The 144,179-nt window shown below is 38.2% G+C and overlaps 1 protein-coding gene across 1 annotated transcript; it reads left to right on the top strand.

Annotated features, from left to right (window-relative positions):
* Nucleotides 1–7,372: 7,372 nt before the first annotated feature.
* LOC150075416 (uncharacterized) lies at nt 7,373–114,748 on the top strand. The gene is made up of 10 exons (XM_090388868.1): nt 7,373–7,475; nt 33,255–33,384; nt 90,907–91,064; nt 91,241–91,313; nt 101,984–102,142; nt 102,318–102,519; nt 105,806–105,993; nt 106,142–106,226; nt 111,414–111,548; nt 111,920–114,748. The coding sequence occupies exons 2-10, from the start codon at nt 33,277–33,279 to the stop codon at nt 112,039–112,041; spliced, it is 1,230 nt and encodes a 409-aa protein (XP_090244994.1). The 5' UTR covers nt 7,373–7,475; nt 33,255–33,276; the 3' UTR covers nt 112,042–114,748.
* The last annotated feature ends 29,431 nt before the right edge of the window (nt 114,749–144,179 follow it).

Raw genomic sequence — 144,179 nt, forward strand, 5'->3', positions numbered from 1 at the left:
GGCAACTTCATGTCTGACCGTATCGTAACTCCCAATTCCCGTTCCTCCACTACTGACTTTAGTTCAACTCCACCAAGTATATAAGTTATTTTGGGGTTGCTGTTCCCCAGGTGTAAGACCTTGCATTTTGCTGAATTAAAGCATAAGCTGACACTTTTCTGACCATCCCGGAAGTCTATCTGGGTCACTCTGAAGAAGCTCTGCTTGGCGGCTATCATTAACTACTCTACTGATGTCATTTAAGATGTCATTTAAGATAATCAAAAACAACAGTGGTCACAATACGGATCCTTGGGGAACTCTACCTCTTACATTAACCCAATCTGAGGAATAACCATTTATCACAACCCTCTGCCTGGTGCCCCCAAGTCATCGTGCTATCCATTTAAGGACATACCCTATGATTCCACCCTGCTCCAACTTATAAAGTAACCGCTCATGTGGGACTGAATCAAATGCTTTGCTGATATCTAAATAAACAATGTCGAAATTATTCTCTAAATCCAACTCACGAGTGACCTGTCAAAATGGCTAACCAGATTTGTTAAACATTATTTTCCCTTTACAAAACCATGCTGCATATCCTACAGAATTCCATTTCCATCTAAATGATCCCGAATTTCACCCTTGATCATTGCCTCCATGATTTTCCCTACTACTGAAGTTAGACTGGCCGGTCGGTAATTTCCTGTGACACTACTAGAACCGCCTTTATTTTCAAATTTACCCCAATCCAACGGAATCTCTCCTGAGTCCAGTGATGCTCTCATAACTAGCCTTAATGGTTCAATGCACTCACTTGCCGCCGCCTTTAAGATTATAGGCCATATGCCATCAACCATAGATGCCTTACTCGCCCGTGGGCTCGAAAGTTTCCTCATTAAATCAACGTGCGAAATTTCAACATCATTAATTACATATTTTTCAGCTTCACCCCCATAATTTCTCATTGACGTGAAGGGTTTTTCTTCTGTAAATATCGATGCAAAGTAACTGTCGAGTTCATCTGCAACATCAGTTAGGATATCTAATACTATCCCACTCAATTACATATGCGTCCGATCTGATTTGTCCTTCTCTTCTTTGCATTTATATATGTGAAGAATTCCTTAACTGCACTCTTTGCTCTCTTTATTCCTTATCCCCACTCTTTGCTCTCTCCCAGACTCAGTAAAGATACTATAGTGAAAATTGTACTTCGCTGAATAAAACGTCTTTCTCCTTCAGAAAATGATGAACATAATTCAACCATGGAAGACCAACGTGGAACAGAGCATCAATGTTCCGCGTATTCTTTCCAAAATAAGAAATTGCTTGACTCCAATGAGATTTTAAACGATGAACTATTTTTGCTAAAAAAGTTCAAAGCCTAGAAAATATGGACTGAGATCGTCTACGATTATCGCAATACAGTAATACCAGAATATAATCCGAAAGGGCGTTTTCTGCCGCTAATCAAATATGTACCAAAATTAGATCTGTAAGATTTGAAAATCTTACAAAAATAAAATATTTTTTATTAAGACTTTGAAAGTTAGTTTTCCCTTTGATTCTTGCCGTTAATAGGATAAATGGGTAATATATGCAGTTTCAGAAATAACAATTATTCTGGTAAGAGGTATAAAAAAATTAAAAAAGTAGTAGGAACGAAAACAGAGCCATTAGCTTTACTTCCGTTAAGACAGGGAACTGACACTATGACAAACCCAGCAGGGGGTACGGCGCTACAAAAACAACTTAAGTTTAATGAGGGGTCACACACCGGAAACGTATTCGGAGAAACACACACTAGTCTCTAAAAATAGACGCGATGGTCTCCAGTGTCACAATTTGTTGTTTTTTTAGTGCAATAGAGACAAGCTGTTATGAGACAGAAAGAGTTGTTTTGAAGTATTCGGCCGACATCAAAGAACACATGTCAACAGGTTGTAAAGAAAGGGGTATAGAGAATCACGTGCTAGTGCTATGGGGCAGGCTGAATTAGGCCTTCCAACAAATGAAAAGAAAGAAAAAATGAAAAAGAAAGAGTGATTGGAAGAAAACACTGGGGAGACGTGGAAAACTCCGGGGAGAAAATAGTGGATGGATAGGGACACAAGGGAAAGATGAGAGAGAGAGTGAAAAAGGAAGAGAAGGAGAGGGCAGAATTTTTTGAGCGGTGCTAGTGAAAGGGTGAGTCGGGTAGAGTTGCTTGAAAGATGATGAAGAAATAGCCGACGAAAAAAGTCGAAGCGGGGTTGTCAGTAATGTAGTGAGTGAGAAATTAGGAGATGAACTGGAAAGGGGTAGTAAAAGGAAGTTCTGCAAACAGTGAGAATGAGAGAAGGAGATTCCCTTAGAACACCCAGTCCACCGAGGAAGGCGATAATATCCTGATATAGCCTTGAAAGGCAAAATAACAACCCTGGAACAGATGGTAGCCGTCCTGACAGGAAAGGTAGCAGATCCTGAAAGCGGAGTAGCAGTTGCGAATGCCGTAGGATAATGCCCTGGAAGCTGTAAGATATTGCCCTGGATAGCAGAAGATAGCAGCTCTGGATAAGGATAGGATAGAAGGCCCTTATGAAGACACCGGATCACAGAAATTAAGTAAGTGAAAGTTAAATTGAGAATACTGTAAGTTAACTGCTAGAGAAAGGACTGTAGTGCGATATTTGGGGAATTCAATGATAAGAGAAAGTTATTTTGAAAATACTGTAAGTTAAATACTAGTGAAAGGACTGTAATACGATATTGGGGAATTTAGTGATAAAGATGAGATTAGATGGGTGAACCAAATAGGAGTAAATTCTACTCTAAGGCAATTATGGTTGGTTTAGGCAGTAATTTGGAATAAGGAGGATAGTAATGTAGATGAGAAAGTGAACGGAAGGAATTGTAGTAAAAAATAGAAATATTAAATGTGTGGAGATAAAATTTATGTATATTGCCAACCCTAAAGGTGTGTTTGAATGTAATATTGTATTTTGGTGATCAAGTTCTGTAACTGACAATGGTTAAAGAAATATATAAGAAAGAGGAATAGGGAATTAAAGAATAAATTGGTAGTTATGATGATACATAAAAGTAATATGATCAATGATATATTTAACTTTAATGATAAAAAAATGTTATTGACACCTATGAGGTATGATCTGATTGTGTTGTAATAGGAGCAGAAATAAGGTGAGCATATAAAGAGTGTAACTATTTAACCTGTGTATGCGTAATGAGAAAGGTGAGATAAAAAAAATTAAAGTCTGTAAAGGAGCCTGTTAGATAGGAAGAGACTGGATATGTTGTAAGTACCTTGGTGTTAAAACAGTGAAATTCTATTCTTAATGAGATTTGTTATGATTTAACTGTAAATATGCATAATAAACTTGTTTTTTTTGTATAACATTTGTGTGTGTGTAATTGTTGTACTGGACACAAGCCTAACCAATGGGAATTAAACATATAAGAGTTTCTCCCCTATGAACTTAGAATTTTCTGAGAAGTAAAGTCAGATGCGCAAGTGGGGAGATATTATAAAGGGGAGTTGTTTAAATAGGGGAATAAAATAAAATAATATAAATAATATATATATACACAACACATTTAAAAGCCCCCCCCACAGATCCATTTTAAACGCTCATACTATTGATTGCTTATGTTTCTTAAGCTTAAGAGCTCACTTTATTCGGACAGGTAGTGTGGATGCTTAAACATAACTAAACTTTGCAGTGACAATATATATATATTTTTTTGTTTTTAGAATAACTGTATTTTTAATGATTTTTTTCAGAATATTTATTATTGCAATAAATGTTTATTTAAAACTTGAATTCAAGTAATTACAGTACTTGTTTTTTCCTTACTTTATTAACTGTCATCAAACGTTTGTTTTTGGAATAGCGGTATTAATGCCGGTATCCCAGTTTCATAAATTAAAAATACCGAAATACCGGTATTAAGATTTTGACCGGTATTGTAAGCCCTAATTATGACTATGCCGTAATGGACTATGCCGCATAGCTCGCAGTATAAAAAGCTGAACATCTTCGTACGGTGGAGCATTGATAATTTGCATATGATCATGCAAGTCAAATTGATCAAGTTATGGGACTTAGTAAAGATATCATGGAGTTTCAAAAGGGAGCGATTTTGGGAGCTCGTGCATCGAGTGCTTCCACATCGGAAACGGCATGTCTTGTCGGTTTCTAACGGCCCACTGTTGTTAAGCTGTACAAAGAATGGTGTCGAATGGGTCAAACCACCTCCTGCCGATCGAACTGTAAAGGATTACACAAGGTGGATGTTCGTGGTGAGTGAAGGGAGCAACGCGCTATATCATTTATATGGATTCAACGACAGGTCACTGTGCGATAGCTGACATTGCGATACAATATAGCAGGGGTCACCAAACTTTTTTTACGACGAGCCAGATAACCGAGAGATTGACGACCGCGGGCCGTATAATCATTTTGTTCAATATGTACAATTAAGTAAATACAACAAAAATGAAGACAACGAATATATTTATTTACCAATACACAAAATATGCAAAAATAAAGAATATATAGAAAAATAAAGATAACAAATATATTTATTTATCAAAAACTTATCAAGGAAGGCGACATTAGGAATAAGATAAGCAGAAAAGATTAGTGTGATTTATGGAACTGGCGTTTAGCTTTTAAAATATCATCAATGTTTGCTTTTGAATTGCTACACCCAACCAAGAGAATTGCCTTTAAATGTTCATCACTCAGCCTTGTTCGATATGTGGACTTTACATATTTCAGATTTAAAAATGCTTGTTCACAGACATAAGTTGTACCGAACACTGATGTGCCATACCAGAGGCAAATTTCTTTAATTTTGAAAACTCATTATCAGATAAGCAGCGATAAAATTCCACAAGATTTCCTTCTCTGTGTTTCTCTTTCAATAAGTCATTTGCTTGTAAATCAATGATCTCTAACTGTAGTTCTACTGGCACGTCATCAACGTTACAATGAAACGGATTTTGAAACAAAAGAATATCACTCAATTCTCGAGGTCTGAAAATCTTTCCAAAAATGCTTTTCTAAGTCATTAATAATTTTCTTTGGAAACTCGAGATTGATATCTTCTCCGATTTCAGCAAGAAATTCTTTGAAACACTGAAAATGAGAGAAATCTCTTTCTAGTTGTGCTTCAAAAAAGAATAGCTTTCTTCGAAATCCTTTAATGATTCGGTTAAGGTCACAGATAAAGTTGTCCTTTCCTTGAAGTTTTAAATTCCATTCATTCATGTGAGATGTTATGTCAACCAAATATGACAATTTTGATAGCCAGGCAGGATCTGATAGAAGTGTATCAGCTCAATCCTTTTCGGTGAGGAAAATATCTATTTCTTTTCGTAGCTTATAAAAACGAAACAGGACTTTATCGCAGGTAAGCCACCTCACTGCTGTGTGATAAGGTAAGTCACAAAATTCAGTCAATTTCCTCAAGAAAAGCCTGGAACTGGCGTTGATTAAGTGCATGGCCCCGAATAAAGTTCACCGCAGAGTTGACTGGTTTCAGTACGCAAAAAATATCTTAAGTCTTTGCCACATAGTGCTTGTTGTATATATATATATATATATATATATATATATATGCATACAGTATTTCGATATATACAGTATATATATATCGAAAAAAAAATGACAGAATAAATATACAGTTTTCAAAAACCTAACGAATAACTGATATGAAATAAATATACAAAACTGAATATATTGACCATAAAAGGAAGCAGAGAAACAGTTTGATTGACATTGGATAGAAATACGGTGTTAAACGGTATTCTTCAGTCTAACGAATTCCTGCTCCTTCGTTATACTGTATTTGCTAGTAGCAGATCAATTATGGATGCTTGTCGGTGATGTGTGGGGCCAAAAAATTCATTGACCTAAAGCAGAGACAAGTGACGCACTGTGAGTCGCTTTAGTCACTTGGGTGGATGTATTGGGATCGTCATCCCCAGAAGGGAGGTTAACACCCTAAGAAGTGGAGGTGTGTAATGAGTGAAGAGGTTTGCGATTGTTTCAGCTCCGCCTCTGTTATCTTCCCACCAGGGGGCATTGTGCTCACACAGGTTTTGGACATACGGTTCACAGAGAGAAAGTGTCACTGACTTGAGTGTCCAAGCTGTTTTTTTTTAATCCATACAACGCCGTTTTAAAGCGACGAAGTAAGTATTGAAGTATATAGAGTTGGTTGTTATTTACAGTATTATAAACTGTATACTTTGGAGGTTTTATTTTTTATCTAACTACCAAACAATATAAAAATATTTATTCAAAATTTAATTGGCCACAGTAGAAAATCACACGGTAAAAGACGAAAGAATCTGAATAATACAAAAGATGCAGTCCGATACGATATACATATAAAAACGTTAAATGCACGTTTCTTGGCGGCTGTTATAACACCAGATGGCTGATGATGCATCAATGTTTGTAGGCAGGTGTTAGACAAGGTCACTCTAATTGCTACCTAATTAGATGGTCGACTTCAAATGTTTTCTTATTCTTCAGGTAATTTATTAATTCTTGAAGGTAAAGCGATCGATCGTTATGTACAGCGTAATTTTGTAGTAAATAAATTTTTTTTTTGCGAAATTCTTTTGCTTAGAAACCTGCAATTTGGCAGACGATTTTCCATCTTCTGCTAAGTGCGCAGTAAGCGCATAAATTTGCTTATTTCGTAACCATATTTTGCTATTAGTAACTCTATATTAACGTGATGTTTTAATTTAAAAAAAAATTATCATTGCGTAATAAACCATGATACAAAGTCGCTCTTTTTTTTTTTTATCTAGCTCAGTTTAAAAGCTATAAATTGTATTTTGTGTTGAAATATTCTATGTGCAGTGATGTGATTAAAATTAATCATGTCATTGCACATACGATCATTGAAAGCATTTATTAAGTTTCTCGCAATGATGTGTTTATAAAATAATTTTACATATTATTGGAAAGCAAACATGCTAACCATAGATTATAATACGAGTCAGTTATTTGCAATTCAATAATTATTTATTTTGACATTACGTGCAAAATGATGACTATTCAAGCTTCCGTTTTGGTGTGGGTGCTACACTGCCCTTGCACGTATTCAGAGTATCTTCCAACAAGCAGTGAAAGTAAAAGCGCACCTACAACAAACCGTAAACACCCTCGCAACAGACGGGATCACGATCGAGGTTTATTTGCAGTATCTTTTTACCTTTCCTCTGACCGCTGCGAAAAACTAGAACAGCCCTTGGGGCATTCTACACCGCCTGTTGCTTTAATAGGTCGTGTCTGACCAACCCTGTTAATGACGTCACTGCGACGTCACGAGAGTGTGTGTTGGAGGGAGGCCCACCGACATGTGGCCTGCACGAGACCAGTGGCGGTAGTGCCTTTGCCGAGATCTCACGTGTGTGTTGTGTGGTGCAGTGTGTGGATCTGACATCCCGTCACGAGCTAAAAGCCCAGGTAAGTTGTTCTGGTTAATTACTGCGTACTCGTTACAAACATGAGACTACGTGTTACAAGCAGAGAACCGGAATGACAGTACTGTTTAGAGTGACAAGGGATACAATGGAGATGTTGGATTAGGATTATGAGGAAGATACTCAGATGAGGATGCTCGTGCGTGGATGTTTTTTTTTTGCTGCACGTTACCAGTACGTGCTGATCCCATTCTGAAATCATTTAAAAATTGTTTTTTTATTGATAACCATCGCAGATCATAGGTAAGAATGTAACAAGGAGTTACAAGCACGCTATTGCGAAGTCAGTAATCCGTAATATTCTACACAATTTAGACTTCGATATTTCTGAAGTTGTACAACTACTATTAATTAGTGGAATCCGGTAACCATCACCCACAAGGGACGTTTTCACTGCTCTGATTTTGTGACAAAACAACAAAGGCCCTGAGATGTCAGTGTAATGTGTGTAAATTGCGTGTTTTCTGCGGTCGGATATCACATCTGTTCGTTAATTGAATAATCTGAGTGCCTTTTTTCTGGTTTAAAAACCAGAGTTTTCAGAAGAAAAAGAAACTAAAAACCTCTCTCCAGAGACCGACTAACTTGGCCACAATCTATAAAAGCCCATAAAAGCACCTTCCGTCTAGACGGGACTCGGACCAAGCTAGCATTTTCCATATGGTGTGGAAGGACAGCGATTATAATTACTGTACAGTGCCAACCGATATGGCTTCAAAGTTATATAGTTAATACTTATCAGGCGGTGTTAGCATTATTATTACTATTACTATTACGTTTGTCATCGCATAGTTATTAATAACTGATGTCTCAGTAGCCTTTTTTGTTTTTCTAAACTGAGAAACCAAACAAGTATGAATTGCTCCATTAATTTTTAGATCTGGCAACGTGTTTTCTTTCGCGATTTTAGTCCTCCGATCCATAAGAATGTGGGCGGTACGTAATACAAAGTAGTTCAGAAATATTATTTTATGCAGGTTCTTCCTGATGAGCTTAATTAAAAGGAGTAAACCTTTATTTCTAGATGTACAGTAAATTCAAAGAGAAGGAATGAAGGCTTTTTTTTTTTTTCCCCTTTCACGATGGCAGTCTCAAAATATAGTTCATAAGATGTTATTCACGTGTTACAGTAGTTTGCTACGTGCCGTTGAGTATCTATGTGATCAGCCTTGGGTTTGATCCACATTTAGCGTGAATCAAAGTTATCTGTGCGAACTGCATGGCCCAACCATCAATTTATGGGTCTGGACCCATAAATTTATGGTTCGCCCCTGGAGGTTGTTTATTTATTTATTATTATTTTTTTTTCGGTTGTTTCAATACGGACTTAGCTACTTAAAAACAATACTTTTAAGTAGCTAAAAACAGTATAATATTTAGCTAAGAAAATTTTAATTTTTTGTGACTTGCTAGCTTTATGCGTAATGTAATCAATAAAATGCCCAGGACCTTGCTCTTTGGCTTTGATAATTTATCAAACAATTGTTTGAAACCATACCTCGCCCGCGAAAAATCAAATTATACTCAGATATTAAGCTTCATAGAACTACCAGTCGTATTATAAACATCACACAAAGATTGAATAATTATTATTTGCATTTCAGTAATTGCCTATATGACTGCTAAACACGGTATAATGTTAATATTTTTGCTAAAATGGTTACTTCTGGCCTATACGCCTATACGGTCGTGCTGTAGTTTTACAGAGTGAAATTCAAATTATTAAACGTAAATAGAATTAATAATAAAAACTTGATTAAAATAAAATATTTCTCCTTAGAGACTGATAATACAGTACTTGAAAATCCAGTACTGTGGCATCCAAATGTTGCTCCGCTGGTATCAAGGGGGCCCCATTTTCACCACAGAAACACTCTCACGCCATTATACTGCGACCACCAGCATGACAACTGGCTGAATGGGTCCATAGACTCATGGTGTCGCAATGTTCTGGTCCTTCCATCAGCGTAAAACAGCAAGAATCGAGATTGTACAACCAGGCAACGTTCTTGCAATTTTCCACTGACCAGCATTGGTATACCTGAGCGCACTGTAACCGCACCATCTTGTTTTTTGATGGCAGGAGTGGAATCTGGTTGGGTCGTCGGCCGAATACCCCATCTATGAAAATGTACGACGAGTTGTGCGCCCCTCTTTGGTTGCTACTTTTGTACTGGGTTCTTATTTGACTAAGAAGAAGAAGAAGAACTCTTTATTGCATATAAAACGCACACGCCGTACACAATACCCTTCAGGGCTACAAGCCAGGGGTTTACAGTAAAGGCTAATACAATGTAATAAACAAGGATGAGATAGGAGAAAAAAAACAGTATTATTACTAATTATACAAGTGTAGGATTAAACATTGGAAAACAAATGAAGAATTTACATATGAACGTATATACACATCAGCATGTTATCATGTTAAATTATTCTCCAGGGAGCAGTCCTTTTACAGTGCTGGAATCATTGAGCAGGCGCAGAAAGTTGGAATACTGTAGTGATGGATCCATGGCAGTGATGGACAGGTCCTTGGGAGCAGGGTCTAATGTCCTGTGACGTGGTCCTGAGAAGGAAGTCGATGTAGTAAGTTCTGCAATGTAGTCTTTGCATGTTGCACTGTGGTTACAATCATCTTCCTACCCACACCGGGTTGAAAAGGCTCGGATTCGAATCACATCAATAACGCGAGAAACTTGTTATGGGTGTTTTCACTTCATATCTGAGTTAGTCTGTCTCAGTTGAGGATATCAAGGTTTTTGGTTTCGGGAACTCCAATTTTTCGTCCAGAAAAACAGGTAAACCAACCAAAGAACAAGGGCATTTATGGACATAATATATATTAATAGATGAGGTGTTCTCGGGTGGCCCTAATATGATAATATGAGAGGTTTCTGTTTTCTTTTTTTTTTTTTTTGACTAAATATAGCCTTTCTATTAGCAGCACAGGTCTTTGAGCTTCCTTTGTCCTCTCGAATCAACGTGCCGTGTCGTACCTCAGGCTTGGCATTCAGTGATTATTTTTTCGTTGTTAGACTAATATCGATACAACTGCGACACAGTATTACCTGAAGACCCTGTTACGCTCATTTTGACATCTCTGGTACCGACTACCATATCATGTTCAAAGTCGCTTAACTCTTTCATCTGGCTCATGCCCGGACTGAAATAAACACATACAGCATCCCTACATGTCTGTCCATCTGCTTTATATTGCATGGCAAATGTGCCTAATAAAGAGCCACTCAGCATTGTATAGATTAAAGCTGGTCCGTTCATTAAGTTTTTTTTTTTTCATTTTTTTGACATTGTCCGTGTCTTAATTAGGTTTGTAATCGTGAGCCCTTTGACAAGGTGAGTTTTAAAGGTTTAGCTTCGGTTACAGTATATATTAATGTATCTGAGTGTTAGTGATTTAGAAAGTCCTCTGAAGTGTGCTGTCTTTTGTCAGTCATCATGATCCCATCTTGGGAAACGCGTTGAGTTCAAGGATGGAAGTCCAGTCGCAGAAGAATTGCCTTACTGGACCAGTGATTCCAGAGAAGGACTTGCGCCTGTGTAATCACTTTTCACAGACTGTACACCAGCCAATCCACTTCTGTTCATTAATGTTCATAGGTCTTTATAGTATAAAGTTGGTAGGAGAGCTAGCGCCAGTGAACCATGAAGCTGCATGAGCTTCCTGCTTATGCAGCTTCATGTAACTGAGAAGTGAAGCTCATCTAACTCAGAAGAGAATCTGCAGGCCGGAAGACTCATAGATGCTTTAACACCGAGAGACTGATTATTCTAAAAGAATGCCAACTTGAGCTTCCTCTGAAAAAAAAAAAAAAAAGAGGGACAAACACTTGGCCTTAAAGATGCTGTGACGTGAATAACTTTTCTTGTGCGTGTAAACGCCACGGGAGATTTCGTAGTCAAACCCATGTTGGTTTACCGCTTTTTAATCCCTGTACATTGAAAGGGAAAAGTAACAAATATTTTGAAGAGCTAACAACAACAAAAGAAAAAAAAAACCACTTCTCAGCTGTTTTTGGACTGTCGTAATAACTGCTTTTTTTCGTTAAGTAAAGGTGTACTTATGAAGGAAAAGTTTCAGAGTTACCATTCTTGATAATATACCAGAGTGCCGCCAGAACTTCCGTTATGTTCATCCGGATATTGTAGACCTGCTTTTGCTACCATTTATAGTGAAACCCTAGTTGTTTTTCATATGACATACTTTCAGTTACATTCACCGCCATCAACTGATCTGAGATCGTTCCGGCTCGACAACAGTTTCATGGAAAAACCGACCGAAGAAAACTATCTTGTGTCATCCTGATTTATTTTATTACTATTATTTTTGTAATTTGATGTATTATTATTATTAATTTTTTTACTTAATATGATCTACTTGATGTTATTAACACATAATTATCCTTTACTTTACTGGTATTGTATTATATTTCCGGCGAGATGGTATTTCTGCCGCTGTTTGTTAACCCCTGGCTTAGTGCCGTGAAGGGTTTGTAAAGGTAGAGTACCTGTGTTTACCTAGGAACCTTACAATAAAGATCATATTTATTTATTTATCTTGAAGGTATCTACAACCGTAAAGCGTGTGTTAAAAAGATTATAATGATAGAACATTGTAATACCAACATTAGGGATTCATTAGAGAAAATACTGCCTTCTCTCTTTAAAGCCTGTTGGAAAAGGAAAAAAAAAAAAAGATTTTAAAAACTTTGGTGGTTTTTTGCCGTCACTCAGAAAGTCAACAGTATCATTAGGTTGGCCAACGAAGATGGAAGAGAGGGATTTGAAGATCGTAAGTCTAAAGAGTTGAGAAACTTAGTGATTAGGAAATGGAGATGCTTTTTGTCCGCTAGCATTACTATACCAGCTGAAAGGAAGACTGGGATGAATCGTACTGCAACAGCGTGCAAATTGTGTCATGAGAATATCAACATCCCTGACGACTAAGCAACCTTAAATTTTAAAAGTAGAAAGAGATGGATTCTGACCATCTATAATAAAAAGCGTGCTTCCCAGCTAACCGGAAATAACTGTACTGCACTTTTTTCGGATATTTCAAATTTAGCATCACCAAATGAGACTGTCTGTTTGTTTACATACAGAAAAATCTAGTATTAATATACACTCAGTGATCACTGAATTATGACAACCACGTCCGTAGTGAATTATGCCGCACAGATCGCAGTATAAAAAGCCCCATAACTTCCTACGCTAGAGCAGTGATAATTTACATCTGGTCATAAGTGATAAAGTAGGTTATTGTATGTAGTAAAAATATCACGGAGTTTCGAAAGGGCATCATTGTAGGAGCTTGAGCGGGTGTTCCCTATCGGAAACGGCACGTCTTGTCGTTATCTCACAGTCCACTGTGGCAAAGGATGGTGTCGAACGGGTAAAAGTACCTCCCGCTGACAGAACTGTACAGGATTACGGAAGGTGAATGTTTGTGGAAAGCGAAAGTTGCAGCGCGTTGTACGGTCTCAACGGCAAGTCACTGTGCGACAGTTGACTTCGCAGTATAATATGGATAATGCAAGAACAGTGTCCTAAATGACGATGCGCCACACATTCAAACGTATGAGGTTCCACAGCAGACAACCCAAGAGGCACCCTCTCCTCGCCGCTGATCATCGTCAACGGCGAATGCTGTGTCAACAATACACTGGTTGGACAGTGGAGGACTGGAAACGAGTGTGCTGGTTGGAGGAGTCCAAATACCTTGTGCAACACGCCGAAGGACGCCTTCGTGTGCGTGGCGCAAGCCACTCGAGTTCACGGATCCATCGTTCATGCGTAGGTGCTTAATATGGGATGTTTTTCTGGCGAGAAGTAGGACCCCCCATGGTGAGTATGGACCAACGCTTCACTGGTGAGGTCTAAAAAACTAAACTATTATATTAGGGTCACCTAGAAAGTTACTTCAACTACCCATGTGTATTGTGTCTGTAAATTGCATGTGTTCTCTGGTCGATTTGTCTGCTTTGCTTTACGAAGAACCCCAGATTTTACGGGAAAATTTTTTACTGTGTACGCCTAAGACCGACTAACTAAGCCACGGAGTGAAAAAAAAAAAGAAAAAAAAAAGTCCATAAAAGTTCCTCGCGTCATCGACGGGATTCGAACCAGAGCTTTTTCCAGCCGGTGTGGGGAAGGACAATGACGATACCGCTGCGCTACCAAGCCCATTAAAATTCCTCCCTTCATCGACGGGATGTATGAAGTACAAATTGTACTAAAACATTTAATATCCTCATCAATATACAACTGAGAAACCTGTAGCCTTGAAATGATGCTTCTCGGGAAACATCTCACCATCAGAATAATATGGATAAAATAATAACAGAAACTCCTAAAAATAGAAGATATATAGAATTATTATGAAATCAGTAAGCACAACCTCTAGTAATACAAAGAGCTCCTGTAGCTCTAGTTAATGGTCATGGGCTTATATTTGCTATATGAAATGGGCGGGAGAGTTTAGTCATTAATGAATTTCAGTTGGGTATAGGATTACTAATATTGAAAATGCAAATGCTTGAATGATTGCAACATCATTCAAGAATTAGGATTGGGAAAATTGACGGGAAGACTAAGAATGTTTTAACTGAAATTGGGGAAAATACTGTTCTTATTAAAGATAAAATCAGATGACCTGCAATTATATTAGCAGCCAAACGCACAGATAATGTAATTGGTCGAATAATATTTCTAATTGTTTCAATGCAGACTATAAAAGGTGATAAGGCAGGGGGAGTCCCTATAGGTACAAATTGATAAAATATTAGATTATTGTTTTTGGATCAACCAAAAAATATGAAAGTTAGCCGAAATGAGAGAACTAATGATAGGGTTATTACTAGGTGGGCTGTTGGTGTGAAAATATAAGGAAACAACCCAATAAAATTGTAAATTATAATTATTATATAAAGAATTGAAATGAATGCAGATCCTTTTTGTTTAAAAGAGAATATAATTTGGTTAAATTAGAATTTAATGTAAAAATAATAGAAGAAATTAATTGGTTAGTTGGAGTTTGAAAAATCCAAAATGTTATTGGGATGAATATCAAGGAGGGAAATAAAATTATTCATATAAGAGATAAGTTTAAAAATGATGAGGGTTAAAAAATTCCAAATAAGTTTATCAACATCATGATACTATTATTTTGTTAAAATTTAATAAGGGTTCGGTGGATTTGGTTTGTCCATATAAATTGGGATATTCAAATAAAAAAATAAATAAAATAGTTAATATCTCTAAAATTATTCAATTTATTGGTGCTATTCGTGGGATTATAAAATATTTTCCTACAGGCAGACAATCTGGCGTTGTGATTCAACTAAATTTAAAGAGGAAATCCCAAAAAAGGTTTAAAAGACCAATGCGAATGTTCGCATTCTAATGATTTATTTATTCACCATTAAAATGTATTAAGGGGGATAGCTTCAATTGCAATAGGTGTGAATCTGCGGTTAGCTCCACATATTTCTGAACATTTGTCAAATATGATTCTAGGGCGATTAATGAAAAAAGATGATTGATTGAGCCGTCCTGGGACTGCATCTATTTTAACACCTAGAGAAGGAATAGTTCATGAATGAATTACATCGGTCGAAGAAATTAGCAGTGGAATTTTGGATAAGGTTGGTAAAATGGTATGGTTATCAACGTCAAGAAGACGGAAATAAGTATTAGAGGAATCTTCTTATGGTATTATAAAAGATTCGATTTCTGAGTTGTTAAAATCAGCATACTGTATTCGTAAGATCGATACCATTGATGCCCTAAACATTTTAATGTTATGTCTGGTGCACTTATTTCATCTATAATATACACTGGGTGATAACTGAATTATGACCACCTACCTAATACTTCCTAGGTCCTCCTTTTGCCCTCAGTACAGAAGCTATCCGACGTGGCATTGATTCAACAAGATGTCGGAAGCGTTCGGGAGGTATGGCCAATCAAGCTGTGTGTAATGCGACTAGCAATGCAGGTATGGAGGTGATTGGTGTATTCAGACGCCTGATATATACCTTTCCATAGTGTCCCACAAGTGCTCTATGGAATTGATATCGGGGAATTTGGAGGCCAATCGATATGCTGAAAGTCAGAACTGTGTTCCTCAAACCATACCTGCACATCAAGTGCCCGATGGCTCCGCGCATTGTCATCTTGGAAGACACCATCGCCATTCGGGAAAACGTGTACCATAGCGGGGTGTACACAGTCAACAAGCAGTTGGCGATAGCGGAGACCACTGATACGTTGTTCCACGTGCAACAGGGGGTCCAAGTTCCTGCCAGTGAAACATGCCTCACACCATACAACCGCCTCCACCGGCCTGCACTTTTGATACCATGCATGATGGATAAAGAGCCTCATGTTGTTGACGCCAAATATCCGTACACGACCATCCACGGTGTGGAGTAAATAACGTGACTCATCCGACCAGCACACTTTCAGTCTTCTAACGTCCAACTTGCATGCTCTTTGCACCAGGCGAGTCTTTTAGGCCGATGAACCTTGGTTAGGAGAGGATGCCGTAGGGATCGTCTGCTGGTATAGCCCATACGTGCAAGCGTGCGACGCATGGTCATGCCTGATATTGTTCCGGGTTGGCCCATATTATATTGGGTAGTCAACTCTTCAACAGTACTGCGCCTGTTGACCTGTACGAGTCGTCGGACCCAGCGTTCACCTCTAATATCAACTATTCGCTGACCTTTGCAGTTTTGCCGTCGGGTCGTTGTTTGACCATTTTGACGCCAGTCCTTGTACACTTTAACTACGGCGGTTCTCGAACACCCCACCAGTTCAGCCGTTTGGGAAATCGAGGCACCAGCTCGTCGAGCACCCACAATCTGTCCTTTATCAAAGTCCGATAAATCAATCCTTCCTTTTACCCATGACGGTCGGAATTTTACTACCTACTGAACCACTGACACCTTATCTATGCTAAGTAGGTAGACTAACTCCGCACTCTCGTACCTCGCGTGGTCAATGGGGTCGCATTCAGTTTTCATAGGGGTGGTCATAATTCAGTGATCACTCAGTGTATAATAATCGTAATGAAGGGAGAGCAATGAAAATAAGAAGGGCGAGAACAATTGTCCGGATTACTTCAATTTCTTGGCTCTCTAAAAGGTGGACGTTGATAAGGTTGTTAATAAATATTGAAAATATTGTGTAGGCAACAAGAATTGTGATAAGAACAAGAATAACTATTGTATGATCATGAAAAAAAATTATATATTCTATAACTGGGGAATTTGCATTTTGAAACGAAAGTATATTTCAGGTTGGCATTATTTTGTGATAAGGCTAATTTGAAGGAAAATATGATTTGCTGGTGGAAAATTATGAAGTAAGGGCCCCAGAGAATATAATAGGTCGTTTAGAAATTAATGCTTCTCAAACAATTAAAATTATTCAAAGAGTGGCAATAAATGAGATGATTGATCCAAATGATGAAATTATATTTCATGAGAGGAAATTATCAGGATAATCTGAATACCGACGTGGTATTCCTCTTAAACCTAGAAAATGGTGTGGTAAAAAAAGTTAGATTTATCCGAATAAATATTATAAAGAATTGAATTTTTAATCAATTAGGATTTATAGAGATTCCTATGAATAAAGGGAATCATTGAGCAATTCCGCCTATAATAGCAAATACGGCACCATAATATGTGTCGGGAAGGGAGATGTCAATTGATGAGTTAGCTAAAATTACTCCTCTTAGTCCCCCCTGTTATAAAGAGAAAAACAAACCCAAGAGCTCATATTAATGGTAGTTTGAAAGAAAGGGCTGAACCGTGTAAAGTGGCTAGTCATCTAAAAATTTTGATTCCAGTTGGAACTGCAATAATTATTGTGGCTGCTGTAAAATAAGCTTGGGTTTCAACGTCTATACCAACGGTGAACATATGATGAGCTCATAATACAAATCTAAGAAGGGCAATTGCTAGTATTGCGTAGATTATCCCTAGGCATCCAAAGGGTTCTTTTTTCCCCAGAATGGTGTCTAATAATATGTGAGATTATCCCGAATCCAGGTAGAATTAAAATGTACACTTCTGGATGGCCAAAAAATCAGAATAAGTGTTGGAATAAAATTGGGTCTCCTCCTTCTGCTGGATAGCTCTTGCTAAAACTGGGAGGGATAGAAGAAGTAGAATTGCGGTAATTTTTACTGAGCAGACAAATAATGGAACACGCTCAAAATGTATTCCGTTTGGTAGTATGTTAATAATCGTGGTAATAAAATTGATTACACCCAAGATGGAAGAAAGAAAAAACTCCAGCTAGATGGAAAGAGAAAATAGTTAAATCCATTGATGACCCAGAGTGAGAATCAATTCTTGATAGAGGGGATAAAGAGTTCATCCAGTTCCAACACCACTTTCGATTATGGCTGATCTTAATAGAAGAGCTAAAGATGGAGTTAGAAGTCAAAATATTAAGTTATTTATTCGTGGGAATGCTATGTCTTGGGCTCCTAATATTAAAGGAACTAACCAATTTCCAAATCTTCCAATTATAATAGGTATAACTATAAAAAAATTATAATAAAAGCATGGGCTGTCACAATTACGTTATAAATTTGGTCATCCCCAATGATAACTCCTGGGTGCCCTAGTTCTATTCGGGTTAATAGGCAAAGCTCTTCCTGATATTGCTGCTCATAATCCTAAAATTTAATATAAAAAAATTACCAACCTTTTAAAATTAGATTGCAAATCTGAAGATAAAAATAGGTAGATTTAAATGAATATTTTTAGCTTTGAAAGCTAGAAGTTTTATTAACTTAAAATCTTAAATGAAAAGAAAATTTAATGGGGACAGTAAAGTTGAGATGAGAAATAGGGAAGGGCTTATCGACAAGGTGGAGAAAATGGTTTTATTGGAGTTTGAAGAAATAAAAATCGAAGCGTATGAGACTCGTGCGTAAAAAAATAAGTTAATTAGGCTTTAAAAAATTAAAGTGATAGTGATAAAATAATTATTTCATAAATTGTTAATAATAATTCATTTTGGGAAGAATCCTAGAAGTGGGGGAAGCCCACCTATTCTTAATAAGAGGATAATTGGAAATTTTATGAAAAGGGTGTTTCTTAAAAGAAGCTTGGTTTAGTTGAAATATTTTAAGAGGGTGGGGAGGTGAAATGAATGCTAGTGTTGTAATTGAGTAGATAATTAAATATATAACCCAAATATTATTATGATAAAGTATGAAAGCTGTTATTCAAGCAAGATGGGAGATTCTTGAGTAAGCTAATATTGATTTAATAATTAAATTTCCAAACCCTAAGATAAGATTTAAAAATAATATGTTTTAAAATGGGTTGACCTGAGAAAGGTTTGTAAAATTTCATATAGCTGATAAAAATAAAGATTGCGGATCTAAAAGATTGAGCAAGAAAATATTTCATAGACCTTTCTGATCTGTTTTTCCTTTTTCAAGAAAAGATTATGCCTCAAAATGCTAATATGTTGATCTCTAGAGCTAGCCATAAAACTAATCATGATATTCTTGAGATGGCAATCATAATTCTCACAATTAAAGTTGAAGAAAATAAAATGGAATTTTAAAAAAAATTAAAGAAAGATAACTCTATATTTGAAGTATGAACCCAGCAGCTTTATTTAGTTTATTCTTTAAACTGCATTCTAATTTTTGAAGTTAGAGGAAATATTTCATGATATGAGGTTAATAACCTAAGTTAATCTATCAAATTAGCTTAATTATTCATATCTAAGTTGATTATACTGCCATAATTCAATGATTAGTATTTAAAATTTCAACAAATAGTTAAGGTGTTAATCCCGATCTTAAATCTTATAGATTGGTTCTTAGGAGGATTTAAAAAACACATTTACAAAAGAAGACGAGGAATAAACTCAGAGGAGTCTTCATTAGAGGAATCTATTTTGAATCCCTCACCCATAAAGTAAACAAGGACTGTTTACTTTATGGGTGAGTAAAGTAAACTCTCCTCCTGACCGCTCGACTACGTGATACTCTTATTGAAGGAATTCTCCATTTCATGAAAAGGGTAGTTTATAAAATGGTCGCTTTATTAGGTGTAATTAATAAAGGGACCATTTAGTGTATGTAATTATATCGCTAATTCTTTAGGTGTGTAATTTAGAATTTATTTTCTAATTTTATGCCATAATATAACGCCCAGCAGGTGAAAAGAGTGAGGGAAGCAGTTAACCTTGGTGTTAATGTTCATAAACATCCCTCGTTTAACTGGCCTTCTTACTAAAACGGAAACCTGAAAGATTGAACTTCATGAACTGAGGTTTTCGATTTACGTGGGGGGGGGGGGGGACTGTGTGAATCAGATTTAGTAACTTATATAACTATACTACACCTGATTAATGACTTCTAATGCATCCAGAACTTCCATTAGTTTTGTTGCTGGAACGGAGGCGAAACTATGAATTCTGGCCCTATTGCTAAGTTGATCGTACCCGCGCGATCTTTAACAACTATACGAAACTAATCGTGGAGTACGTGAGGCTCTGCAATTGGTGAGGTCCTGTGACTCTTCCGAAATTAATTGACCTGGACATTCTCTTAGGAGAGGCCTCGCCTTTCTCCCTCATTATGTTGAAATAAACCAGTCTTATCATAGCCACTAGAAGCATACAATTAGAATTCTAATTGAGTCCAAATGTGGCCATTTTATCTAGGGCGCTTGCTTCAGTGACCAGTTAAAAGCTTTCTATTCCTTCTCCGCGGTGGGCGAGCATTTGTTTTGTTCCTTTTTCTTCAGTTATTGTGTTTAAATGCTACTTTTGTTTTCTTGCTTGTATATATATATTTTTTTATTTTGAATCCTTTCTTGTACTGTCCTTTGTTTTATTGTTTGGTGTTATTAACGCTGAAAATTTTTCGAAATAAAAAAAAAAAAAATGTGGAGTTAAATGATAGTAGTATTTTTGCTGTGAGTTGAGGAGAAATGAAACATTTCATATTAATTGTTTTCTGATACCAACGTTTAAAATTATTCTGCAAATTTTGAAAGGAACCTTTCACGTCTCCCTAAGTAGAATTCCAAATTCTGTTGGGAGTGTTTGATTTGGTGCATTGGAAAGAAACTGGAGTAGTGCTCCTAAGAAAAATGCAAGGAAGTGATTTATTTAAATAGAAAACATAAATTCTATATGGACTGGGAGGAGATCGACTGCTATAACCTCTCATGAATGTTTATGTTGTAGATTCTATTGGATTTACTGAATGTTACGCTATCCTACTAAAGGTTATGCGTAATTCCTCTGATTGAGGAAATTGTGTGTGATTACGAACTTTGCCAATATATTTGTCTATAAAGCTAATTAGCGGTTAACGGTTTCATGCGGGGAAAATGTCTGTGCATATTGTTGCTCAGGAATTAAACATTTGAAAGTCGACAGTTGGCAGTGTGCTGAAAATATGGAAGTCCAGAGTTGACACTGTGCCCAGAAGAAACAACTAGGTGTAAATACTCACTGATATGAGCCGACCCTCCTTGAGACATTTGCTTACTTCATCTCTGTATGAAACTGGTACCCGTTGATGTATTTCGAGGTGCCCATCCAGGAATCGTGCACCTCTGTTTTGAAAATCTGAACACGCGTACAGGCAGTTTATATGTATACAGTAATCTCCTATTAAGTGAAATCGCCTATTTTAATTAATTAGCACAGAATTAAAAATTTAAAAAAAATTTCTGTTACTTTTCTCAGAATTTTATTCATAAAAATATTTAATTTCATGTAGTCATGATTTTGGCGCTTCTCCCTCCAGAATACACTCATGAGCCAAAACATTATGTGGCCTCTGTTGTCCACTAGTGGACGCAACCAACAACACGTAGGAGCGATAGCACGGTAGTGCCTGTCAGTTGGTTAGTACGAAGCCCGGCCAACCGCCGTTCACTTCGGCCAGGGGTAGTCTCCCCGTCCCGGCACGTTTGGTGGTTGTGTGTTCATCTTTGGACTATTCTCGCCACAGCTTAAATACAACGGCCCTCTAACAGCCCATAATTCCTGCGGTTGCTGAGATATCCGGGACAACAGACGGCTTACGGTCCCTTAACAGCAACCAGATTGCACTGTTGGACGAAAACAGGCCGACGGCGGTGGTATCATGATTTCGGGAATGTTTTCCATGGATATCGTTGGGTCCCCTCATCCCACACTAAATACATCTAACCGCCAGAACTTACCTTGGCATTGTTTCGGACCAATTTTTACCAAAGCGTGACCGTGTAACCAGATGACACTGGATTCTTTCAACAAAAAAAAAAAAAAAAAAAAAAAAAATCAAATTATTATATTAGAGTTATCAGTAACTGATTACATAAACCCGTTTTTGTGTCTGTAAATTGCGTGTGTTCTCTGTTCAATTTGCCTGTTTTGCTGGACGAAAAAAACCCAGTTTCTGGGGGGGGGGAAAGCTTGCTATCTACGCCTGACACCGACAAACTCAGCCACGGAGTGAAAAAAGCCGATTAAAGTTCCTAGTGTCATCGACGGGATTCGAACCCAGTTTTCCACCTGGTGTGGGGAAGACAGTGACGATACCACTGTGCTACCAGCGCAAATACTCTTTCAACAAGTCAATGCCCCGTGTCACAAGGCTTGCACTGTGTAATGGTTCGAGGATCTCGTCCAAGCATTTCTTGTGCTCCCCTGGCCGCCAAATTCCTCCGACATCAATCCATCGCACATTTGTGGGATGTGATGGAACGACAGCTCACACCAGTGCCTCGATCTGTTGCCGAATCCCGGGGCGACCTTCTATCCAGCTGGTCCTGGATACCTGAGGACACCTTCCGCGGTCTTGTAGAGTAGATGCCACGCAGGGTGCAAGTGGTTATCACCCGAAAGGCGACCCAACGCACTATTAGGTATGTGGTCTGATGTTTTGGCTCATTAATGTATGATGGTGTGTTATATGCAATGAACTCCTGTTATAGCACTTTCGAAGAGCCTGTCCCTAATCGGCACTATGAGCCAGTTTTATAATTGGATTTTACTACATGGGAACAGAAGAAACGTTAAAAGCGAAATAGCGCTGTAAGCTGGAGTGTTATAACGGGAGTTTATTCTGTTTTTGCGTTTTTAATGAGAATTTCTATTGTTTTTATTCATGAACAATAAAATACAAATTTTAAAATAATATTTAGTGTTTCTTACTAAAATTATGTATCCCACCGCATAAGAGGATGCATCATATTATTAGCCCAGAGCATCCAAATTTCTTAAGACGCCCTGCCAAGGGAGACAAAGGTTTGAGAACTGCTGCCCAAGAGTATCTGAACTTGGCCGCAGACAAACTTGCAGCAGTTTCCGCATCACTTAAAGCTGCATGGTATGAATTCTTATGGAAGGGCTGAAGCCCAGTTCGAAAACAAAAACACAAATCAATGTTGATTAGTATGGTGCATGGTACACTGAAACTAGACTGTAAAACGACGAATGCTCTTCTGGTCTGAGGAAGGAGCATGAAGCATATTTGGGAATGGGTGAAGAACGCTTAATACCTGAGCGTTTGGTCTCAACTGTGAAGGTTGGAAGGGTAAAAAAAACCCGCCATATTTGGGAGTGTTTGTCGTGATATGGACTGGGTGCACTGAAATTTGGAAACATGGAACCATGAATGCTGTGCCTACCTTACATTGTTACAATTTAATGGAAATGGACTTAACCCTTACATCATGACACAGTGCCATATCAAAAAGCAAGGATCGTGAACGTGTGGTTCGAAAAGAATAACATTGGAACATTGCATTGACTAGCACAAGGTCTCGACCTCAGCCCAACGGAATATTTTTGGGATGAATTGGAACTCAGAATTATGAAAAGGCCAAGATGGCTCTTATTTTTAGTGAAGCTCACGACTTCTTTAATGAAGTACGATGGAGGGGAAATGGAGAAATGATGCGGTACAATTCTACCAGTCTTCTGGTGGTAGTGTACTAGTAGAAATTAGTAGAAATTATTCCTCCATATTCAGAAATGAGTAGAAAGTCTTTTCTGACGCGTTGCCAAAGAGGGGGGCCAACACACTCTTACTTTCTTAAATATATGCGTGTTGTTCGTAACTGAAAGTGTTTCATTACATTTGGTAGGACAGTGTATTGTATCCATTGTATTGCTTTACACAGTGTTTAAACAATTTCACGTGCTTTTGCTTCTAAAATTTTTCCAGATTGGGAAATTAAAGTGTTATAAGCAATTTTGTTGCTTGTAATATTTTACAGGTTGTTATACCAGCGCCACCTGCATAAGAACTCTAATCATAACATTGATGGTATGAAAATTTTCATCCACTTAATCCATTGATAAGCATTAATTTCTAAAGGACATTCCAAACACGAGGGTTGTAATTACCGTCAGCTGAACAACTATTCATGTTTGTAGAGGAAACAAAAGGTTCTTGATTCACACTCACACACTTCGTATGGTTAGGATCGTGCAGTTCATGATCGAATATAGCTGGTGCAACAAGGTCATAACCCCACCATCAGTCAGTGATATTAGTACCTGCAGGAGGAGGAGATAAAAACAGGGATGTAGTGAAGCTCGTGGTCAGATTGAAAGGTGCCAATGCCTCGTAATCACAGAGTCAGTGACGTAATAAAAAGAACACGAATCCATATTCGGGAGTCGTGAGCAAGTAGTTCACTGGGATGGAATGTCAGCCAACCCCTGAGAAAGACGGCAGGGTAACTGAGCGGTAAAATAATTTTCTTTTCACTGCTACAGTGCCGTCTATCAAAAGGGGTTTACGGACAGAGGTCTTTTGAAATTTCCCAGTATAATTTTCCTATCGAAATGCTGAGCAACAAATCACAGATTAAATATCTCAATTGTATACCTAAATTCCGAATACGTTGTTTGGTTCTTAACATAATTGAATTTCTCCAGACTCAGATACATTATAATTCATAACCCGTGAACATTGTATCAATTGTATTTCATTATCTCACTGCACGATTTCAATCCAGGAGGTTTCCTTTTCGGATGCCAATGGTTTTCTTAATGCAGCAAGGCTGTATCCACTACGATGCAATTGTGGTCATAATGCTTTATGTTTGCACCTAAATACAGTCATCAGATTAAATTAAATAGACATCAGTATGCGCTACTTCTGTTGGTCACTGTACAATGCAATTTATTCCTACTGACGACCAAGTCGACCACAAAGTTAATTCTCCCTTCCCTCCCATCTTCGATGTTGCACAATAAGCCCAAATGGTGGCATGAGTAGTGGTTACCCGCTCTTCGAAGATCCGTCTATGCGTGGTATTAACACAACTGCATCAGGATCGGCTTAGTATAATAAATGGACAATGCGGAATGCTCGGTATTTATTAATAACTTTTCATGATACTTGCTTGCGTGTCTTCTTGTTAAATTCTTCTAGCCCATACATTTAAGTCGTGCTTTTATCATCTCCTGTTCATGGTTACTTACGAAAATTGATAATTTTGTAACATTAAAAAAAAATAATAATAACAAAAAGATTAAAGTATATTATGTAGAATCATAAATGATATAATGCTACACAATAAGAGCTCTGATTATAATCGATGAAGTACAGTGGGCCGTCCATATCCGTCGACTTCTCTAAATCCCTCGTCGTCCACTATTTAACACCATTATTCTCTTATCCATCATAATATATGTAACTTCCAATCGCTAGTATCAGTCTGCCAGGAACACGCCTAATGAGGGGTTCTCAAACTAGTTCTTTGCCGATTGTGTGTCTTATTTGCTTTATTTTTGCAAACTCAGTGCTTTGTCTGCGAAATCAAATGAGAAAGCTCAGAAGCCAAAGAGTAGTCGGAAAAGAAATTGAAAATTATTGCTCATTTTTTTCATTCGAAAAAACAGGCAAACCAACCGGAGAACGCACGCAGTTTACAGGCACACTACGCTGAAACTTCATATCTTTAATTTCGTTTGCCTCCTACTCCCCCTCACCAAAATATACACGTAAACATCAGGAACTATTTAATTTGTCAATATGGCATGCGGATATCAGAATATCAAGATTTTCTAAAATTGATAGGGCAGTGTATAAAAATGAAAAGCAGTCTTTAAATGCTTAACTGCTTTTAAAGAAAGAAGGAAAAGACGTAAAGAGAAAGAAAGGATATAAGAGAAGAATAATACTTGCTGAGAGGGAGAGAAGAAGAAGAAGAAGAAATCGAAAAGCGAGAAAGAACGAAAAAGGACCATTAAAAGTATTTTAGAGAGAAAGGAGACATTGAAGCACAAGGGGTAGAAAAAGAGAGAGAAAGATTTTAATGGTATATGGAAAAACAGAAGTCTGATTTCAGCTTCTTCCCTAGTTATCTTAACGAATGAGCCTGAGGCTACAACACAGAAAGTCGAAAGAGCATCAGAAATTCTTAGCCGACAGTGACCTAGAAAAAAAATCGGACAAGTCGTTGAAGAAGTCGGTGGCTGGGGGAGTATGAGTGGGCAGACATACTCCATAAACCTACTTTTAGATAACCAATGAAGCGTTGAAATAAAATATACAGATTACGGAACAGCGGGCATCTGCAAGTACACACAGTTTGTGCTTTGTCTCGGAGAATTTCCTACGTGTGAAGAAATTTAAATGATTGCTCGTACGTGCCACTGAAGTCATATGCATGGATTGACCCGAATGCCAATTAAAGCTAAGGTCACGCAACTGTCTCGCCATATTCACGACACCACTGGCGGAATAAACAAGTCACGAGAGTGTGAGAACTTACAAAATCAATGGAAGTTCTTTCAATGGTCCCTTCTTTCGATTGTGTTTCTGTATTCTTGCTTTTGGGCTGTGATATTCGGTTGTGCTGCCGCGGGTTCGCACGAGTCTCGTTAGATTACAGTTTGAGTCCATTGTTAATTATATATCCAGCTAGTTTTAAGTAGCTAATACATTTTTATTATTCCTTTTCATTTATAATTGAGTCTTTAGACCTCATATTTAATTATAAAATAAAAGAGATAGACAAAGGGACAGAGAGAAGGAGATTGAAACATGATTTCTTTCTATCATGTATCTGCCCTAACGAACCAATCAGCGAGAATGACGAAAGAGCACCAGACATTCTTAACGACAGTGACCTAGAAAAAAATTCGGCCACGATGTGTCAAAGAGAACGTAGCACTGGCAAGAGCGGGCAGTTATTTTTACTGATTTAGATAATGCTGGAAACGTGTGTCTGACATGTTGCCAAACAACGTGTTGGGCGCAGACATATCCTTCATGCGTATAAAATAAATTGCTACAAGTTAAAAATATTAGCAAAAAATGGCAGCACTCAGCTTTAGCGTAACTGAATTGGTATGTGTTGGAAACGAAGATGAATTATTTGTATAAAACAGATTATAATTAGCGTAATATTTGAATCTAACTAAAAATGAGTTCCTTTTCTTCAATCGAGGCCGTAATTAGCCGATCTCGGGGAGTGGTGTAGGTTTACCACGTTTTTCATCCCGCACATTATGCATGGTTGTGTTCATGATCTGTGGACGAACGAAAACAAATCTACCGACAAAATACACAAACACGGATACGAGCAAAAACTTTCAATGCCATTAAAATAATTTAAATTTGTGAACATGAGTTTTAAATTTCAAGATGGCGGATTATAATAAAAATATCTCAGCTAGAATACTCAAACGATCTACTGGTTGGGAACCCCAGCACTAGGGCCTTGGGGTCTCGTGTACTGTAAATTAGTTAAGCTCCCTTTCCGAAGGGGGGGGGATTATTAATTTTAACGACCGCCTTATTATTTACAGATGGCCGAGTTTAAATACTGTATATCTGAAACTGTGAGAAATTCATTAAACCCTTATAAATTCAACTAATAATTTTTCATTCCTTTATTTAATTACTTTCTTTGTATACTACGCAAACCAAGCAGACCGAGTATTAATATATGCGAAAATTCTTGAAGTATTATAGCGATACCTATTACATACATTTTCTTTTAAATATCCATATCAAAAAACCTGTTTATCCCAGGAAATCCTGTCCATTAGAGAAGAAAAGTTAAGTGAAGAATTTAAAGGCTCAGCCCACCTAACAACACGTTTCAGGGGTATCCAAACTTCTCGAATTCCCCTACACTCTGTGCCGATATAAAAGTTGGGGACAGGCTCCCGATTCCTACAATGAATTCCACCCAGTGTGGGAAAACCCCCAATGTTACGTACTGACCAGTTGGCTTCATTGTCAGAAAGCAGAGGTCGCTCCGAAAATAAACGGAACTAGTTTATTCCGTCATATAGCAGTCGTAAACTTGTTTATGCTCACGTATCATCTCTTCCGTCACAATTTTGACTTAACTGTCACCTTGGCCTAATCGCACTTTTTGTTTTGTTCATTTTATCTGTACAAGCTGTCTTTGTACAAGCCGGATGGCTTTGGAAAAGAAGTCGAGAATTGATAAGCTGACAAAAGGTACCTCTTCGGTGGCAGACAGGAGTGATGGGTAAGAAAATAAAGCGTATTATATACAATTTTTGTAATTCTTTTATACATTTTAATATATGTAACTAATTTATTTTATCATATAGCAGTCCTAAACTTGTTCTGACTCGAAGTTTTGTTGTAAACGTAGTTCTATTATAGTCAAGTATACCACGTGGTGCTGGCCTTGTATTGTCTCTATCTTGTGAACTCCTCTGACCCTATGTGGTTGTCTCCGGAGTATAATTTTATTTATTTATTCGCCTTTTTTTTAAAAAAACAAACTTTTTCCTCTCTCATTTCACAAGCCATTTGACTCAATTTACCGATATTAAAACAGCAAGAGGTTAAGTGTGTCTGGACCCTTTATTTAAGTTTCTTCCGTTCCGGGAGTGAAGGGGTTCACTGCACGAGGATGAAGTTTACAAACAGTTCAGTTTAACTGGTCTGGAATTTGACACTTGTTGCTTCTTATCATTTCCTAGCTCAGCCAGACAAGTCACCGTGACCAGATTAACACTACCTCACTATAAATAGATGCTTGGTCTACATAGGGGAGAGGTACAGAGTAGTTTTCAGAGTTAATCGTGCATGTCTGCTAGCAGTTCCTGCTTTGACCTCATACTATGGATTAGAAGGGCTGCACATAACACACGTTCTTCAGGACGTCCTCACTTCCTATGTTTATATCGGCAGTCTTAGAAATTTCGATCTTAACTTATAATTACTGTTCCTTTAAGGTGTTAGTTATTTAAGAAAGCGGAAGGGTATGTTAGGTGCAGTTGTTCTTCCGAAGGTGAGTTAGGCCAAGGCAATGCAGGCAACTTATCTCCAAAATAACTTACGCAGTGAAGTATGCGATTTTGTTTTATTTTTGATGTTATTTAGAAGTGGAGTGGAATGTTTAACAATGACTTTTGGGTCTTCCATGGTATCTTTCAGTTTTATAAGGAAATTGGTAGTTTGAATCGTTGTTGTAGTAACTAATATCGATAATATAACTAATATGCAAATTGGTTTATCTTAAAAATTAGTTTTGTGATGGGGCTGTGCAGAAGTGGGAGGGGAGTACGTTCTAATTAAAGCTTTTATATTACGTGGGAATATTGTACTGCAAACTGCAACTGGATGATGGCTAATGAGGGTGCTCCAGCTACATGCAAGCATGATGTAATTGAACAGCGTGAACAAAGGAAAAGCTAAAGAGAGTAGAATGAAAAGTGCGCATGACAGAATACACAACTGCATTGAGTCTCGCACGTCAGTTATTTTTCCTGTCTTGAGTATCGACCTTTTAATTTTCGTTCTGTTTTAATCTCTAAATTCTCTGTCTTTAGCTTTTATTTTGTTCAGGTTGCTCAATTACAGTACGGTTGCAGATAGCTGTAACATCTTACAGCCATCATCTTGTTACAGTTTGCAGCAAAATAAGAATAGTTAAGTAGAATTAAATTATTTTTAAATGTTAATTTTAAATAATTAATGAGAATTGTTAAATTCTTTAGTTAGTAGCACACGGATTTCGTCATATTTTTTAATATATTTTCTTAAATGTTATAACATAGTTTAACAGAAGAATGCGAGGCCAAAACTAACCATACACCCAGGCACCCCGATACCATTGCACTGTCCTAGTATACGAGATGTGAGCATCTTTATTAGTGGCTTTAAACTATACCAGTTGTGGGACATTCTTTTTTAAACGTATACGATCTTTCTCACAGAATGGAGACGTACAGAAATTAATTAAAAACTAAAATAAATAAGCTATATACTATATTTAAATAAAATAGTTGAATTGAGATCAAAGAAATAATTATTTCTTTAAAAAATTACATGCAGCAGCTCTAATAATTCTGAATAATCCAGTTAACCTCTTTTTTACGTAACTCACTTCGGGATGAACTACTCAAAAAAAAAAAAAAAAAGAAAAGAAAAGAAAGTACACTGCCGGACAAAATTAACAGAACACGTAGAAAACGTGGTTTACTTCGTGCAGCTTGCGATGAAGCAGGACAAAATTTGGCATGGTGGTGTACCATAGAATAATGATGAAATGAAGAGACAGCGAGAAACTTCGAACAGGTATAAGGGACATTTATGGGGGTTTGTATAAGAATTGCCAAAAAGGTCACATTACTGAAGTTGATACAAGGTGCTCGAAAATATGGTCACATGATATCAGAACGGATTATGATCCTCTCCAACGGCTAAACAGGCCTGACAGCAGTGAACCATGCTCGATATAAGGACGTTCATAAGATTCTGTGGCAACAAATCCCATTCTTCCACCAGCGCAGACCATAGCTCATGAAGTGACCGAGGAGTCAGCTGTCTGCGTGCAGAGCGATGCCCAAGGGCGTCCCACACATGTCGACCGGATTTAAGTCTGGTAATCGTGCGTGCTGGCTATGGCAGTCGTTGGATATCTTCAGTTTCAAGGTATTCCTCTACCACTTGAGCTCTATGTGCAGTTCGCGTTGTCGAGCATGAAAAGAAAAGAAAATCTGGGCGAACCGCGCACTTAAAACATCTCACGTAGGGTTCGGGGAACTGTTCTTGGTACCTCTTCACAGTTACGGTACCCCTATCAAAAACATGAAGAGGCTTGCGGATGTTGATCGTTCTTCCGCCCTACACGAGAATACCACCTCCACCATAAGTGTTCTTTTCTCTGATGTTGGATGGATTGTACCGCATTCCTCGTTGTCTTCAGATGAAATAACGTCCAGAATCTGTTTGTAGGCTAAAACGGGACTCATCAGAGAACAGAACTGTACCCCATTTGTCAGAGCAACAAATCACATGTTCATGGCACCAGTTTCGCCAGGCATTTCGCAGCCAGGAGGCAGGGAACACCTGGTCCCCTTCCCCCTGATCCCATCCGAGGGGTTAATGGGATACAAACTTCTAGATTCCTTGCATTAAAGTCCATTTGAATTGAGCCTTGTTAACACGGTTGGAATGTTTTCACCTATGGCCGCAGCAACCTCAAGAGACAGTTGATGACAGGACATCGTAGGGTTCCGTCTTGCTGTTAGAGCCAGATAGCGGTCTGTTCTGGTTGATGTAGCCCTCGGGTGATCTTGGCCAGCTCTTCTTGTAATAGTTCCTTCCTCCTGAAACAGATTTCCCTAGTGCCGAGACGAGACTGCATGACACATTAAGCCAACGTGTCACCTCCGCCTGCGAGTGCCCGGCTGCAAGTCGTCCAATAGCTCACCATCTCAAAGAATCATCTAAACAACAATGACTTGCCATCCTGAATACTGGAGACATGGCTATGCCACTGAGCAAGCCAAAAAATGGGAATGAAGTAATGTAGTCGCAACCCGTATTTTTATAGGCAGGAAGAATTTGCATAATGTGCGGCTCTGTAAGATGTTAGATCCATTTGTTTTGGATACTCGGAAGAATTTGCATGACAGGATACATATTATTTCAAATATTCACCTTCAGCGACACTGTTTACAATAAAATATTCACGAAAAACATTTTGTTCTGTTAATATTGTCGAGCAGTGTACTTTATCTAGATTGTTTAGAAAGAAGTATACAATAACTAGAAGTTTGTTTCAACTTTAAGCAAGCAACTCTGAAGAGAGACAGTTCAAATGCAGGAGTAAAGAAAAATAAATAATTGCTTGAGGGGAAGTAAATAAAGGAATATGAATGTGATATACAGTTTCAATAATCTCCAAGAGGGGGGCTAAAGCAATTCTAATTAATGGAGATCGAAAAATAGTATCTGCTGTGGTGAATAATAATGATACCGAACCACTTAATCTAGGACAGCAATAACTGTTTGCATTGTTAGTTATACTCGGATAGTAGAAAAGGTTTTGTTGGAAAGAGTAACTCTTTTCCGAAGCTCTATTAAAGATAATGAGCTCCTCATTACTTAAAAATTCGTACGACTGTGGGTTGAACACTACATGTGGATGAAAATAAACCTATGTACTCCAAATTAACTGTCGAGGTTTGATTATATTTAGAAAACTTGTGCGGTGTGTCTTTTTAAGAACTCTTTTATTGAGGAAAATAAAATCGAATTACGTGTCACTTACACAGTGCGAAGGATCATTTAGGGCACTTCTAAAGCCAACAAAAACAACAACATACAGTTCAAGAACCAATGTAAACATGCTACTCCGGTCCATGACAAAACGAGGTTTTTTTGAGTCTAAAACTAGCACAGCTGCTCGAACATTAATAGTCGACTTGTCTTAATGTGATTAACCTCATGCGACCAGTTGAACATTGGGTTCTCTTGTGTTCATAAAGAGTTAGTTTGCAATCAGGGTATGACTAGAAAGAAATGGCTCATCGTATAAAAGTATTTTTGTTGGGATCTCTTAGTAAGAGATCCCAACAAAAATACCGTAGAGATGTTCAAGGGGAAGATTAGTTTATTACCCCCCCCTCCTTTGCCACCCCAGTTTTTTTGTTTTTTTCCCCCTCGGTCTCTGGTATCGTCCGGTCCGATGTTGAAAACGATTACGAGTAGGCCAGTCTAACTCGAAGAAGTGAAAAATCGATGGTGAAATATTTGGGGAATACAAAGAGGAGGAGTAGACGGACGCTGACCTATTTTTTTATTTTTTTATTTGGCTTTCGTTTCGTAGAGTGATGCAATATTTGAAAGTTAGCCAGGAGCAATCAATAACATCGGAACGTCCAGTTCCGTGCCAAAAGGCACTTTGGTGCTGTTTCTATTGGTTATTGACGTGACACCGTCATAAAAGAACATGAAACGGAAGGAAATAGCTGACCAGAGAATGCGGTCACGATAACTTGCTTGATATCTTGACGAACTTTCACTTGTACACTTTCTTTCTTGATTTTCTTTACTCGATGTCACTTTAAGGGATCGACTTGTCCTTGATTGTTGAAGTTGATGTAAGTACCTTTACGATTTCGAATACTCTATTGTCTTTAACCCTCCTCTTTTGTTTACTCTTTATAAGGAGAAGAATACTTGTGACCGTAGTGGTTAACTGATTCAACTAAAGATTACAATGGTATTGCAATTTTATAGATTTATTATGGAAATTAATGCAAAAGTTAATCAGTGTATTGGTTAGAATTTATAGATAATAGTATTTCGAGTCATGCATTTAATATTCTTCGGATATTCTTTGTATTTAATCTCTTAACAGTCTTGCTGCTTAAGTGTTTTAATTAGCTATTAAATTTGCCACAAAACGCGTAACCCCTATATTTTTAAATCGTGTACAAGTTTATTGTCGTTTCCTGCTAGGTCGAGGCTGAAAGAGTTTGCTATGATCAGTCGTCGACGTATTCTTTCTCGTTCGCGGGATGAACTGAATGTCGACTTTGCCCTTGAAGAGGATGAAGACGCGTGGTTTCAGAAGGAGAGGTTGTACCGGGTAAGTAGTCACTTTCTATTTATTTAAGACGCACACACACGTTTGGGTATAATTTTGTAACTCCCATCTGTACCGTGGATAGAACGCCTCCGTTAGAGGGCGTCAGTACAAAACTACCGAACCAGTACTATGGACGGATGGCTCAATGAAGTTTATGTTCAGCTAACTTCGAAACGATGCCATTAAAGAGGAAATAGGTGTGACACCAATCCAAGGCTAACTGCTCCGCCATTGGCATGCAACCTAAGTTTCCTTTTAATTATATAAATAGTTAATGGTATAATAAGTAATAACGTTGCTCTGTATCCAAAAAGGTTTGGGACTAGAATTCTGCCATAGGCATGAATTTTGGTAAACGTTCTCAAGACTGAGTGTGTGCAGCTTGCATTTAAAAAAAGGGGTGAAAAAAAAAAGTTATGATTTATGACCTTTACGTTTTACCCATCACGCACAGTTAAAGTATCAAATTGACGATAGGAGACAGTGATAACCATATTAGTTTTTGCGTAATTTCCCCATTTATAATTGGCTGTTAAGAGAATGTTGAACTTCACACGCTCACTAACAAGAAATCTTATTGGTCGCTAGCTCCACGCATTGGTTTTTCAATGAGCTCTCAACCTGGTCTAAATGAAGACTTCCCCTAGTGGATAAGGAACTTTCCCTGTCGTGAAATAGGGGTTTCGGGATTGCGATGGGTGTATGACCTAACGTGTTCTTGTTTAGCGTGGGATTTTAAATTCTTTCTTAATTGAGGTGACGCTGCCAAATGTGATGTAACGTACAGCACACTGCTTTACTACAGTACTGTACTGGACACTAGTGATTAAGCTTGTTCGTGCAAATTGCTGGTTAAGCAAATGTTGTGGACAGAAACGGGATCTTCCAATACATTATCGTATTGGAAGATCATAACAGTAGAAAATAACAGTAGGTGATAAAAATATATATACTGTATATAAATTAATTAAACAATTATATATATAATACACAGAATAAAAGTGTACACCTACAATACCCAACCGACATCTATTCTGACAAAGCGTTGTAGGCAATATGGCAGCAGATCCCACGGACGTCTTCAGACATCTAGTGGAGTCAATGCAATATCAGCAGCCTTCGTATGTGCAAACGGTGTCTCAACATGGTATTAAGCGGGTGGTCATAATTCAGTGATCACTGGGTGTAGAATTTAGCTGAAATTAGCTGAGTAGATTTGAATGTGGATAAATGGAGGATAATCTACGGCAAGGGTTCTCAACCTTTGTTAACGTACCATCTAAAAAAATTTTGGAAAGTTATTGTACCACCACGATAATAAATCATATATTATGTTTTTATGTATTTGTGATTATTTTCAATTTTTTTTTTTTTTTTTTTGGGTGTGATGTCAACTCAGAGCACGAAGACTGCACCTTGGTAACTGAAACATGACATTGGCACTCTAATCATTTGTTTGCTTTTCATGTGTGTGCGTGTCAGTATATTGTCTATAAACTGTATGCATTCCTGGTCGGTTTATTTCTTTGCTGGACTAAAAACCTGAACTTTCGAGAGATAAAATCATGCACCCTTCTTCTGAGACCGACTAATTTGGCCACGTATGGAAAAAAACCTGATTAAAATTCCTCTCGTCATTCACGGGATTCCAACCCAGGCCTTTTCCACGCGGTGTACGAAGACAATGATTATAACCACTGTGCTAATCCCGAATCTAACACCATACCAAGAATAGGGCTTGCTATTCGTGGTATGTATTGATGGGTTTTTCGGATGATGCCATGTTGTAGAGAGGACGCTATTGTAAAACCATCGATAACGTTGTTCTTCCAACACTGATTCAGTTTTACAACCAAAGAACTATGACAGTGTGTGTGACAACTTGTTTTGGGAAGAATGTGCGACACTGATTGGGTGAGTCGCTAAACTGCAAGCTGAGCCTGGTAGAACAATTGTGTGACGAATTGGAAAGATGGTGAGAGCTTCGTCCGTAAAGTTAAACATGGAATTGGTTTCGATTTTGAGCTATGATATTTCAGTTAATTCTATCTGTAAATTGCATATTGCTTTATGTTTGGTGTGCTTCATTTGCTGGATGAAAAACACAAATTTCTTCACGGAAATTTGGGTTTTCTTGCCTGAAACCGACTAACTCGGCCACAAATCTCTCTTTCGTCAATCAAACCAACCAACAATCTTGCTACAGTAGTTATTCTATTAAATCCATATACGTGCGCAAGCACTTTAGCTACAATTAGATCAAAATAGTGTTTTCTGGAACAGAAAATGTTGCCAATTACATATCGGAACAGCGTTGAATTTATTTTAACTTCTCCCCCCACCCCTTTCACAGATGGATAGAGCCCAGCTGGAGAGAGAGAGAGAGAGAGAGAGAGAGAGAGAGAGAGAGAGAGAGCGATCTTGTTGTTGAATGCTGATTTAATACTCCTCTGTTTGAGAATAAAGCAAAGACCGAGTCGGAAATTGTAAGAACCCCCGTACCGCTTTACTCCAATAGCCCAGGGAAGGTGCTTACTTCCATCGCTATGAACAACTATGCTGGAAACGGTCCAGATAGCAAACGGTGCTTATTATACCACGTGCACCCCAACCAAGCTGTTCCGTTCTGATTAAGAACCGTGCACGACAGGAGACGACGTTACTGTTTGCCGTTTCACCATCAAGAACGCGCTACAGTGAAACGCTAGAGGGGGTTCTCCTAACCTTGTAGGTGGAGATTATTTGGCATTGCTAGCCGATAATCTCTGTCTGCAGTGAAGAGTGTAATGCTGTTTTAATGGGGTCGAGGTGGCATCTTTAAATCACAAGAAGGGCGATGGGGTCAATAAAAGACTGCGTGCGTCGCTTGGAAATTTCTAACGAACGATTGCAGATAGCGAAGTGACGGATGAGCTGCTCCGTCAATGTTTCTTTACAAGCTACAAGAATTCGTACATTACCATTTTGATTATCAGCTGTTGAAGAAGGGTGCCGACCTGACTGATTACGCAGGCGCTGCAGTATTAATTTGGCCTTCCCGTGATATATTCATTTTATATGTGCACCACCTTAGTCATAGCTGTGAAAGCGCTCACAGTAGTTGCATAGTTTGTTACAATTGTTATGTGACGTAAACCGAAGTGATGACGTCAGCTATTTTTCGTTATTTAAAAGAAAACGTTTTATCGTACATTTTATTATTTCGTTTTAACACAGTTGAATCTGGGGTATCATTTATACCACACCTTCTACTTTCTAAATAATATTTGCAGTACTACTTCACAAAATATTTTACACTGAGTGGACAGGAATCATGGGATACCAACCTAGTAACGGGTAGGCCCACTTTTCGCCCGAATAAGGGCAATCACACGGTGAGGCATTGAAACTAGTTCACGAAGGCGTTCCACAGATAATTGCATCCATGCTTGTTGCACCGCTGTCCATAATTCCGTCGCATTCCTGGGTGGAAGATCCCAAGCTCGAACGGACCTTTCCACAGCATCCCAAGGATGCCTCACGGGGTGCATGTTCGGTGAACGGGGAGGCCATTCCATGGTGGTAAAATCTGCGGAATGCTCTTCGAACCATGTTCTAGTCACCACGGCTGTGTGGGGAGGCGCACTGTCCTGCTGGTAGAGTCCATTGCCCTATGGGTGCACGATGACCATGAAGGGATGCAGATGATCTGCAAGGATGGACAGATAACCTGGACCGTTCAAAGATGCATCTAGACGATCTAGACGTACCAGAGGTCCCAACGTGTGCTAGTTGAAGACGCCCCAGACCATTACTGATCTCCCATCTGCCTGAACAGTTCCTTGTTGACATGACGGGTGCCTAGCTTCGTGCGGTTTCCGCCAGATACCCTCCCTCCCGTTCCCTCATAATAACTGGAAACGGGACTCATCGGACCAGTAGACCCGTTTCCAATCACCCAAGGGCCATTGCTGATGTTGTTTCGCCCAGTTGAGACGTGGAGTCCTGTGTTGTGGTGTTATCAATGGGACTCCGGTGGGTCGGCGGCTCCCATAACCTATTGCGGCTAATGATCGCCTGATGGTCTTAGTGGAAACTGGCGGACTGGCAACCAATACACCATTTCTAGGGCTCAGTTCTACATAAATCTGGAAGTCACCCCATGGAAACAACAGATTGTGGCAACAAATCTTCTTACACTTGCCAGACTAATCACAAGACGACTCGACACCCCTGACATCACTGATTTAATAAAAACTCCACGCATTGCCGGAAGGAATCAAATGGACCCAAGGCTCTCCCACTCACAATCAGCTTGAACAACCTGAAAGGATTGAGACGCATGTTCCCAGGAAACACGGTAGATTTGATGAACAATCTAGCCATCGACCTGGATAGATTCTGCGAACAGCATTCATACAGACGTCAGAAGCTAAAGGACACATATGCAAACATACACTTATGAGACGCCACCAGAAGGAAAATGCCACCACAATGCATCCCGTTAAAGATAGGTGAAGCCATCACTGGTCCTCTCTTACTTAGAATCTACTACTCCAAAGACGCCTGGCTGCACTATTACGTTCAAGATTGAAGAATTGAAGAGATACCACGTGTAACAACCGGTGAAGGACTGCCTCATTTCTTTATATTTTGTATATTTCCCTCATGCTTATGTAATTTATAGCAATTTAGAGAAAATAATATCCTTTAATTCTTTTAATTATGTAAAATAATAAACACTAAGTTCTGTACCTGTCGGGTTAAGCATACATGGGCCCCATGTAACCGCCAGGCACATGTCCCTGTCTTAACCTCTGTGTGTAATATCACCCCCCTAGCTTCTAGCTGTCCAGGGGGTGGCTCTTTGGCAGAGCAATAAACAGATTTAATAAATAAATAAATAAATAAAAACGTTTCTGGCACCCCCTCGTTGCCGTCGGCGGTGATTTGTGCCACTGTCGCTCTCCAGTTGGCTGAAACAATGCGAGACAGACGTCGACGGCCACGGTCATCCACCACCTTTCTCCGCCTACAGCGCTGTCCACGATCAGATGTTATTCTGGAAATGGCGTATTCCCGATACGCTCTTAATTCTGTCGAACGGAGATAGTGCAATTTCTGTACCACTGCGATAGAGTAACCCATGCATCGGGCACCCACTATCATTCCTCTTTGAAAGTCGGTTAACTCACGACGTTTATCCATACTGACATCGAATTACACTCTACGCTAATGCAGTGACGCAGTGTACCTATATACCTGCTAAGTGGTGGGTTCATCCACTAGCGAGAGTGGTGACAGCGCTGCCTTGCCCAGGAACCAGGCATCCCATGAATTCTGTCCTTTCAGTGTATATATGGCGATGATTCGACAGCGGCTAAGCCAGTGCCTGGGTCTGGGGTTGAATCCCGTCTCAACAGAATTTTTTCAATTTTTTAGACTTTTTCCCATCTTGACTGATTTGTCGAGTTAAGAGCGAATGTTTTTTTCCCTTCCAGGTCCCGTATTGAGGTTTTTCATGCCTCTAACAGGCAAACAGAATACACGCATGTTACAGGTGCCTCGTGATCTTATTTCCTGGCGTTTAGTCAACAACCCAAAAATGTGAGCATTATTTAAATGTTAACTGCTTTCGAGTTAATGAAGGTTGCAACTTTCCCACAAAGTTTATTGATGCAGTGAAAACTAACTTTGTTGCATTCATTCAAGACCATTAAGATCTTATCATTTTTGCCTCATCGGATATATAACGAACTTGTAAGATCCATCATGCATAATGATCATAATGTATTGGGAATTACATTCAAAACTCTCACAGAAATTAATAGGACCTTAAAATGGCCATTGACTGAAAAAAAAAAAAAAAAAAAAACACCAGTCCACGATTTCTTTATAATTTCAAGCGTTCGTCTCACGTCCACTTTAAGTGTCGTTTTTCAAGTATGGGTCCGTTGATAGCTTGAAGCGTATATGCTGAGGTAGTATAAAATTAAAGTTGTTTGTTTGGTAGTTCGTTCATGCATGGAGGAGTTTTCAAGGTATGCAAGTTAGCTGCAGCTACAAACGGCCTAGATCTATTACTTCACATTGTGGCCTCAACTACAATACTGTACAATGAACTCTTTTTATTTTTCTTCTTTTTGAGTATCTTTTATTTACAGAAGACATATTTATGAAGCTCGTCGAGCTCTGTTAGTACTTTAATAAAAATCTTTATTTGCAATATATAATAGATAAATAAATATGCCTGTATTTATAACGCTGAATAAAGGTTGTGCTTAACAAAGGTACAATCGCGCGATTTTGAGATGGATCTTTGTTTGACAAAAATAAGAGGATTTGTTTGGAGATAGTCCGTAAAAGCGAGGACAGTCCGAGATGTATCGGTACACCGGACAAGGGCACGTTTTAGCGTCCTCTTTATTAATAGTTAATTCGATACGCACTCTTAAGATTTTGGCCCTTATGCGTTGTCGCTGGTGATTCAAGTCATTCCGTTCCCAATATTCTGCTAGTTCGATTAGACTTCAGTCGAGGATGACAAAGCTTACTGCAGTTTTTAATTAGGAAACATTAGGTAGTTATAAAAGGTACGTTCGAAAAGTTTCCGGGAGAAAAAACCATGCTACCTTCGCCTGAGACCGACTAACTCAGCCACATTGTGAAAAAGGCCCATAAAAATTTCTCCTGTCATCGCTCGAACTCAGGTTTTTTGCCACCCGGTGTGGGGAGGAGCGATTCTACCCACTGTACTACCCGCGAGAGCGAAATAGCATGCAAGTTTTAAAGTTGGTAGTGAATGCTAGCAGTCCCAGCATTTTTTTATTATTTAATTTTTGATTAAAAATTGGCAAATTATTTTGGCCATGTTTCTGTTATTTCTTTTCTTCCGAATCCATTAGATGATAATTGCTAAGAACTCTAGAGGCTGATCTAGATTCCACTTCAGAAACGTGTAATTAAGTCTTCAAGATTGTACGAAACGTTTTTAAAACAGACATTCTATTAGAGAATCGCACTTAAAGATAGTTTCGCTCTGTTTACATCGCGCTGCATATATCGAAAGGTTCTGTAAAAACAAGGGCAATTCTTGAGCTCATCAGAATTAATTATTGGGGTCGGCGTCCAGGTCTTTGTAAGTTCATTCGCATGGCTCTGGTATTAATTAATACTAGAACCATGAAAATCTAATTTGCAATTCATAGTTTGAAAAATTTTCAAAAATCAAAAATGGAACTCCTTAAAACGAAAAGCTGAAAAATTTGCACGAAATTATTAAGAGATTCAAAATTTTGAAAATCAGAATTCTGAAAATCGAATTCCTTAAAAAAAGCACGCGAATCATGCACGCGTTTCCTGCAAAAATTTGCGCGTAATTAAGGGGTTCAATTTTCAGTCTGTGCAGCTGAAGCATAAGATAGCATTTGCTATCACGTGCCTCTTATCATTAATTAAAATTTCACGTGCAGCCCTTATAATCCCCGAGATACATTTTCGTCCAGCTGATATCAGATTTAGAAAACCAACACGCGTTTTGAAAATATGTTTTCAGATTCAAACGTTTGTTCTTAATATGATTTATATAAGATTTTTAATAAACAAACTGAACTTTTTTTTTAATATAAATTTTTGATTAAAACAAACATCGTAATAATATCTTGGTAAATACGAACTTTTTTATATTTTGAAGTGGGGGGGGGGTGAATACGACAGCATTTATGGAAAATTATTTTTCAGAATTTCGATTGGAATTTTAATAACATTTTTAAAAGGTATGCGAGTTTCACTTCCTGGAGCCATGTGGCACTCTAAAGAAACTACCCGTCTCGTTTTCGATTAAAAATTTTAAATACTGTATTTAAGTTCCGTGTATTTATTTCCAATTAGCTGTGAAGCATGTCTCTTGTCGTAGGCTATGGATGGCAGAATTTTAGTTTTTTAATTACGTAGGGTTACCTAGCTATTTGAGACTAAATACACGTTGCTAAGTAATCATAATAATCTTAACCCCAAGCTGAATGCGAGGCTAAAATCTATTCAGATATATCAAAATCCGTCAGTGTCTATCCATCCATCCATTGTGTTGTAAATATAATGGAATTGTCTAGTGTGTAATTCATAAAAAGATTGATATAGATTTTTTGTAGCAGAACTGTTTATAGAATATATATAAAGTGTATGTACAGTATATTTAAAAAAAGAAAAGAAAACAGTTGTAGAAATAGTTTATAGAAGTGTATGTACAGTATATTTAAAAAAAGAAAAGAAAACAGTTGTAGAAATAGTTTATAGAAGTGTTTGTAACTTTTTGTAAATGTAATTTTGTGTAACGCTTCTATTATGCATTTAGACACGTTGCTAAATGGGGAGGGGGGGGGGTTATTTACACGCGTTTGTGCTGTGGAATAGTACCAAAGGACCTCTTTTTCTTTCTTTTATTTTTTGGCATTGAGTAGGGACAAGTGGAAGAAACTGTTATTAGAACGAATAGGCGGAAGCAACAAGCGCAGAAGTTGTACAATCCCCTTCCCCGTACTTGAAAAAGCTATATTAGTATCCTTATGTAGGTCCTCGATACAAGCAGTGCAAGTACGCCACGGAAAGGTAGCTCAGTCTCTGTCTCTCCCTATGCATCGATCAAAGTTGCCTCTTTAAATTAGCTTAAAATGCCGGCCGCACTACTTAGTGCCGTAAGGAGTAGCAAGTGTAGCGTGGCTAAGTGGGGAGGGTATTTGTGGATGGAAGGAATTTATTTAGAATGGTTGCGGCCTACTTCTCTTTAGATATAATAAGAGGGACACCAAAGTTTTCGTGTGGTTGGTATAGATATCCTCATATTATTGGCAACCTTTGGCTTCTCCTGTTTTACAATATCTCTCTCTTTCGTCCTTTTTTTATTTTTCACCCCCTCATTTTCTTTATACCTTCTTTCTTTCTCTTTTCTCTCCCTTTCTTTCTCTACTTTTCTTTTTCGTTTCTTTTTTAAGCTGTTCATTTCTCTCTTTCTCCTCCTTTTTTCTCCCTATTTTCCTTTCTTTCTCTCTCTCTCTCTCTCTCTCTCCGCTCTTCCTTTTTTCTTTCTCCTCTTCTCCTTTTCCTTTTCTATTTTCTTTCCTTTTCCACTTTTTTTTTATTCTTTTTTATTTTCCTTTCACTCTCTCTCCATCTCTGTTTCTATCTTTTCTCTATTTATTTTCTTTCTTTCGGAGTTTCTTTCCGTTTTCAAATTTCTTTTCTTTTTCGCTCTGTTTTCTTTCTTTTTCCTCGTTCTTCCTTCTCTCTGAAACCCTGCACCCACTTGCACTTAACAAAAGTTTGTTAATACATATAGCATACAAGCTGTTCTGCATGTGAATTACCGTTTTGCTCCCCCCCCCCTCGCTATCTTTCAATGCTTACTATCTGAAAGCGTTTCTCACCTGACATCTGAGAGTGATATGAATGCCAATAACCTGCTAGTGTCTGTCTTTGGGAGGCGATGTTGAAAATAATGCGCAGATGTAACGTAGGAGTACGGTGGGTAGGTTTTGATGACTCCCAAATACTCGTCATCTTGCGTGGGTTTCGGTTATTTAAGCTTTCGCCATGTGTGGACTCCTAAGATGAGTTAGTGGGCGGAAGTGTTGATGGCAAACCCGGATACTGAAAACAGCGTTTTTATCAACCAAAGCTCTTTCTCAGATTTCTTGACAAGTGAACTTAAAAAAATTGGTGGAGAATTCAAATGTTGTATTATATAGCTGATAAATGTCCTAATCTCTGAAGCCCTTCAAGGACATATAATTTTCAAATACTCAATACAGATTTAAAAAAAGAAAAATAAGATACTAAATAGATTTAAAATTAATACTTGTTATCCTCTCATTTAATGTAATCATTATGTTTTATTTTGTTCGAAGGTAATTTAATACCAGTTTATACTCCCAAGCAATTATTAAAATTAGCAGAGTATTACACAAAAAGATGCTTGTAGTAAACGAAATTGCTGTAATTTTGTTTTCTAATATAATGCAATCGCTCATCCTGACACTCATTGCGGATGTTGCACTAGCGCCCTCTATGAAGACAATTTGGAGGATAATTTAGAAATAATAATTGAAGGTAAAGAACCTTAACACAAATAAGATATTATTCTCTACATATTAGTAGAGAATAATAGCAAAAATAAAATAACTAGCAAAATATAGCGTAATTTATGAAAAAAAGAAGGAATTTTAACACATAAGTTAGCCCAAATTTAATAAAGAGGAATATTTTAAAGTAGAAAGATTTAAAAGCGTGAATATTATTTTTTTCCCTTTTTTTTTAATTATTTAAATCAGCCTTCAGTGTTTATTCGAAATGAAAATATATACAAACAAGATGACCTACTGCTGGGTAATATTTAAAGTACTGTCGTAAAGATTTAAACTAATAAATATGAATTAATTAAAAAAAAATACTAAACTTATAACTATAGTACTGTTATAAGTTTAGTGTTCCTAACATTTACCAGCCCTCATTCTCAAATATTTCTCAATAAAGTCAAATTTTCAAAAATATTTTAATAACCAAATTAAACGATATAAAGTGTAAAGTGTGTTTAGGGTCAAACGGCACCAGGGGTTTCCCCCATTTCCGCGTCGTATACATTGTCTTGTGATACAAATCACTGTAAAGGCCAGAGATTTAAAAGTATATGGGTATTTTTTTTTTCGTTTAGTGTTGTGTATCGTTGTTCCTCTGGCCATTTAGCCGCCAGACCCCTACTGAGGCCCGACGTTGCCCGCACTTCGCCCCGTGGAGGCAGACCAGGTACACCAGTACTTTAAGATTACTCTGGCAGGTCCTGCCACCAAATTTCCTGAGATTTCAATGGCTAGGGCCTAAAAAAAAAAACAGCACACACACACACACACACACACACACACACACACATGGAATGATGATCGCGGCAGGGATAGCGCTAGAATTTGAAGGGCCGAAAGTTTTGTGGGCAAGGCAATTTGGGCCTTGTCAAATTAATTGGAAATATAGGGTGTTCACTGGCACACAGATAGAGTGGGTGGGGAGACTGAAGGCTGGGAGGAAAAGGTAGAAATATGGGGACGATAGGGAAAGCGACCCCAGAGAGTCAGTGAAGCAGGCCCATGCCTCACCAGGTGAAAGGAGGGGGCGGCAGGGAGAGAGGAGACGAGGCCCGTCTCCTCTCCCCCCTGCCAAGGGAAGGGGAGTTAAAAGGGGAACCAGGCAAAAGAGTCCGGTTCAGATCGCCAATATTGGCGTTGGGCAGTGTAGCCGCTCTGTAATTCATGGTCCAGTCCAGTATTTTTTTTTTTTTTTTTTTTTAAATCCTTGAGATGCAGGTCTGAGTTTGGGATGTTGTCTTTTAGTACAGTTATTCTTGTTCTTGGTGTAGGTGTATTCTTTTAGTCCTTTTATACTAATTAGTGAGTGTGGTTACGTGCGGTGTTTTCGGTCCTGCGAGTTGGTGGTGTTCGAAATTCACTAGTGGGTAACCAATGGTTTGTCTTGTGTCTGTTTGCTTTTTTCAATGTTAAACAGTAGGCTCTAGGGTAGTCGCGGTAGGGTCCTTAGGTTGGTAAACATCCCTTGGGCAAATTTTGAGAGAGCCCGGTAATGGGCCTCCTCCAGCAGTATGAGGTGCTCCTGATCCTTTGGGTTGAAATGGATATTCGTGATGAGATGGCAACGGAGGTCTTCGTAGAGGAGGGCAATCGTGCATTAAATGCTTCCAGGTTTGCTCCTCACCGCAGTGGCATAGTGGCGATTCTACAATACTGAAGGCGGCCAATTTTGCATTGAAGGATCCGTGTCCTGTGAGCAGAAAAGTGGTGTAGAGGCCAAGTGAGAAGCAGGGTGGTTGACGTGGGTAGACTTGCAGAATGTAAGGGATAAATTTCCGTGTCACAGCGCCCTTGGTTGAGTCCGTCCATCTGGATTGCCAGATTTGTCCAAGGAAGGTTGTAAGGCGTTTCTTCTCTGTTACAGCGTTATTGATGGTGAAACCAATACAAGTCACTGTTCTTTCCTTTGAAAGATTGGTAGAGTAGGCCGCAACGGATGATTTTTCCAAGTCTAGGGGGAGACAGCCCACTAGGACCTGGAGTGCGTGCGGGCTCACAGTACAGCATGCCCTTCAGATGGTTAGTAGGATGGAGCGCTGTATAATCTCTAATTTTCTCCTATTGACTGCCGTGGTGGCTTTTTTAAACCAGACACCTGCAGCATATGAGAGGGCTGGGATAAATATGGCTTTATAAAAGAGGGAGAGTGTCCTCTTCTTTAGGCCCCAATTCTTCCGAGTAACTCTGGCAATAAATGCTGAGTACCTCTTAATTTTTTCTGCAGATGTACAAGATGTGGGGTGAATGATAAGTTCTTGTCAAGGGTAAGTCCGAGATGCTTCAGTTCTGTCACTAGTTTTATTGTGGTATCCTGTATCTTGATTTGCGGTGGCCTGCGTATGTCGAGAGAACCTTTCAGGAGTATTGAAGAAGTTTTGGTTGAGGAAATTCCCAGGTGATTGAGACTGACCCATTTCTGTAGTCTGTCAATGGCCTGGTTTGCAGTAGCTTCCATCTAGGCTCTGCTGTCTGCCTGTAGCATGAGGACAAGATCATCCGCGTATGCTTGGGTATCTACTCCATCAAGGTAACTGTTCCAGGAAACTGTCCAGGACAAGATTCCAAAGTAGTGGCCCCAGTACAGAGCCTTGTGGGTACCCCCGATGAACAGGTCGGGTGACTTGGCAGTAGGGAGTAGTTACAGTGACCATTCTGTCAGAGAGATAGGTTTGTATGCAGTCATATAGATTGCCCGGGATATTTGCCTCCCTGAGTCTGCCGAGGAAGCTTGGCCACCAAAGTGAGTCAATGGAAATGACCAGAATATTTTTTTTGTTGCAGTTTTGGGCTGCATCTGTTATGTGTTCAAGAGCGTCAACCGCAGAGGGTCCCCTCCGGAAGCCAAACTGGTTCGGGGAGGAGAGGCCCGTGGCAAGGTAGTGGCTTTCAAATTTATTATAGAGAAGGTTCTCAAAGAACTTGCTAATTACTGAGAGTAGTGCAATCGGTCTATATGACTCAGGGAGGTCTTGTGGCTTGGTTGGGTTTTTCAGTATGAGTCTGACTTTTGCCAGTCTCCAGTTACGAGGAAAGTGGCCTGTAGAGAGGAAGTGATTAAATACATTTAAGATAAGGTCCGGGATATATTCTACTGCCTTTTTAACAATCTCAGGTGTATCGTTTTAATATTCTTATTATCAGAATATTTATGAGGAATTACTGCTTTAACTGCTGAAAGTTCACCAACTGTAGGGGGATATGTTCCTGAAAAGTACCACGATGGCAGGATCAGCGTCCCTTAGAAAATGGGAAGTTAGGGGAAAAACAATAATTACGTCAATGAAATATATAAAAAACACAACAGACTTAATTTTCCATTTATACAAAAAAAAAAAAAAAACTGATCATAATTGCTACCAAGTCAGTAAGAACAAAAATAAGATAAAGCAAGATACACGCGCGCAATATGTTTATATATATCTTGGGTTGACCATGTGAAGCCAAAACTGTGTGTTCGGCACCTTGGGGATGCCACGACTTTCTTCAAGTGTGCGCCAAGGTTAGGAAAAACTCCTTTGAGCTAAATGACGATTGCTTTTTAGTTGTGCTGTAAACAATATAGTATCTTTTGAACTCAATGCATAAAACTTTAATGATCAAAATGGATTCCGTGCTCCAGATCTGTACAATAAGAAATAAAATTACTGGAGTGATGACTATACTACCTGCATCAAATATCCGACCGTCGGCATCCCAGCACCTGATAAAAAGATAATTAGTAGCATTGAATGTTGAATTGTAAAGTGGATGAAAGGTTAAGCTCATCGTTCCAGAAGATATCCAAAACAGTGCCACACATTAACATGTGACTTCTTCTATGGAGTTTATATGTAACAAAGCAGATCAGCACCCTTGCTAAACTAGCAACAAGGACTGATTCACCAACATTTTGCTGAAATGTTGAAATAGAAGTACTTCTCCTTAGAAATAGAAAAATTGAAATAGAAAATTGAAATAGAATTGAAACCATGTGTTTCCAACCAACGCTATTATCGTGATAAATGGTCTTATAAAGAATACAGAAATAAATTATTATAATTTGCATAAGATCTTAGCCCTTCCTTTTTTCTGTCTCCTCTTCTTCTTTTTCTGGAGAAAAAGGAGAAGTACTTCCAGCTCAGAACTTAAATTGAACGCATCTGTGGCGTCTGACAAACAATAAAGACATTGCAGACAATGTTTATACAGTTTTTCTTAAAATATATCAGAGCGGAAATGTGTCTTAGCTGAGTAAACATAGACTAAATTTGTAAACACGCTATTATTTTTGTTTTGTTTTTTTAAAGCTAGTGTAATTTTATATGAGACAATTTCCTTGTGAATAATTTATGTGGAAATTAAAGTTAAATGATTGAAAGTGTAAAGATTGCGAAATGCCGATATGATGACCGATCCTCCCTTTGGAAGTTGAGTTAAATCCAGTCGTACTTAACATCAGTTTCGCACAAAAGCGTTCTGTGAATGTTAAACCTTCCAAATGTTATTTGTTTTCTCTTCAGGTCAAACGAGATACTTAACATGCAAATATTTTCCTTTGGAACCATGCAGATATCATGTAAGTGGCTTGACTCCATGCTGATTCCCGCAGTTTCACTTCCTTTTGAGAACACCAGCACTTTCTTAACCTCCGAGGGAACATTTGGCTTGACCTCCCCGTAGGTGACAGATAAACGAAATTTATAGTGACCCCTTCGATGACACCATCCTGGCACAAGGAATAGTGAAGAGAAACCCGGATGATCAGGTTAACTAAAGGGGGTAGGTGCGCATTAATGCTATGTTTTGATAGAATCATTAGTGTCGTAAATCCGGAATAGATGGGCTGATATTTGACCAAGATTGTCTTATATTAATCTTTTAGAAGATCTAAGCAGACAGTTTGGAATTATTTTTCAGTTTTCTATCCGGTGAGTGAATAATTGTTATTGATAGAGAGAGAGGGGCGATAAAAATAAATCCTTCCTCGCTAGGCGCAGGACAGTGATAAAGTAAGTGTCACACACAATTGTGGAGCTGAAAGTAAGCAATAAGTCAATGGGGCCAGAAAAGTCCTCAAAGACACCTTGTAGATCACTTGTACGTAGACAGTTGCTTTATTTATATGTAAGGTATGTTTTCTCCCTATTTCTGTCTGTCTGTCTGTCGCTCTCTTTCTCCGTCCTTTTTAATACGCACGAAAAACTCCTTCAGGAGGCGGTAGCAGGATTTCCCCCATGAGGTATTCTGGGTTTTTTCAGCCCACACTTGTAAATTCCTCCACCAATAAACTTTAAAAGAAATATCTCCAACGCAGGTTGCCATTAGGATCTGATTTGCAGACAGATATAAAGGAAAAATGCAAAAAAAGTTGAAGGAATGGAAATATTGTCATTCTTACCAGATTTAGAAGGCATCGATGCAAGTATTCTGCAGCTTTGAAGGACTCCATTTTGGGATGAAGAATTTCACCTGATCTTTGTGTTGGAATCTGAGACATTTCGTAGTATACCTCCTGTACCTCTTCACAAATGTGTGAAGCTGATGGTGTAATCAGCACAGCAATTCAGTCACTGAAGAAATCGTACAGGAACGTTTGAGAATAATGTCTAGTCCTTTAAGAAATTAAATATAGATTACGTGCTGCACAGTTTAAAGTGCTTAGATTTTAATTACCTGCTCACCATGCCATCAAAAGAACAACGGTATTGATAAACTACTAGCTATCATCCGGAAACTTCCTATAGGGAATTCTGGGATTATCATATGGGCTGGTTTCGTGAGCGGCCATTTTTGAAGTGGTATTGCAAAGTTGTTTCTTGATAAAAAGCCTCCTTGGTATTCTAAAATACTTATTTGTAAAATAATAAGAGGAGTTTACCTCAATATAGTACGTAGAACACTTCCGTGTGATACCCTTCAGAAATTAAAACGGAAAAAATAAAAAAAACGACAACTTACCGCTACATTTTACTCTAATGTAAGTTGTCGGTTTTTTCGTTTTTTCCATTTTAATTTCTGGAGGGTATCATACGGAAGTGTTTTTTACTCTAATGTACCGGGAAGTTGTCGGTTTTTTTCATTTTTTCCGTTTTAATTTCTGAAGGGTATCATACGGAAGTGTTCTACGTACTATATTGAGGTAAACTCCTCTTATTATTTTACAAATATTATTATCAACGTAGAACGTATTAAGTATTACAGCTCTGATTCATACTATCTATAAAATGCTTATATAATATTGATAATAGATAAGTATTTTAGAATACAAACATTTTAACAAACCAATAGATAATTTTACGCTTATTACAATAGCATTTTTACGATTACAAATAAAATTTATAAGTAATTTACTAAATTACTTAATTATAACTTCTTATTGACTTGACTTACCTGGCGAAAAAAGACAGTATAGCACAGCCGTATAGCTGTTTATATTAATATGAAGGACTGAAAGATGCAAGGAAGTCAGGTTTGAAAAAAAAGAAAGAAAAGAAAAAGAAAAAAAAAAAAAACTATGCCCATACAACCTACGTGTATATCCCTCTTATTCACTCTTCCCACCGCCAGAAGATACCGATCCAGTTGACTACATGAACAAATGTAGTCGTTTCTAAATACCCTAAGCCCAAGCGCTGTCACTATCACTGGAGGAACAGAAACGTCCCCAGACGATTTCTGTTCCTCTAGCAGAGTTATTTCAAATTAAATCGAATAGAATAAATATAAAATAAATAAATTATAAATTAAATTAAAAATAAAAGAAAACATAATACTAATAATAAAACAAATAAATATAATAAAGTAAATAATCAATGCCTAAAACAAAATCTTTATTTTTTTATACATTTTTTAAGATATTCAGAGAAGAACTGGACTGCAGTAAAGGTCTAATATTGCAAACGCTCTAATATATTTTTTATCTCTTTTTTATCACGTTACTTTTGTGGAGAACTTAATTTCATTTGATGCGGCGAATTGTTCATACCTTGATGAAGCGAAAATAAATTGTTAAAAATAAAACGTTAACATAATTCTGGTCGTAATATTTTTCTGTTTATAGGTCTGACGTTGTCATTCTATATTAGATACGCATGACAAAATCAAGTGTATTTTAATTTCATAGCCGTTCGTTGGAGAAATCTGTTAGCTGAATAACTAGTAGGTCGTAACAGCAACCTGTTCTAACGCTGCCACGTGTTCTATCAGCCTTGAATAATTAAAACTGCGTCTTCGTCCATGAGAGAGAGCTGACCTAGTTAATAAACGAAGGGCGGAAGTCAACTATTCACCATAACGTGACAGTTGCGAAAGATTTTATCTAAATCCGACCATGGGAGGCTATTCTCTCTGGGTGGGTCGGATTTAGTCTGTTTTCTTGATTAAAACCACTAGAAAAACTTGCCCCTTCATACACCTGATCTCTCTCTCTCTCTCTCTCTCTCTTTCGTTTATGGACAACAAATACGTGGGGAATACACCGACAGGTTAGCGCAAGAAGTTGGCTGCGATTTTATGCCAAACGTATTACATCGAAATTGTACTTTAGACAAAGTAAGAATAAGTAACTTGTCGACTTCACGTGAGGTAGGCAATAAGTTTATTACGATAGCTATTCATAAAGGATGGTCATTTTTTTTTTCACAACATACCTTTATTAATCATCCATATTTTAATTGTCCTTTTCAAAGTGGTCCCCATTTGATGAAATGCACTTACTCCAACCTTTCTGACTTTCTTCAAGAACATGGTGGAAGCCTATTTTTGACATGTAATTGAAAATCGCCTCCGATGTCTTTGCAATTGACTACTGGAAACATCTGCCTCGCAACTCCTTTTTTAACTTTGGAAATAAAAAAAAAAAAAAAAAAATCACGGGGTGCAAGGCCAGAGCTGTAGGACTAATGAGGAACACATTTGATGTTAATGCTGGCTAGGTACTCGATGATAAATTGAGCAATGTGTGGTCGCGCATTGTCGCGATGCAGCATCCACCCACTTACGTGCAGTTGTTGTCGTTTGCGACGAATGTGATCCCGCAAAGAGTGCAGTACAGTAGTAGGATCCCATAACAGTCGTATGACGTGCGCAACGTGCTGGTAACCATTCCTTGAATGACAAAAAGAAAAAAAAAAAAGACCATAACCTTTCCTGCAGAAGCCACCTACGTAACAATACCTGTTCTAACAAGTCCTACGTAACAATGCCTACTCCAACCAACTTTTCGTAACAAGTCCTACGTAACAATGCCTACTCCAACCAACTTTTCGTAACAAGCCCTACGTAACAATGCCTACTCCAACCAACTTTTCGTAACAAGCCCTACGTAACAATGCCTACTCCAACCAACTTTTTGTAACAATACTTACTCCAACTCCTACGTAACAATGCCCACTCCAACCAACTTTTCGTAACAAGCCCTTCGTAACAATGCCTACTCCAACCAACTTTTCGTAACAAGCCCTACGTAACAATGCCTACTCCAACCAACTTTTCGTAACAATGCTTACTCCAACATGTCCTACGTAACAATGCCTACTACAACCAACTTTTCGTAACAGTTCTTACTCCAACCAACTTTTCGTAACAATTCTTACTCCAACAGGTCCTACGTAACAATGCCTACTCCAACCAACTTTTTGTAACAATTCTTACTCCAACAGGTCCTACGTAACAATGCCTACTCCAACCAACTTTTCGTAACAAGTCCTACGTAACAATGCCTACTCCAACCAACTTTTCGTAACAAGTCCTACGTAACAATGCCTACTCCAACCAACTTTTCGTAACAATGCCTACTCCAACCAACTTTTCGTAACAATGCCTATTCCAACCAACTTTTCGTAACAATGCCTATTCCAACCAACTTTTCGTAACAATGCCTATTCCAACCAACTTTTCGTAACAATGCCTACTCCAACCAACTTTTCGTAACAATGCTTACTCCAACAAGCTCTACGTAATAATACGATAATCACTGGTTCATCAATCGATGTGAAAAAAATAGATAAGTACAATCGGATCTATTATTGACTTGACCAACTTTATCAACCAAACCAGGAGACAAATTAATTATTGCAGCATCAGATCTGCCAGCTAATTATTATTGTAGCATCAGACTTGCTGTTAATAACTTGTAACTAGTTGTTGATTTTATCTTATTAATGTTCTTTTATTGTTATTAGACGTATTTAAATAATTTACGAGGGGTACGTTGTTACTGGAGATTATTCTGTTATGTATGTTTTCATGGAGAAATAAAAAGCGAGAGAGAGAGAGAGAGCTAGCTTATATAATTATTGTAATAAGTTTCTGTTTAGAATATGGAATGTAATTTCAAGCCATGTTGAGCTTAAGGTATTTAAACCAAACCAAATTGCTTGGCCCAAGAGAATCTTAGGATGCTAATCATCTTTATTAAAACGGATTGGAAGAATAAGTTAATATTAAAATCCAAAATTCGGTAGCTCCAATCGAAGATACTCGAAGACGATTATCGCTAAATTTTTCCACTTTCCAGGAACCAATCAAATCGTTGGCATAGATAAAAGATCCTAAATATTTGAGCAACGGCAAGAATGCCTAATAAGTTCGACTTATGTAACCCGGCAATCTGAAAGACCCTCTTGTTTCATAAAGTGAAAAGCCACAGTTAATAATAAACTTATTACTCATAAATTGAGAAAGCGTTTTTTCTTGTTTAGATTAAAATAGTCATGAACAATGCTATCCCCTCTCTCTCTCTCTGTCAGTAACCGATATTAATATCGAACGCGGAACTATACACCTAATCACCCGCTGGTCACGAGTCTTAGTTTTTGGGTCACCTGCAGCCTTGGGCTGTCGTTCTGTTATTTCCTGTGCTGCAGAAAGAGAATACGGGGAGGGGGGAAGGGGGACTTCCTTTGACTCCGTGTACCTACGTGAAAGAAAAGGAGGCTTAACTGTACATTATATGCGGTTGGGGGGGATAACCTTTCATTCCCTGTAGGAAAAGATAAGCAACAAGAGCCCATGCGCTGTTATCTAGATATTTTATTGTGTTTAAATAGCAGGTTTGGGCGAATTTGTCTCTGATTAATGGTCTGTTATAAGACAATTTCTGCCTTGCCCTTTTTTTTACAGCGAATTGAAACTGAGACGGCTAGTTCAGCGTTCACACTAAATCATACGCTGCGTATCCTAAATAGAAAAACAACCAAAAATAAAAAAGAAAACAAATATTAATGTAGATATATTTTATTAACTTGTCTGTAGTGATGAACATACAGACTTCTAGGAACAATCATTCAAGTTAAGAGAGAATACCATTAAAGGAATTACCCCAGGGGTTGGCTGTAATTTTTTAATGCAAAATTACTGTTATCCAGAGTTCCGTTATGTGATAAGTAACTGTCCTAATTCAACTTCTGATAACTGATAAAGAATTTTTAATAACTGATAAATGATTCTGCTCATCAGATTGATCATCCATCATTTTATTGACAATCTAAGAGTCACTGATTAAGAGATAATTAGCTATTCCGATATTATAAATGATACACAATTTGCAACTTGTTTAAGCTGTCCCTCGGACTTGCCCCTGCTTCTAAGAAATTATCGCATCACGGGCAAAAAAAATCTAGAGAATTCTGGGAAGTTTTGGATCGCTCATTAGTTTGTTTTCCATAGATATTCACTTAAACTTCAGACCCTTCTTGGCTACTGCATAGTTTTAAAATTTTTGATTACCTGTCCGGATACCAGTCCTAGCATATATGCGTATGGTGCTTGTTATCTTCACCGTATCCGTCCTTCTGTCCATCCGCATGAGCAGTCTCAACTCCCAATGCACAGATTTTGATAAAATTTTATGTTTGAGTCTTTCTAAAAGATTCAAACATAAAATTTTGCTTCTATGGCCCAAATCCCCCACCTGTCTCGCTAAAAAACATTGCGATAAATTTGGAACAGCTGCTCCTATCTTTCTCATAATTTCAGAACTTTTTTCGAATTTCATTTAGACCTTTGTACCATACATCGTGCCAATAGATTATCTCATATACCTTGTGTACCCGTCCTTCACACCCCCAAAAAATGTGTACAGTACCTAACTTGTTTCATTTTCTCACTGCTCTGTGGATGTGCATAGATAATAGTGAATGTCTCGATGTGGCACTTGCAAGAATATGATAAAGATGTGTGTGAGTTCCAAAAGTCCAGTGACACGAGGACAATGAACTTCTTTCAAATAGGAATTATTAAATGGTTATTATGATAAAGTATTTTGTCACAGACAGCAGTCTAAGAAAAGTGTACAGTAAGGGAAGTTCACTTTCAGTGTTTATACAGTTTTTTACGATAGTAAATGTTTGAATTGCAATCCATGCATATTACGGCCGATCAGTACCCATTCTTTGCCAATGATAGGTTGAGATCATCAACCTTTCATTGGTGTTGTAAACCAAACAGAGAAATACAGCAATACAAGGTATGGGGATTTGGAGGAGTCGTTCTGCAGTTGTTTCTTCCCTTGCAATGACTTGGAAAGCTTTCATGCATCGATCATCAAACATCTGTGCAGGTGCACAATCTTTCTGGTGTCACATTTGAATCCGTTTCGCTGTGGAATATTTTCGAATACATCAAAGAGAAATGTTTCCAGCATGTGCAAATATGAGTAAGTCCGGAATAAGGAATTTGAGTAAACTTTGGGTATACCATTATTCATATTTAACTCGTGTCCAAGCGTAATTTTCGCCGTCGACGTCAGAAATTACGATTTTTATTCTTTGCTTTTATTTTCAGAACCGTATCTGAAATTATGTATAACGTTCTTGCTGACGCCAACCAAACGGAGAAATGACGCTGGAAAAGTCAACCGAGACGATATGTTTATATTGCTGGCAAGGTTTAACAACTAAATGCTGATTTAAGGAAATAAAGTCCGCCTATATATAAAGTATAAAGGATAACTGGGAGAAATTATACTACTTAATGCTTGTCTTAATTATCGCTTCAAGTCGTAAGCTAGGGGGGGGGGGGCAATTGTCGAATATTCCATAATAACCGGTCATCCATTTGCCTACTCTTTTCTTTTTTCTGAAGTTCTTGTAGAAATCGAGTCTTATACGGATGATTTATTTTTTTATTTCAGAATATGGTGCACTGAACTTGGACCAATTCCATTTTCTGAGTTATTTTACGTTCACATCGTTGAGGATTAGATATATGTTTTTTAATAGCTCCATCAGTTTTTTTCCGCTGTTGTGGATGGTCTGGCTCTTCTAGGAAAATCTGAAACCGACTCGTTGTCTTTGTTCCTTCAATCTATTCTAAACTTCAAGCCCTGTAATTTGAATTTATGACCCCTTAGTTCTGGAATTGTTTAGAACGGGAGAATTCCACCTTCATTCATTTTACTAATCCCTCTCAGAGCCTTATAAACCTCAATCAGATCACCTCTGAGGTGCCTGGTTGTCAAGCTCTGCAGCCCACGTAATCGGTGTCTTTCCGCATACACTTGCCCTTCTGCCGATCTCACCATTCGAGTTGCCCGTCTTTGGACCCTTTCAAGAAGCTTAATGTGTTTTTTCAGATGAGGTCCGAAGGAACTTTTTTTTTGTATGTATACTTTGCTGTTCGTATGTATGTATTGGGCAATAAAAATTTGTTTATTTATACCGAGACGTGAATATACTGTATGTTCAAGTACATCCTCTTACACCAGCAGGTTATATCTGTGAATTGTGGCCCTCTGTGCGGGCCATATTTTGTCCAACTACGCCTAAAGCTTGCTGAGACTTTACCGCGTACGTGGACAAAATATAATCTGGTTTTTGGTAATGCTTAGGTATTATTTGCCATTTGAATCTTCGTCATTTTCTAATCTGGTACATGGCCGATTAGGAATTTGATGAGTTTAGACGTTTCTATTGAAAACGTATACTGCTGTTCCACATACCTTAACAGGTTTTATTGGGGTTTCTTGTTATGTTTCTTTTGAAAAGCGAATCCTTCAAACTAATTTTTAAAGACATGTTGACTTGACTGGATGGTTATAAAAAAAAATAAATAATTGGTGGTTGGAAACAGGAAATTTCACTTTTCACACCTTTAAATTATTACTTGATGTTCCAAATTTCAAATCCTGACCCATATTTCACGATTTTTTTTATAATTTCACTGTTACTTGTGTTTAATGTTTAATCTACCTAAACGAGATGCGTTTACGTAGATTAAACATTACAACTGATAACAAGATAAGCAATTTGTTTTAAATTCATTTTAACTTTGATTCATTCTCCTGCAACCGTAACAATATAATGCGGATGGAATCTTTATCGACCATGGAGGTATAACCCATGTGGAGCGGAACTGTTTTATATGCCTAACTATATGTCTAAATTATTAAATATTGCGTGTGTCAAAAGGACTCATTACTAGTTCTTATTTTTTAAGAAGCAAGTATAACTTTAGTGGATATTTTCAATAGATGTGGTTAATTTTGAGTAGCCCTGGCAAGGACGTTTCAGGAATGGGACAAGTTTTGCTGAATGAAAAAATATGTGATAGGGCCGTAAAATGATTAGTTTGTATTAGACTTTTATAACTACAAAATCGCTGATTTATGTTGTTTCGATAGAATGTCATTTTTAATTTTAACGTTTTAAATTCTAATTATGAAAACTTTCTATATTCGTTTCCTTCGTCAAGAAGTATTGTAAGGAATAAAATCTCAGCAACACGGCTTTACTTGATTTTGACAACGTGCCTAGCCATCCTGTTCATTTCGAAGACTTGGATGACAACAAATGCGACCTCTTTGTTAGAATCGATGGATCAGGGGTTAATTAAAGATATATAAAGATTGAAAAATGAGATTATCTTCGAAGCAGTGGACATTAAATAACAACGGAGAGGCGCTGGAACTGCATGATGCCCAGTTGACCAACATGGGTCCAGTTGAGTTGGAACAGCAAAGGTTAAGAGCGTAGGCGGAAAGGGAAATACGTTTCAGCAAATAATACGTTTCAGCAAGTAAAACAGCCCACTACATAAACGATGTGTGAAACCTTCAGTTTATTCGAGAAAGGGATGACCGTTCTCCTTTAAGATGACCAAAACATGGAACAGCTCCAGCAAAATCAGTCGAGGATTGAAAGAAGCAAAATTCTGTCGGACTTCTGTCCTTGGCTTCTTAAAGCGTGAATTACTTGCTATGACCAAATTATGTACATAATATTTATGTACTTTGTATGTACACAAATTAATTAATGCGCACAGTGCATTACATTTCAGGCCCGTTCGATTAAATTTTTTCCTAAATGAAATGAATTTTTTTTAATGATTAATAGAAGTAAAAAGTAAACAAAATTATCTCCTTATCAATTAATTAATAAGATTATAACTTTATAGAACGTTTAATAAAATTCTATAAGTTTACGTTCTCTAAAAATAACCGTTTAATTTAATTAAAACTGTATAATATTTATAATGCAAATAGATATAACTAAAGTATGTACAGTGTATAAATAATTTTATTCATTTATTTTTTCTTGGACGACTGTGCTTGTTTTATTATTATCGTGTTTTTTTTTTTAATTTTAATTTTTGTGTAGTTAAATTTCCTATGTGCGCTAATTTAAAAACCTGTGTGTGCGCCCGTGCAAGCGCACAGCTTAGAGGGAACATTGCCTTTATACATATACACATGTATATGTATATCTTATATTTCTTTACAAGCGACACCATGTTCACATGTCTTACGTAACAATAAACGTTTCAGCGTGCACAGACTGTCTAACTCTGTATTAAAAGTACATTTAATCAATAAATTTATTTTTTTCCCTAAAAACTGTATGTGAAAAAGAAATAACAATTGATGGATTTATATTTGTTCTATTTTAATGAATTTGGAATGGCTTGACATAAATATTTAAAAGGCCCAAATATAAACTTTTATGAAAATCCGTCCACTGGGAGTTGAATTATTGCATGCGGACGGACGGACATGTTAGCGACAATAGGCTCATATGCATATATAATACAGTATATATGCATATGATACAGTATAAATACACTGAGTGATCACTGAATTATGACCACCTATTTAATACTTCGTAGGTCCTCCTTTAGCCCTCAGTACAGCAGCTATCGGATGTGGCATTGATTCAGCAAGATGTCGGAAGCGTTCGGGAGGTATGGACAACCACCAAGCTGTGTGTAATGCAGTCAGCAATGCAGGTATGGAGGTGATTGTTGTACCTAGACGCCTGATATGCCTTTCCATATTGTCCCACACTGTCCCATATTGTTCTATGGGATTGATATCGCGGGGGGAGGGGAGTTCGGAGGCCAATCGATATGCTGGAAGTCAGAACTGTGTTCCTCAATCCATTCCTGCACAACAAGTGCCCATTGGCACTTGTCATCTTGGAAGACACCATCGCCATTCGGGAAAACGTGTACCATAGCGGGGTGTACACAGTCAACAAGCAGTTGACGATAGCGGAGACCATTGATACGTTGTTCCACATGCAACAGGGGGTCCAAGTTCCTGCCAGTGAAACATGCCTCACACCATACAACCGCCTCCACCGGCCTGCACCTTTGATACCATGCATGATGGATGAAGAGCCTCATGTTGTTGACGCCAAATCCGTACACGACCATCCACGGTGTGGAGTAAATAACGTGACTCATCCGACCAGCGCACCTTCTTCCATTCTTCTAACGTCCAACTTGCATGCCCTTTGCACCAGGCGAGTCTTTTACGCCGATGAACCTTGGTTAGGAGAGGATGCCGTAGGGGTCGTCTGCTGGTATAGCCCATACGTGCGAGCGTGCGACGCATGGTCATGTCAGATATTGTTCCGGGTTGGCCCATGTTGTATTGGGTAGTCAATTCTTCAACAGTGCTGCGCCTGTACGAGTCGTCTAACCCGGCGCTCATCTCTAACATCAATCTTTCGCTGACCTTTGCAGTTTTGCCGTCGGGCTGTTGTTTGACTATTTTGACACCAGTCCTGGTACACTTTAACTACGGCGGCTCTCGAACATCCCACCAGTTCAGCCGTTTGGGAAATCGAGGCACCAGCTCGTCGAGCACCCACAATCTGTCTTTTATCAAAGTCCAATAAATCCTTCATTTTACCCATGACGCTCGGAATTTTACTACCTACTGAAACACTGACACCTTATGTGCTACGTAGGTCGACTAACTGCGCACTCTCGGACCTCACATGGTCAACGGGTCGCATTCAGTTTTCATAGGGGTGGTCATAATTCAATGATCACTCAGTATATATATATATATATATATATATGTTATTTGTGTATGTAATTTGATTTGTATGAATAATACAAATTACATACACAAATGAATAATACACAACTCTAAAATATGTACAGGAAACTATTGAAGCGTTAAAGGCTGTATATATGGACTATTTCAGCATAAATTGCTGAAATAGCGTAACGGTGTGGCATCCTGAAGAGTTATCGTTTCACATATATCAGCCAGTTACCCACTAATTTAAGTTCAAAACCTAGTTTAAATTATAACGACATAAATATAAGTGTAAACATTAATGCTAAATAGAACTCGAAGAAACAATGTTTTAATGTGAAGTATAATTATAAGATTTTAGTAGATATATGCAGACAACCATTTCCGATAACAGAAACTTACCATGTCCAGTGCCGTTACTAACATGAACGGGAAATTACGCTCCCGGATAACCAGCTTTATATTCTTCAGTCATATATTTTTACTTTCCTGAAACTAAAACTCTTCCACACTCTGAGCTATTGGTGTAAATAAATAAATTAATTAATTATCTGTTTATACTCCGGGACTACCAAACGGTCAGAGGAGTTCACAAGATAGATAGAATACAAGAAACAGCACCGTATTCAGCAGTCACGGGCTTGAACCCCGGTCACTCAAGGCACATGTACTTATGCACCCGAGCGCCTGACCACTAGGCTACGGCGGCCTCTGCAATACGAGGGCAGGAGTATATTTCTATCTTAATTACCTTCCTAACTTCACTTCCCATTAGTTAAACAGCCCGACAATGAATTTTAACTATAATACATTAAAAAAAAAAAAATAATAATAAAAAAAAAAAAAAAAAATATATATATATATATATATATATATACGGTGAAGTTCAGATTAAGTTGGCGAGTGCAAAAATATTACCAACGGAACGCATCTCTCTTATATTATATAAATGTACGTATGTAAAAAAACACGAAAAACAGTCTGGGATGATGGTTTCTGAGATCTATTAACAATATACAGTGTATTAATGCGAATTAAGAAATATGCAAGTTTCAGAACTGTTGTTAATCTGTATTTTTCAAAATATGTTTTCGTGACTAAACCCTGTGGTTCCACAAAGAGAACCCAAAGAGCTGCAAATATTATTTTAATATTTTATCATTGATTTTTATTTAATTCGTAAACGTGTATTATTGTGATTAAACATATTAGAGCGGAAGATTTAGGCAATGTCAAATGGATAACATGGACCTGTTGGGTAGCACATTTGGTATAATCACCGTTCTCCCCACTCCGGGTGGAAAAGACCTGAGTTTGAATCCCGTCAATGACGCGAGGAATTTCTGTGGGTCTTTTTCACAACATGGCTGAGTTAGTCGGTATCAGGCGAGGATGGCATGGTTTTTATTCTTCCGGAAACTCGGGTTTTTCATCCAGCAAACTTAAAATCACATTTCGTACATATTCCACTCCACTAATAACTATTATACAATGTACATAAACTTGATATCACTGTAATGGCAGCATCCCTCACTAATTAACTGATGCAATTTCATTTATCGTGACATTTGAATCGCAATTATAGTCTATATCATTGTATATCCAATTGATGTCATATAGAGATGTGCTGATAGGTATGTTTATGCAATTATTTATTTCCTATAGGCTATGCCATAGCAAAATTTCTCTGCAATAATATTTAACTTATTAAATATAATCATCGTGTTTTGGGATATCAAAAGTATTATTCATTTGTATTTCCCAGAACAAAACTGTGTAATTAATGCTAGTTACTACTTCGATCTCATAAAAGAACTCTCTGAAACCAGCTCTAAGAAAGAATCAACCAGGTCTTCTCCGAAAGGTGTTTGTTATTTCTACGACAACGCCCATCTACATCCACATGTGACTAATTTTACCGCGATCATGTTGACTGAACTAGGGTGGGACATTCTTCCCCATTTTTCAAGTCCTGATTTGTCATCCATCTGTCCTTGCCGCTCCATGAACATTTAGGAAGCAAAAAATTCAAATCGAATGATGATGTAGAAAAATTCAGTCCTATAGTGGTGTCGACACGAACCGAAAGATTTCGTAAGTGGAATGTGCAAACTACCAGAACGCTGCAACAAATGTATTCTGAAGGAGGGGAAAGAGTCTCTAAAAGTGACTGTAATTTTGTTGTTCTGCATTATGTATACGATTTGAATTATTAATAAAGATTAAAATTTAATCCCTCTTCCCTTCGTAGTATTTTTAACTCTGCATTCATGAAGATCGGAAGTCTTTGTTTTGAGTTAAACGTTTTAAGGAGAGTTTGTATTCTTGTTCCTTTAAACGAATGTGTAAATGGTGCTCCACATTTTTGGAGACGTTTTAGATTCAGTCATCACCCCAGTTTTAGCTACGGTTTATAACCGCAAGACAGGTCAGCAGTCCCCCAGAGGTGATGTGCCTTATTCCATTTGGTATGGGATCTCTAGTTAATTGCTGAAATCAGGAAGTCTCTGTGCAAGAAAACTCCCTACTGTTATTTTGCAAAAATGGCTCTGGAGGAGGGATAACTTTTAAAATTAATTGGAACATGGGCATGACTATCTGTCTTTGTGCTCAGTTTGTGGCAATGCCTTGTTGGATGATTAAGTGAAAATGTCTTGTGGTGCCATTCGGGGTATTCTCGTGTGCCGCCTATGGCACCATTTCTCTAGGTCGCCAACCCCTGCTGTACAGTAAGTTGCGCTAGCAAAAATCGCTTTTCACAGCGGAGCTAAAGGCTTTATCCGTTCGCTCAAAAATGTCAAATTACGTATAACCGTACGAGATGCAGTCTGTCTTTGCACAAATACCGAAAACTGGAAAAAAATTAAATATTAATTTAAGATTTGGTTAATAGCTCTTGCGAACTAGGTACCAAACTAAAGCTACTTTTCCCGTGGTTACTCGAATAACACTTATAAGCCAGTATCATCTGGCACTTCTAGGGAAGGAGCGGATTAAGGTCGATTGAGGCCCCGGGCGCAGACGAAAATATTGGGTCCCTTAAAAAAAAAAGAGAGACAGGGAAAATAAAAATACATGTTAACCATTTTTTAAAATAAATAAAAAATATTATGTACTATTAATGTTTTATTTCCAATAAAGTTTGAATATAATATATGTATAATATAATTAATAATAGCATTATAATAATCACAAAATTTTGAACTAATATGTTCAACTAATTTGTTGGGGTTTTGCGTGGGCCCTTCAGAAGTCGGGGCCCAGGGCGCGCGCCCGGTGCGCCCGCCTTAAATCCCCCTCTGTCTAGGGGGGAGCTGGTTGTGTTTGATACGATACCGAAAGTCAATTATCGTGGTTTCCAGTTTCCACGGAAGCTGTGGTGACGTATCCGCTGTGTGTGAAACCAGTAGTCGTTTACATGGGCTAATTACATGTTCGTACTACAACACAGAGTTATTGGTTCATAATAACAAGCCCAAAACTTTCGACTGCTTGTTTTCGCGGGTGACCTCGATTTGCTGACGTAATCAAGCACGAGCTATGCAGAGCGTACACCGAGGACCGGAACGCGTCACGCTCTGCCTCGTACCTGCCATTTTCTGCTTATTACTTTGGCATAAGCTATAAGCGAAGGTTTGCCGCAGTGGCCAGGTATAGACTAGCTTTCCGTTAACTGCATTCATGAGGAGAGTTTCTGCTGTATGAAAGAGAGCAGAACCAACCCCCAGCTAACTTCTCACCGCAGTCCGGAAACTTTTGAAAAGGTTACTTTAAAAAAAAAAAAGTAACAATAATAAAATAAAAAGAAATTGTTCAGAACTAGAAAACAAGGTAGATGGCCAGATCGTCTGTAAGATACTGACCCAAACTAGCGCTTTTACACATACACAATTATTTACCTGAAATGACTCCAGAAATCCAAAATAGTGGACAGAATCATTAAGGAAAGATGCAACTTATATATTGCATTGGTATTGGCGAAGTTTGGTATCATTAAAAACAAAAGGTACGGGACTTTATTATTCAAGGAAAATTACAAAGTATTCACTGTGTGATTCATATGCATCCAAGACGATTTCCAATGTTTCTTCAAAGATGCCCTCCACAACATTCCGGGGTGGGTCCATTGTAAAAATGAACAAACAATAATAATAATACAGTCAAAGAAATGTGCCACATAGAACAAGTAATGACCATTCGGATCACCGTGTCAACCATCGGCATGGTTCCAAAGAGCCTCCTCAGTAACCGGACACAACCAACCACCCCATGCACCAGTACCCGTCATGGAGTGGAAACAGTCCCATAAGGATAAAAAGTCATAACGAATATAACAACTGTAATTTCACTTTTCAATTCTTCAACGGTATGTGGATTATATGTTCCTTTAGACATTGTCCTTCGGGAATCCCTAGAAAATTCCACAGCGATTCAGATCCGGAAAGTACGTCTGATAGGGTCATCCATCCCATATCATCCAGAAAATCGATTACAGATGACTCTCCCATTAAAATGTTCCTTCAGGAAATGAATAACCGCATTTATCATATGACGCTGCTCAAAAAACCCGCAGCTCAGTAATGTACTCCACCTTGCTTAAAGGATTTTCCTGCTAGGATTAATGACACACTGGTAAAAAAAAATTCCAATATATTTACGTATATTTACGTAGGCCTACGTAAATATAAGGTCATCTATACAAGCAGGTATGTACTGCGGATATTTTATACGAATATCCGCAGGGGTGGTCGTATCCGCCGAGAATCCATTGTCTAATCCCACTGTATAAGGAAATTGTAACAGTGCCCTTGAAATGCTGTGTCCTTGAAATATGGGCAACCCACCTGGTCAGATCTGCAAAACGATGCTCATATGATGAAAGACTTCATTGAATATGTGGATTACAGAGCTTGGCAACTAGGCACCTTAGAGGGGACCTGATTGAGGTCCATAAGGCTCTCAGAGAGGGGATATTAGAATTAATGAAGGCGAAATTTTCACTGTTATAAATGATTTCAGAAATAGAAACCATAAACTAGAATTATAGGGGATGAAGTTTTAACTAGATTGCAGGAATACAGTTAAATTGGCCAGCTGGATATGTACTCCATGTGAGTACATATGGCTACTACTAATATATTCTGCACCATATGGCTACTACTAATATATTCTGCCGTGGCAGGCCTTAAATATTTTTTCAAATTTCCGCCGAGGCGGACCTTGATTCACTCCCTAAAAAAATATATATATATATACAAATGCAGTGTTAACATTAAAATAAAATTCTAAAATAGTAAACTGAAAAAATTTTCACTATGATGCAAAATTCATTTTTAATCGGTGTCTTGATGTGTGAATAACAGACTGTCGAATACGGACCGTCGAATAAAGGTGAATTGCTCTCAGTTGAAGATCACCCCGTATGTTTTCTGACGCCGCTATGTTTGCAATGATGTAATTCAATAATGTCCGCGATGGGCCATCTAATGCAAACTGGCGCGAACTTAGTTCGCCAGTAGTCAACCACCTTTAGTTGGCGCCATGGTAGAAACCAGCCACCCGCTGTCGATCGCGGGTTAGCTACTGCTTGCACTTTCTAAAATCTAAAGAGCGTCAGTAAGTCGTCATCTATCCGTGCTAAATCCGTACCCATGGAAACAAAACGTAAATATTCAGAAGACTAAAATTTGGCTTTTCCACCTTGATCAGCAATGTAGAGAAGCCACAATGCGTTTTGTGCAATGTTGTTCTCGTTCTCAATGCTGAATCTATGAAACCTTCAAAGCTGAAACGTCACTTAGAGACAAAGCATTCAGAACATACTAAAAAGAATTTGGAGTTCTTTCAACGCCATGAAATTGGTCTCAGACGTCAGAGACTTGATCCTACAGGAAATTTTCAGCAACACAGCACAACAGCAGTGCAAGCATCATATGAAGTCGCATTGGAAATTCCAAACAAAAAAAAAAACCTTACACGATTGGAGAAACGGTCATCAAACCCTGTATGTTGAAGATGGCGAAGTTAATTCTTGGGGAAGCCAGTGAGATAAAGATGCGACAAATATCTGTCCAATAACACTATTCAGAGGCGCATTTCAGATATGTCCGTAGATGTGAAAGAGCAGGTTTGAATGAAATCAAAGTTTCTCTATTGTTTTCTTTTCAATTTGATGAATCAACGGACGTAAGTTCACGTTCTCAGTTGCTTGTCTTCGTGAAATATATTCAGTGCACTTGAAACTACTACAAAAGATGAAGATATTATGGAGAAGATAAATACCTTTTTTGAAACTGGAGGACTACAGTGGAAAAACGTCTGTGGGGTTTCTACAGATGGAACACCAGCTATGCTAGGGTCAAAGTCGGGCTTTCAGATAAAAGTGAAAGAACTTGCTCCCCAAGCAAAGGGCACTGCATGATTCACCAATATGCTCTTGACAGTAAGACTCTTCCAGCTCCTCTGCAAGAGGTACTTGATTCTCTGATCAAAATTGTGAATTGCATCAAACCTGGAGCCCTCAACACCCGTCTGTTTAAAGAACTCTGTAAAGACATGAATTCTAATCACGAGGTTCTTCTTTTCTACACTGCTGTACGCTGGTTGTCGAAAGGAAATGCTGCCAATCGTGTCTTTGAGTTGAAAGATGAAATCAAGTTGTTCCTGGAAGTGCACCTTGTGGCTTACTTTAATGAAGCTTGGAAGAAAAGAGTTGCTTACTTAGCAGACATTTTAGACCAGCTAAATAAGCTGAACCTGAAACTTCAGGGAAAGGATGCACACATTATCCAATTTCAAACAAATCTTCAGACATTTGTATCCAAGCTGCAAAATTGGCATAGTGTTATATGCTTATTCCCTGTTGGTAAGCTGACTTTTTTTTTTTATTTATGATATGACTTGCACAAAACACTAAACAAAAACCAACATACCTCGGTTCGGTATGTACAGTATACAAAAAATAAAAAAGAAGCCGAGTTGCCAATGTTTTGTGGACGCGTTTCCAATGAGTAGTTTCTTATAAGTCAGTATCATTATCAGAGATTGTTATCAAGCGACATTTTGTGGAGGGTGAAGAGTGGCATATTTTTAAGTTTATTTTAAAAAGCATATATATATTTGGGTAACTAAGGAATAAGTATGTTGCGTAGATCCAGGTCAGCTAACAGTTGAATGAACCCACTGGGTGAATGAACAATCCTGAAACTCCATATTATAACAGACATAGATGACAATTACTTGATTGAAGCTATTGTCAAGTGATGAAACGAAAGGCCAGTTTACTTTTAAATTGGGATAGGTTGTTTAAATTAGCGTAAAAGCAAATTGGGTCATTGAAGCGTCTGCATCTGTTATATTGTACTTATTCTAAACTCCTCAGAACAGGTTGGTTTTTATATGTGTGAATTAGTCTCTCTGTATAAACTTATATTGGATGAGATCAAAGGTTTTGCCGTTACCCACCCAGTGGCAAACATCGAGTGCCCGTTATTTGGACTTCTCAGTACAAATAACGGGATTGACTGCTCTCTCTCTAAGACAAGTCAAAAACCCAAACCAGTTAATGTAACAGTTCATCTCCAGCTGCACATAGTCAAGTGAGTAGATTTTCTCCAGGCTGGTTTAACAAGAGTTATTTGATGTCATGGAAACAGTGACGTAATTCCTAATCCTTTGTAAGCTTTTTTTGAAAGTGACAGGTCCTGTTGCTGTCAGTTTCCACGACGATATATTTATCCTCTTTCTGACAGCGTAACACCGAGATGAATGTGATGGAATGTAGGGGACTGTATCTCTGTGACCGTAGCAAGCACATTTAATCCCCCCTTTGCAAATTTGACCACACTTTTAGGGATATCCTAATAACCCGGCCATGTGCCCAGACTATGGCCTTCCTGTTTTTTGTACTTAAGAAAACGGTTTTTGTTCTGAAGAGAAAGGGCGGCTCATTGTATCTTGTCGCCCCCTTGTGCTTATTTACATCGTGACCTTTATCAACGCGTACGGCTTTCTCCGTGAAAAACGCTTTGAATCGCGATGGCGAGAATAGGCTCAACTTCGCCGAGATAGTTACCTGTCAGAATGAGTTCAAACAGCTCGAGCGAGTGCACGTCCTTGACGAACCACCCTTAGCCAAGCAGGTTTACACAAGGCCGTACTACGTCCTGTCGAACCGTTACCCACCCAGCCTGCTGCTGGAGCAGCTTTGTTTCACTGCTAGTGGCTCCGCCTGGAGGTCACATTGCCAGTTATACGCGATAAGGGGGTTTTTCTTTTTCGTGTCTATGAGAGAGAGAGATTACAAGTAGGCTAGCAGCTGGGTGTGTTAGGACAGCCTTGCAATTTGACTTTACATTCTTACAGCGTTAACGCACGGCCATTAAGATAAATGACTAATTTAAAAAATAAAACTTTCGTTCTTTTTGGCATAAAAAAATTCAGGATATATGCTAGTTTTAAAATGACAAAAAAACTTTAAAGAATAAAGATAAATACAAATTGCTCGTTCGAGTTGAAATGCAATAAATTATTTATTTTTTAATTTCTTAAGAATTCACGTAATTTAGTTCTGACGTACGTTATAATTTAAAAAACAAATCAATATGTCGATTTGCTTAGTTTCACAATGTCTGTCCAACCCTTTAACTACGCAACCTCAAAGAGAAAAGATATAACGCTATCCGTTTAATTTGAATATTCCAGTTAATGGCGTGATTAAATACTAACTAGGGATAAGATAATTGCCAAAAAAAGAAAAGAAAAAAAAAAAAAAGATTAGTGTGGATAATGTTTTCCAAATCAATGTGCGTAACGAGTTTCAAATTGATCGAGAACAGATATTGTAGAAATAAGAAATCCGTTGATTATCTGTCTCATTAAAATGACTAGATATGAATCAGTAGAAGTAGTGATTATATATTCATTAACAGACTAGCTAGATCGATCGACTGTTTGTAATTTTAAAGGAACTATTTATTATCTTTTATGTGACTGTCATATGCGGTAAATTCAATATCATTCAAGTCCGTGACAGTACAGTCCGTGTATTTTTTAAAATTTTAAACTTTACTTGACAGTGGACTCAAAACCTTTTTTTTTAGATAAATGTTAATACTTTACTAGGACTACCATCTGTTTAACGTTTTATTACTTACTGTCGTTTAAAAGTTCTGTTATTATTATAGCATTCGTTATGTATTTTTGAGTTATAAATAGCAGTTGAATAGTTTTTCTATGTACGTAAATTGACGTTTGTTGTGTATTTATCATTAAAAAATAAATAAAAATACGTATATGTAATGGTTGGAATTGAAAAATGTGATGGAAAATAAGCTGTGGGTATGGAGGGGAAGAGACACGTTCTGAACTGTTTACTTGGTTTTAATGAAGTTGTTAAAAAGGAGGAGAATTTATGTGAGCTGTAAAGGCCATTAAAAATGATGAAGAGATGTAAATATGAGCAAATAAAGAACACAACTTTTGTAAATACAGGGCTAATCTGACCTCTTTTTTTTGTTTTGTATATGAAAACAGTGACGTTTGGTTTTCTCTAACACACTACCTGACTCGAAATGAATTTAAGCTGGTTTAAAATAATAATGATATTTTCATATCAAGAGATGTACTATATGAGATGTACAAGAGATGTACTCACAACTTCCTTAAGCTGGTAACATCTTACTTTTCCTCCTAACTCTTGCATCGATGCTCTTGGTAGATCTCCTTCCACCATACCAGATGTATTCCATATAGTACATCCTTTGGTGTGGTTTGATAGAAAGACAATTGAAGAACACTGAACAATTTTGAAGCCAAGAAATCTCCGGTCCTGATGGCATTTCTGCACTTCTTCTGAAAATCTGTGTTGTAGTTTACTTCTGTTTTGTGGCTTTTTTACTCCCTGTTATTCCATTGGTGTTTTTAACTTCTACGTGAAAATTTACCCATATCCAGCCAGTTCCTAAAACGGATGACAAATCCCTCTTTTCCAATTATCTTCTTATTACACTGTACTATCTCTGCTATTTCCAAAGTAATAAAGAAATCCAACTGCCAAAACTCTTTATACCATCTCGAAACCTTTGTAATAGTCAATATGGATTCCGTCAGTATCGAACCACTAGTAACGTTCTAGCTTATTTTGCCCATCTTTAGACAAATTCCATAAAAAAAGTTCGGAGAAATTGAAGCAGTTGCTCGCGATATTTTTTAATCTTTCGATCTTGTTTAGCATAACGATCCAAACAGGCTTTCATCTTATGGGCAAATCTCAAATCGGCATTTCCATGGAATATTATTACCACATCTGAGATGATGTAGTAGTAGTAGTAGTAGTAGTGGCATGTGATGCAAGAAAGCAAATGTATGAGCTTATGCAGCATCAGCCAAAAAAAAAAAAAAAAAAAAAATCACACCATTCCCTCCAAATGCCTGTCCAGTTCCTCCTTAAATTTATTCAACCTATCAACTTCCACAACGACAGATGGAAGTTTGTTCCAGCAATTAACCACCCGCTGGCTAAAGGCAGATTTCCGCACATCTATTCTACATCTGTCCTTTCTTAATTTGAATTTATGCCCCCTTAGGTTCGTAATCTGAACAAGTGGAAGGATCCCATCAGAATTCAGCGTGCTGAACCCATTCAAGGCCTTATACACCTGAAGTTTTCTGAATGTCCCAAAAACCTCTCTCTCTCTCAAAACCCTTGACACTTCAAAAGAGGGTAGTCAAGTTAATTAATGACCCGTCCCCTACAAACTTTCTTAAGATATTTCCACGGGTACTGTTCTTATGAATTGATATCTGAATTCCACTTCTCTCTCTCTCTCTCTCTCTCTCTCTCTCTCTCTCTCTCTCTCTCTCTCTCTCTCTCTCTCTCTTCCCCCCCTCCAACTAGTCTCGACACTTGCCTCAACTGACCAGGGTCTATTCACATTGGTGCATCATCAAAATTCAAATCAAATGAAAATCCATTCACATTTCAACTCCAAACTCATCGACTTAATATTTGTTCTTTTTCATTTATGAATTTCCTTTCTTATTTTAAGTCCAACTCGAGCAGGTATACATATTCTATCTTCCCCATTAATCACCATTAAAAAAAAATCCAGGCCAGGATTGATCCGTTTTATTTTTCTGTACCAAAGATACCTCATCTCAGAGGTTAATTACTCGTAAATATACTAAACAGTTCATATTTACATCATTTCTGTGCTAGTTAATTGCAATTTATTTTTGAAAATAATTATTGTTGATTAACATAACTTAATTACTTTTTATTATCATAAGACACTTCAATGTCTTTTGGTTATTTTAATCAATAATAAAATATGTTTTACTCAAGTGCCATATGCCAACTGGCTTTAATTATCTTAAAGTAATTATTTAGTCTGTGCTTTGAAAGCTTTGAACACTTTTGAAATTCTGAATATATTTAATGCGAACCGCTCCCTTTTACCGTATCAGTTAAGAACTGTCAATGAATGTTATTATTGTAAGCCAATTTTACTAAGATGAAAGCAATGGAGGACTTAAGGACTTAAAAAAAAAGCAATTTAAAGTTTTAGATCTTAAAAAAGGTAATGATGATGTGTTTATTCATTTTTGTGCCATACTGCACCTTGATCGACCAAGAGACATTCATTAAGTTAAAACAGTTTAATAGTTTTCATAGATTAAATACCAAAAATAGCATACTGTATAGATTTTAATATTCAAATGTTATTTGAATATTAATATATACAGTATTTGAATAATTATCATAAAACTACGTAACATATTTTTACTATTTTTAAAATAGTTCTATTTATCTGCATTTCTTGGTGTTTATTTTTGAATTTCAGTATGCTCATTCCGAATGTAAGCGTTGTTTTTCCACGACATCAGTTGTTTACTAGAAACGAAGGAAAAGTAAATATGTAACTATATTGTATCGGGTTAATTAACAATATTTAACTTCTATCTTTGCTACAAGTAAACAGCAACCTAAAAAATTCATAAATTAAAAAGCAGAAACCCTTCTCAGGTTAATACAAAAAAAATATTTAAAAATGTACGTTTGAACGTCTTTGACTTTTGTGGTCAGTATGATCACTCCGAACAAAGAAGTAGCTATTAAAATAAAATAGCTATTAGTCCATTAAAACATCATACTATCTTTTTTGGCACCTCTTCTCCATTGACTGTATGTCCTGGAATCCTTCCTCGTGCTCTTTACTAACGTTTTTAAGACAAAATCATCCAGATTTGGCTTGAAAAAGTCCAGCTGAGAGTGCAAATAATGGAGCTCGGTTGATTTTCTGTATCGCATTTTTACATAATTTCAATTTCCAGCCAACTAGTTCGTTGTAATTCACCCTTAAGGATATAAAGAAAGCCACTCACTACATAGCAAAACGACCGCCAGGCATTTCGCTCAGCATCAGTCATTTTATCTTCCACTTCTTCTGAATCCAACGTCTGCTTAACTGTGTACCAGTAAATGTTTGCATTAGGCAATTTTGGAAACATAGATTGCCTTGCTTTAACAAATTGTTTAACTAGATTCCCAGCTTGATATGGAGTAGTGGAAGCAAGATTTTGTTTCTTGGAACCAAGGGATTGGTTACTATATTGTGTATTCCAGGCTGCAACTCAATTTTAGTAAGACCATTCTCCTCTCCTGTAGTGCTAATCTACTGCCCTGTTGTCTCAGAAACAGAGAAAGTAAGAGATCTTAGTAAATCCACCTTGAAAACCCAGAAGGGACCCAAGAACTTTGAAGTCCCTGCAGACATTCCATTTATACTAGCCATACTTGATCTTCTCAAACACTTGTCACATTTCTGTAGCCTTCTTATGAACAGAGTGTGCAACAGAAATCGATGGGCATATATTCCAATTGATTCCTGTCGCTCACTGTGATAGGCATATATCTCCATCGAAATATTTCAGTTGGGATCTAGTAGTTTCCACTCTTTTACATGCGATATCAGAAACTCTGCATTCGATTTGGTTAGATCCCAATGTCTCGGGCTTGGCCATGCTGATTAGGGGAATATGGCACACTTTATTTGAACAAGCTTCTGATATGTAATCCCAATCCTGTTCACTAGATTCACCATTCGAGTCTGAAGATCCCTCTCTGGAAGATGGAATGGGCATTGACAAGTCTTTATTGTGTAGTACCGGAGTAATAGAGGACAGTATGTCTGAACACACCACATCTTTTCAACCGCAGACTTTTTAAACTTTGTTGTATTCATCATATAACAGTAGCAGTCATCATGATGATTTGTGGACTATCTCCATATTCAAGTTATAGAAAAAAGCACACACTTAACAACTATCATGGAACTATCCCTCCAATATTCACCTACAATTACCACAGCAGAAAAGAGGTACCCACAACTTGCCTTGATCCCTTGTAAGCATTTCAAAACAGGCTTCATATACACTGCAAAACTTGGTGCTACAAACGATGTTATAATTTAAGTTATAAAATCAATGAGACAATTGCATTCAGCACAAAATACATATGAGAAAGAGTTAAATATAAAGTTTTGTTTTATGGTGTAATCTTATTATCGGATCCTTCAATTAGCATTAATTAAATATAACCTTTTTTTATTTTTAGTTTCTTTTAAATATCAATTTTAACTTTAATTTTAATTTATTTTTTAAATTTATAATTGTTCATCCATTTCTTCAATACAATAATCCGACATAAATACTTATATTTTCGCTTCATAACCAAAATAGGAATCACATTGGCAGAAATTCAAAGAAAAAATAAATTTTACCAGAGCATTCAACTTGAAGTACAGATGGGCGGAGTTATTTCAAATCGTAGGCAGCTTCGGCGACTAGACATCCCACCTTTGAACAGCAGGAAATTGTTTTCAAAACTCTAAGATACCACGCATATGACAGACACTTCGCTCTATGTTTTCCTTAACTCCTTCAAAAGAAGCCCCCCCTATCTTTTCTCCACGTCATCTCTGCAAACATTAACCCAACACTATGTAGGGCTAAATAATTTCCTTCCAAGAAAAATATGATCCATCCGTTAAGGTCAATCAGACCGTAGGAAGGCACGCGTCTTTATACGTTGCACAAATTAGCCAGGAAAAAGCTAAAGAAAAAACATCCGTTTTCTTATTTTATGCACGTCATCCATGATAATCTAAAGGCTTCAGTTTCTTGAACATATATTGGCAACAACTCTATAGGAGTTCGTTACCTTGAACTGTAATTTGATTAAAATGCTAATTCAACTTCAACTGTTTCGTCCTGAATATGGCTTGTCAGAGGAATCCAGACAACAAATCTAATTCGTGTTGTCTGGGTTCCTTTGCTTATTTATGCCCCATCCATTGAAACATCTGTGTCACTTACCCTAAAGGTCCTTGATCATTTCGAGAACCATTGATATCTTTTCTGTTTTATATGACATTAAAATCTTTATTGTGTTCAGCTTCAGCCATGGCATAGTCCAGGGATTTGCTTTTTAAAGTATCCATCTCACTATATGCGAGTGATTGGGGCCGAGGGAGGAAGAGAATTGCTTTTTACACATTGAGTTTCCCACAAGAATCATCTATTCTGCAACATAATACTATATTTAATTAATAATTATCATTTTATTAATAATGGAATATATTTTTGTTTGGATACACATCATTTATCCTTTTTAAGCTGTTGAATCCGCTACAGGCGCGTCAGTTTTCTTGTTCACGTTTGAATATTACATCGGGTGGTCCATCCAGCTTGACAGGTGGGTGGAAGCGTGTACGTGAAGTTAATTGGGGTCAAAGACTGACCGTGATGACGTCAACTTTTTCTTTTCTAATAGGCAGTACTAACGCTGCATGGTAAATAAAATTTTAACTAATAGTTCAAATCGAAATTACAATGAAAGGTGTGACTCTATAGGTGGAAATACTCAGTTATGTTATTGGATGATCTAACGACTGCTGCTTTTTTCTAACAGCGTTATAAATTTCCTTAATGATGCTGATCGGCGAAAAAATTATAACATAATTAATAAGTCAATTTTATATGGATACGAAACACCCGTATTCGTTATTCTGATAGGACTTTATAATGGAGTTTAATGTTTTAAAATTTTATCCGCTTCTTTTCTACGCATGAAATTTCAGTTTTTATCCACATACAATTGTCAAAACATTTCATTAACAATTATATGTTAGTAAAGGAGAAGAGAATTAGAAAGAAGAAATTCATGAAAAAGTGTCGGCTATCAGCTATTCTGCATCATAATATTTAATTAAAAAATCATCATTAATTTGCCTGTATTTTTGAAATATATAGTTTGTTTAAAAGTATCGGTAGGTACTTTGATGAAATATATTAGTTTTTTGAGATCCCAAAACTGAACTGAACAAATTTTAACATTTTAAAATTATAAAATAAGGTTGATCTCCAGCTAAAATACAATTCTTAACGATTTAATCATTTTTGAAATCGATCGAGTTCTATATCTAGCCAAATATGAAATAGTATTGGCTACTCTATACCGAAAACTGCCCCTAAGCTGTATCAACATGAAAAACAACCAGGACCCGGTGCTCCATATCACCACCATTAGTAGGGGGCTTGAGTGAGAGATAGCTGACACACCTCTCTCAGAATAATTCTTCGTTGTAACAGATGCGTAAGATGAGCTATCACGCTGTCTATCGGCCAGTGGCTTGTTCCCACAGTCCACCAGGTCAAACTGGTTTTGGTAACAGGTGCTGACTGGCCGGACTTGGCTAATAAACCTGTTTGTGCATACTGGGTGACTGGTGAGTTTACGAAGGATATACGTTGACCTTTCACATTGCACGGACAAGATGCTTTCATCAAAAGTTACAGCCCATATCAGAAATCTGCAGCTGATACCCATCTCTACACATCACCAAAAAGAAAAAAAGAGAGAAGAAGAAGAAGAAGCAAACAGAAAGTAAAAAAATCTTCCAGTATTCCCTCTTGGGTAGCACAGTTGGTATAATCAGCATCTCCCCCACAGTGGGTGGAAAAGACCTGATTTGGAATCCCGTCAATGACGCCAGGAATTTTTATGGATCTTTTTCACAGCGTGGCTGAGTTAGTCTGTCTCAGGCAAGGGTAGCTTGGTTTTTTTCTCTCGGAAACTTGGATTTTTTCGTTCAGCAATTTACTGACGTTATATACGGCGCAATGTGGCCTCAGTTACTGATGCGCCTGAAAAACCATTCGACAACAACGTTTCAGTATTGCCTCTTTTCGAGTCTACATGGACTCTTTATGCTCCGCATCTGAAAAGGACACGATGAGTTATGCTTCAACATGTTTTATTATTTTGTAGACCTGAGTTCGAAACCCGTCAATGACGCGAGGGATTTTTGTGGGCTTTTTTCACAACTTGGTTGAGTTAATCGGTCTCAGGCGAGGGCAGCGTGGTTTTTTCCTCCCGGAAACTCGGGTTTTTCGTTCAGAAAACAGAAAATCGACCACAGAACACACAATTTACAAACCTATTATTCGGCGCAATATTCATTTGAAGTGCCAGAACGACCAGTACCAGGACCGAAGTCTATACGTGGCTTATTCAAATCAAATTTGGCCAAACTAAATTTATTATTAACAAAAATAAATAACAATTAGTATATAGGAGAGCTAACCACTTGGCCCAGACTAAATGAGACTAGATTTCGGACCATATCTCATCCATCCCCGTGAGCCTGGTTTCCATCCCTGCCACTGGGAGGCGAGTTTCTACTATGTATTAGTCTTGCTCTCCTTCGAAAAACATTAAAATCAAAATCATTAAAACAAGAAAACTGTTGCTTATCTGCAAACAAGATCCAGAGCACCTCTTTCAAGCAAACACCAATTGATATCTCTTGCACATGTGGTGAAGAGGAGTCCTTTTTTTTTTTTTTTGATTTGGTAGTTGTTGGCGCATCGGCTTCTGTGGCCATATTGCACTTCCCAAGGTTTTTGCAGTACTTTGATCCAAGCCCGAGGCGGGAATCGAACCCGCGACCTTTGGGTTGCCGGGCAGGTACTTTACCCACTCGGCTAGCCCGGTCGGCAAGAGGAGTCCTCTTCACCACATGTGCATATAGGCTGCTTCCAGACAGTCCAAGCTGAAAAAGCCTTAAGGCTAAACCATGGCCAGTTATTAAAAGTGTGGCATGCAAACCAAATGGTGTTGTTTATGGCATGTTATTTTTCACAAGAAACAATATTTCTGTTAATATCATGGGAATTGTCACCTGTCCTGATGTTCGGCGATTTTATTCAAAAACTGATTTAAAATGTGAGAAGAGATTGATGTCTGAAAGTGAAATGTGTACTCTTTGGCAGAACAGGTGGGATTTATGTAGTAAAGGAATACAAACTTAGGGTTTTCTGCCTACAGTTGATATCGTGAATAATAAGAGTAAATCATGGTTGCAATTTAGTTTGCATGCCACATTTTAATACTGTGCAATGGTGTAAGTCACTGATGCTCCTGAAACCCTACAAACAACTCCGAACAATTACTTTTTTTGTATTTAGTATTAAATTAAAATCGCCAGTCGCAGTATCGCATCTGCGACCAGGTACTTTTCATTTTTATGCATGTCAACGCTTTTCTGGTTCTGGTTTTTCTCTCGTGCAACACGAAATAGGCGCGCCCCAACCTTTCAGACTCATGTAATACATTACGTTGTTGGACAAGCTACAAAGTATTTGAAAGGAAGTGAGAGATGATACTGGAATGACGTCCTTGGTCAAGGTCCTTTCAACAGATACAAAAAATATTCATCAGATGAACTTAAACTTAACTTTTCTTTGAGAAGTTTAAGATTTTAAAGATTTTAAAAGATCTTAGTTTTGAAAAAATTTGGACAAATTGGACCTGAAACAAGTAGTCAGTCTGTAAATGAATTTTTGGGGCATCATTATTTGAAAATGTTCATCTTTTATGCACTTCGTTTACGTAATGTAGTTCCGTTGTGATTTTCATAGCCTATTGTGGGACGAACAATAAACTTCCTTTTGCAAGTATGCGTTTTCTCCAAATAAAATCTGAAAAGATTCTTCAAGATCTACTACCATAGACAAAAGTTGACAAATGTGATAATAGAGTTAAAAGGGAGAGGGAAAGTACTTGTCTATGGTTATCTTTCTGTGACCCACAACCTAAGTTAAAGGCCCAATGACCTAGTCGTAGTTACTGCCTTCTTTGTGCTAAATAAACCGTTTTTGAACGACCTTGACGGCAGCATTTGGAACATACAGCAAATACCAACAAGTCACGCGTACTTGCGGTTTCCCAATATTCGGGACAAGTCGTAGAATCTCACTTTCAAGTATCCGTATATTAAAATTCTTTGTGATGTCAAAACTTTTTGTTAGTCTGTGGACATAATGTTCATAAATTTGCGTGGGAAGTGGACATATTAAGTAAGATGACGTGTATTGTTCGCCCAACGATGAGATAACGCATCCGGGTAGTTAGCGTTCCCATGTATTTAAAAAGAAACGTCATTGAACACACCTTGTATACTAACTGCGAACCTTTGTTATCACATCTGTGTCCGCTGCTCTTTTATTTGTTTGGTTGTTTGTATACTAAAACTGTTTTGTAAGATGCTGAGGGAAGTAACTGGTTCAATGACTTGATAAATAGTCTTAACCGAGAATTCATTAACAAGAATATCACTATTTTATGACGTCATGAATGCTAATTAAGTGGGTGGTTTTGGCAACCCCTTCGTTGACCACAAACGTAGTTACACACGCTGACGTGAGGACATTTTTTGTTTAATAAGATTAATGCAACCAGCGAACTGTGTAAAGAGGATTGCAGTCGAGTTGCTAAACTTGACTTCAGTTTTCACTTTCCCAAGTGACTGTTGCTAGGTGAGCTTTTGCGTGGAATTCTTTTATGAAAATTCTTTTATTTAACCCACTAATGAGGAGATGTCACTGCCACCCTTATGACATGTTTTTGGTTTCGCCTACTGATGCTCCGCCTACAAATCAATCAAGCGTGTCGAATGAAGCAAGGGTTCTGTATAACTTGAAGCTTATCACATAGCATGTAAACTGTGTTATTATGCAAATGTATTATAACTTCCCAAAAACGTGCATGGAATAGCTTTGAAAACTTTAACCAGAATCTGTGTTTTAAAAAATAAATATATTCGTGTCTAGCACTTCTTTAACTATGACAATTGTTTGGATTTTTAAGTTAGGTTAATTTACGCAATCATACTTTGCTATTCCTCAGTAATGATATGAAATTTCTGGTGGAGACGACTCTGAGAGAATCTGAAAGAATCTCTCATATTCTCTGGAGATTTACGAGCGGCCACAGGAAATCCATGGGTTCTCTCATCGGGGCATTGCAGTGGACAATGCAGAGCAACGACCTTGATCCAACTGAACATCTTTGGGATGAAGTGGAACGCAGAATTATGACAAGTTCAAGACGGCCCATCTCTTTTTTCGTGTAGCTCACGATTTGGAAGAGTGGAGAGAATACCATCAATTGCATTAGTGCACCCAGTAAAGTACGTATTTGTGCGTGATTAATTACTCCAAAATGCGAAAAAAGCGAACTTGAATCGAACAAACAAACAAAAACTTCCACCAGTTTTCTACGATTGAAGACCTCCGATCGTTGACATTTTAGCTAATTGGCTGTCAACGAGCACAAACATGCTAGTGCTGTATATAATTTTTGTTCGCTGATTCTATCAGCGAGTGAGTGGCGCAACAATTTTCCAGCGATTATATTTTGTTCTTTTTTTTTGTTTCTTTCTTTATTCATTACTTACTGAGTTTCCATAATTAATATTTAGTCAAGGATGTGACTACGTTGGAGAAAGCAAAACTTGCACTTTCCCACATTAAAAATTTAATAACTAGTGTCTGAGACATCTCGAATATCCTTTAATTATTCACTGTCCACGTTCCATCTAAGCCCACCCTTTCATATTGGCATGGTCAAATACATACCGCTCAATAAGCCATCCTTCATAAGGAGAAAGTACAACAGACATTTCTTTGATGTAATGGTCTCCCTGGAGGTCTTAACAACGGGTTAAGACCTTCTGAGAGACTCTGAGCATTGCAATAAATTAAAAAACAGAAACAGGAAGCATTGCGAAAAATTAAAAGCCAGAAACAGGATCTTAAACGAAGAGGAAATTAAGCTAGATATAACCAGAAAGGGAGTTACGATATAATGACGCCTCATGACCTTAGCTGCATTGGTGCCTATTCTAAAAGGCCAAAGCCCATTACGAGCACGAGTAACTCGCGGTAACGTCGATCAGCGTGTGAAGAATATCAACGATCTGCGTCCTCTTTTCTGAATCCGACAGGTTTGTGTGGTAAACATTCTTTCGTGAGGCGAAGATCGCCGAAAGTTGAGGTTAATTGAAATGAAAATGGAACTGTTGTTTTCCTTCGAGGAGTAATTTCTTATTGCGTATACGATAAAATGGCCTACTTACCTCAATGCTCCGGTACATGTAGGTTAGAAAAGTTGCTGGAATGGTAGAATAGTCCAGATGAGATTAACGCAGTACTGTCATTAAAAGGAGTACGGCGAAGGCTAAAGGAGCGTGGGAATATGGTTACGAGAAACATACCTGTATACTGCACACCACTAAAGATCCACTAATCTCTGTATCTAATTTCGACTCGGCTGGTTTCGCACTAATTACTCAGATTCCATCATTTCACCTACTTCAAAAGTGGCCATCTTGAGTGTAATCACTTTAAACAACAGTGTTTGTTATACGAGTTTCAAATATACCTGTGCAGGTAAAAACAGATTAAGAGTGAAAAATTACAGCTGTCCAGTTCAGCTCATCTGTAGCCCTAGTGGGTAGCACAGTTAATAGAATCGCTATCCTCCCCACCGGGGTGGAATAGACCTGAGTTCGCGTCCTGTTGATGACGGGAGGAATTTTCATGGGCCTTTTCACAACTTGGCTGTGTTTGTCGGTCTCAGGAGGAGGTAGCATGGTTTTTTCTCCCGGAAACTCGGAATTTTCGTCCAGCAAACAGAAAATTGACCTCAAAACACACGCAATTTACAGACAATATATACGGACGAAGGGATGAGTTTTTGAGTGGCGCAAACGATTTTCTGAAGGAAAAAAAAAAGACCATGAGGATCCTCACTAATAAAAATGTTAACACCTATGAGAATTTGTATGTTCCAATCAAAGATTATCACAATGATAATTGAAGGTGGATAAAAAGATTCCTGAAATTTTCATCAGTGAAGAAGTTGCGAGGATTGACTCAACCAACGAACTGAGGCGAAAACAGGTTTGTATCGACCTTTCTGACAAAATTTAAATAGAATTCAACTTTCTGATTAATTTTGTTACGATCTACGATATATATGGATGTCTTAATATGATCCCTAGACGAAAAGACAGAGCAGACCAAAGAAGACAATGAATTCTTTAAGACAAAAAAAGCAGGGATGAGCAAATCAAAATTCAAGACCATCGTTTTTTTCAATAAAAAAAAAAAAAGTTATCGTTCATTTAGAATCCTTTCCGCAAGGACATACTGTCAATCACATAACTTATTTTTGTCTTCTGAATTATATGAGGCAAAAGATATGGAGAAGACGAGAATTGTGTCCGGACGATTTTAGCTATTGCCGCGCGATAATGCGCCAGCCCATACTGGGTGAGGAAATTTCTGACGGATAAACAGAGTCATCGTATGGAAACTCCTCTGTCGTAAAATCCTTCTTGTTCCTATTTTCTCAAAAGGAGTAGTGCATTTTGGATATTTGGTAAGGTTCAGTACGTCGTCGTGGAAAAAGAGAATGATCTCATGTAGAAATGCTGAAGGCAACGATGCTAACATTCTATCTACGTAATAACCTGTACCATAAGAGTGGCACATGATGAAAAAGAGACTTAATTACTGTTGAAGGCATCAATTCCCATTCTTTAATAGGACTAATGCAAGTTCAGTATGGTTTCTGGGAGGGACTGTGATTGGTAACATTTCTTCCTAGAGTATCCCAGCCATTCTCTGTTGGACTGAGGTCTGTCTGAGGATCCGGTTGGCCATTTCATACAGCCTCTACTCTCTCTGTGAAAGTAATGGTTCGCCGTTACTGTAACCGCTATGTGCATGCATTGTCGTTCATTAAAAGGAAGTCTGAACCAACTGCTTCTGCAAAAGGGCCTAATCATCAAAAGGCCTTCTGAATAATCATCAAAGATCTCATCTGAATACTTTCAGCCGTGAAAATTCCTTTCAGGAACACACGGAGATCTAGAAGTCAATGGAACCCTGTTTCACGAGCTCTGCCCACAAAAATAAAAGGCACGCCACGCGTTAATTAGCAATTTCCGACAATTTTAAGGAATTTGAAAATGTTACCAATAAACCCACCTTTGAATATGCTCGAACACCCGCGGAAGATGCGATTGCATCATCTACTTTAGCTAAATGTGTGATCAGCCTGCATTGATCTGTTCGGAAAGTCAACCAGCTGGCAAATGGGATGCATTTGAATAACCTAATGGGAATATTCTAGGTATTAAAATGTAAATAAATATTCCTATAGCAACAGACTTTTATAACAGCCAATATATTAAATAAATACTTAGTGATCAGTCTCACACATTAATAGATGCAAGTATGATTACTTTCTTTAATATTTTATTTATGCTGATTTTGGCACATATTTGCGTGACTACAAAATAACGGTGCTGTTGCTTGTATGCTCTGTATCATGGGAACTCTGAGAAAAAGGAATGTTTCCTGTGGCTTCCTTATACAGTTTATTTTTTATGGTTTGTTATAACAATTCCATTAATAAAAAAGCTAACGCATAATTGATCATGACAAGGGATGGATGCCAAATACATTAAAAGACCTTGAGGTACAATGTAGCAAAACATATGGAAGTAATCCGATTTGGAATGCACGGCATCTCTTGCTGAGGTAGGGCTGAAATGAGGTCAAGAGTACGTACAGGCTGAAACTTTTCAACTATTCTTAAGGAAAAGAAAATGATGGGAAACGCTGTGGCGATTTATTATCTGCTACTGTTCTACCGCATAAATCATGCATTAGAGAATTCATCAAACGTCAGTCAACACACATTTAAAGTAATAATATCCTATATTTTTAAATATATATATGAATACTAATCAAATTGAGTTACGATCACCCTATTCCCGACCATCGTGCGCGCGAACAAAGGTCCACGAGATAAACGATATAATGTTCGAATATTAACATGTTTTCTCCTGAATTAAAAGAGTATAACGCTGTATCGATGTTGAATAACAAATTGAAGCTATTTATTTGGAAAAGGCAGCCGAACATAGTCAACCGGAAATGACAGAACAAAAACAAAGTTTTCAGTAATAAAAGATATCTGATTGTACTGAGAGGTGACGTAGCATACATCTTTATTTTATTTTATTCTCGTTTCATTATGCGAATGAAGACTAATGCGGAGACCTAGGGATTGTTTTCCTTGAAAGGGAACAACACCGCGAGACTATTAAACACCTAATTGTCTAAGCAATTGCATCCGGTGGTTATTTGCTAAGGTGGTAGGCAGGTGAAATGGTCTAACCTCCGACCAACGAGAGCGACATCACGTAACACTTTAATCAGTAAATAGGTCACTTGGGGGAGGAGGAAGAATAATTCTCGTAACTTTTCTGTAGTTCCGCGTTATAAAAGTCAGGTGTCACTGCGTGAATCACAGCTACGCTGTTCACAGGGGAAGATAACTACATAAATTCTCCGGTGTTCTAGATCTACTTCCAAATTATAGTATCTAGGAGTGAGTTTGCTCATCTGAACACACACACACACACACACACACTTTTTTTTTTTTTCTTTTTCGATTATGCGTGTCTGTAATCCTGACTTGAGTCTTTTAATCTTTTTAGACAAACTAACAACCGTCTCTGTTTTTCCTCGAGTTCTGATTTGTTAGAGGCGAACAAACTTCTAAGAATGCTACGTGAGTGAAATAACTGTTAGGAAGCTTCACCAGAGAGAGAGAGAGAGAGAGTGATAGCAAGAGCGTATTACCAATTCCAGTCGGTCGTGGCTTTAAAAAAATCTGAAATTCCTTAATTGGTTGAGAACCCGAAGTGGTAACTTTAATGGCATTCGTTATTCACTTTGGAAAAAGTGTCCACCACTACATAGAGAACATTGTCAAAAAACTGTTGAACAAATATTAGTTGCTGCGTATGTTTCCATAATAATTTTATAATGCGAAATAAGAATATCACAAGAAAGTTAAGTAATACATTTTTCAGAATAATATTTTTAAATGGCCAAACTTCGGTATTTGAATGGGCTGGTCTAAATGTGAGCCGGTTTTAAACGTAAACTTTTTAAAAATCCTTAAAAAGAACATACGTAACACAGTCTTTGGTAATTACGCTCCAGGACTGAGTTAATACAGGATCTAATCACCCTCCCTCTATCACTGAGGAATTTAGAAGGACCCCCTTCAATCAAGGCCATAACTGGCCGATTTCAGGCGAAGGAGTGAGGTTTTTTCCGGTGAAATTTTTCATTATTCGAAGTCATCCAGAACTCGCTTGCCAAACTTCGGGAGCATGTTGGGAATCAGTAATAAAAAAATAACTCTGATAAACATGGATCTGAAAACACACACATGCATGAATATGACAGATTCCAGAAGGATGCGATGGGGCCTCGATACAGTCCATGGATTAACTTTAGAAAGTCATAGTAATTGGTTCAACCCTGGCACAAATCTCGAGTGCAAAACTTTCTTGGTGGAATGCGCACTGCCGGACAAAGACCGCGTGCCTAGGGTTAAACCTGAAGTTCGCCCACGCTCAGGCGCTACACTGGATACGCCTAGTCTGGTGTCTACACAACTTGCCTAACCGCTTAAAGTAAACAAGTAAAAACATCGGTAATTGCTATCATTCTAAATACGAAAGCAAGTCGATGTTTTGATTTCACATTAAAACACACACACACACGCACACTGCTTGATTCTTCACTCCTATTAGTCTAAAACTCCTCTCCACGGAGATTTAGAGATCTCGCTGAGGCAGATATGTTTCGAAACCGATTCTTAAGTTATCACTCTTTGATTAGTGATAACTTAACCGATTCTTATGTTATCACTAATCAAATAGGGATCTCAAATGCATTCTTCCTTACTAGAGGCCGCATTTATTAGGGTTCCCTAACCAGGATTCATTTGTGGTTATTTTATATTCCTTCTGAAAGTTTACTCGGTGTTTTTTGTTTATAAACCTGCCACACGTCTTCATTCCAAATTTATGCCGACTTCTGCTACCCTCATTTAGAGACGTCAGTTGCTGGCCCTTTGGGCTAGCACAGTTGTTATATTCACCGTCCTCCCCACACCTTGTGGAAAAAATGTGAGTTCGAATCCCCTCAGTGAAATATCTTCTCTGATATTTCCTGCAGCAAACAGAAAATCAACCACAGGACAACGCAATTTACAGACATTTTATAAGGCGCAAATGGTCTAAGTTGATAAAGCCCTACAGCAACAACCTACGCGATTAGTACTCTGGATGAGAGTGAGCAAAAAGGAGAGTAAAATCTTCTGTTATAATTGTCATATTGCCATCCTGGACTTTTCTATCATGTCATTTCCTGTTGAATTAAAAAAAAAAAAAAAAAAAAGGTAAAAGTGCAGCCATTATCAACCCACTGCAGGATGGAAGCCTCCTCAACAATTCATGCTGAGGGAAATGAACCATAATCTGCCACGCTGGTCCAGTGCGGGTTGGCAGATCGACCGTATTTAGCAGTCAGGGGCTTGAACCCCGGTCTACTCAAAGAGCATGTGCTACTGCACTCCCGCTCCTGACCACTCGGAGGCCTGTTGAATTACCAGTACTGAAATCTGTAATATGCTTACATAATCACAATTTTCTTTTACACGCCTGAAGTTTGCCATGTTATTTCTGATACTGAAGCTGTTTTGTCTTCCCCCCCCCCCACTTCCTCCATAAACAGGTTGTCTTTCATTCATTCTGGTTGCGGACCTCATTATATCTGTGTAACTAACCTGCACACAGAGGGTCACTAATGTTTGTTCACGGTAATACTGTCTACTTCGAATACTGGACGGTGAAGTTTGAGACATACTGCGTTCTGCCATGGTTGCTAATAAAGTTGGTGTATTAATGAGTTAATCGTGATTATTTAACCCTAATAGTCTGGCCTGAACTTGATGATTCTGGCGTGATCAGACTGCCCAGACGCAGAGATGAATTTCAAACGTGCAATTAGTGTTCGGGAAAGGTGTAGGTGAACGAAGGGTCATTTTGCATATCCTTAAAGGCCACCTGTCCATAGGATTCCTCAACTACCAGGGGTGGTCCCGTCCACTTATAACGAACGGACTTGGAATTTAAAATTATCTTAAACGCTTAATTGCGATGAGACAGAGTGCATTTCAAGATGGCCAAGCCTTCCGACATTACAATCATCAAACGAAGACTTCCATTGCTACGAACGAAACATCTCTGTTTCTTATCATGAAACATAACCATTAATGTTGGTGGTGTTGGACACGCAGAATTTTAATTTTTTTCCTCTCTCTTACTGGACAAGAAATAGTATGATACGTTGCTTGGATTACTTTGGCAAAATGGTTAGCGAAAAGAGACCTTTTCAGTGTACAGTGCATTATAACCATAATTTGATTCAAATGAATCAAATTATAATCATAGAAAATCGATTGTATACAGTTAGTTAGATTGCATACAGTTAGATAGTAAGTTAGATCTCTTACATTTAAACATAGGCTTGTTTACATATTTCTATTGATTATAAAAAATGTGCACATTATTTTGAATTTTCATTTACTGCTGAGCGTGTGCACCAGTTATACCTCCTCTTTCTGTAGGAGGTATAGTTCATAAACAGTGAAGTAGACGTGACTGATATTAACTTCAGCTAATTAAAACTGGAGTGAGACTCATTTCCGTGTTTTTATGGGCATTAACTACTAGCAGTAAAACCTTGGTTCCTGGAATGAACTAGAATGAACTTGGTTCCTGGAATAAAAACCGAAACACCAAATGGAAATCGCAAAGACACCTCAAGTTTTTGCTGCTACGTTATCATCACTGAACAACTTCATTTTTTTCTTCATTCAATGGAAAAAAATTCAAAAAATTCATTGACCTTGATTTTTGTTGTATAACATTTTTACCTGACTAGAAAGTTGCGGTGAATGCCCTGAACATAAAATAGTTTTCTCGGAATAAGAAGTATTCCACATTCTCAAGATTATTATCAGTTTACTGTGATTTGTATCTCTCGAATTTGGTGTATCGTGAAACATAATGAATTTGGTGTATCGTGTTGTCAAACCTCTTCTGGCATTTGAAGAACAAATTTTGTTTCAGAAGGTAATGAAAACTTCTGAAACAGGATCGGCCATCTTTATGGATGGTGTTCCTACTTCACTCTGGGATGAAAACATAGATGCTTCATTCATTCTAGTCGGTTTGTAAGGAAACCACTTGCATAAATTGGTGTACTTAAATAAATGGAGCTTTGAAATGCATTTAGGGAGTTTCGCTTAATCACTAATAGGAACAGGACATGCCTATTTGTGTTTGTGGAAATTTTCGTGGCAGCACTTTGTTCACATGATTAAATGAAATCTCCTGTCATTCAGAATAGTCTCCGGTGCTGCCTTTGCCCTCAGCGCCATAGGTCGCCAAACCCTGTTCTAAAAGAATGATTTATTACTTACGGGTATCCATATATTACGTCGCGCTTATGGAAGGGGTCAGATTTTGTTACGATTTATAATGTGGAGGGGTGGATTCAGGAAACTGTGACGTCACAGTTGAAAATGAAAATACAAAAAAAAAAAAAAAAAAACATTTTTGAATTTTTTTCCATTGAATGAAGAAAAAAATGAAGTTGTTCAGTGATGATAACGTAGCAGCAAAAACTTGAGAGGTTGTATTCGGGAAGGGGACAGTGCAATGGCGTCCGGGGCCCGAGTGCAGGTTGGTTTTGGGAGCCCCCTTTTCTTTTATTATGACCTTTTCGGGTTCACCTTCTGTGTCGGGGACCCGGATGCTTTGCATCCAGTGTACCCTCCTTTTCCACAGCACTGCCAAGGAACCCGGAATGACCAAATCCACCAGTGCTCTAGTGACGCCTGAGTAAAGATGCTAAATTTAATGATCAAAGTATTTGCATAAGTTAAAAAAAAATCACGAACTGTTGTGTGTTTTTTTTATGATGAGTTAGATTTGAGGAGGAAATAAGATTTAAAGAACTTGGAGTGGGTACTTGAAACTAAAATTCTGGCGACAGAATTCTGTGGATAAAATGCTGCACAATATAATGGTTTGTCCACTTGTCACTCATCTGGAGAAGTGTTCGAATTCCGTTGATGATGAGGAATTTCTTAAAGTCTTCATCTGGGGCTGTAGTTGATCTCAGACTGAGTGAGTTATTCCAGGCTTTTCAGCCCTCCAACATTCAAATTGGCCCTTGAACATGCAGGCGTAATACACAACGGAGCAATATGTCCTCAGTCCCTGTTGCTCCTGAAAACCAAAACCTAAAAACCGACAGTACTCTGGAATCTAAGATGTTACGTAACGCCTATAAAGCGTGCAGAAAAATAACTGGTACTATGTATTTTATGTTGCTTCCGTTACAAATGGTCGCCCATCATTAAGTATGGGATGATCCCACATGCTTACATCTGTTGTACCCAACTGCTTACCTTTATGGTATTTTGCTAGAGAATGAATTAAAAGTTTTGTATGGGCAGGGTTTAAAATACCTTACAGCTATTGCCAGAAGCAAGAAGGGAAAAGATGAGAAACAAGGGTGGAGGAAGTTGGCCAGAATCCTAAGCATTTGTGCTCGGTTACTGTACTTTCACTTTATAATTAGGATGGGTGTCCGCTATTTTGTAAATAGCAGGTAGACACGCCAGCAGTGGTAATGATTCATTTCTACTGTTAGGAATCTTCCTCTGTCTGCTCTATGAGAAAGAGTTAACCAAATTAATATGATTAATATTAATTTAACACAAAACCTCTTATTAAAAACGAAAAACACCTATTAAGGATTAAGGAAGCAGTTAAAAAAAATTGCATTCATGGAGACAGTTGCGCTTGTAAGCTATAGTCTCCCAAAGAAAAGGGTGCGAATCGGCTGTCACGCGCTCTAGGATTATAATTCTTTAGACTGTAAAATTAGGAGAGAAACTAAATTTTGAAAATGTCTACGAGAAAAGTCATTCTTCACGGCTAATTGGAAATGAATATACGGAACTTGTAAGGTATTCCACGATGTATACCTCAAATTGGGGTGTCCTATCTGTAATTCGAAGAAACATCAGTAACAGCCACTACGTTAGCAAACATATTGAGGCACTAAGAAAAAAGACAGTGGTCTACACATTAGATATTAATACACTATCGGGTCTCCTTTGGTCTGTGATACAGCAAGTAGTCTTCGTGCAACACCTCATTTCTCCATTCCTTTAATCGAACAGTTTTTATTGTCAAGTAATGTTGGCCTCCATAGACAGGTCTTCACACATCGTTCGTTATAGACCAAGCCATCATACGCCAAGCTTGTGACAATGGACATTTTTTTGTTAAGGAACGTAAGGTCCTGCGCTACTGGAAGAACTGCATTATAGACGATGTCACAGTATTCTGTCATTCTGGAAGCCACTGTCTACAAAACCATTGATCTAACATCATATCACTAACCAACACATCACTAACCAATTTTTAGTTGCGTAACAAACAATTGGTATGAAATCTGATTAATCGTTTTAGTCCTAATACTTTTCGTAACGCAGTGTATACACTGTATATTTATGTGTAAGGCGTATTTGATTCGTGTACGAAATCAGAAAGTTAGTAAAAAATAAGTCAAGTGCAATGTCACGCAACTCATAATTAATTGTGGTAATTATAGACTAGTCCATGTCAGTTTACTTGAAATATGTTGAGCTTTCACTATATTCCCATGATCGTATTTGAATGTTCTTAAACTAAATGACAAAATGCGCTTTCGTTGCCTCTCTTTATAATTGCTACAGAAATTTGACTTATTGCTCATAAATTATCCGAAAATATGACTAAGAGTGTTTCTTGACATAACATCGAGAACCAATTCGACCTTCAGTTCATGATTTAATCATGAGATAACATTCTCGATCGCCGATGAAGAAACTTGTTTTCCTAGCTACCGGTGAAAAAAAATTAATTAACTAAGAATTTAATTCATCTCGTAGACCAAGGGCCATCGCCCTATAATTAGGGTGAACCATTTCTTTTCTGTTGTCGTGGTTGCACCCTGGTTTTGTATAACTCTTCCAAACTACTTCCTGAACAACACGACCATTTCCCGAGAAGAAAACCTCCTTTCTGCCAAATGCCTTCTACATTTGCATAGTTATTCCTTTATTCTGTAGTATTATGTTCTGACACTTGCCTATAATGGAATTTCATTTAAACTAAACTACTCCTTTAAATTGGGCCACAGTTAAACCGAAGAAACCGAAAAGAAAGTTTTCTTCTCCACAACATGGCCAAGTTAATCGGTCCCGGCCGAGATTTTTTTTTTAATCTCCAAAAAAACTCAGGAAGTTTTTCATCCCGTATGAGTTAAAGATACTAAACATTCCTAATTACTGCAAGATTGCGAAGAAGTAAAGTAAACACATAAAAGCAATGATGGAAATACGTTGTTTATTATGTAAGCAACGTTGCATGATGTGTACTTATTAGTCATAAACTCATGCTCCATTTGTTTGCTGTTTGGCTAGTACGAAGTTCGTAATTTTCAGCAAACCTCGATGAAGTTATTATTACATCACGTTATTTCTTCCACTCGAGGTTCTCCTCTATGAACTTGTAGTTGAGTTTGTCCCGATGAACTAATAACACTTTGCTTCCATAAAAGCGGATATTGAGATAAAGATAAGATGGTTCCGCACGACTGCTTCTTATCTTGATAACCCGGTTTACCGCCATTGCGAGATAACCATAACTACTGCACACACACCCTCCTCTCTCTCTCTCTCTCTCTCATTGCACAACGAATATTTCAGTCTCATATAAACTGAATAACTATTCTAGTAACCAATATATTGGTATTTATTGGCAGGATCATATCCAGGAGATTCTTAACAAATGGGGCCAGATCGATGATGAAATTTGGGCAAAGATCATTTGTATGGAACGCAACAGACGTGTAGCTAAGGCATACGCACGCGCTCCTGTCCTCACTATTAATGGCTCAGATGATGGCTTCGATGGATACAGGTGAGAATAATTTTTGAATATTTGGACAGTGTTCTCTCTCTCATCGGTATAGATAGAGAATGCTGTCTATACTAGTTTTGTGTCTAAGCAAACTCTTCAATTTGCGAGTTTTTATTAGCAATTCATATTGTTCTCTCTATTTTCCTTTGGATATTTAATGTCTGTTCCTTCTTTAGGATTGGGCTCTGCGGTTTTGACAACCCCATGAGGGACCCGAAGACAGAAGAAGTGAAACGTCAAATTGGACATGTGAGTATGTCTTGGATTACTCCGTTAACTTAATCTTTTAAAGTCAGATGGTGCAAGGTTGGGGGAGTAGGGAGGCTGCTGTATGACTGCAATTTTTTTTTCGCAGCCAAGAACTGCTGAATTTCCGTTGCCGTATGACTGGACGCATTGTCGTTGTGCAGAATCCAGCAGTCCTTTCATTTTTGAGGTAGACCTCACCTCACATCCTCATGCAAACAAGTCAAAACCTCAACGTAGTAAGCAGCAGTAATGCTTCCGCCCCAGTCACAAATTCGTGGTGTACCCTCATCGTCGGAAAGAACGATCAGTATGACTTTGACGTTGGATTTTGTTGCACGAGACTTCTTGTGCCGTGGGAATTTTTATCTGCAATTCGGATGACTCCACCCTGGTCTCGGGGCCGTAGTCGAACACCTAACTCTCATTCTCACTCCTAATATTTATTAGGAGTCTCGCCAAGAATAATATTCTGAAAGCTTGATGGTAATACACGCTGAAGAATGCGCAAAACATTTTGATACTTTACTGATTATCACCAGAAGTAGAAAAAGAACTGCTGAATCACATTTCACTCTTCGAAACATGAAACATATTGCTGAAGCCAACGGGATAGATTTAAGAATGATAGATTTGAATGCCCCACTGTACGAAATGCAAAACATTAGTTTTACTAAAACCCAGATTTCGCCACTCCATAGAAATGTCTTTAAAGATTGTGATTTTGCTAACGACAGAAATCAACAAACCTGCTACTGAGCCGCAATCGTCACAAGATTTCTCGGCTAATACAAGTCGTAACAACTATAATATTGTCTTATTGGAAAAATTATTCCTAAATTTTTTGCACCAGCCCAGATTCACGGAGAATATACCTATCAAAGGACCCTCGTGGGTAGCACAGTCGGTATAATCACTGTCCTCCTCTACACCGGATGAAAAAGACCCGAGTTCGAATCCCTCAATGAAGCAAGGAATTTTTATTAGCGTTTTCACAACTTGGCTGAGTTAGTCGGTCTCAGGCGAGGAAAACGTGGTTTTCTTCCCTGGAATCTCGGGTTTTTCGTCCAGCAAAGTCAAATAGACCATAGAACATGTAATTTCCAGACATATTATATACGACGCAATATGGTCTAAGTCGCTGATGCACCTAAAACTACAACCAACCTATCAAAGGTTAAGTCTGTTTCTGAAAGTTCTAAAACAAAAAACCTCAATAGCAATTTCTCCCACTGCAATTCACCAGAAAGAATTATATGGTCGTGATTATTACAAGCAATCCTTATAAAGAATCTGTACGGCAGAAATCCTCTGTTGCTTTGAAAAACAGAAGACTTATTCTGAGGCTTCAAATAAGAAAATCGCATATCAAAATAACGACACAGTGAAAATTACATGGTATTGTGGAATCCCTAGTTCCGATCTTCACCCTTTTATCAACAATCACCAGTATGCTTTTCTTCCCAGGAAATCAACTGTTTCAAATCTTACTTTGTTTTCTCATTTGCTACAAACTAATTTGGACAAAGAAAATCAAATTGATTCGCTTTTCCTTGATATTTCACATGCATTTAACTCTGTCCACATCGATCTTCTACTGTTCAAGCTGTCATCTTATGGTTTATTATTATTATTATTATCAGTTTATTCAACAAACAATCCCCTTTACTAGATTTGCTTGATTCACTGCTTAGAAATCGTAAACTATCCGTGATAATTGATGGTACTTCATCAACTCCGTTTACTGTTTCGCAAGGTGTTCCTCAAGGCTCATCATTGGGTCCGCTCTTCTTTATTGTTTATACTAATGATCCGTCAACCTTATTTCAGTCCGTTAATGTTGAGTGGCAACAACTTTCTCGCAGACTTGAGAGAATTCAAATTAAATTTATTAAATTCTTACGCTATCGAAATCACATTGCCTTTCACTGTCGAAATTATGGAGCTCTTTGTGGTCGCTTCAGAATCATTCCTCTTCACTCTAGACGTCAACTCCATGGGTCTCTTTTTGTCTACAATATCATAAACTCTGTTATCGATTCTCCATCTCTTCTTGAACAAATACCTTTCGCTATACCCCGTTTGAATTCTCCTTATTAAATTAATTTCTCACTGCCTGTTCCTCGTACTCATCACTCACATGGTAGTCCTCTGTTTCGTTTCCTTCAGGTAATGAATAACTACAATATTGATTTTACTCTTAATCCATCTATAAGAATTTGCTTCTTACTCTGTTTTTTTAATGTAAATTTTGTATATATTTTATTCTAGTTTTGTATTGATTATTACTGTTTTGTATTTTCTGTAACTCCTAGCGTTCTCACCTTTATTTAGGGTCTGTGTGCCCTGTGTGTGAGAAACGTGTATATATAAATAAATAAATAAATTCGTGACATGATTAAGTGCATGAAATGTGAAAAGCGGTTCAATGACAATTGTGCAAATGTTACAGCCAGAGTGAAAATGTTTTTCCGTTCAGAATGTAAATATATATTTAATGCGCTTTAATGTTAATTTGTTTACATTATTGTATTAATATTTGAATTAGTAGTAGTAGTAGTAGTAGTAGTAGTGGCATGTGATGCAAGAAAGCAAATGTATGAGCTTATGCAGCATCAGTCAAAAAAAAAAAAAAAAAATCACACCATTCCCTCCAAATGCCTGTCCAGTTCCTCCTTAAATTTATTCAACCTATCAACTTCCACAACGACAGATGGAAGTTTGTTCCAGCAATTAACCACCCGCTGGCTAAAGGCAAATTTCCGCACATCTATTCAACATCTGTCTTTTCTTAATTTGAATTTATGCCCCCTTAGGTTCGTAATCTGAACAAGTGGAAGGGTCCCATCAGAATTCAGTGCTCAACCCATTCAAGGCCTTATATACTCAATCAGATCACCGCGCAGGTGCCTAGTCTCCAGCCACTGCAATTTGCAGAACTTAAGCCTCTCTTGGTAAGAGGACCCCTTCATTCCCCTCACCAATCTTGTTGCCCTTCTCTGTACACGCTCAAGTAAATCTACATCCTTCCTAAAATGAGGCCTCCAGACCTGTACGCAGTACTCAAGGCGTGGCCTGACCATTGCCTTATACAGAGGGACAATCACCTCCTTCTCCCTGCTAGAAAAATTCCAATATATCATTGACAAAACCCCATGACCTGCCCTGGCAGCCTGTCTGCATTGCTCAGGGAACTTCATATCTGACTGCACAATTACTCCCAGGTGTTTTTCATTTTCTACCACCTTAAGTGTAGTACCACACAGGTGGTACGTTTCTCTGGGGTTACTTCTACCCATATGCAGTACTTTGCATTGGTCAAGGTTAAACTTCAGTTGCCACTTCTTAGCCCATCTTCCCAAATTATCTAGATCATGTTGCAGTAGCACACTGCCATTACTGTCATTAACAACCCTGCCAACCTTTGTATCATCTGCAAACTTCGACATTAAGCCTGATATACCTTCATCAATATCATTGATAAATATACAAAACGACAGTGGACCTAACACCGAACCCTGTGGGACTCCACTAATAACATTAGTCCAAGAAGAGCAGCACCCATTGATTACCACCCTCTGCCTTCTCCCACTTAACCATCCTTTTATCCATTGTAGCAACTTACCCTTAATACCATTCTGCTCCAATTTGTACAATAGTCTTCCATGCGCAACAGTGTCAAAAGCTTTCCTGAAATCCAAATATATGATATCAAAATCATTTTTTGCATCCAGTTCCTTTGTAACCACATCATAATATCCTATCAAATTTGTCATTCGAATTGTTTCATAATATATGGATACATTTTATTTCCTGAAGCCATATGTAGTAAATTTAATTATTATTGTATGCCATTAATTCTAGGCGTTTTGTAGCGAATTTTAGCTTTAGCTTTCAAACACCAACTACAATTCAACTCTTTTTCGTGATTATCAGCCCATCTAGCAATGAAACAGGAATTGGTAAGAAGCGGGATGGTTTAATCTGTCCCTCTACTAACCTTAATTTCCATTAAGGAAATAGGCAGAGTAAGCAGCTACCTATATAATAATAATAATTCGGGCCACGTCTCTGGCCCACCAAAGCAGTGGTCCATATTTTTGAATATTTTGTTGAGTTATGTAGACGTGTGGAGGCAAGGCTGTTGTCTGTTCCCATGCCCAAGGGTGGGATGAATCCGTCTTTGTGTTGTGGAAGAACAACTGTCTAAGTATGAGTCGAAGGGACATTGTACACCAAACTGAGCGCAGAAACACTTCTTGAAAGACATAATTTTGCCTTCCATCTTCTGCGCTCGCAATCTACTTACCCATTTGGACATCTTGTCATCTGAAACGCCCATTCTGTAATTTTAACAATAATGGATAAATTTGGAACTTCTCGCAGTAAAGAACTCTTTTCTGCATGTGCTTTTGTTGTTGTTGTAAGGTTTTAAGCGCTTCAGCGACTTAGACTGTATGTCTGTTAATACATGTGTTCTGTGGTTGATTTGCCTGTTTGCTGTACAAAAAACCAACATTTCCAGGAGAAAAAAACCATGCAACCTTCGCTTGAGACCAACTAACTCAGCCAACGTTGTTAAAAAGGCCCATAAAAATTCCTCGCGTCATTGACGGGATTCGAACCCAGGTTTTCTCCACTGCGTTTGGAGATGATGGTGCTTTATATGCACTATGCTGCCCACTAGGACTCATGTGCAGTGGGTGGTTTCAGTTCATGAATAACAACACAGGACTCTTCAGATAAGGTAATGTCATTTCTGTATGCTTCAAACTCATAAATGTTGCTCGAAGTCATCTAAACAGTCTTCTCACGGTAGGTTCAACCACATCGTTTCTTTTTACTGACATTGCCCTTGGTCATAAGTGTTCTCTGATACCTTACCTTAAGTTTGAGACAAAATTCCCAACAGTGAAACATTCTTGCTGCTCCGAAAAGCGACCTCCTCTTCCAGACTTAACTTGCCACGAAATCAGAACACACGTCCCTCAAGGTCATGTACGTGAGAATTGCCACAACAGTAATTATTAGAACGGAGAAAATTGCAGTAATAAAACAATGTAGAAAAAAAAAATAAATAAAAATAAACAGAAAAAATTGCTGACATCGGTTGCGTGACTCATAACTCATCCTGTGTACATAAGATTTATAATTCCTAGAACGTAGTTCTGCGAAAAATAAAATGATAAAGTATGAAAAATCATTACCAAGAAAGATTTTATGACTTATTTTACAATTTCGAATTGAAAATCTTGAGATCAGATTCTACGATTCGGTCCAAAAAATTGCAATCATCCAATCATCCAAATAAATAGGAGACGAGTGCATTATCTGCTATTAAGCTATTCCAGATTCTGTAGGCTGGCTTATTTTGTCGCCTCCTTGACCTTAGAGAATTTTTTTGTCTGGATTTATTCCAAAGCTATTAAAATATTGGGGGGATATTCCGTGATCACATGTTTGTTCGTTGAGATTTCCAATGTCATAATCGTGGGCGTGGGTGGCATTTTGATCGGTTCCCTCCATTTTTGTGTTCAAGATTATGACGTCTTGAAAGTTATGTTTAAACTGTAAACTGCGGCAATTTTATGTAAATTTTTCGAGTTGAGCAACTCATGAAAAACTTCAATTGCCGATATTTGTACATAACTTTGTGAGTCATATTTGGTGACCTGCCTACATCGCGTCTCATAAGTTGAAAATACAAAAGCAGAAGTACGTATATGGCTCTTCCCCAACTGGATGATGAGTCGATGGACTAGATGGAACGGATTCCAACAATAAACACGCCTTAAAAAGCTTGAAATCGAATAGACAATCGTAAAAATAGCCATTAACACCCAGACAAAGGCATCAAGATAAGTACGTAATTTCCATGTCTGTATGGACAACGAGTAGGCACAAAATTATAAAAACCTACACGCACAAATTCTTTTTCCCTCGAGGAATGCAAATCATTACTTTCTTCTGACGGGAGGAAGGGGTTAATTCCCGAATACTGGAACGAAAACGGATCGGACACCTTCCTGTTGTCTGACCACTCTTTTACGGTTTTTTCTTGGGGATCGATGACCAGCTAATTTTTCGTCGGTGAGCAAGAAAGGCTGGTGACCTTTAGGGCGAGGAAGGGTGTGATCCCACGTGCCAGACATTCACCTTTACGTCGTGTAGTACACACTCTCTTTGGGTACGCCCAGGATACTGTAGTGTCTCGCGCTTGCCGGATAGACTGCATCACGATGTGCATCACCCTGTCGGGGAGGTGCAGTTCACCCATCATGCGCCGGCACCGGACGCTAAGGAATTTCTCTGGCAGCTATCGTCACGGCGATACAATTCTGCTGTCGTATATTCAAGACTTTTCAAAACACTTGACATTCGTTACTAATCGAATAAAACACAAAAAGTATAATTCTATTCCTTTAAGCCTTGGTTATCAAGTTAAACGTGTTATTCACAACCGGGTGGGCCGTGGGTATTTTGTATCGTTGTTAAGATTTAGCGTGGCATGGATATTGGAAGAATTTCTCAGCAACTTTCTCTCTCTAAAATTAAATCCTTCAGTACCATTTATTTTATTTCATTTAGAAGGATTAGCTCACTGGTTCTTTCACCAGAATGTGAAGGAAAGGTGCGAACCCACGGGTAAGACAATTCACCTCTAACTGTGTTAAAAGGGTTGTGATGAGTATTTCAAGATGTGCCCGAGTTAGTCGGTCTGAAAGGAAGGTATGAGATTTTTCTCCTTCTGCATCTTTGGATTTTTTTTTTTAATCCACAAAAGAGACAAACAGATTATAAAACTTCATAACCTTTGCTTCCTTCTCACTTATCACTTATCTATTTACCCACATTTCATAGTCAAAAGTGTATACCGAGGTGACTATGGCAACAGAGCATATAAATGTTATTAGATATGGAATAAGATATTTTTAGGCAGGTTGCACAAGGCAGTTTCGTTTTAATGGCAGTAGTCAGGGGCGTTCCTAGGGTATGTGGCTCCCGGGTGCTAATTGAAATTTGGGTTCCCCTTTAAAATTTTCTTCATATGTGTATGCAAGTTTCAGATTTTCAGGCTCTGCTTGAACGTTGGCGCCCGAGTGCAGTGCACCACTTTCACCCTCGGGATGGCCTGCTCCTGGCAGTAGTACTTGGAGGTCAGTACAGCATTATTAGTGTGGTGCGTAATATTGATATACCCTGAGAATAACGTGTATTTGTTTTGGAATGGTTTCTTGTGTCTAAGTCAATTTTTCAATTCCACGAGGCACTGAATAATAAATAGCAAAGTGTCCAGGTCTGTACAAAAAAAAAAAAAAAAAAAAAAAAAAAAGCAGCCCTCGTGAGTAGCACAGTTGGAGCTTGAAAAGACCCAAGTTCGAGTCCTGTCGATGACGTGAGGAATTTTTATGGGCCTTTATCGCAACGTGACTGAATTAGTCGGTCTCCGGCGAGCGTAGCATGTCTTTTTCACCCAGAAACTCAGGTTTTTCATCCAGCAAACAGAAAATCCACCACAGAACACACGCAATTTACTGACAGTATACACAGAGCAATATTATCTTAGTCGCTGATGCTCCTAACCTAATACGACAACAACAATTGAAAAAAAAAGTATAATATATATATATATATATACTGCAGTACCATTAATATCCGTACACCTGCCTTTGGACAAAAAAAAAAAAAAAAAGAGCTTTTATTGTGTCAGTTAATATTTTGTGCTGAAACCTTTTGCTTTTATGACGGCCTTCAATCTTCGCGGCATACTCTCAACCAGCTATTTATAAATGTCAGGTGATATGTTCCTCCACTCGGCCTTGTTCTTTGGGTGAACTCGAGGTGCACGTACCTGACGATCAAATACATCCCAAAAATGCTCCTTAGGGTTCAGATCAGTGCTCTGGGCTGGCCAATCCAACTTTTTCATACCCTTGTCCTCAAACCACTCTTTTACGACCCGAGCAGTATGGCCTGGCACGTTGTCTTGCTGATACAGGTATGGGCCTTCCCCGAAGCACTGTCATAATGTTGGAAGCACATAATTGTCCAGGCTGTCCTGGTATTGCACAGCATTTATGGTTTTGTCGATAACGACTAATAAGCCCAGGCCAAACCATGAAAGGAGCCCCATACAGTGACACTGCCTCCACCAAACTTCATTGTTGGGAGGATACACTCAGGAAGGAACCGTTCCCCTAGGCTTCGCCACACTCAGGAACGGCCATCAGACTGGTAGATTGCGAACGTCGATTTGTCTGTCTGGACACTGCTCTACAGTCCTGGATTCGCGCTCTTTACACCATGTTAATCGGCATTTGTTGAGGTGATCAATTCTATTGAGCGTGTTGCATGCAATCGGACCTGTTTTCCCATCCATGGAGGGATGCCCGGACATTAATGGTATGGCAGTGTATATATATATAGTTTACTCGTGTGCAATGTAGGCGAATATGTAACATCTCGAGTTGTTTGGTTTGTTGGTGTTGTTACTTCGTGAAAGAAAAAAACAGCTGTCTGTACTCATGCCAATCTGTTGTTTGGCAGTAGATCATTAACCTTTTTCTAATTCTTGATTTAAAAATTTTTTATTTGTTTTTATATGGATAGAGTAGAAACATTGACAGTTTCATTTTTATTGATAACTTTCTCGAAGAAATAGTGGAAAGTCAAATTAAAGTATTTTATATTGCTTGATTTTTATGTTTTCTTTCTGTCCACGTCCACCTTTTCATTACACATTTCCGTTCTACATTGGTAAACGGCGCAGAGCAGCTGCATCTTTGGTTTATTGTTATCAATTAAGCTGACACCAAAGTGATCGCAGTAAGCGATGTCCACTCTATAAATCAAACACACTTCCAGCAAATATTTGTATAAATGTATCTAACAATTTCAATTAAATTTCCTATCCTATTCGTTTTTAATAATATTTTGCAAAGAGCCGCATAACTTCATTAACATACCATTATAATGTAAAGTACGTGGTTAAAAGTAAAAATGTTTTCAAGGAAGATGTGGAAGAAATTATTACTTGATAAATTATTAGATTGTGTTGGAGGGTGGGAAGAGAGAGAGACAAATTTGTCGAATTCCTTGGTCGTGAACTGTTTACTTAGAAGTACTTCTAATAATCGTTTGCCTTTGCTAGAGCGGGCTGGCATGTGTTTTGATGCGTAAAGATGACTCGGTAGATTGCAAATTAGGGGCGTGTTTAAATTCTTCTGCTTGGGACGTTCCAAAGGGTCTTGTGTATTTAAGCAGCAATCATATCCTGTCAATCTATTTATTTTTCTTTGGAATGTTTGGACTTGCTTGACACATATAGCAGGGGTCTTGATTTGTGCTTGCTCTTGACAGATGTTGGAGTGGTCTTTGCCCTTTTATCAGACGGTGACTTGACAGTTTCTCCGATCGCGTTTTGGCTAATTGCATTTTTCTCTTTCGCTTTGCGTTTTTATAGTCACCTTGGCGAAATTTCTGTTACGGTTTACTTTGTTTATCTCTCGTATTAAAGTAATGATCGTACAATAGCGATTTCATACCTCAGTAGTTTCAGACTATTTTTGAATGAAAAATATCTCTTCATAAATTCTTCTCCTGTAGAAAAAATGGGGTCACATAATCAAAAGAATTACAGAATCACTTAACTTTACCTACTACTGATCGAGCAATTTCTTTGGTATAGTTTTCGCCGATGTCCTCCAAACGGATCAGAACGATTTATTCAAACACAACTGTTGACCTTTCCCTGGATGAACGACGAAGGCATGCGAAGTTTGGTTGCACTGGCTTCAATCAGGCACCAGCAGACAAAGACTGACAGACAAACCTTTTTCTTTGTGTAGTATATTAGATATACTAGGTTATCAAAAGTAATGGGACAGTAAAAAAGAAGACCACAACGGAATACAGGTCCAATTTTTAATGCGGTTTAGAGCTTTCTCCGATTTGTAATATAGCAAAGTGACCCTCGTGAGTAACACAGTGGTTACTTGCCTTGTCCTTCCACAACGTGTAGAAAAGGCCGGTATTCGAATCCTGTCAAGATGGGAAGAATATCTATGGACTTTTTCACATTGTCGACAAGTTAGCTCCCTCCCCCCGAATTACTTGTTTTTCATCCAGCAAACCGTACAATGCACGCAGTACAGACACAGTACGCTGTCTCCTTAGGGCCTTGGTTGCTTTGGCGCATAACCCACCTTCCCACCTATTCTTATTCAGATTTGCTGAGCTTATAAATAAATGTTTATTTATTTGTGTCCTAATATTTTGGGTGGCTTACTGTATATATAAGCATTAATTTAGTTTTTGTTCCGTAGGCTCTGTATAGCTGCTGGTGTAAGCAGATATGAAACAATATATATACCAACTGCAAACCAATAAAAACGATCCTGTAAAATATTTAAATAAGTGTATTAAATTGGGATCTTAATACAGCCATACTTAAGTGAACAGAATACTATAAATTTTAGTTTTTAACGAAAGTTAGCAATTTTATTTGTTTATATGAAATTCCTTTTATATTTTAAAATAAATGCCTTAAGTAAAAAGTTTCAAGCTTTAAATATTGCGCGAGGTCTAGTATAAAATATATATTTTTTAATTCTGTTTATTTTTATATTTTTATTTTATTGTTTATTATTATTTATTTTATTTTTTTTTTGTAGGGGGTGAAAATCAAGATGGATGACATGGGAAATGTTATTATAAAAAGAATTAGTAAAAGTAATGTCTTTGTAAAGGAAGTGGCCCGATCAGATGATAACAGCATTTCCTCAGAGGTGATAAAGGTTAATGGACATCTTGACCTAGAGAGGCCAGTTAAGGTATCACTATAGTTTCTGGAGAAAATTCTTAAATGCTCAAATATTACAATATTATATTCTGATATGGTAATCTACACAAATAATTCGCATTTTTTTTTTTTTTTTTTTTGTTATAAAATGAATTTCTTTCTGTTTTCTACCATTAAATTATTCTTCTTTTTCATTTTTCCGATAGTTGTTCGACATGAAAAAATTTCAACAGAATTTATCTCGTGAGCTTCGACGAGCGTATCCAGATAGGAGGAAGCTGGAGTTTCAGTGTATCTGTGTGATTAGCTTTGTTAAAGACAGCTCTGATGTTCTTGACTGCCCCTGTTGGGTTATGGTGATCAACATCGTTGCTCTAGATATGCTCAAGTCCAAACTACCACCTCCAGGTGAGTATGTCGCGAGCTACCACCCTGCAATTATCATATGGGGCGGGGAATGAAACTTATTAATTAGGTGAAGATCCGAAATTAAATTCTTCTTGAGCAAAATCACCGCATTCCCTATCAGCAAAACGGAATTCCTTGATATTTCCAATAATTGAACCTTCTTTACAAAATTTATGTTATGCCATTCCCTCACAGGTCTGGTTGCAGACTCCCATTGCAGCCAATCAAAATTCAGAAATTGAAAATATCCAAAAAAGAGCAATACAATGTTCGTTTTAAAAGTGGATGCAAGGACAAATTATAGATAATACAACTATTATAATAGGATGGCAGGATTAATCAATGAAGCAAATTTGGGGATATTTGGTGCCCCTGGACATTTCAAGAAGTAACTTAAATCTTTAAACGCAGCTGTTATCTGAGCTTTTAAATTTATTTTAATTTTAATATTACGTTTTTCTAATGTGAGCGAAGAAATTCAACTCTATAATTTTATTGCTCCCTGCTCATATCAATCAGACTGAACCCTCCTCTTCTTTTAAGATTATAATTAATTTATGCCTTTATATACAAATCTGCAGCCATTTAACAATGGCTGCAGATGAGGAGGCCAGATAAATAAATCTGGCCTCCTCAACAAGTCTTGTTGGGAGAATGGACCATAATGTGCCACGCTGGGCCAGTGCTGGTTAGCAGATCGACCGTATTTGGCAGCTTGAACTCCGGTGTATTCAAAGAGCTGTGCTATTGCACTCCCGCTCCTGTACACTCGTCTACAGAGGCCCGGTAACCGAGTGGACAATTGTTGATTTGCTAACGCGCACTGGACCAGCGTGGCAGATTATGGTCCATTCCCTCAAGAGGACTTGCTGAGGAGGCCTCCATCTTGCGGTGGCAGATTTATATACATTTTCTCCCTCCTTTTTTAATTAATATTCCAAGTTTCTGCTTGGATCTGCTTTGTGTAGTCATTTTTTGCTAGCTGCGTCTTAAGGCATGTACGATTGCTGTTTTGTAGCTGTAATAATATATACAAAGAAAAAGCCAGTCAGAAATACTGTACCGACTTCTTTTCTTGCCCAGATGTCCCTTGTTAAGTCTGCAGTTGACACTTCTATTTGGTTGATTGTTACTAATGGTTTAGATTTTTTTTGTTGTTGTTTGTTTGTTTCTTATAGATATCTGACAAGCGATGTCCGCTTGTTTAGACAATTTCATGGTAGGCGTAAAGTTGTCACGATATCCCGCAATTTCTACCAAGCCTCGAGCTACTACCTTGCAATTCAACTCTGTGGAGGGCTGAATTGCAAGGCAATGTACAATTGTCTGCAATAAAGTATTTGTAACTGACCAAGCGTTATAATATTCGTTTAGCCTATGCGGTGACCTTAGACAAGACTCGTTTCATTTGAAATGAAAATGTCATGCAGTTGGCCAACCCTGTTAATGTAAAGGCGCCGTCTACAGACTAGTCTGATGCAACAAACACTTGGCTGGGCGGCCATTTAATATTAGACAAATTAAAACTAGTCGGGAGTGAGCATCTTATAAAAACTCATCTTGGCTTTTATAAGACAGCTGCAGTTTATGGAGTTTGGCTAGCTACGCAGGACATTAAAATTAAAATTAAATGGATTAATTTTAATTTTAAAATTAATCCATTTAATTTTAAATTAAATGGATTAAAATTATTAATCCATTTAATTTAAAATTATTTTAAATTAAATGGATTAATAATTTAAATTATATGGAATACGAAAGGAAGTTTTTCTTGGAAAATTCCCTTTGTATTGTTTTAATTTGTAAAAAAGGCGAAGTAATTTTTACATCGAAAAGTTGCTACGTTTCAGTTACTATCTTTCATTCCCTCTAGCCCTTCTAAATTGTTATTTTCATAAGACAAAATATTGTAAAATTACTTCGCTGGATTTTTCTCCCTTATTACTGTCTAAGAGAAATAATCGATATTTATATACACTGAGAGATCACCGAATTGTGACCACCTATCTAATACTTCGTAGGCCCTCCTTTTGCCCTCAGTACAGAAGCTATCCGACGTGGCATTGATTCAACAAGATGTCGGAAGCGTTCGTGAAGTATGGCCAACCAAGCTGTGTGTAATGCGGCCAGCAATGCAGGTATGGAGGTGATTGGTGTATTCAGACGCCTCATAGTGTCCCACACTGGCTTTCCATAGTGTCCCACAAGTGCTTTATGGGATTGATATCGGAGAGTTCAGAGGCCAATCGATATGCTGGAAGTCAGAACTGTGTTCCTCAAACCATACCTGCACATCAAGTGCATGATGGCTCCGCGCATTGTCATCTTGGAAGACACCACATCGCCATTCGGGAAAAAGTGTAACATAGCGGGGTGTACACAGTCAGCAAGCAGTTGACGGTAGCGGAGACCACTGACACGTTGTTCCACATGCACCAGGGGTCCATGTTCCTGCCAGTGAAACATGCCCCACACAATACAACCGCCTCCACCGGCCTGCACTTTTGATACCATGCATGATGGATGAAGAGTATCGCGTTATTGACGCCAAATATCCGTACACGACCATCCACGGTGTGGAGTAAATAATGTAACTCATCCCACCAGCACACCTTCTTCCAGTCTTCTAACGTCCAACTTGCATGCTCTTTGCAGCAGGCGAGTCTTTTACGCCGATGAACCTTGGTTAGCAGAGGATGCCGTAGGAGTCGTCTGGTGGTATAGCCCATGCGTGCGACGCATGGTCATGCCAGATATCGTTCCGGGTTGACCCATGTTGTATTGGGTAGTCAACTCTTGAACAGTGCTGCGCCTGTTCGCCTGTACGAATCGTCGGACCCCACGCTCACCTCTAACATCAACCTTTCGCTGACCTTTGCAGTTTTGCCGTCGGGTCGTTGTTTGACCATTTTGACGCCAGTCCTTGTACACTTTAACTACGGCGGTTCTCGAACACCCCACCAGTTCAGCCGTTTGGGAAATCGAGGCACCAGCTCGTCGAGCACCCACAATCTGTCCTTTATCAAAGTCCGATAAATCCTTCCTTTTACCCATCACGCTCGGAATTTTACTGCATACTGAACACTTATGTGCTACGTAGGTCGACTAACTCCGCACTCTCATACCTCACGTGGTCAACGGGTCGCATTCAGTTTTCATAGCGGTGGTCATAATTCAATGATCACTCAGTGTGTATATATATATATATATATATTTATTTTTTTTTGTGCCTTTGGCATTCCAGTTTAAGAAATGCTAATAAATAGTATATGATATTTCCGATTAGCTTCAAAACGTCAGAGCGCCCCCAACCTAGCGAGTATATTTGAAAGGTCTCGGCCACTTCTACCAGAAGAAGACCCCTATAGCATGCCGTCTTCCAGGATATATGGAAGGATAAAAGAACAACACAAAGGAGAAGTAAAACCTCCAAAACTTCCACCCAGAGATATTCCTCAGATTTCGCTACCTACAGTAAGTCCTTGAATATTATCTGCATTTTTAAAGCACGTAGACATCATTTATAGAGTGTTATTACGTTCTAAACCAAAATTGTGTTTTTTGTCCTTGTAATTCCAAAATAAATGTTAAACCATGTTTATTCTCGTATTACTCTTTACAGCCTGACTATGAGGACAGCGGTGATGAAAATGGTTTTAGAATTCCAACCGTGCAGTCAACACGTAAAAAACAGTCGGGTCTCTACGGTAAGTTGGTTCTTGTTTCTGCTTTGTCTTTTCGTCATGTCTGAGCGGTTGCGCAGTTGGTATAATCACCATCCTTTCCACACCGGGTGGAAAAGACCTGAGTTCAAATCCCATCAACGACGCCAGGAACTTCTATGTTTTTTTTTCTTCCATGGCTGACTTAGTCGGTCTCTGCGTGGACAGCAAGGCTCCCTCCCCCTGGAAATTCGGCTTTTTCGTCCAGCAAAACAGGCAGATCCACCAGAGAACACACGCAATTTATGGACATGGGTTTGTAAGCTCGGACTTAGGTGGCCCTAATAAACTTTCCTCCTTAATTTTTGCTATTCAACCATTGAAAATAGGCGAATAGCAAAAGGTTTGAGTTCAAATCCATTGAGAAGAGAAAGTTTTATGGGTTTTTTTATATTGTGGCCAGGTTAGACAGTCTGGGGCGAAGAATAATGGACTTTTTTTTCTTCTTCTTTGTACTGGAAACTCGGGTTTTTCAACCCATAAACGGAAACCCAAAAAAATTAAAGAATTTAAGCAATAGAACCTGTGTGCGTCTTTCTAGCAGCCCTACGTAATATTCAGAACTCCTTAAACTCTACGCATCTAACTTTCCCGATCTAGTTTAAGTGGATACGGAACGTAAACTTGAGGTGTTTAGAAACAAAATTATTTCTGATACGCATGAAGTGCGTCTAACTCGAGAACGTTTTATCAGCATGAAACGCTCGGAATCTACTGATAAATCAGCTCTGCTCCAACGATAATAATTTTAAAAAATCTAGACTGACACTAGCTATTAGAGAGTCACTTTAGATGGTTCAATGCGTCCACAAGCCATGCTTTTAAAATTACGCCATATTATCTAGCGCTGCAGTGACTAATGTTAACGTATTATGCCAATGTCCACATCTATATTTATACAATGGTGTGCAAAACTTAAGGACTAGTCAGGTTTTCACCTGTAGCTTCTAATAGGAGTGCCCTGGATATGAGAAAAGCATACCAAAGGAACCTCGTGAGGTACAGAAATGATGAAGGAAGCAACACCGACACAACAACGGAAACAAAACGGTACAGAGGGACTTTATTCAAAAATGGCAACATAGCACTGGCTGCCATGATTCGGATGCATCACTGCCAAAGATGGAACAAAGGGAAGAGGTGGTCCTCAATAGGAGATATGGCCACCCCTAATGTCGATGCAGGCTTTGTACCACTTGTTCATAATTAGGACAATGTTGTTGATAAGTTCTTGCGGTAACATCGTCCATTCGTCTGTGCGGATGTGGACGTGCCGCTAGGCGTCTCCCCAGAGTGTTCCATATGTGTTCGATGGGATTTAGATCGACGGAAACGGGCAGGCCAATCCATACGAACAATGTCCTCACTTTCCAAAAGCATATCAACAGCTGCAGTGCGATGGGGTGTGGCGTTATCATCCATAAACGCGAACTCAGGGCCAATGGCACCTCGGAACAGACGCACATGGGGAAGGATTACCTTAGTACTGTAGCGTGTGCACGCTACAGTACCGCCTTCTAGTATCTGGAGTTATGTACGCCCATCCAAGATAATGCCTCCCCAGACGAGAACACCTCGACCGCCATATCGATCCCTTTCAGTGATGTTTGCGGGGTGATACCGTGTGCCAACCTCTCGCCAGATTAGCTGACGTCCAGAATCGCTGCTGAGACTGAATCTACTCTCATCAGTAAAGAGTACCTTACCCCATTGCGCTGCTGTCCAGTCCTTGTGTTCGATGCACCACTGTAAACTGTGTCTCCTATGTGCAGGTGTTAAATTCTATGGACACAGCGTTAAAGGTGTTAAATTCTATGGACACACATTAAAGGGACACAGCGTACTGGCCGTCCGGCAAACAGTCCACCTTTGTGGAGTCGTCTGGCCACAGTAAACTGCGATATCCTGCGTCCTGTGCTCCTGTGCAGCTGATTTGCAATGGATCCCGCTGCCTGGTGTCAGTTCCTCTTGGTCTGTAGGAGTATATAGCAGTCGTCATTGGGCGTTGTTTTTCGTGGACAACCACCACTGGTCCTTTGAACAACTGTACCTGTCGTTCTGAAGGCCGACCACGCACGTGAGACGATGGTATGGGACATACCGAACTCTGCAGCCACACTCCTCGCACTTCGACCTTCCTCGAGCTCCCCAATTATTCGACTCCGGGTAAAGTCATCCAGGTGTTGTCTACTGGCCATTTCGTTGTCTGTAGCACTGTATGAAACCAATCGAACGTCTGTAACAATCGTGCTTATCATTCGGTAATTTGCACATACTGCTGAACTGCTGCTTTTATCTGTTTATGTGAGTCCTCTCATCACGATTTAGATTTTTGCATGTGCACTAGCTTTCTACTGAACGGACACAGTTATGCAAATCACCACAGGATGCTTCGTTTGATTTTGTGGTTGTAACCTTTAGAAATAGTGTTGGTCCTTAAGTTTTGCACACCAGTGTATTTTACCTGCAATCTAGAACCTCAGATAACAACTTTCGAATTTATCCATCCAAAACTGGGGTTAATTGTTTACAATAAGCTATAAATTTCGTGTAACCTCTAGCGAGTTGGTCTGCGGGATGAAAACCCCGATTTCTGATTTTAAAAAGCATGAAAAATTTGCCGATTAAATAGATTATAGTGTGAAAAAATAAAAAGTTCTTCCCCGATAAACGGGATATAAAAAAATATATTGTCACAGATAACAGTCGCTATCAGATTAATTTAAACTAGTCAAGTACAACTGGAAACCTTACCTTTTCCATTAGCCTCTTAAATCTTAAAACACCGGTAATAGACGCATTTATAGCTCAGCGTGTGGTTGAATGTTCTGACAGGACAGCTGGTGTCTTGTCTGTAACAGATGATCCGACCTCCTAACGGGGGTGTCAGAAAGGTAATCTCCAATTAAACTGTACTCAATCAAACAAAAACAAAACTACCCACCTTGCTTTTTTTTTTTTTTTTTTGAATTACTGAACTGGAATATGATCCCTCAAGGATTAGCAGCTATCTGGGTTGCTCAAATAGATAGCATCCATCTTTTTAGATAGTTCTATCTTTTCCACACCGTACAGTGTTGGATTAAGGCATGGGCTAGTAGGGCCCTAACCCAGGGCACCATTCTTTAGGGGGCACCAAATTTTACAAATCATGAGAAAAAAAAATATATCCTTTGTAAAGGGGGCGTCGAAAAATCTTTCTACCCAGGATGCGAAAATACCTTGGATATGAGGCATCAGTGCATTATCTGTAAATCGCGTTTTCTTTCCTATGGTCCGTGTACTCGGCATACCACCACAAAAAAAAAAAAAAAAAAAAACACGAGAGTATTTTTATTTCTATAAGTGTAGCGCAGGGGCTTTAGCGAGGACTCACAATTCCGAAAGGTAGTCGATTCGTGCAATCCATACCGCCGACCCTTAGGACCAGCATATAACTATAATCCCTGAAATTTCAAATATCCAAGATTTTTTGACGAAGAATATGAAATGCTTTCATCTTAAAAACAGAGGAAAACAAAAAAAATTAAAAATTCAGTATCACAAAACTTTCTAACGACGACCGACAAAGTGACTTAAAATAAATAAATACCTACATTAAATACTAAAACAGCGTATACCGCATTACATGTCCGGATTGTGGGGGATGTTATGTAGGTGAGTCTGGCAGGAAATTGAAAGATCGGGTTTCTGAACGGGTGGCTCTTCGAACCGCTAATTTTGAACGCTCCGCGGTCGTCGAGTATTATTGGGTTGAGTAGCACAATCTTGATCCCCGATGGGATATTGAAATCGTCGACTATTCACGTGATTACCGCTAGCGCTCATGGCTTGAAGCACCAAACATAGCTAGCAATAATGGTACCATGAATCGCAATAGGGGAGTGCACTTGCACCTCATTATGGAATCTGTTTTGCAGTGCGATGAGCGCTGGCGATCGTGACATATACGTAATTCTGATCTACCGACACCAGGCTCGTGATGCATGATCATGCTCAGCTGACTTTTGCTGTTGTAACCAACAATATATACTGCAATACACCATTCACCGACTAAGCTGATGAAGAGGCACTTCGTCTCGAAAGCTACTTTATATTTTATTAGTTTTATCCACATTTTATTGCATTTTAACGCTTTTATTTTATTTTATATTTTATCTTTGTTTTAGTATTTTATTTATTTATTTTAAGTCAGTTTGTCATGTATTTATTTTAAGTCAGTGATATGCAACCCGAAGCTCAAGGCCTATTTTCCAAAAATTCAGTATGTTTTGAAAATACTGTTCCAATCATCACAGAATGTCACATATCTTGCCTCGCGATTCATTGAAATATCGCAATAACCAAGCTCGAATCGCCTGTCCTTTACAGTGTGGTTGATCTAATATATTTTTTTAATTGGATAACGAATCCTGACAGTAGTGATAATACGATTCTCAATTATTAATTTTAAAAGCTACTGAAATAGATCCTAAGGTTGGCAAATAGTTCTACAGTATGGGCGAATAGTTCTCTAAAATTGAATACAATCGTAAAAAATAAACTGTTTGAAATTATGTGACAGCGTTTCGTGTTTCCTTCTTCTTCTTATCCAGATATCTACAGGGAATGAAAGTTATTGGTGTTTTTAACGCCATTTATTCATCAGAAAACGAAACCAAAATCGACAAATCTAGACCAGAGACGCCATTAATGTCATCTCTGGTGTCACTGTCTTTGGAATAGGCTCTTTGGTAATTTGCACTCCAGATAAACGACAAGTTTTCAGCCTAAAGAAGTTTTTAGCCAAAAGGCGTTGCTGTAGTGTCGGACATTGTCCCTCCTGGTGTGCAGAACACGACAAGCGATAGTAATTACAAATAACCGGTACTCCCACGGAATGTAGTAAATAAAATGACAGCAGACGATGCGCTGTCTTCGAGTTATGACAGGAATCTGCTGACACTTTCCATGAAATCGCATATCAAACCGGTCCTCCATCTTACGTTTTCTTTCTGAAACATTTGCGCTATTCGGTTTTATTTTTTACGTTTTCGAGGTATTTAATGAATAAATAATCATTACATCACGAACGAAGTTCCCAGCATTCAGTGATGATGCCATCTACAGGAAATTTGTTAAATATTAATAGTTATCAGCTGCGTACTTAATTATATATTTTGCTTCTTCCAGATGATCCCTACTACTGTGGTCTTAGTGCTAGAGTACCAAAATTTGTTAATCAGAGGCAAGAGAGGAATTTACCCCTTAGAAAAGCCCGCAGCGGGAGCTATCTTAGTTTGCTGAGGCCATATGATTCTACTGCAGGTAAGCAAACACCACCAAGCCTAAAAGTGATTTTTTTTATGAATTCCAGTTGTCTTCTGAGCCTGGAAGATGGATTTTTAATATAGCAATCCGACTTGTAGGCCCGAAAACAGATTTCAGTATATTAGTCCGAAAAGTGTCCAATTTTATTTAAGTATTAGGACTGTTTGGCTTAATTGTATCAATTTGTTCTTTGTTACCAATACTGATTAAATATTTAATCTGGTAAACTGTCCTATTTCTTTTTTGTTTATTTTCGTCTCTGACGATATGTATTTGCTAACAGCCTACTTAGTTAAGTCGTTTTAGCAACTTTTTGAAGTCCTTTTCAATATTACAAATCCTTAAATTCAACTCATTGTATGTTCCAGAGTCCGATGGATTAACTGGCTCCAGCGAAGAAGAATACGCTAGGATTTACGGTCGTCTTCGAGCTACTAATTACTATGGCTATTATCCACGTCATGGGCATTTTATTGGAGAATGGGAGTGAGAATAGTTTGCCAGAGATGCCATGTTCAATCTGATGTGTCATCAGCGTTTCGGTTGTGAATTAAAATAAAGCTTAAAGATGTGAAGACGAGTGTAAATAGCTATCGTTTGTGGAAGACGGACAACGGCGACTTGCTCGACGTGGGCATTTTTTTATATATGTGTGTGTGTGTGTGTGTGTGTGTGTGTGTGTGTGTGTGTGTGTGTTGGAGAGAGAGAGAGAGAGAGAGAGAGAGTGATTTTGTTTCTAAGAACTCGCTCGGAACAAGGTGTTGAAGTAATCTTTTGGTGATGGTATTTGGATGGAATTCTAATTTTCGGGATATTATCTGCACTTAAAGGTCGGCGATGGTGCTTTGTAATCCATACAGTACAACCGTCCTTAGATAAACTACAATGACTGTTTTCTTTGGATTATTTCAAAGAACAATCTGCAGTGAAAGAAACATTTGATTTTAGTTTTAAAACTATAGTAACTATAATCAGTTTATGGTAACTATATTCTTTCGATGTTTTGGTTGCAGTGTGAAATTTCTGTATAAATATTAAGGCACGCGTTGAGATTAAATGAAACTAAAATAATTTCCAACTTGTAAAAAAAGTTACTGCTCGAAATGTAAATTCTACTTAAGCTTTTGCTTACGAGCCGCAGAAGATGGTTTTCGTCTGCTTCACAGTAAAGGCGAAGGAATTTTTTGAACTGATTATTTTATTGTAAATATTGTAAAAATATTTTTGAACATCGAACTATTTATTTTGGAAATAAACTGAACCGATCTTAAATTAACATTTTGAGAAAATCAGTACCCCACGTTCTTATCAGTGAATCTGAATGGTTCAACAACCGGAACGAAAGAAAATACTCAAATTAGCAATACTGCTATATAATTGATCTTAATTCGTCTTGGTGTCTTGAAATGTATAAGGTATATTTTGAGAGATAGCCAAGCTATGTGTAGGTTTTTAATTATACTTTTGAAATGAAATGTGTTATATATTAACTTGGCCCTCTTTTCAACAGCCATTTAATAGGTATCTGCCATTTTCTCTCTTTCATATATATATATATAGGACAAGCTCGAGGTTATAATCATCGCATACGATTAGCTCTAATAAGCGTTTGGTTACCTGTTTTATAAAGGCCCTAATGAAGTAGGAAAGAACGTCAAAAATTGGGGAAAATTGGCGTTTTTGGCCTACTTCACCAGGCCTGAAGAAAAGATTTAGTAAGATCTCGAAACTTTGCCAATACCATATTACGTTTAAGCATTGGGATGACAAATTTTTTTTAAAGAAATAAGTTCAGTAACTTAATTCATAACACATTCGTATAAGAGTGCTTTCTCATCCCCATTTCGGTATTTCTGAATATCTGTCTGTCCGTTTTTCTGTCACGCTCTTTATACCCGAAAGATACTGATAAGAACTTGCCGTGTGTGTAGGCGTAGCCATCCAAGCTCTTTATATATATAATTCTTCGCCATTATAACATAATTTACACCAAGTAAATAAATAAATAAATTATAAATAAAATGAGCACCAAGAGTTTCCAGCTGTTAAACAAAAATTTAGAAACAGAATGATGTCTGCTTAACATTTAGTTTCATTCAGACAGTATTTTAGTTGGTTGTTTACAGTTCTGTAGTCGTAAAATTAGCAGAAGGTATATTCTATGAATGTTACGAAAATCAGGCTTATTAATCGAATTCCAGAGGGTATACTGTATAATACCACACCATATATATCACACCTAGAATACCATGTGCCATCCTAGTATTTTGCTTGCTTTGCATAGGAAATGCATATCTGACTGAATCGTAAACCTTAAGTCATTTTCGCCATGAACCTCTTTTAACTCCTCTCCCCTTAGCTTATCAGTAACATTTTGAAGCAGATTGGCCTAGTTATGGACGTTAACCCCCTTCCTACGTTTATATCAATAGAAAATTTCGACAACTTCCCTTAATCCAATGAAGGATCTCATCAAAATCCATGATCTTTCCCACCAAGGAAATCAAACTCACTGGACTCTAGTTGCTCGTCACGTCTTTCGTATCTCCTTTGTGGATTGGGAAGACATTAGTGCTGCTCCAGTCTGGGAAGAGGAGGAGGAAATAGTCCCGGAGTCTAATGATGATCTCATTAACATGACCAACGGGATGATTCAGTCACAAATTATTAGATTAATTACTGTTTTTCATTCAAACTTTTTTTCTTAAAACAGCCTTAAATATTTCCAGAAAATATTGATAACATGTTTTTATTTTATTTTTTATGAATTTGAAGCATTTCCGATTTTATGAGGGTTAGATTGTACAAACGGTCAAATTAACAAAAATTGGAATATAAATTTTAAAATTTCTTTATTAAGTGATAAATGATAAATTTCTCTCAAGAGGGGAATATTAAAAAATGCGAAATGAATAAGGAAAGTATTTGAACTATTAGAATATCTAAATAAACGGTTAAATAGGCTTAATTCCCAATTTAAACCAATATACGCCAAGACAAGGTGGCTTTAAGCTCAGGCGAAGAAGTCAGTCGCCGTGATCCTTTTCAAATTATTCAATCCGTGGCCATATACGAGCAAATGTTATTACTGTCGACTCAAATGTAACCGTTTTTATTCGATATTCCGGCAACTACTTGTCACGTTAGGGCAGAAACTGCTGTCTACTTCAATTATTTAAAGTTTAATAAGTAAATTGAGAGAGAGAAAATGGACAGAGAATTTTTTTAAAAAAATTCAGTATAATCAAATTATTAACTAACTGTATTTACTTATAAAATTCTGATCATTTCTACTCTTTTATTGCTATTTCTTTAACCATCTCATTTTTGCTAATTTTAACATCGATGTAGATATTTATTAATGTAGTTTTTCATCCTGCTGTTAAGCTGTTTATTTTCTTCGTTTTACTTTACATTTTTGAAATTGTGAAATCAATACCAAAATAAAAAATCTGATATGTTACCTAAAAGCTGAAAATTGATTAGCTGATAATAAACTGCTCAAAATTTATTGAGCACTCATAATAGAGGTCGCTGTTCTTTTGCAGTATAATGTTTTGGACTGCAATTGTCCACAAACTCATCAAATCTAACTCGTTCATGAACTGACAGCACGCAATATTCTTTAAAAGCAATTTTGCTCAATTTTTTACCTACCATTTTATGTGATGTACGAATGGTTTTCATTAACATAATTTCCATCGTAGTTCATTCATCTCCAAGATGAATCCTGCAGTCCTTGGAAGCGTTATTGTGAAAGAACTGGGACCTACGAATACGTAAAAGAAATTTTAGTGATGTTTCAATGTTTTATCATATCTCTGTTAACCAGCAGTAGTTCTGTACATTGTAATCTCGCCGGCTTTGTTTTAACTGGGGCCGACTTCAAGAATAAATGTCATGGGCTGAAATTCTCATTCTGTGCAGCAAGAGGTGATAGCATTTCTAGTTTTGTCTATAATGTACATAGCTTACCATTTGTAACATGTGACAGTTTTACTACAATCTGTTTGTGTGGTCAATAAAGTTATTCTTTATATGAGTGTTTGCTAGTGTTTTTCATTTTTTACTGGACGATATGGTAATGTTCTACGAATATGTTAGCATCTTGTCTCTACCACCAAGATCTACCATCTTGTTTCGATGACCATCATGGCAAGATCTACCATATTGTCTCTACCACCATGCGTAGCAATCAAAAATGGTGGATAAGTTGGAGTATCCACCAAGATCTACCATCTTGTTTCGATGACCATCATGGCAAGATCTACCATATTATCTCTACCACCATGCGTAGCAATAAAAAATGGTGGATACGTTGGAGTCGCTTTAGAAAAGAGCTCTGATTGAATTTTTTCAGAAAAAATCTGATTATCGCTTGCCAATAAGAATAATTCGTATTCCTGAATTTATTTCAGAGAGAAGAATAAAGCTGTTATTCTTCTGTCTTATTATTTTTATATTTGTATGTTAGAACTGGGATTATGTTCAGTTTCCAGCTCAACAATTTAATGAATAAAGGTAGATCTTCAAGTAGGTAGGACATTATAACTGAAAAGTAGGTCTTGAGTGCTCTAAGGTTGGAGACCCCCTCATATAAAAGGGAATTTAGGCCCTTTTGTAAAAAGTTAACGACCAGAAATTTAAATATATAATTAAAAAGTTGGTAAACAAATATAAAAGAGCCCGTTGGTTCGTAATTATAATACGTTTACTTATTTCATTAATAAAGTTTTACATATAAATAAATGCATATTTAACTATTTTCTAAAATATTATAAACATATTGTAGTTAACATTACAAACAAGTTAACGTACGCAGTGTGTTATATTTCAGGCTCGTTAGCAAATAATTCATGGTTTATAATAAGAAACAAGCAACGACTTTAATGCGCAAACCGATAAAATTTTGTTTATGCGCAGGCCACGTTGTCCATTCATTTCTCAAATCAGTGCACGGCAACAAACAAAATATCTATTGCTTCAGCCACAATATACGGTATATGGGAAGCTTATGTAATGTGTCTGAAAAAATAATAATTGCTGGATTTCTTTTGGTCCAATTTAAATGAAATTTGGAAAGGCCAGATGGATCATTCTAATAGAGCGAAATATAAAATTTCATGAAAATCAGTCTACTGAAAGTCGAGTTATATGAGGACAGAAAAAAAATAAAATAATTGCCGGATTTCTATTGGTCCTATTTTAATTAAATTTGGAAAGGCTCGTCAAATATTTTTAAAGACTCAAAAATATAAAAATTGAAATTTCAATTTTAAAATTTCAATCTCAAATATAAAAATTCACTGGAAGTCGATTTATTACATTCGGACGGACAGACTCACGGCCAAGGTGAAGACAACAGTCGAATTATGCATATACGCTATCGTACCAAATAAACTTTATTTCAACGAAATAATCAAATTCCATTCACCTCTCGAAAATCTAATAATGGTTATATAACAGTAAAAATTGTACTAATACAATTGTCATTTTAAAGAGACAAATTGTACCAGATATTGCATTATTAAAAAAAAAATTAACACTACGTTGATAATGTTAAATTTTATCTTAAATTTAATAGGGGAAAATACTAATGAAAAATGCGTTAAGTTAACCAGGGTTTATTAGCTAAATTTATATTGTTTCACTGTTTTAATGAAACTTTTAAAATCATCAGTACAGCTCGTTTCATCCATTAGTATTTTTAAATCAGACTACTGTATTCAATAACCTTACGGAACAGGCCCGCCCTCTAACGGTATAAAAATCGGCTAGACAAACCAAATATCAAAAGAAATTCTTTTATTTATAGAGTCAAGAGTTACAATTTTAACGGAAACTTTCTTTTTTCGAATGTAAAAGTATAAAAACCATAAAAAATGTTATTTTTTTACGCGGTAACGCATCTTTCTATAAAATATCTAATGAGGTTACAAAGGCTATAAGTTTTCAAGTGTCAATTTTAATGAGAAGTCATTAACGTGAAAAAATATATCCGGTGTTTTCTTAAATACAAGACATCTACCAGAGAGAAAAATTCTAGAGAAATACCTTACAACGATCGCCTATTATATTGCTTCCCACGACTGACCTTGCGGAAAAATATGTCCCTCATCTAGTCTTTTGAAGGTCACAAAATACTGCTAGGGCTGTAACTACAAAGAGAATATCTACTGCATATGTGTTAAGATGGCCACGCAGGAGTTTACAAAATAAGTTATATTTGTTAGATTTGTGAGATTACTTTGATAGGCAACGAGTGCCTAAAAATTAAGTAGAAAATCAGTCTACTGAAAGTCGAGTTATATGAGCACAGAAAAAAATAAAAAATAAAATAAAATAATGGCCGGATTTCTATTGGTACAATTCACGACACAGGCTAAAATAAAAATAATTTCATTTCGATGTTCCAGATTTGTATTAAAATGATCCAAAACGTCGGGTAGCCATTACAGTTACTTTCGTCCATTACTATTTTTTCCCTCTAATTTTATGTTTACTAATGTTTTCTATCTGTTCAAAAGTCCGCTGTTTTCATGATATGCTATCTCAGCACTTTTGACTTCGGACGTTATCCACTTGACTCTGCAACCAACCGTGCTGCTGTGGACAGCGTCGTAAACTGGGCTCCTTCTTGCACATCAAAAATCCGATAACTGCAAGTTATACTGTATATGACAGATATTCATGGTGGCAACGACTGCTAGAAAGCCTGGCATCGTCTTTTCACGACTGCTGCCGTGGAAAGACGATGTCATTTGCATAGTAAGAAACTGGAAGGATGTACCTATACAGTATATAATACTGTATAGGTACATCTATTGTTTGTCTGGTACAAGCTACTATTTGTCTGGAGAGTTTGGTTGACCACCAAAAATTCCAAATTAGGTTCACCCACCAGTAATTCCAAATTAGCATATGAACTGTATGGTACTACATTCAGCGTAGAGAAAAATGAAAAAGACCTGGGGGTAATTATGCAGTCAGATTGTGCACTGTTTTCTGAGCAGTGCAGACAGGCTACCAGGACAGCTCATGGAGTTTTCTCAATGATATACAGGAACTTTGCTATTAGAGATAGGGAGGTGATTATCCCATTGTATAAGGCAATGGTCAGGCCATATCTTGAGTACTGCATACAGGTCTGGAGGTCTAATTTTAGGAAGGATGTTGATCTGCTAGAAAGCATGCAGATAAGGGCAACGAGATTGGTGAAGGGAACAAAAGGGTGCTGTTGAAGAAAGGCTTCAGTTCTGCAAATTGAAGCATCTGGAGACTAGGCACCAGCGAGGTGATCAGATTGAAGTGGTTAAGACATTGAATGGATTGAGCAAGCTCAATGCTGATGAGATTCTTCCTCTTGAAAACTCATCAGATGTAATATCATTTGAGATTACATCTTACATGGTAAATAAAGCAGGATTGGGAGTGGCTGATTTAGTCGGTCTCAGACGTAAACAGCAAGGTTCCCTCAGATACTAGGTTTTACATTCAGCAAAACAGGCAAGTCGACCAGAGAACGCATGCAATTTACAGACACAATATACACGGGTATATGAAATAACTTTCCGGGTAACCGAAATTAAATAGTGTTTTAAGTTTTATTGCTTGGGAAAAAATTCCTTAGACAAGAGGCTGGACAGCACAAAACATGGGAGTTGCCATAACTGCGTCCAGAACTTGAAATAGCGACAAGGCCTTGAACACTTGGGGCACCAGTCACTCCTTGTTTTCGAGCCAGTCACTTCTTGTAAACAAGGAGTGACTGGCTCAAAAACAAGAAAGAAGATATTGTTGAATACTATGCGAAGACGCCATGGTAAGATGTTTATGTTGGTATGTAATACAGCCCTGGAGATGGTAAATGGGTGAAAAAGGTTTGTTTGTTTGTTTGTTTGTACTGAGGTTTAATGGCGCATGGACGTGAAAAAGGAATATTATTATTATTATTATTAGCTATATGATGTAAGGAAACCTGAGGCTTATGCTGCACCAGCCAAAAAATTTCCCGAGTTACCCTGAGAGAGAGAGAGAGAGAGAGAGAGAGAGAGAGAGAGAGAGAGAGAGAGAGAGAGAGAGAGAGAGAGAGAGACAAAAGTAGAAGGGAATCACCAAGAAGAGAAGAATGATGATATCCAGCTCAGGACCCTGGGTGTGCCAAGCCCATACTCACCAGATGTGAGCCCCTTTTTTCGTGATATGGACTTTATTGAAAGCACTTCAAATAATTCTTAATTATTATTATTATTATTATTAGCCATATGGTGCAAGGAAGCCTGAGGCTTATGCTGCACCAGCCAAAAAAAAAAAAAAAATCCCGAGTTACCCTCAGAGTGAGAAAGAGGCAGACAGAAGTAGAAAGGAATCACCAAGAAAGAGAAGAATGGTGATATCCAGCTTGGGACCCTGGATGTGCCAAGCCCATACTCACCAGATGTGAGCCCCTGGGGTTGTTGTGTTCTTTATATCTTTCTCTTGCATTATGCTCTCCAGGACAAAATTAAGTACGGAGTACGGTAGGTAGTGCGTGTCTATTGTCCGTAACCATTTAAAGAAACTGGCATGGAACATTCATTACATCTGACTCCATACAAATTTTTTGTTTTCTGGGGTAAAAATACATCTCTAGACACAGAGTCGATATTTATAGTACAGTTTTTTTAACGTAACCTAATCTAAGAATATTTCATTAGATACTTATGGTATAAGGTTAATTTGGAAACCACAATACTTAGAAAACTATACCAATAAGATGACTAAGAATAATAGTTGGTTATAACGCCTTTGAGACGTGACCTTCGCCATACATTTCCACCAATTATTATGAATGGCACAGTGTGTCGTTTTGAATGTTTGAATTTTTGTCTTACATAGCATAGTAAGTCCGTCTTACTACACTTTTGTCTTATTAGTCCCAATGCTTCGCTTCCGTTATAAAGTTTTCTAAAGTTTCACGTTTTTAGGATCTAAAAAGTACTTTGTGGACTTTTCACAAAATTTCATGTATGGAATTGCATCCTTCCGGCCCGCAGAAAAACAAAGAAGAATTGGAGATGTGCATGAAGACATAGCTCACCTATTAGTAAGCTTTCTGACCTTCGAAATTGATGGGTCAAAAAGCTACTAACGGACGGACTTCCTCCGGCGGTAAGCTTGGGTGGTGACCTTCAATACTCCGACATTTTAATAACCATAACGACCAGTGACCAGAGGATCATCTGCCAATGCTCAAGGTTATGTGCAAACCCCGTTATTTTATTTGTTACTGACTGAGTACTTTGGTACGGACTGTGACGCCAGATTCCGTTACTTTTTTTTGTTTGTTTTGTTTTTTAATGAAAACTCCAAGCACGAGAGGTATAAGAACAGTAGTACAGTAGTAGAACCTATAGTACAGTGCGTGGGTTTAAGGTTGAGAAGATGAAAGAAGATACAGCACTTTAACATAAATAAATCTTTATTCCCATTACGGCAAGGTGTCAGGGGTTTACAAAGTAAATGGATACTACAAAGAGAAAATGTTACTAGTTGAAAAATAGTATATAAGCAAAACAAAGATGTAATGAATTTGTGTACAGGGTGCAGTCCTCCAGAGTTTACGTTGCTCTGGAGGACTGCGACAGATGTAGGTATTACCTATACAGCTGGAGGTGCTGAAGCCAAATGCATAACGGAAGTGTTGAATGGCCCAGTCCACACAGTTATGATGGGAGCACAGTAAGCACCCCAGCTGAGTGCTTACGGTGAGAAGTACATAACGTAACGTCTCTGCTGAGTTGGTGGCAAATCGATGGCGGTCATCATCGAGTTCTTGGATTCTGTCAAGCATCTGCTTTGGTAGGAAATGGTCCGGTAAGGCAAGCCTGTTGGAATGCACATCTAGAGTTGGTGTTGATATTAGACGTGTAGGCGGTACGCGCCATGAACATAATTATGTACCATATATTGGGACAGGGCATTAATTGCAGTGATTAGTTGCTGTTTGGTTAACCGCACTGTGGCTAATGGGCTTTCGCTGATGATCTTGTTCTGGTGGTTCAAGGTGACACAAGAGCCGCACTGGAAGCAAAAGCAAATACAGCTCTGGAAAAGCTCCAAAACTGGGTAGCACTCCACAACCTATCAATTTCTGGTGAGAAAACAAAATCGATTCTCCTCAAGGGACAAGGAACAATGAAGTTAAATAACATCCCTATACGTCTCTACACAAAAGTCAAATACCTGGGAATCTACATTGACACCGGTCTTACCTTTCACTCTCATCTGAATTACTTATCCACAAAAATCCGAAAGTATACGGCCATGATAAGAAGAGTCAGCAGAGCGGACTGGGGTTTGAAGCATAAAGCTTTGTCTCTCATCTATAAAGCGGCGTTTCTCCCAATTGTGTGTTATGGAGCCTCAGTTTGGTGTACAAAGGCAATCCTGGAAAAGAACAAGCGTAAACTTGACTCAATACTAAGATTCATGCTGTTGTCTATCTGCAGGGCATGTCGCACTGTCAGCACCCCTGCCCTACAGGTTATTACTGGATGCTTGCCACCCTATCTTGAGGTGATTAAAAGGGGACTTTACCATCGATTAAAGAAGGGAATTCCGACACAGTTGTTAAATCTTCAACTGCAGCTTACCAATGACCTGAAACAAGAAAGAAAACGTATCTTCAAACACCTTCAAGGACTTTGGCAGCATTCATGGGAAACCACGCCCAAAGGAGAAATTACCAGAAGATTCCTCCCATCCATTGACATGACTTTCCCAAAGTCTCCTTCCTGGTTTTCACCTGGTCTGCAAGTTACATTCCTGATCACAGGACATGGGCCCTTTCAACAGAAATTGACAGCGATGGGAATTGAAAGCAATCCATTCTGCCACTGTGGCGAAGAGGAGTCATGGGGACATCTCATGTATGAGTGCCCTGCTTACGATGATTGTAGGCTCAAATTTTTTACTGAAATCCAGGAGAACCCTCGTAACCATGAAATATACCTGCTTCAGAATGAAACAACATAGAAAGCCTTAACGAGTTACGCACAAGCTGTCTTTACCATCAGACGGGCAAAGTTTGCTGAACTTAGAGCTGCTCAGAACAACGATCCTCAAGTGCAAACACAAACTGGGGTCGGATAGCTTCCCAACTGATAAAAGAGTAAGACTGGAGATTAAAATACTTTGCTGGCATCATCAAAGTTGACACTCCTTGAAAAGCTGACTCCCAGAGAGTGCTTGGCCTTTGGCACTCACACAGTGGCGTCTGTCCCTGTGACTTTTTATCCCTCTCCCCATCCCCTATTTCTCCTTACTCGGGTGGACTGCCTTCTCTATCTGTCCACTTTAGCTTGTTCCTCACATTCAGACCCCTCTTCCTCTTGTTCCCCAGGCCTTCTCTTCTCTTTCTCTCTCTCTCTTTTTTATTTTATTTTATTTTATTTTATTATTATTTTTTTTATTATTATTATTTATTTATTATTATTTTTTTTTTAACTTGGTCTTCGTCCAGGACGCTCAGGCGACCCTGGCGGAGACCAGCCAGAGAATAAAGGGCAGCCTGGCTACCTCCTAGCGGTGTGTGCGAGCAACGTGAGGTCCCACTAGGGGCCTGCGGCCAAATGCCAGGACACCCAACAGAACCTAACGCAATATGTCATATACAACAGACAACACTTTTCTGGCATTTACAGTAGTTCTGTATTTCTTCACAGCGTACATATGGCGCAGATGTGAGAAATCACAGGTGACGCCTGACCCTAACACTATGCACACTATGCACACTATGTGGCTAATGGGCAAGACAAGACTGGGGTCTTAGAGGTCAAACCTTACGACTTCACTATAATTGTGTGTTTTTGTCGATAATTTCTTATGGGGCTTTAGAGCCAATAAAGTTGCTGTAGTAAAGCAACTGTTACAAGCACAGAGGGCTGCCTTCCTGACCATGTCAAGAGCTTGTCGAACTACCTCCACCATGGCTCTTCAGGTTTTGCTTGGGAAACTACCTGTCCATTTTGGAGTTCAGTACCGCTACCTTAAGTATCACCTTATGAAGAAAATACCATTGACGTATGATAACATCCAATTAGATCTAAGTGCTCCCATTAAGACTGAGAAGACAAGATTAAGGCAAATTTTTATTGCGAAATGGCAGCAGGAATGGTCTTCATTTGATATTGGTGCAGTCACAAGGGACTTTCTGCCTGTAGCAAGGGAAATTAAAAAGGAGGAGTTAAAGTGGTTTTCGCCGGGCTTATATGGTATGTTTATATTAACTGGCCACGGAAGTATAAATACTAAACTTCACAAACTGGGACTTTCACCAACAACATCTTGTTTGTGTGGCCAGGAAGAAACTGTTAACCATATTCTTCATCAATGTCATTATTATAACGACCTTCGACGTGACTACTTAGTGTAGTTCCTAACTTGGACTCCAGCAACAATAAAATTCTGGTTGAGTCTCAGACAGCTTTTAATGCTATGAATGTGTTTGCTTATCGTGCATTTAAAAGAAGAACCGAAATTAGGTCCTAGTTTTACTGTTCCTGCGATTTCTTGGATCCTTTATTGGATTAGGAAAGAAATATCTCTTTGATTGGATTCTATATTTGTAACTGACTAGTATCATTAAGTGCTACACTATACCTTCCTGGTTTTATAATAGACTTGTTCTTGATGTGGAACTGTTTTCAGCAGAATAGGTATTTACTGTATAAGGAATTTTGCTCTACTCATCGAGATACTATTTGGCCTTTAGCGTTTCATAGTTTTTGGAATTAATATTTCTTTGTGAGTGAATACCACTGTGACATTTCATATTACAGACTTTTCCTAGTAACTCTGCTATTAACTGTCTTGGATGATTATCTTAGACTTTTTGGGCTCTCTTAGAGCTTGTATTTAGGCAAGAACTTTTGTAAAACATAATTTTGAACCCTGCCTAATGTAATTTCATCTAGGACTTGGACATGTATATTACTTTTGCGTTAACCCTGAAACCTTTTATTTATTGGGCCAGGTTATGGCATTACCCTGGCATTACACTGGACGTATCTGTACATAGTGTATATTCTGCTGTGTTCCTGAAGAAGAGGATATTGTACATATTGCACATAGTGTCTTTCTGTGGAGTTTTTCAGAATTCGTGGAATTTGCTTTCACCGTGTCTTTTGTTAGAAGATCAATTATTTCTTCAACAACTGAAGACGTTCTGCCTACAATGGGTTAGGCAAACTGTAAATTAAGTTGTTTTGCTGATCCTAGTTCCTAGGATGGGATTTTCCATGAGATAGGTCTCCATGGTTAGAGAAGTTAGTCCACTTCTCCACTTCTTCCTACTTTATTCTTGCCTTACTTCTTCTCACTTCTAACTATTGGAGAGTCCCTCTGTTGATTCTCCTCTATTCTATCCATTTACCTCCCCAGAGCCCAAACTTCTCCCTCTGTATTCCTCTTTTTCCACTTCATTCTCTTTTTCGGGCACTCTCAGGTGTTATGCCCTGGGCTTGCCCAGCAGGAGATAATTGATCCTGGCCGCCTCCACGTGGCGGGGATGGGGGGGGGGTGAGACGTAGTGACCAGGTGTTACTGCTTCTTACCTGCTAAGAGCCAGGCACCGGCCGATAACATAACAACAGAACACATCATAACACTTACACGTCCAACACACTACATACAATTGGCCGGTTTTAGCATAAGCTTCAACACAAGAAGTACAATAGCGGCTTGTGGGGAAACCCTGGGATCCGCCACAACAACAACACATGAATATCCCTGTGGCTAATGGGCCCCATCAGGTGAACGTTCTCCTGAAGTTGTTGCTCACTGGGAACCTCCAGCTGGTTGGGGGATCTAGCTATGTGGTCCATCCACCGGTCGAGATTAATCTTTATGGATGCTGCCGGGGCGTGAGACTTATACATAGGTTTTCCCTTCTTGAGGGTTGCTTCTAAATGCTCCTTGATGGCTGCAGCTTTTTGCCTATTAAAGATGCCTCTGGAGGAAATTCTATCTTGTACGTCACCAGATTGTTTCCACCTAGTGTCAAGAAACTATTTGGTGTAGAAACAACTGTTCGATGATGAGGTCCACCAGGCAGAATGTGCAGCGATCGTAATTTTCTTAGAGGCAGCACAATTGGAAATTGTTAGGATCCATTTAGTTAGAAGATTTATTGCGAGGCTGGGATCACAACGCTTAAGACAATCCCACGGGATGGCTGAGGTTGCTTCTAGACAGCGTGCAGGGTTCATATATTTAGGTCTTGTTATAGTTGACTTAGACTTGAATTTCTGTAGATTATTGTAATTTTAGAAAAATACATTAGAAGGAAGGTTGTTTCAGAAAACAAGTTAAAGCAATAAATGAAGAAGAGAAAAAGCTGGTTCTGTTAGTTTGGAGTTGGACAGTAAAAGGATGCTGACTGGTGTGTGGTATGGAAGAGGAAGAGGAAGGGTAGTTATAGGAGCCAATTCAGAAGAGCAGTGCCCATGGAAGTATATCTGTAGAAAAGGCATGGAGCAGAAACAGAATGTCTATGAGACGAGAGTGGAGACTTCGGTCATTAATTAATGTGACTGCCCTCACGCCATAATTTATTGCACTGGAAGATGCAATCGTGAATAGTGCCACAGGACGATTTCGATGTAAGGTAATCTCGATTTCAAAATATGTACAACTTACCTGTGTATAGTCTTTTTCTTTCTTTCTTTCTCTCTCTTTTTTTTAATAACAGTATGTAATTTTCTTACACATAGGTCTTCCCTCCCCTTTGCCAATTTCAGAAAACTCACTGGCACAAGAAACTCTATGCCAACTCCTAGGTCAGGCAGTACTGTTAAGGCTCCTTTGGATTAGGCAGTACTCCTGGATTACTCTTAAGGCTTCCTTGCTTAACTATGAGTTAGCTATTGATTTTTAGGCGTATAAGCAACTTAGGCCATTTTGTGCCATTATGGCCCTTGCGGGTAGTCAGTGGATATAATCACCATCCTCTCACACCACATGAGAAAGGACTGGGTTCGAATCCCGTAAGTGAAACAAGAAATTTTTAAGTTTTTTTTTTACAATGTGGTTCAGTTAGTCGGTCGCAGGAGGGAGAAGCATGGTGTTTCCTTCCAAAAAGTCGAATTTTTAATCCAGCAAACAGCAAACCGACAGACAAATAATTTACAGACCCAACATACTGACACCTCATAGCCTTAGTTGCCTTTGCACTTAACAGCTTAACAACCTAGCTTCATTATTTATTATGTCTGTACAAGTGATTTTTTCACTCGACGATTTGCATACTGTGTGAGCTGAAAAACAAGTTTTCCCAATTTCTAAGGCGGAGGGCGGATGTAGGGTTTTCTTGTACTCCCTCAGCCTGAGAGCAGCTAACTACAGGTTCGACTGAAGAGGCCTTTAGAAATTCCTCCAATCTATGACTGGACTTCAACCTACAACTTTCTCAAACGAGTAACAAGAGGCGAAAGGGACAGATTCTTGCAGTGCTTTATTAGGACATGCAACAGCCAGGAAAGTAAGGTGTAAAGGATTGAAAGGCCTGCTGGAGTGGAGAGGGATTTTCATGGTGTAAGCAAACACATCGGCTGTGTTAGGGTTACTAAGAGCAGAAACAGCCGTATATATATCTTGTACACTAATGCTAGGAGTATAGTAAATAAATTTCATGAAGAATTGGTTAAGTCATCAAACGCAGACATTGTAGGTATAGCAAAAACACAGTGCCAACACAACACAAGAGATGCAGAACTCGAATATGATGAGTACTGGCTAATATGTATAGAGAAAGAATGGAACGGAATTGAAGAGTTATGCTCTTAGTTAAGAAGCATATTACATCTAAGACATTGAGTCAGCTTGGTATGACATAAGCACTGGGAAAATAAAAATGAGAGTAGGAGTGTGTTATAAGTCTAATGATGAACATAATAAACAACTATAAAGAGAAACAGAGTGGGCCAGTAAATCAGAATGTCTTATAATGGAGGATTTAAACTGGAACAATTTCGGCTATCCGAAATACCCTCTGTCCCAATTATTTCGGATTACCGGAATTCAAATATAATTGTAGAAACTGCAGTACTAAGCTTTTTATAACAACGAAAAGATATTGTTGAAAGTTTGGACCTAAATGGATGTCAAATTAACTGAGAGGACCAATGGCAGAGAAGAAGAATGTATTGGATGAGTATAAATTATCAGGGGACATAGAAATCTACAGTAAGTACAAACTAGGCTGCAATCAAGTCAGTAAGAGGATTAGGCAGGATAAAGCAGATTACGAGAAGTAGTTGACCAAGGATGCAAAGAAAAGTACTAGAAGGAAAGGGGTGAATCACATTGGTCTGCAAGATATGAATGGCATTATTATTGATGATTCTGGTTGCTGACAAACTGAATAAATATTCTGCGTCTTAATTATTCACCTGTGAAAAGGTCTCTAAGGACAGAGATAACAAAAGTATACCAAATGAATGACTTTGTGATACTGAGAAGAAAGTCAAAGAAAAATTGTTGAAGCAATTAAGGCAACTGGGACTGATGGAATTCATCGAATTATATTAAAAGAAGCAGCAAAATGGATAAGTAAAACTTTAGCCATAATTAATGACAGCATCCTTGAAATCATGAGTGGTCCCTACAGATTGGAGATGCGCAAATTCCCCCTCCCCCCCGTGCATAAAGGGATATCAAAAAGTTGAAGTAGTAAACCTGACTTCTTTTCGAAGGAAAATAATGGAGTTACTGTTTAAAGAAATAATGTCGATGCAGCATCTTGACAGAAATCAAAATGCAATCACAGTCCAGATTTTTTAAGGGAGATCTTGTCTGGCTAGTCTGATTAGCTACCACGGGAGTCACATAGGAACTGATTTAAAAAAATATATAAATAATAATGTAATAATTATGGAGCAATCGGCATTAGGACTAAGTTACTGTTATGGTTAAAAGGATGATTGAATGGTAGGAAACAGAGTTCAGCTCATGGGATTCTGTCAGCCATAAACAGGAGTTTTGCCAGTAGGGAAAAGAAGGTGATTATCTCGTTTTATAAGGTAATGGTCAAGCCATTGAAAGAAGGAAGCCTCATTTGAGGAAGGATATGGTTCTGTTGGAACTGGCACACCAAAGAAAAACAAGATTAGTCAGAGATATAAAAAAGTTTTCTTCACAAATCAGACTTGAATTCTATAAATTTCAGGGTTAATTAGGTGTTGGGTTGCCTTCGTGGGTAGCACAGTGAATATAATCATCGTCTTCCTCACACCGGGTGGAAAAGACCCGAGTTCGAATCCTGCCGATGAGGCGAGGAATTTTTATGGGCCTTTTTCACAACGTGGCTGAGTTAGTTGGTCTCGGGCAAGGGTAGCGTGGTTTTTTTCTCTGGCGTTTTCTTCCAGCAAACAGCAAATCGACCACAGAACACATGCAATATAGAGACGTATTAAATACGGCGCAATATGGCCCAAATTGCTGATCCACCTAAAACCTTACAACCAACCAACTTTTTCGGTTAGGTCGGTTTGTTTTGATTAGCGTACAGGTAGCTTTTAGTTTTATTTATTTTTATTTTATTATTAATTATAGGGAACAGTTAAACCGGAGTAGCGGTTCACCCATTCATCTGGGACTTAGATCGATGTCTACCGTAGCCTGTATGACATTGCAGTTATTACTGGGCATTGTGGTCACGACAATTTCACTACTGCGCAACTCTCATCATTGCTTCATAGAGCGTTATCAGATCTTCAGTTAAAACTGGTTTTTTTAGGAAGACAAGCGCCTTGAAAACTATTTCTTCTTTTTTGTGAAGATACCGTATATTTGCCCTCACACATTCTTGAAAGGTCATTAGATTACCTTACGACGATGGATTTACATCCACCTAACTGATCATTTACTTCAGTTATATCCGCCTACGTGATCATGTAGGCGGATGCAATTGAGGTGAATGGTCAGTCAGCTCAGGATTATATATATAAAAAAAAATAAATAAATAAATAAATAAATAAAATAAAATAATAATGTTAACGCCATAACACATCTGTCTCATGATTATGTCACATTATGTTTTAGCTACGAAGTTTGTAATGAAACGTGCAAACAAAAAAAATATTATTTTTTAAATTATTTTAATAGTTCGTGATTCTCCCTTACCCAAATAATTATTTTCGCCCCTAGTGGTGGCAAGCAATAATACAATTTATAATAATAGTCACGAAAAATATTAAGAAAAATTTCCACAATAAAAACAACACAGATGAAAACAAAAGTCAATTCACATTCAGAATATGTTATTATATACAGTTCTACAGTCAGGAAATTCATGCACAGTGAAACACGACACACAAATATTTCAGTATAGGGATTAAAAAATATATGAAAATAAATAAATAAAAAGAAACGTTATGAACTGAAATACTGCAACAAAGCAGACGACGAAAACTCACTGAAGTGAAAATAGGAGCCGATTTGGATTACCATAAATATGGGGAGTTTTTAATTTAATTAATTAATTAATTTATTTATTTCGCTTATAATCTAAAATCAAAATTTGTTAGTAAAGAACAAAAATCTCCGATTCAATTATTTTTTTATGAAAAAACCCGTTACACAACGTTCACAAAACTATCATCCCCCTTTCCACTCGTAACGCATCGTAGCATCTTACCCGAACCTTCTTTTCTTGCGTTACGTAATTTGTGAATGGCTCCTAATGAAACAATATCCTACCTTTTGCATTAACAAGTAAAATGGAGCGTGACAACGAATTAAATAGCAATTATCAGCAGAAAATGTTGGTTAATTAAGATTTTTCTCCCGTAAAATGATTTGAGATTAATTATTAAAATTTATAATTTAATTTCCTTTAAATTAACACAAAACTGGTGTGATAAATTTATTATTTTTCTCTCTTTAATTCGCTTAAAGGAAATATTTATTTAAAACAACAGTCAAAATGATGCTTCCAAGAACACATAGTATTAAGGGTAAATTGCTACAATGGATAAAAGGGTGGTTGAGTGGGAGAAGACAGAGAATGGTAATCAATGGACGCTGTTCTTCGTGGACTAATGTTATTAGCGAATCACCCAGAGTTCGGCGTTGGGCTCACTGTTGTTTTGTATATTTGTCAATGATATTGAAGAAGGTATATCAGGCTTAATGTCGAAGTTTGCAGATGATAAAAAGGTTGGCAGGGTTGTTAATGAAAGTAATGGCAGTGTGCAATTGCAACAGGATCTAGAAAATTTGGGCAGATGGGCTGAGAAGTAGCAACTGAAGTTTAACATTGACAAATGCAAAGTACTGTACTGTATATAGGTAGAAGTAACCCCAGAGAAACGTACCAGCTGTGTGGTGCTACACTTAAGGTGGTAGAAAATGAAAAAGACCTGGGAGTAATTGTGCAGTCAGATGTGAAGTTTTCTGAGCAATGCAGGCAGGCTGCCAGAACAGGTCATGGGGTTTTATCAATGATATACTAGGAATTTTACTATCAGGGAAAAGGAGGCGATTATCCCTTTGTGTAAGGCAATGGTCAGACCACATACAGGTGTCGAAGCCTCATTTTAGGAAGGATGTAGATTTGCTTCAGCGTGTACAGAGAAAGGCAACAAGATTGGTGAGGGGGAATAAAGGGATTCTCTTACCAAGAGCGGCTTAAGTTCTGCAAATTGCATCGGCTGAAGACTAGGCACCTGCGAGGTGATCTGATTGAGGTGTATAAGGCCTTGAATGGATTGAGCACGCTGAATTCTGATGAGGTTCTTCCGCTTGCTCAGATTATGAACCTGAGGGGACATAAATTGAAATTGAGTAAAGACAGTTGTAGAATAGATGTGCGGAAATTTGCCTTTAGCCAGCGGGTGGTTAATCGCTGGAACAAACATCCATCTATCGTTATGGAAGTTGATAGTCTAAATAAATCCAAGAAAGAAATGGACAAACTTTTAAAGGGAATGGATGTATGAAACTTGTTTTTTTTTTGGCTGATGCTACATAAGCTCATATGCTTACTTTCTTGCATCACATGCCTCCATTACTAGCACTACGTAAGTATGTGGGAGGCGCCAAACTTGCGCATGCTTATTTTAATTTGGTCTAAATATAATAACTGTGTAAATGCAGTTGAATTTAACTTTTTAAGGACAGTATCTCATTTAAGTAATTAAATTTTCATTATCACACCCCCACACTATTGGTAATGAAATCATCGAATTCTGTGAACTAAATTTGCCTCTTTTTATGTAACATACACTTAGAACACAGTTTATTGACTTTAAATGTGAATAAAATAAAATAAAATCACATTTTAATTGCTATTTATTTGAACACGGTGTGCAATAAAAGCTGTTTCACGCATACTGTAAATTTTGTTTGAATCGGGTGGTAAACAAGTTTTAATGGGTGGAGCGTGTAATTGAGTGGCGTCCAAAAGATCTTAAAGCTAAAATTAAAGCGTATGAGCATGAATAGGTTATACTCTCGACAACGTATCTTCCAACTGAGGACGAGGGTATTAATTAATAATAAAGAAACTAAGTGAGGGAGCCAATTTTCAGGTGTTTGTACCGTCGTCTGTTTTTTTTTTTAAATACTGTATTTTTTATTTAAACCGATTCAGTCTATTATTATCAACATATTTACACACGTACTGGCCAAATTATTAGAAATGTCTGTTGTACTGGATGTTTCGTTTTTGTACGAAAAAAGTGTCCTCGTGGGTACCACAGTTGGTATAATTGACCGTCCTTCCCACGCCGGGTGGAAAAGACCCGTGTTCGAGTCCTGTAGATGGCCTGAGGAATTTTATGGGCTTTTTTCACAACATGGCTGAGTTAGTCTGCTTCAGAAGAAGGTAGCGTGGCTTTTTCTCCCGGAAACTCGGGTTTTTCGTCCAGCAAACAGAAAATCGACCCTAGAACACACGCAATTTACAGGCATTTTATACTGCGCAATATGGCCTAAGTTGCTGATGCTCCTAAAACCAACAACAACTTCTATCTACGAGTACGTTAGAGATATGATACGATACTCGTATCATATCTCTAACACTCTTTGACTCGAAATTATTTGCATTTTCACCGGTTCTCGTTTAAAATGATCGCTCTGAATTTATAATATTTTTAATTTGTACAAACTGTAATTATAATGTTTTTCAATTATATATATTCAAGCTTATGCTGTGTTTGAAACTCCTATAAACGCTTTCAAAGGTTACGCTTTTTTTTGGTTCGGAAAGTTGGTTGATGGGGTGCACGTTGATAGATGAAAGTTGATAGTCACTGGAAAATGACAAATCACTCTTAGTTCGTATAGAATCACACCATGCAAGTCAGACGCAATGACCTTTGTCTAATGATAATTAACCAAAGGGGAAGACAGTGCATCTCCAATGACAATGACAGCCTATCTTGAATGAGATGTTGAAGATGATTTATTATTTTCTCATTCAGTAAGAGAGTTACACTTGAAGAATTGACATTGCCATCAAACATTAAAAAACATTCCTTCCCAGAAGGAAGTTATGGTTCTTTGTTTAACATGTATCTACTTCCTGTTTCCCACTGTGTATATACAGACCTTGATTAATTAAACGAAAGGTTACACGGATCTGTTGCTTGATATTTTCAGCATGCCACGTGATTTATTTCGCACGAACAGGAAAACATTGTCAATGTTTTAAATAACCTTAAGTCAATATATCAAATACATTAAAAACTCATTTTTCATATTTTTAATCTATAGGTGAAAGCAAAAAGGACAATGTTGATCGAAGCAGTATCTAAAGGTCATTTCAGTTTTGTATAAATAATTTTCATTTCTTTTTTGTTTCAAGAATAATTTTTTTTTGTTTATAACGGTTTGTCCTTTTAGAGAAAAAGAAACATAAAAATTTAATTAAACATAAAAATTTAAATTTAATTAAAATTTAAAAATTTTAATGGAAAGTGAAACTTATAGTTTCACTTTCCATTTCATTGTTTTTTTTGCTCCATTTCCTTAATCCTGTCTTTAAAAGAGATATCTTCTTTGTGAGTTATTTCCACTAGGAGAATGATACCAATACAAAGCTGGCACCGTCCAGCCAGAAACCTAGCAAAATGGTTAGTTCTGTATTACATGATGTAGTCAGTATTTAAATTATGCATCATGGTACAGAAATGAAGTCTAATGGCTTTCAGTAGGATAAAAAAAAAAAAAAAAAAAAAAAAATATATATATATATAGGGTGATTCTCTACCAGTGTGACAAACATTCAGGTGGAGGGGGCACAAAGACGAATTGGAATCACATAGCATTGCAGGGTCCGAAATGCCTTCGTCACGCGGTAGAGGACGTTGAACGGGAGGTCGCGTGAACAGCGATCCCCCTGGAAGTCAGCATTTGTAAACCGGTTCCCGGGGCAGTAGGATGGACGAGTATTCAAACGTTGAACTGGCTGACATGCACCTCGCGTATGGAGCTGCGGACTGTAACGAACACGCCACTCTGCACTTGAACCAGGAATATTTCCCGCACAGGCGTGCTCCTCATCATACGATTTTCGCATGTGTGCACAGGTTACATGAGACTGGTTGTTTCACGAGAGGTACCATGAATCGAGAGCGAACGACGAGGATGCCAGAAAAAGAGGAGAATGTTCTACGTCTTGCAGAAGGCAATCCGAGTACAAGTACTCGAGCGATAGGCCAACGATTGAGTATTTCCCAATCCACTGTATGGAGGATACTGTCAACAAACCAAATGAGTTCATACCATCTGCAACGCGTCCAATCATTGGAGCCTGCAGATAATCCACTCCGGAGGACTTTTGCTATTTGGTTTCTTCAAAAGAAACGGTTTGCGAATGCTGAATTCCAGCGGGATCGCTGTTCACGCAACCTCCCGTTCAACGTCCTCTACCGCATGACGAAGGCATTTTGGACCCTGCAATGCTATGTGATTCCGATTCGTCTTTGTGCCCCCTACACCTCCTGCAAGTTTGTCGCACTGGTAGTGAATCACCCTATATATATAATCCTGTTATTAAGACAATAAGTTTCTGACTAAAGTGAAAATTAAAATTTTTTCATTAAAGTTGGGTAGAAGTCTAAATCCAACTAATACTAAAACATAAAAAATACTCTGCTAAAGTGCAACATTCTTTCTTTAACCTAAGACCATTACTGAGCATACCTTTAAGTTTTAAAATGGTTAGGACTATCCCCAAAAAGGGTTGAGCTTCCCTCTTTATAGCATACCTGATAATTTTGTTAATACCATTTAATTAACAAAATTATAGCAATCAACTATTGAATTTAAAAAAATATATATTTTGTACTGCTTAAGTATAATTCTGCTGGAAGTAATTTTAAATTTTTACACAAGTACCCCAGGGGCTCACATCTGGTTACTATGGGCTTGACACACCCAGGGTCCTGAGCTGGATACCATCATTCTTCTTTCTCATTCTTGGTGACTCTCTCTCTCTCTCTCTCTCTCTCTCTCTCTCTCTCTCTCTCTCTCTCTCTCTCTCGGAGTAATTCAGAAATTTTTTTTTAGCTGGTGCAGCATAAGCCTCAGGCTTCCTTGCACCATATGGCTAATAATAATAATAATGATAAAATTCCACGTGGAGCGCTTTTGCAATTATTAATCATATCTTTTATTTCACCTGATTTCATAGTATCGATAAGTAATCCAATAGCATTTTTTTAGTCTCTTAAAACAAAGAATGGGTAGAGACTGCTGACCTAGAGATTCTCCCAGCTACATATTATACAATTGAGGCAGTAAATCAAAAAGTAAGAAAAAACAGAAGTAAAAATACATCATTTTCAAATCCCACATTATCAGAAATTGAATCGTGGGTTTACCACTTTCAACCCAAATCCAAATGTGCATCTATGCAATGGAAGCATCCTGGTTCACTCCCAACAAAAGTTTAATGCTGTGCTGTTAGCAGGGAAGGTAACAGCAACTATCAAAGCATTCTTCTTGTGCACTTTCAAGAGCATGAACGTACTACAACATTGTACATCTCAATATTGTTATCCAATCCCCTGGGCTATTCGGGACATGAAATACCAGTTACATGACAATGCAGGGCCTTATACAGCATATGTGACCCAAGAAATCATTAGTGATTTGAGAGTGGGAATTTTTTGATCATTCTCCCTTCAGCCGACCTTGCCCCTAGTGATTTCCATCTGATTGGTCAACTTAAAAGCAGATTGGGGGAAGTGTTTTTCTGATGTGAAGGTTGAAAATGATATACATTGCTAGTTAAGAAAGTAACTGACACTTTTCACAGCAGGTTTCCAGAATTTTATAGTGATGGGAGAAGTGTGTGAAGGTTTTTCATGATTATTTTGAAAAAACTACAAAGTTCAGTCAGTATCCTACTTGCTAGTTATTTTCATCAAACAGAAAAGCAATGTGCCCAGAGAAGAATATTTTGAAAAAACTACAAAGTTCAGTCAGTATCCTACTTACTTCTTTCCCTCCTTCTTGACTGGCCCCTCTTCACAGTTTGAAAATGTTTCATTTTCAAACTATGAAGAGGGGAGCCAGCTAATTATTTTCATCACACAGAAAGCAATGTGCCCAGTGAAGAATAGCAGGCAATAATTAGAGTGTATACACTGAATGGAGCTATAATGAAAAGTTGCTAGTGTACTGTATATAGAATACAGTACACTAGCAACTTCCCAACAGCAAGATTATTCTTGGGGCAGATGTAAATTGCCGCTCTCCTACCTGGTACAGCCTGACCACTGATCGCTCTAGGTGCCACAATGGGCAGCTTCTTGAAGATTTCCTGGCCACTTTTCCCTTCCTGTTTCTGAACAATCCCAATAACCTGCTTACCTATTCCAACACTCTCTGGGAATCCACAATAGATATCTATAGCCACACGATCCATTTCCAGCAAAATTTCTGGGTGGCAGGTCAATGAGGCCTGGACCACCTCAGATCACAGTGCTATTACATTTCAACTAACAAGATCCATTGATCTAACTCCACCACCTCACTACAATATTAGTCGCTATGCCATTAACAAGGCCAATTGGGAAATATTTTGCTCCATGCTGCAGACCATGATCTAGGACCACAACTCCTCTGATCTTTCAGCACTGGAGCCCAACCAACATCAAAAGCTCACAACAGAAATCAACATCCAGGCATGCAATCAATCAATTAGAAAGAAAAGACCAATGCCTAATGCTGTCCCATGGTGGTCCCCAGCACTGGAGCACCTTTTCCGAATTGTGCACTCCAAAAGAAAAGCCTTTCAGAGAGCTCGTACCTCTTGACCCCCAAATGAAGTCAAAACCCTCCGTGAAGAATATCAAAGAGGCAGAAACGACTACACCTCCATTATAAGGCAGCGAAAAAGATCATTTTGGGAACGACTCGTGAAAACGACTGGCAATACTGAACCCTGGGTTGTGGTGTACTGCTTCACCACCAACAAACTCCCCAGGGGCGAAGTTATCTAATCCACTCTCACACCACAGGGCACTATGACTACATTGTGGGAGCAATCTATGGCCAATATTCTGGACACACATTTTGGCACAGATACTGATTCTCTGACAGTACAACAGCAAGAAATATGCCAGGCAATCAAAACCTACTTCAACAATGCTGTAGAAGACCAATTTACCCCCATTGAACTGCAGCAGGCTTTTACCAAAATGAAGGAGAGGAAATGTCACGGACCAGACCTCATTGAACCCGAAGTCCTTAAAAAGACTGCCAAAATCAACATCCAGTTTCTACTCGACCTCTTCAATAAGTGCTTGTCCCGTGGATCTTTCCCAAAAGAATGGAAAAACGCCAAAGTAAAACTGATCATAAAAAATCCGTCTAAACCGCTCCAACAACCAGAGTCATATCGACCCATTGCCCTTTTATCCATGGTCAGTAAACTGTTTGAACATCTCCTCCTAGTACGGCTCCAAGACCATTACACCAAAGCTGGACACCAGTCCAACTTCCAGTTTGGATTTCGACCGGGGCATTGCACAGAAGACGCACCGCAAAGCATCATCTCTGCAGTCTCAACTTCTACCTTCAAATACTACCTACTAATAGCATTGTTGAAGTAGGTTTTCAACTTCTACCTTCAAATACTACCTACTAATAGCAATAGATTTCGCAGGAGCCTTTGACAGGCTCTGGTGGGCAAGCATCCTTCACAGACTTAGGCAAGCAAATATTCCATTATATTTATACAAATGCATCGAAAACGTATCAAATAGGAAAATTACAATGTCAACGTACCGAAGAATCACCAGGTCTATCAACAGCGCCCCCCCTCCCCCAGGGTTCAGTCTTTGGTCCTTTTCTGTGGAACATTGTCCTGGATGAGCTCCTTGGACTGGACCTAGGTCCTGTAGCTATACAAGTCTTTGCTGATGATGTGACCATCTCGATTGAGGCTGACAACAGAGCTTCTCTGGAAGTCAGAGGAAACCAGGCACTTCAAATGTTTCAGAACTGGGTAGCCCTACACAAACTAAGACTCTCACCCCAAAAAGCACAATCCATTCTCCTGAAAGGATCACTGCAGCCTACTAGAAACCCCACTATCAAACTTCAAGGCCAACCATCAAGCTAGTTTCTACGTTAAAACTACTGGGAATAGTACTTGACCCTAAGCTCGCTTTCTCTCCGAATCTTGCACACCTCCACGCGAAAGTGAGAAACTACACTGCTCTCATTGCACTGGTGAGTCGTCGTGATTGGGGATTGAATCGACGCACCCTTAAGGTTCTGTACAAATCAATCTTCCTTCCCTTCATAACGTAAGGATTAGGCATCTGGTTTCGCAGGGCAACTTTTTAAAACAACAAACGTAAACTGGGAACCATCCAGCGCACCATCCTTCTTGCTATTACAAGTGAATACTGCACAGTTAGCAACCCAGCCCTTCAGGTTCTTGCGGGCGTCCTTCCGCTTGATCTGGAGGTTTTCGAAGGGGCCTCCACTACTGTCTATCCAGGAGTATACCAGCAACTATCCTTGGACACTCCATCAATAACCTGAATGAAATCAGGCAGGAAAAGAAATAAATTGCCATCCTACTACTTCAGACCTGGCAGGACAGATGGACTGCTACCGACAAGGGCCCAATCACCAAGAAATTTATACCTTATGTAAATGCCGTATTTCCCAAATCTCCAAATTGGTTTTCTCCTGGTCTTTATACCACCTACCTCATTACTGGACACGGATCAATAAACCATAAACTAACATCCATGGGAATCATTGACAACCTCTACTGTGCATGTGGTGAAATAGAAGACTGGCACCATCTAGTATATACCTGTCAACACTACGAGAACCTCCGCATCATCCTGTTTACTCCTATACAAGATAATAAGGAAATGAACAGTTATTCATCACAGAAGAAAACTAATATTATGAGTTTACCAAATTTGCACAAGCCCTCTTCACAAGACGAAGCACCCTATTGCCAACACAAAATAGGAACAACCCAAACATCTGATCCTTACCTAACTGGCCAACCGATCTTAACCTGGATAGGATCAACTGGCGTACGGGCCACCTGATTCCTTAGTGGCGACTTACACGGAACTCTCTTGCTGTGTCTTATTTATCGCCCTTCCCGGGTTCTCCTTTCAACTGATGGCGCTTATTGTTCCATTCATAACCTGGAAGGTGCCTTTGCCTACATCCTCCATGTTTCTAGCTACACCCTCCTTTCTTGCGTACACTCTGTACTTCCCGACTCTACCTTTTTTTTTTTTTTTTTTCTTTTCATCCAGGAAGCTCTGGCGACTCTGGTGGAGACAAGCCAGAGAATAATGGGCAGACTGGCTACCTCCTAGTGGTGTGAGCGCACAACGTGGAGTCCCACCAGGGGCCCTGCGACCAAATGCCAGGACAGAACCTAACGCAATATGTCATATACAACACACAACACTTTTCTGGCATTGACAGTAGTACTGTATTCCTTCACAGCGAACATATGGCGCAGATGCGAGAAACCACAGGTGCCGCCTGACCCTAATACTATGCACTATGCTAGGTTCTACAAACGGAAAAATGAAATCCATGTAATTAATTATGTACCCTATTTGTCTTTTACCTTATCTGCTTCAAAAAATTGATGTTTGATACCTTCTTCGGCAGACACGCGCTCTATTGGGTGTATCTAAACATTATAAGCCACAGGCTTTTTATGGCGAGTTCTCTTTGAAAAAGATATCAATAAAACCAGACGTGAAATTACACAGGTGTTATTTAACAGATAAATCATGAATGGGACATGTTTCGACATTCCATTACACAGACTTCGTAAACCACCCACACATGTCGCGTGGTCAACAACAGTACTTATAATTACATTGTGAGTACTTTTACAATAACAAGTATGAAAGAATAAAATTATGAATTAATTGCGTAGAGTGTTACAAGCTTTTTGACAGCTATTCCTTCAACTTGTTTACATAATTTCCAAACTGGTATGCATTGTGGAAAGTTCAGGAGTTGAGTGGAAGGTGATTTAGATCAGACATCCCTGGTGATGTGTTCAGTTAGGAGCTTCTTGAACCTGTTTAGTGAAATGGCCTTTTTGATATTTTCAGGAAGATTATTCCAGGTTTTTGCGCCTCTGTATTTTATATTTTTCTGACCTATGGCTTTTCAAAAAAGCGGAACCTTCAGGTTCGCTTCATTTCTTAAATTATATCTTATTCCTTCTTCTTCTGTTGTTATAAAAAAGGATGTGAAGAGAGGAGGAAAGTTTGGTGTTTTCAAAGCATTGTACACAAAGACCGCCTCAGCTTTTTGTATCAGTTGGTAGATGCTTAAGAGTCTCGCTTCCTTATATCTCGAAGTCACCGATGCATTCCAGGGAAGGCCCAAAATTGAACGAACACATCGATTGACAATTGAATTGATTCTTGACAATTATGCATTGCATGTGCACATATCGATTTCCTGAAACTGTTTAGTGATTGTTGGAGGCTAACATATTTTTAATTGGATTTATATATATATGTATATATATAATTTTTCCTGATAGGTTGGCATAAAACATATTTTTTTAATTTTAGTATTATCTGATTTCGATAATATTAATTATCGAAAAGAGATTTTTACAAATCCTGGCCACGTCAATTCACAATTACAGACTTTCTCTTTCGTCAATAAATTTTTATGATACAGCTGTTCGGAGAAAAACGCAGTGTTCAGCGTTTTAAAACAGAATTGGATTTTAATTGTGTTCCAGAAATCAAAAGGTGTGCGTGTGGTGATTAATTTATTTTTAAAAATTTGGTGGGAAAAAAATTTAAAACCACACGCAACACCTTCGAAAATATCCTGCTGGCGCCCATGCACAGCAATATGCAAATTTTCTGCATTTTTCAAAGCCATTAGCTTGGAAAATTTTCGACGAACTCTATTGACGTCTTTGAATGTTAAACATTTAAAGTCTATATTCCTAAACTGCATACGCTAAAATCCCACCCTCACACCCAGTCACACTAGCTAGTTTCGCCATTTCAGTGACCTCACCATCTTTCCCTGTTCCCATGCCCCTTCCTACCTGCAACTCATATGCGTGCAACTCAATAAAGAACTCTCAATTGACTTTAACGCAACAGAGCTGAAAAAGCCCAACAAAAACATGAGGCGGGTACCATATTCTAATCCCACGGACCATCCGATACAATCTCATCATATCCACCATCAGCCAACCCAACCAACCATCCATCCTTTCCACTGCCTTGTCCACAAACTGACGTTTCTGGTCAAAGCAACGGAAATTTTTTATAATTCCACCAAACCTCCGATCCAATCTCGTCATTTAAATCCACACTCTCCAATTTTTTAATTTGAAACATGCGGCGGTACCCTTATCTACCATCAACGGCAATTCAACCAGCCAACCAATCACCTTTTGCACTTCCTTGTGCACAAACTGAACGAGGCAAAGTAAAAGCTGTCACGGTGAAATCCATTGGTGGAATTATAGCATAATCCCACCATCACACCGGGTCACACTAGCATGGTTAGCCAGTTCAGTGACATCAACATCTTTCCCTATTCCCATGTCCCATCCTACCTGCAACTCACATGCATGCAACTCAGTAGAGAACTCTCATCTGAGTTTCATGCAGCACAGCTGAAAAAATAGCGCACCAAAAAAAAACCTCGCATTTTAGAACTCCACCAGTCACTCTCGTGAAGGTAGAGAACATCGAAAACACATGAGAATGATACCATATTCAATACATTGTCCACAATTCCACCATCAACCATCCCAACCAACCAGCCATCTTTTCCACTGCCTCGCCTCCCGAACAATTTCTTCATTTGAATGCACAATCTCCAAATTCGTCAATTTGAAAATATGCGGCGGTATCCTTCTAATCCCACTCACTCCTCATGCCATCTCTGGCCATCTCCCCCATTAGAAAAAAAAGTGCAGCCACCATTATCAACCCACTGCAGGATGGAAACCTCCTCAACAATTCATGCTGAACGAAACGGACCATAATCTGCCACGCTGGTCCATTGTGGGTTGGCAGATCGACCGTATCCAGCAGTCAGGGGCTTCAACCCCGGTCTACTCAAAGAGCGTGTGCTACTGCACTCCCGCTCCTGACCACTCGGCTATGGAGGCCTCATTAACCACAAACCAACCAACCAACCAACCATACCTTCCACTGCCTATTCCAAAAACTGACATCGTTGTTGGTCTAAGCAGCAGAAATTTCAATCACCTCAGAGGTAAGACATCTTTTTCAAACTCCTTGTCGGAGTCTTCCATTTTTCTTGCCTCCTGTTTTCTGGCGATCCGTGGCAGTGAACATTTATGAAAAACGGATTTATTTATACCAGACAACAAAGCGTCTTATAACAATGCAGGTAGTCCGGAAATTTTTCTCAGGACACTTCAATCCCTCTCTAACAAAGCATGACGTCAGTGGATTACCAACAATAGAGATGGCAGTGAATTCAAGAATAAACTGATCGCAGACATGCAATTCTACATGAATTGATCAGTCGCACAAACTACTAGTAAAGCATGACCTTATGCAAATGAAATGTATCAAAAACAGGTTGTTATAACAGGGTTATATATCAAAATCAATTTATCAAAAATAGTTTATCATAACAGCCATATTGCTCTATATACTGTCTGTAATTGCATGCCTTCTGTGGTCGTTTTTCTGTTTGCTGCACGAAAAACCCGAGTTTCCGGGAGGAAAAACCATGGTACACTCGCTTGAGACCTATTAACTCAGTCACGTTTTGAAAAAGGCCCATAAAATTTCCTTTCCTCACATGGTCGTTGGGACCCAAGAAGGCCCGAAAAAGGTGAGACTTGGAAGATAAAAACTGGTCTTACTTTCCCTTACAGGCTGTGATCAAATCGTTTCAGAGTTGCGAAAAAAATCCATAATGAAATGAGTAAAATCACTCATTTTAATATGGAACAAAATACATAGGATTACTTCTATTCAACGTTGTCCATGTTGACCAGGTAAAAGCGTGATTCGCGCCTTACTACATACACACGGTTTGTCAAAGATGTCTTGACGAGTCGCAAGTCGCTACCACTCTGTAATGTCAAGATATACAGGGTGTCTCTAAAATATTGGTACAAACGTTTAGGGGAGGTAGGTAACATCTAAAGGAATGTTAATCGCATAGGAACACACCAACAGGTAATGGGTAACCAATCCATCGACGCCCAACACGCCTGTTCAAATGGTCACGAACACACCTTCCATAATGGGCAGGCGCCCCGTCATGTTGAAACCAAATGTTGCGTCTCACATTTGCTGGAACATCGTCAAGTAACCCTGGTAGAACTTGTTCAAGAAAGATCCGATATTTAGCAGAGTTCATGCGGGATGGTAACAGGTATGGGCTGATTAAGCAGTCACCCACCATGCCTGCCCACACATTTATTGCAAAGCGATGTTATGCCGCTTGGGGGTGCACACCGTGTGGGTTCTCTGCTAATCCATACACTAGGTGTATGTCTGCCAGCTCACAGTTCGTATACAATGATGCATGCTCTTCGTGCGGCGACTACTGCTTGAATGAGTAAACTAGAAATTATCCCTCTCGCGAACTGATGAACAGCGCCGTGTACCGACATACGGTGACGTTTCCGGTTATGGGTCACTATGCTATTCACATTCCTTTAGATGTTGCTTACATCCTCTAAACGTTTGTACCAATATTTTTGAAAGTCAGTCTCCGAACGTTTTTATCACATTCCGTATTTTGAAAACAGTTAAATCGGCAGTTTAGCCTGCGGAACTTATTGAAGAAAATAAAGAAATTTTAACAAACTAACTTAAAATTTAAAGAGATTTTATCTCCTGACGTTGCTAAACAAAAGGGAGGAAAAAACCACGTGACCCTCGCCTGTGACCGACTAACTCAGCCACGTTGGGAAAAAGGCCCATAAAAATTCCTCCTCTGATCGATAGAACTCGAACTCGGTCTTTTCCAACCGGTGTGGGGAGGACGCGATTCTACCAACTGTGCTTCCCAAGAGAATATAAAGTTATTTTAAATTGCATGAAAACTAGTCTACATGTTGTAGTTCAAACTTCCTCGATACTGAACTTTTAGAAT

The sequence above is a fragment of the Mastigoproctus giganteus genome, chromosome 14, assembly GCF_048544385.1.
Source record: "Mastigoproctus giganteus isolate SK-2022 chromosome 14, ASM4854438v1, whole genome shotgun sequence".
In the NCBI taxonomy this organism is placed as follows: domain Eukaryota; kingdom Metazoa; phylum Arthropoda; class Arachnida; order Uropygi; family Thelyphonidae; genus Mastigoproctus; species Mastigoproctus giganteus.

Coding starts and splice junctions, on each gene's coding strand:
- LOC150075416 (XM_090388868.1), top strand. CDS start 33,277: ATGATCAGTCGTCGACGTATTCTTTCTCGTTCGCGGGATGAACTGAAT. Junction 91,065..91,240: donor GATGGCTTCGATGGATACAG/GTGAGAATAATT, acceptor TTCCTTCTTTAG/GATTGGGCTCTGCGGTTTTG. Junction 102,143..102,317: donor ACCTAGAGAGGCCAGTTAAG/GTATCACTATAG, acceptor TTTTTCCGATAG/TTGTTCGACATGAAAAAATT.